Source organism: Cynocephalus volans, chromosome 5, assembly GCF_027409185.1.
Source record: "Cynocephalus volans isolate mCynVol1 chromosome 5, mCynVol1.pri, whole genome shotgun sequence".
Classification (NCBI taxonomy): domain Eukaryota; kingdom Metazoa; phylum Chordata; class Mammalia; order Dermoptera; family Cynocephalidae; genus Cynocephalus; species Cynocephalus volans.
The window spans coordinates 25,017,683-25,161,861 of record NC_084464.1 but is presented as its reverse complement, the minus strand read 5'-3'; the positions used below and the strand labels follow the sequence as shown (position 1 = coordinate 25,161,861).

Sequence of the window (144,179 nt, the reverse complement as noted above, 5' to 3'; positions counted from 1 at the left end):
TATGAGCTAATGATTCTGACACAGCAGTTTGGACTGGACTTAGCAGAGCAGTTCTGCTGGTCTTGCCTGGTCTCACTCATGCACCTGTGGTCAGCAGGCAGGTCATCTAGGGTCTGCATGGTCTAGGATGACCTTCCTCCCGTGTTTGGCTGTCGCTGTTGGTTGTCACCTGGGGTGAGAGAGCTGATAGGGAAGTGTCTCCAACAAGTTAGCCTTGGCTCATGGCGGTTTCAGGATTCCCAGGGGCAGCAACAGGAAAAGCCCTGACACACAAGTACTTTTGAAGCCTCTCCTTGAATCACATTTGCAGATGTCCCACTGGTCGAAGGAAGCCTCACGGCCAAACCCAAATTCAAGGGGCGGAGAAGTAATCCCTCGATGGGGGATGCTACCAAGTCACATAGCAAAGCAGTGTACACAAAGGAAAGAGAGAAACTTAAGGCCATTTTTGCAATTTACCATATATGGCTATTGGCATTTTTTTTTTTTTTAACAGAGGCTAGAAGACACAAATTCATTCAGACCAATCTCCCATCAAAATATTGAATCAATAACATATCAGTAAGTGGCCTTCCAATCATTGCTGTGATTATTATAAATCCTTTGCTTATAACGAAATGTGATTGCATCCACGTAACTTCCACCATTGGTCGCTGTTCTACCCATGGGACCAGTTACACAGAGCAAGCAAGGTCTCACTTCCGTGAGGCAGCCCTCCTGAGATGTGAGATGGATACACATTCCAATATTTCCACTGTTTCTCATCAGATATGATTGCAATGCCCTTAAATATTCCACTTGCTCTTCTCCACCTCTGCCCAACTGGAAAGCCTGATGCCAACCTGAGCTGAAAACAGTATTCCAAGTGTGAGACATCAGAATGCAGAAAAGGGGACTATCCTTTCCTTCATTCTCTGTCCTTTACTTCCTTTAGGGAAGCCTTAAATCACACTATTAACTCGGATTGTGTGGGGAGCCTCAAGTTCCCCCAACCTACACAAAGATTCTGTTTTAGAAGAAGATATAGACCCTTATAATTTATTCTTGTCAAATTTATCTTATTATTTTTGCCATTTTCCCCTATTACTGAGTTCTCTCGGGATCCAATATTGGCTTGCAAAGTATTTTGATGGCACGGATGTCACCCATGAATCTAGTCAATGTGCTTTCTGGATCTTCATCCCAATGTTGGATAAACTATTGAACAGGACAGGGCTGAGGACAGAACTGTAGGGCAGGCTGTGAGGAGCCCACTTGCATTTCCCAGTAACTGACACCAAGACAGTTGGTCCAGTGGCACCGTCCTCTTGCTTTTGTGCACTTGCCTCACTTCAGGGCAGAACGGTTTAGACTTCGTCAAATGGATCACTAAAATCTAGTTGTAAGGTATCTGTCTCATTCTTCTGACTTACCAGGCTAGTTTACCTGCCCCACAGGAAGTGAGATTTGTGTGACTCCTGGTGAAAACAACTGTCTTTTACTAAATCTTCACAAAAGAAGATTCACTTCATTATAACTATTTCTGAGATTTATGTTAATCTAACCAGTCTATATTAAAAAACCATGGTTTTCAATATATCTCTTCTAAATTACCGTGATTTTTTCCTGTGCCCACGGTTTGTTCCCCAAAGAACATTGACAGGAGGTTCACATGATTCAACAGCCAGATCTCTGTCCGTGGGATGTTATTCCCTTAGTCCAGCAGACTTGCCTATTGCTCAGTAGGTAGTTGTATCTGTCCTTTGCTTAGCTGAGATATGAAAACCCTCATAAAAATGAATTCCTTGATTCAATGTGCATTTTCTAAACACCGACTATGTCATATGCACTATTAGGTGCTGGAGATGGACAAGACTTAAGTCTATGTGGGATGCTGTCACTGTGTCTATGGGGGTCATTGAGACCATGCTTGTGAGTGATGTTGATACTGTAAGGATGAGAGATTGTGTGCTGTTGGTGTGAGTCTGTGAGAATATTTGGGGGTTGCAGGTGAGGGTGTGTATGTGATAATGAGCATGGGGTATTAACCAACTGTGCCCATTTTGATGTGTATGCAGGAGGTTGTCTAACTGTCTCTCACAACCAGCCCAGTGGTGACCACCGAGCTGCCACAGGATGTGCCCTGGGCGCTCCTAAGTCAGGGTGGCAGGGGGCCAAGGGCCTCATCCACTCCCCCCCCTACCCTACACAAGCAACCAGCCCAGCGATGACCACTGAGCCACCACAGGAGGCACCTGGGGCTCTCCTGAGCCGCAGCAGCAGAGGGCCAAGGGTCTGGACCACACCCTCCCATGCTCAACCAGCCTAGTGACGACCAGCAAACCTCAGCAAGAAGGGCCCGGGTTCCTGAGCTGAGGTGGTAGGGGCTGAGGGCTATTGTCACACCCCCTTGACATCTGCAGCCAGCCTGGCAATGACCAAGCCACCACTGGAAGCCCACCAGTCTCCCCTGTGGGAACGTAGGGGGTGCCACAGGCCTCAATCCCACCCCTCCTCCTTTCTCCTTCTACCATCCCATTTCCTTCCCCTTTCCCCTCTCCCCCTCCCTCCCAACTGCTCTGCAACAACATCACAGAATATAAAAAAAAATTAATAAAGTTAAAAAATAAAATAAAATAAAATAAGTAACTGTGGCTTGGGCTTCTTTGATGGAACCAGCAAAGTGTTTATATCCTAGTCAAAGAGACAAAAAAGTCAATTTACATTTGCAACAAAACAAAGGTGGGGGTGCTATGGAGATATGTTCAGGGTGCTGCAGGAACTCAAAGCAGATATCCGGGAAGACTGAGGTAAGATGTGGAGGGGGATGTGTGAGGTCGGGCACTCAGGCAGTGCCTGTGGGAATTTCTATGGCTTGTTTTGGCTGGGTGGCTATTTGTGAATGGGCATGCCTAGATATAAAGCCAAAGAATTGCTTTTTATGCCGTGCTTTGGAGCTTGAAATTTTTCTACATACAGTGGGAATCTGATGACTAATTTCAAGTAGAAAAGTGACAATATCAAATTTGTGGGTTAAATAGATCTCTCTAGTAAGACATTGGAGGGTGGTTGTAAGGATGAAAATTTGGAGGCTCCTGCAGTAAACTAAGAGACACAAAGAACTGGATTAAGGCAGTGGCAGTGGAGATGGAAATGAGATACATTTAGCAACAGGATGCATTTAGGAGTGGAAAGATCATGGCAATTGATTGAATGGGTTGGGAGTGAGAAACAAGATTCAGGATAACTCTTCTTAGTTTCTGGCTCAGTCAATTGGATAGATGGTTGTACATTTACTGAGAAAGGAAATAAGTTATTGGTTTTATATTACTAATTCTAGGATTGCTCACATTTTAATTAAATTTTAGTTCTTTTGAGAATTTTTTAAGTAGCCACAGTTATTTTCTTATGTGCCTCTTTTTTTCTTACTATGTGGTGTCTATTGTGATAGTATAATCAGGTGAGAATATTCTGGAATACCTCAAAACTCCTCAACTGTTTACTCTTTAGTATCCCATGCAGTTGAGACAACTTAGTATTTTCCTAGACTTTTTAAAGTCTGTCTGTCCCTTGTCCATGTGCCAGCTTCCTCAGCCGTGGTACTAAGAACTTACTTTCTCCTAAAACTCCCACTGGGTTCACTTCACTATGGGATTTCTCTAAATCTAAAAAAGATCTAGATTACCACTTCCCTTACCATCATCTGGGACATGAAATGATCCACAGTCAGTCTGAAATTTCTCAAGTGCTCTGCCTTTTTGCTGAGTGGGATTTAGAGCCAATGTCTTATTGCTTAGAGTTCATCCCTGCTCACTTATGTTTCTTGCTTTCACGCCAACTTTATGATTTATTTCAAAAATGCATCATCCATCTCCCACACCTGGCCAAGAAGTCTGTACAATATAATCCTGCCACTTATGTACTGGAGAGAGACACTGGATCGTACTTGTAGAATCTGAGGCCGAGAAGGAACTGAGAGTCCACCTAATGCTTACTTTACAGGTAAGAAGAGAAAAGTCCAGGGGGATTGTGTGACTGGTGTAAGAGTGCACACCTGGTAAACTAGGGATGGAGCCAGGGCTATAACATATGTCTCCTGACTTTCAGCCAAAATTTGTATTATGTTTTTCCCTTCGTAGAAAGTCAGACGCTAGGGCTTAAGAGTTTACAGTACCCACTTCCAGCACTGCAGAAAGCCAATGACATGCTAAGAATATAACATGGGAGTGTGGGATTGTGTGATGCTGTGAGATGTCCTTCTATAGGACTAGGTAGACTTTTTGTTGCTGATGTAGCTTTAGCTGCATTATTCAGTCGAAAGAGCCTGAAGGTCTTGGAATCTTAAAGCTGATAACTTCCTTACTCATTAGGGGCTACAATGACCACTGGACAGACCTCTGTGAAAACTCATGACAGCATCAAGCAGCTGTGTCCACTCTGTGTCATTAGCCATGTGCATTTCCTTTTGCACTGCGAGATCTAGTTCAGTAGTAAACCCAAAAGAAAGTGGCGACTAATCAAGCCCAAGTTGTTCTTCTAAACTCAAACCAGCCTTTTGTGGTTTAGTCTATTTCAGGTGAATTCCAGAAAGTTCCCTTTCAAAACTGCTCCCTGAAAGCAGGGCACCAATATGTCTAGCAATAAGAAAATAAAAATGAGATAATTCAAGAATGATAGCTCAACAGAGAGACAGGTGGGTTTCTTCAAAAAGGGTCACATAGACCTTGCACCTGGCAAGGCTCTGCAGAGTGGCCACTAAGCCATGAGCAGATGGAAGTGACTCATAAGATGATCCGTGTGCCACATCCTGGCCTGTCATTGGTTGCAGTGTGGGTGCTGCCAAATGAGCTATCACCTCCAATCAGACTGCGAGGGTGGCTTCCAGGAACTGTTCCTGAGGAGAAAGAACCCCAGCTAGGAGAAAATACGAGCCCACCCTGTAGGAGGTGTTGTAACTGACTGAGGGGAGAGCTGTGTGTAGGCTAAGCCATTGGAGGAGATCTACCATAAGGGCCCCTGGAAAGCCAAGAATCAGGGTACAGATGGAGCATTGGAGTCTGGTGCCAGGGATCTTACAGATGGTCCCCTGTTGAAACACCCTCCCCTGGGACATTGGAGTATTCTTGCGGGCCTAGGAGACACTGTGGATGTAACAGCATTTCCATATGCTCTCTGCAGACAGCAACAGCTGACTTTCCACTGTTTTAATTTTACTTCCTCAGGACAGCTGAAATAGAACAAGCATGGCTGTCCAATGTGAAGAATTATCCAGGTTTGGGGAGGGCTGGAAGTGACACCTCCACTGCTCTCCCCCAAGCTTCACCCCAGTTGTCCCCTGGGATGTTGTTGCTATACATGATTTGGCACTGGAGGCAGTAATCTGAAAGTAAAAGTGAAGCGGGGATCCTAAAATCTTCCTTCCTGTTCTGCTGGTAGCTCACTGCCTCACCAGAGGTTCTTTGACAAGGACGGCCACAGATGTGGGGGCACATGCCAGAAGTCACCAGCCCCGTTGATGATGGTTGCAGTAAATTTCGTTCCTTTTTAATGTGAATATATAATTTTGTTATGTTGAAAAGAGACGAATGTTTGTATTATTCATCTTGCTGCCTTGTAATAGCGTTTTAGTCCTTTCAAAAGCCATCATACCACAACACCATCCACACTGATCGTTTGTTTCTTCAAGTTGGCTTTAATCTCTGAAGAGCTCTGGGCCACTCCAGGTTTGCCAGGGGCTGCCCCAGATCCGAGTCCACATAGTCTGAACCCATGAAGGGGCTGAACTTCCTGGTTCTTTATCTGTACAGCTGATCCTGCCAGTCTAGTTCTTTGGGGCTGCAAGAAAGGTGCACCCATAGATCACAAAATTGTAAAATAAGCATTGATTTTAAGTCACAGAAACGTGAGGTAGAAGAATGATTTTCCATCTCACTGTCAACTAGGGTTTTAGACCATCTCGTCCTGGGGTCTGTGGCATATTTTAGATTCTACCAAGAAATATCTCAGGGTCCCTCAGGAAATGAACTTGAGCTCAAGTGACTAAACCTTTTTTGTTTACCTAGCACTTAAACTTTCCAAAAGAAATATTTGTAATAGATTAGATTATCTCAGTGTCAAATATATCTATTGGCAAATTGATGCCAACCACCTACGTATAAAGTGGCAGATCTCTCCCAAGCCTAGTGACATTGGCTAGGACACCAGTTCTCGTCCAATTCCAAACAGCTGTGTCCAGACTAAATATGATAACTGATTTTACCTCCCAAACCTATGCAAGTCAGAGCTACTTAGGCAAGACAAAAAATTTAAGGCCATATTCTCTTAGAAGGGGGTTGTACCATTGCAGGCACATAAGACTTCACGAACTCTTCCATAAGCCCAGCCACCAACCTTGCCTCCCGTGTGACCACATCCATGCACTCAAGTCCAGCCACCATGTAAAATCCCTAAGCCTAGACTTCATAAGGGATTTCTAGTACCGCAAATTTCACTCTTGCTACACATTCTGAATAGAAGGTCATCAAAGGATTTACCTGTTAAGGCACCTCTCTGAAGTTCATCAGAAAAAGCTTCAGATGGCCTTGTGATTCTCCAGATGAAAGGGATGACAGGAGTGCAAATTATTGTCATTAGATAGGAAAGAAGAACACTGGAAGCTCAAGTGCAGTTTAGGGAGAATAAAAATAACAACAAAGAAAAGGAAATTAAATTCAGGGCTGTTTCTTAGAAGACTGGGTTTTAATTTAATCTTGAAAAAGAAGTATCTTCATGGAAAAGCTGTTTTCAACTCTTCCCTTCTTCTAACCTTTTATGTCTCTCATCTATTGCACAATTTGGGGGGGAAGGAGAGAGTCGATGGTGGTAAAGCCATCATAGGACATAGCACTGAAAAATAACAGCGTGTTCATACAAAATGATGGCAGTTGTACACATCTGTCATAAATGTCAAGGTCAATGCAAACAAAAAGTAAAAAAGTATAACTTGCAGAAGTATAACAAAACAGCAGCCCAAACTTAACATTCTTAATCTAATATTACTTTCTTGCTATTTATCTCCTGGGTAAAGATATAATGTTTCATTTCAGGTACAAGATATAAACTGTTTAGGCATTGGAAGGGGTGATATGGTCATCATGGAATTCTTTTGAGAATTGTTGTGTAGGTCTCCCTTTTTTTCCCTCTTCTTTTCAGCCTCTTGGGGGAATTCCAGCAGGGGTGGTGTTGGGCAGAGTGACAGTTACATAGAATGCAGCAAGATGGGTTTTCAAGATTGTTATAGTTTATACCGTCTTTTATAAAAAAAAAAAAAATTGAGACCATTTTCCCCCAATTTTTTTCCTAGAATAAATAAAATATTTTTAAAAAATTTTAGCATTAGTCTTAACGGAAGAAAAACATAGTTTGCTTTAATACTCAGAGCATAGGGTTGTGAGACTGAAGATCAGCTCTACTGCCTCAGTTTTCTCAACAGTAATGGAGATAATACCCTCCACCCCGAGCCTCTCACGGTTCAGAGAAATCAAATAGGGGGGGAAAATGTGAGGGTTCTCTGGAAAGTTTTCATTGCTATACAGCTAGAAAGGATGCACAGCCCCAAAGCTTTTGTGTCTGCATGGCTGTAACCAGTAATGAAGAAACCTATTTGGGGTGGTGGAATGGCTTCAAGTTGTGCCAGCTCTATACAAAGTGAGGAGCAATAGACATCGTTTGGGGTACTGCTTCCTGCAGGGTTCCCAGAGAGGACCATTTTACTCCACTCTGCACCACCAAACACAAATATTAATGGTGTCCCCAAATCCTTCATTTCTGTTTCCTTTTAATGCTTTCTTATGTCATCACTCTGCAAGGCAGTTTGACATGTTGTAATAATGGCTTCATTTGTCATTCTCTCCCAGGTCTTTTGCATTTTAACACAGAACAGTGTCTTGACCCATAGGAATGACTTTAGCAGCAGAGATCTTAGGCTCCTGTTTATTTATTCATTAAAGTGATCTTTACTCCCTTGACCATTGATTCAACAAATATTTGTTGAGCGTTGGCTCTGCCTGGCAATGTGACAAAACTGGAAATGCGAGAACGAGAAGAGCATAGTCTGGATCCCTGTGTAGCTGAGTTGGACACAGACAGCCAAATAGGGAAGGATAATCCATATGATGAAGGTTGTGGGAAGCTTCCAGAGAGGGAGAAGGTCTTGGGACAGGCTGCTGGGGAGCAGCTGTGCAGGCTTAGATGCCTACTACTGACGTCATCCGTCTACAAATAGGACCAGTTCTGTTTAGAAAAAACTGATTAGAAAAGAAAAAGCATTGGATTGGGAGTCAAATGCCGTAGATGGAGCCTCAGTTCTGCGTTAATCAGCTATGTTCCTCTGGAGAATTCACTCAACTTTCCTGAGCCTCAGCTTCCTCCTCTGCAAAAGAGAAAGAAAAAAAAGGGCGAGGGGAGGCAGAAAAGGTGACTTTTGTGTTCTTTATCAGTTTTAAACCTTTATATCAAAGTGTTTTTCTAACACCTAAATTAACCCATTGAAGTTTAGGAATTATATTTCAAGTCTAAGGTCCAAAATGCAATTCTATTTGGATATTCCCAAAGAGTAAACTTTATTGCCTACCTACTTTTCACTGAAACTACTTCTTTGATATTGATCATGGCTGCACCTACAACTTCTTGGAAACCTGAAGCAAGGACCTTGGTCAGATGAGTGATAAACGTGTGCTCTGTGTTGTCATCCCTCAGGCAATGAAGAACGGGCTAATAACCGACTTGGGATGCTCAAAAAAGCCCAGTTGTTCCCATCAGAAGTCTAATCATGGGCAGGCCCTGTGGCTCACTCAGGAGAGTGCGGCTCTGGTAGCGCAGAGGCTGCGGGTCCGGATCCTATATAGGGATGGCCGGTGCGCTCACTGGCTGAGTGTGGTGAGGACCACACCATGCAGAGGGTTGCAATCCCCTTACTGGTCGAAAAAAAAATTTTTTTAAATAAGAAGTCTAATCTAACAGGATCAGAATACCTAGGTCCATTGCACACAGCAAATTTAATAAACCCAGCCAAGGGGGGTAATGTGAAAACATTAAAGGAAACAATAATTCTAAATTGAATACACACACTTTGTCATGCAAACTTTCCTTGTTATCAAGCTTTAAAAAACATGACCCCAATAGAGCCAAACCAAAATGGTGACTTCTGCCAGGCATATAACCATAAAAAAAATGAAAAGCACTTTAGAAATCATTTGATCCAAACCCTACGCTTCAGAGATGAAATTGAGGCTCAGATAAGATAAAATATTTGGCGAAGAACACAGAGCTGGTCGGAAGTTGGCCAAGACCAGAATTTGGCTTTTCTGATTCCCGAGCTCTGGGGCTCTCTCCCCTCACCTTGCTATCTACTCCAGATTTTACCTTTTTTCTTTAAGGTGCACATATTCCAAAGAGACCTTTGTCCCTCTTGGAGTCTGTTCTGGTTCCTCACCTCTATGAAGGAAGGAGGATTTCCTTACTCATGCTTAAATTTACCACCATGGCTCAAGATCTCTCGGCAGTCACTTTGGGGGGGCTTCCCTTGCCGGAGGGCCTCTGTTCCCGGCCTCTGGAATCCCATTTCTTTCACTGTCTGTTTTCCTCATTGCCTAACACTGTCCCTGCTTTCACCCAAATGCATCCGGGTTTGACACAAAGCAGGATTGCTGAGGAACTGGTTAGGGAACTTGCTCCCTGACTGCGTGTTATTCTTGTGTTTTCATGCATCTCTTCAGATTTGAATGTCATCACTGTGGCCGTCAACAGAGCCACAGACCATCCTCTGTGCCAAGTTGGTAATGTCTTTAGTGGAACTGGGGTCTGGGCCAAACTCTTTTAACATTTCCCTGCTCTTAAGAGGGCATGCTGAAAGACAGGTGTGCAAGGAGGCCAATCCAGCAACCTGAGCTCCAGTCCCAGCCTCCTGCTCTTACCTGTGAACAGTCAAATCACCAGAAGGAAAAATGAACATGCTGTGCCACCCTTTTTTCATATACAAAGGATGTAGATTTCATTTTTTTAATTTTTTATTGATTATGAATATTCAGGGAGTACAAAGCTAATTATCACCACTTGTGCCCAAGATGTGATGGCCAGATCCATACCGGCAGCATGCCCATTGCCACAAATAGTGATTACACCCCATGTCCCCAACCAAATTATCCCCAACCTCCCTCCCCGCCCTCCTTCACCCCCCTCCACTTTGTATCCCTAGGTCTGCTCTCTCCCTCTGCAAATCCAGCACACACTGTGGTCTTTCTTTCCTCCCTTCTTTCTCTCTTGGCTCCCACTTATGAGTGACCACATATGGTATTTATCCTTCTGCTTTGCTTATTTCACTCAACATCAGTTCCTCTAAGCTCATCCATGTTGTTGCAAATGGCAGAATTTCATTCTTTTTTATGCCAAAGTAGTATTCCATGGTGCATACATACCACATTTTCCTTATCCAATCAAAAAGACATAGATTTTAATTAAAATGATTTTCGGAAAATGAATCCTCATTTTCTCCGAGAGAGGAAATATGGCCGTGTGCTGCATTCTCTTAAGAAGATGAAGCAGCAATACTTTTGGTACATATATTGTAAAGAAAAAGTCAATAAACAGCAACAACAAGAACAAGAATAATGACGATCATGTTGATCTAAATAGAATAAGGTTTCAAATCCCAAATCTCAAAAAGCCATTACATATACACATACACACACGTTTAGGACTTTTTAGCCAATCGATAAGTACACATTTATTAAATACCTATGTGAAAGGCACTGTGCTAGTAGTTTATTTCTGATACCTAAATTCCAAAATTCAAATGGCCTTACAAGTAGAAAAATGTGGGACTATCTAAGCAAGAAGAGAAAGGAAGCATAATGCATCCTATACATGCTCTGATAAAATGTCTGCAAAGGCCGGGTCACCCACTGCTGGTTATTTTAAGAAGGGGAATTCTGGCAGCAGCTGGGACCCTGCCATAAATAACTTACACACCAGTGTTCTAACACTGAGCCCTTCTCATCACATCTTTCAGAGTGAACTTGATGTTGGAGGAGTCTCAGGTGACCAGTCTCTCCAGAGCCATAGGAAATGACAGAGGCACGCTCGTGTTCACAAACGCTTTCTTCTCCTCAGCCCTTGTTACTCACAACCTGGCCATTGGCTTCAGAGGGCTTCCCATGGTTGAAAGGGCTGAGTAACACCAATAGAACAAGGATAATCATTGTTACCATCTCCAGCCATTTATATCAACTCAATTAAGTAATGAAGCCCATCCACATTTAAAAATCTTCCAACAGCTCCCATAACCATTGATTTTAACCTCAAAATCCCAATCTCGGCATTGGATATTCTACTAAAGCTCCCAACCTCCCCATGGTTATGGCCCTTACCCACTGTAGCCATGTTGGTTCCTTCCTGATTGTGTCCGTCTCTGCCTGATTCACTGTTTCCTACCACAGACCAATGGCTTTCCTGTTGCCGAGAAGAGCTCAGCATTCATGTTTTCCCCAGTAGGCCTCCCTGTCATGCAAACTGGAAGAAACTCGATCTGGGAAGTGCATTAAACACCCATGTAGTAAGTATGTATATGTATGCACATCTTTTCTATGTTGCGACCATTTTTTGGTAGGCTTAGCTGCCCTGAGCTAAAGAAAATTCAAGTCATTTAAAACCAGTACATAAATGAATTCAACCTTAAGACTGGCGTTGAAAACAACAGCAAACAACCAAACACTCATAGACAAGAAGGGGCCTGAGCTGCTGCCTTAATGGATCTTTCAAAAGTCAGCAAAAAAAAGGTTCTTTCAAACGTTGGCTTGAATATGAGAGTACTTCATAAAGTTCATGGAAATATTTGTATTATCTTTCAATTCTATTTTTCCACAAACTTTTTGAAGTACCCATTGAAGTACCCTCATATCTATTATTTTGTTTATTACTTGATTAGAACTGAAAACCTTTTGTTGCTAGAGCCTCCCCCCCTTTTTTTCCCCCCAAAATGTGTCAATGTACAATTCAGTTTACTTTGACTGGGACTGTTTCTCCCAATATGGGCATCTGCAGATAAGAGGACCAAACCACAGACAGAAATGCCTTTACATATGAGCTTAAACACTGCTTACACCCAGCTTCTGTAAATAAGATTTAATCACTATATATCAAAATTATATCATTTTAAAAACATACTAGTACAAGGTCTTTTCTTTAGGAGGTACTCAATAATGTTTATTGAAGCAATCACTGAGAATTTAACTCACAAGAAATCTGAGCAATCATCAACATAGCAGACCTTATGGGAACGCATACATGTTGTTTGATTTCCCAGTAGGAAATACAAATTTTGCGTCATCTTTGCTTTCCCCAATAGATTTCAAGAAGGTCGTAAGGGCTTTGGAGTTTCAGAATCAGCCTTTTCTTAAATTGCTTTTCTTTTATGTTGAATACTCATATATGGCTTTAATAGACACTAAACCTATTCAAATAATCATCCTACTTGACTTTATATGAAGAGAGTTGTGTTCATGGGAGTGGTTTTCCTACTAACAGGGAAAAAGGGAGGATTTTCTGATAATTGTGTGGTTACCTGAGGGTCAGGGAAACAGAGTCACTGTGTTATTGACTTCTCATATCCCAGCAACAGGAATACTTCTGAACTGGTATGCTACATCCTTTCTTCCTAGGATTAAACAACTAATTTTCAAAGCTATTTTAAGTAGTATTTCACAATAATAGTCATTGTTTTTAGGCAGAAGTTCTGATGTTGTTTTGCTTTTGATTCATTTAAATTAAGTAGATCTACTCCTTGAGTGGAAGATGAAAATCCATGAGTCAATAAGAATACTTGTATCAGTTTAGTTTGAGCATTTATGAAGCAACCAACTAAGAATCCCATGAAAATATATGTCATCGAACCATGAGTACCATGTCTTCTGGTCTTGTTCCTCCAAAAGTCTCTTCCAGACACAGACAATGATGTTAATGGATTTCTGCACTAGTCACTTGCAGAAGGGGATAGTTCCCAAGGAGTATTTGACTTTGGGCAATTAAGGGAGGCAGAATGTAATCACCATTGCCAGTTTGGCTGCACTCATTTAGCAGCTCTGAGTAGTTGCTGTTAAAGTAATATAGACCTCGCAAGTACAAAGAGGGCTCTGGGGACTCTGACCACATCCCTTTGGAACCTTTTGCCTCATGCAGACTGCTGGGTAGGCAGGGACCTCGGAGATACTTTCCCCTTTGTGTCAGTCACACCTGACCTCCATGAAGTAGAAGTCCTTGTCCTTATGCCTTCCAGGATGACAAAGTTCTCTAGTGGGACCAGGGAAAGTTTCACTCAACTCCATGCAATCAAGAGGTCAGTTTATTGAAATAGCTGGATCACTGACTCATTCTCCTACACCACTGATTCTCCTGAACTCCACAAGGACAGTGTCTTTCTTGTCCGGGACTGTATCCTTAGCACCTAGTACAATGGCTGCTGAAGAATAGGCATCCAGTAAATAGACTTCAACTGGGTGACTCACATGATCTGTTGGAGTAAGGTTAAAGAGACTGCAGTATCTTGTTTCCACAACTGCTGATGTTTGCTCACAGCTGTCAGGCCCCTAAGCTCCAAGGTCAGCCCTGGAAGGACAGCTGACGAAGGCCGGAGTATTCACCCAAACTTACGCTTGATCTTTGCCTGTTCCCTCTTAGCCCATTGCTGAGTGGGGTCCCTTCTAAGATGCTCTGCAGGTACCAGTGCTTTCTGCTAAGGCTAGCATTCCTTGGCTAATGCTGAAGTGTACCTTGGCTCAGGTTAATGGTCAGTACCTAATGTGATAACATGGTTAAATGATGGCTCATGTTTTCTTTTTATCTTAATGTTACTCAGGACTCCTTTGCAAGTTAACTCTTCTGGACTTTGTTAGAGTTAGTTGATTTTCCTCTCCCTTCCCTACCACGTTAGTGGTGAATAGGAGATATTGCTCATTCACATCACTCAAGCCAGACTAAATACTCACTTCTGAGTGTATATGTCAAGTTTAACATTAGTAAAAATTCTAAAACATGAAAAAAAAACAACAACAAAAACCCAAAACAAAATGTGTCTTCAACAATATATGAAAGTGTATATGAGGAATTTATATGAGAAATACTATGGAGCATCTACCTAGTGGTTAAAGCAGAGAACAGAAATGAAAGACTTATTTAGCATGTCTATATACTAGAATAGCTGATTATCTTTGGCGAATCAGTTAGCCTCTCTATAACTTGGGCTTGTTGCAGAGGTGACTAACAGTTTAATCATTCTTTCGGTTAGTGAACTAAGAATATTGTCTGCCCATCTGAGAGGTTTGCTTTGAAGAGATGATGTCCTGTGTCTCAACCCATCAGGCTCTATGGAGATAAGGACCCTCTGTCCTGGTGATGGGTGGGACCACAGCTCCTGGAAAAATGCCTGGCCCATAACTGATGCTCAAGGAATATATGTTGAATGAATGAATGAATGAATGATTGAGGTGCTCAATATTCCTGACAAATCTTCCCTTATTCTAGACACAGATACATAGTTGGTTCTATGCAAACAAACAAGCTTGCTCTGGATTCTGTGGGAAGAAGGAAATGTCAGCTCAACAGCCTTTTTTTCCCCCTGTAAATGAAAAAAAAAGCAAACAAAACATTTGAAGTAGTGTAAACAAGGGAAATGTAGACAACCAACACTATTAAATTTAATAGTTTTTAATTGAGTTCAATCAAATGGTTTCTCACTTTGAAAATCGGAAAACACATCTTACTGGCTTGGCAGTCACTTTCAACACTGCAGAAGAAATTGCCGGATTGACAGAAAGAATCTTAGAGAAATGCATATGGAAATTGAATAATTGAACACCGTCATATCAAATTGATTTAAAGAAACTATGTGCCTATTCTTTCCCCTGCTGGGCTAATTTACTATTCTGATTGACTACAATGTGGCATTTAGCAAATATCAAATAGCTGCATATGTCACAGGCTTCATTTTCCCCCACACTGACCTTGGATTAACCCTTCACCTTTCACTCTACAGCTAATTAAATCCAGCGACAGTTCGGTGAGACATTCTTCACTGAAATATTTAGTGAGGGTCTTAAATTCTTTCATGCTTGTCCCGGCCGCTGTGCCTACCTCCCCACGGTTACATCTGCTTCAGTGTCACAATATTTTGTCAAAAACCTGCAGTACTGCCATGGCAACATCATAAACCCATCCCTCGCCCAGCTCTTCAAGGAGTTTATAAAAATCCAGCTGTAAAAATTGGCCATAGGCTGTATGAGCTGGTTGTTTTATGTGTGGTAGTTAACCTTTTTTTTCCCCTTTCTTTCTTCACCGTTCCTGCTCCAAACCACTCATTTAAAAATATTTACAAAGTAATTTAACATTTATGTGGCCATCAGAGAGGAAATTGGAGTTGAGCTCAAGATGACTTTTCTTACTATTATACTACTTCCTAAGGTCAAAATTGTCACTTTCTTTTTTTCTTTTTGCCATCTGGGTGAGTTCAGCTAAAATCAAGAGTTCATTTTTTATCCCCTTTTCATTTCCTCTTGCTTGGAAGTCTTCACTTCCCTGAGTGCCTTTAGAATTCAGCAAGAGCCCCATATTCAAGAAAAATACATGCCATGAGAAGAGGACAGAAATGACGGACAAATCATTCCGGAACAGTTAACCTCCATGTTTCTGGAACCCACTTAACTCCACATGAGATGGGGTAAAGTTGTTCCTTCTCTTCTTTTCTTCAAAGAAAAGTTACATGAGGTATCTAAGTTTCCGTTTTTCTTAATGGTTAGAGATTTTTTCTTTGCACTGATTTGGGCATATGCACTGAAATCCCATTTATCTCTATCTTAAGTCTTTAGATGAGGTTGGGTAAGGTCACACCATGCATAGTGGGTGGAGTTGACATAAGGGAACTCTGCCTCACCTATACCAGGAAAGGGAGATTTTTAGGTTTGTTCGTTTATTTGTTTGTTTGTTTAAGAAATTAAGCTTGCGAGGTGAAAAGAAAGAAACAAAAAAATCCAAGGAACAGTCAATCCAATAGATATCTATTGGAACTATTTTGAGTTAGAGTCTTTGAAAGAATATAAACATAGTCACGTGGTGCTTAATGACGAGGATATGTTCTGAGAAAAGTATCCTTACGTGATTTTGTCATTGTGTGAATATCAGAGTGCACTTACACACACCTAGATGCCTGCTACACATCCAGGCTGTATGGTACGGCCATTATCATCTTATGGGACTGCCATGGTATATGGGGTCCATCGTTGAGCCAGACATTGTGATGTGGCTCCTGATTGCACACAAGTGTAGATATGTTCATTTATATGACATTTGATAGGTTAGACACCCTTGAGCAAAATTCAGTTGGAGGTTTTGATACAGTGATCACTTAGGCTAATTTCCCTCAGGACTAATATGGAATGCATGTAATTAAATAGCTCCTGGTGAAAGGAGCCTGAATGGCCAGAGGTGCATATCTAACTAAAAAACCGACTTACACTGCCTCAGAAAGAACATGGACAGGCTCTATTTTGAGGTCTGAGGTTGACCAAGCTAAGGCTTATGTCCAAGATGCACAGGGTATGATTATGATTGTAATGAACAGGGCTGGCCCAGGCTCAATTGCGACACTGATGAAGCTGAGACCTTCCCATCTTCTCTTACCCTTTCCTCTCTTCCTTGCTTATTAGCACGATGCTTGATACCTAGTACAGACTACCTAGTGAATGACTGGATTTTACCCTTTTCATTTCTGCAGCCAAATGCTTTATCCCTGAGCTATACCCTCTACCCCTTTCATTCCTAATTAGTGATAATTAATAATGCATTATCTCAGGAACTGTAAAATTACATCTAAAATCTAGAGAGTTGTAATGCTTAAAACTGTTCACCATAGCCTAGCAGATGAAGCAACTCAATTCAGACTAGAAAAAAATCCCCCTCTTCCCCATTGGCAGTGTGTGGCAACGAGTTCAGAGTCCTTAATCATAAAATGACAGTCACAGAATGGTTGCGATGTAGATGGTTATCAGTGAACTTCAAAAGAACGATTTTCATGCACTCTGCAGCTTGGAATTTCCCTTCTTCCCCTGCAACGTTGACGTTAAGACCACTGCACATGTGGGTCAGTTCTGCACAGTGCCACTCAAGTTCATCTGAGATCACCCTGGAAATTCCCTCCTGTGAGTGTGTTGGTAGAATGGAACGAGAGGTGATTTTATAGGGTAAGTGTATTTCAATCTAACAACCCTTTTGAACCATTCTGTAAAAAATAAAAGCAAAAATAAAAAAAGACCCCAGCACCCTGTTCTCAGCATCTGATATATTCCAGGCAGGGCCAAATGCATAGACAGGCCAAGTCCACAGTTCAGGTATGCAGATAAAAAAAAAACTGAGAGCTTTCTACATATTAACGGGATGAAGCCTTGTAGTTGGATGAGATCACCTAGAAAGAAAGTGAGAGGGGAGCAAGTCAAGGTCAAAGTCTGGAGGAACTCCAATGTTTAATTGCTGGAGAGGGAAAGATAAGTTTGAAAAAGGGACTCCAAGAAGTGGTCATAGAAATAGGAGACAATAGTGCAGTTTTAGAGTGCTGTCCAGGTGAGAGGATACCAGGTCAGCAGCACTATTGACCTTGGAGAGTAGAATCACCTCTTGGATAAAAATGCAGGAGGCTTCAAGGTTCTAGTGATTAATGTCATTCAACGTTTATCAGCCCCACCCCCACTCCTGCCCAACCTGCAATTAGGGGCCAGATTGAGGACCTTGTAGACCCCTGTGAGAACTCTCCGGGAGATGATAAATGACTAGTTCTCTTCCCCTACACTGTTATATGACACTCTCCAGAAAGAAGATGCCAAGATGCAATTAGCAATGCAAGAGCTTTACTAGGGCAATACCTTTGGGGAAAGATAGGGAGGGATGCAGAGGAGGCTGAGAGAGCCATGCGATCTTAGAGGAGAGAGAGAAGGAGGGAAGAACGGTTGGGTGGAAGCATCTTTCACTGCAGTGCAGTTCTAAGAAAGTATTGGCAAAGCTGATGGGAAGTCCTCGAGCCAGCGTTGCCCATCAGAGGAGTCCTTGTCTTCCAGGAAAGGGTCTGCCCCACTGTCTATTCTGCCCCACTCAGCCATTGGCTGGGGCAGCCCAGGGCAAGCATGGCCTTGCACTCTGAGATGTGGGCACCTACAGGAGTGTAGCCTTGGCACCAATGTGGTGGTGCATTTCAAAGTGCAATAGTGGAACTGTTCATTAATTATGCCACCTGCAGGTGATATCTGAAAGGCTTATTACCATTGTCACCTCATATCCCATGTCTATTTTTAGTTTCCTACTCAATAAAATTATCTTATATGAAGGAGTGAATGAAAATAAAACTACCAAAGGAAATCTGAAAAATTGTCTTTTTCAGTCTCTATCAACTACTCGAATAGCCATAGTAGTACTCAGTCAAATAAGTCAACTGATAGCAATGAACTGTAATTCAGACCACTTAGAATTGGTATGAGATTGATCTTTTGTTATAAACATTTAAAATATTATTACTAACTCATTAAATGGCAATTTCATATCTTTTAATGACAAGACAAGATCAAGAAAAAGGTAAAGCACTCTCTCTCTGTTCTGCGTCCCAGTGATCTCATTAGTTCCTAGCCCTGAATCAGCCCACATCCACCATGCCTTCTCCTGTTCCACATCCTAGTCCTCTTCCCAGACAGAAGTTCCTACCACAGTTGCTCCTTGGATCACTGCTTACCATCTATCCCAAAAAGTCAAGAACAAAACCACTTGCTGTCAATGTATTTTTAAAAGAAACTTCCCATTCATAAACGCACACTTATTTTTTCACAAAAATGTTATTTAACAGCCATGTATTGCGAGCATACTTTTTGCAAGATGGGTATTGGGTGAGTCCACAATTAATGATTTTTTAAAGAAAGGAAGGGAGAAAAATTGGCCTCTGCTAAACACTGTGCTAAGACTGTTGTAATATAATGTGTTCATTTTCAAAAGTGGTAAGCTGAGTCATGGGATAAAGAATGACTTCATTTTTGCACTTCTTTGAGCATTGATACCAAGGTCAGAAATGTTAAATAAAATGCTCAAATCCCCTCCACACTTGAACAATTATCTTGAGATTGCGCTACTTTTACAAGCTGAACACATCAATACATGAGAATCATTCATTCTGTGTCTATGAGAGGATAGATAACTGAATATTATAACTGAATATTGATTTTCCAGTGGTCTGTCATATTAGGTGTACCATTTCCCTTGAATGAAGCAATTTTTTCCAGTATTGCAAAGTAAAAAACTTGTAGCTATAGGACAGATTTTCCTGCCTCCTGATATGATAGTTTCTTAAATGAGACCTTCTGTTGTAAATTTACCAGAATCCATGTTTCTCCTGCTCCTGTCATTTTCCCCAGAAATATCTATGAATTTAGAATTTAAAGTGGGAGAGAAAGAATCACAGAACTGGGGTCAACAGAGTTCTTCTTCTTTTACAAAGTGAGGGAAGCTAAGAATTAATGACTATATAATGGATTTTGTAATTATCCTTTTTCTCCTAAGGATTGAATCCTCAACTGACCAACATCTTCTGTTGTTTCTAAGACAAAACAAAAACTCTACAGAACATCATTCACTTTATTTAAAGTACTGCATTCATTTACTGAGAGCTTTAAATATTCCATTCTATGAAGTTGAGCAATTCAGAGGAATTAAAACAACTTTCTCAGGCCTGCAAAAGACTATTTCCTGTTTTGGAACTTTATGATCAAAAATTCACAGTCCTAAGAAGGTCCCCTAAATGCATCACCTACTATTTTGTTTGATACAGAAATGGTCAGAACGTGGCTTGGAGACAGCAACCAAACCTTTTAACAAAAAGTCTCTGAAGCAAGAGAAATGGCAGCTCTAAATTGTGGGAATGAAATGGAATACTGTGTTCTTTAAAAGACTTGATGAAACTATCGCACCTGGGTATGTAAGTACCAGAAACATCTATAAATTTTATTTCATATAATAAATTACTATGTTTTTACGTGTGGTCTTTGGTCAATAATTCTGGTTCCCATCCTTACTTAGTTTGGCCCCAGTCACTGGAATCTTATGGCAGAATTAAACCTAGACTTCCTGCACAGATGAAAATCTACATAATCTTTATCCTTGTTTACAAAGACTTCTGAAAGCTGGTTTATGCAATTTTTGTTCTAGAAAGTTCTTTCCCTCGTTTTTTTTTTTCTTCTCAGTGGTTCTTATTCCCTTTTAAAGTTTTTGTTTGTTTGTTTTCTTGCTTTTTAAAAAATATACATGAGGTCCTTGATTAAGTAGTTTCTCCACCAACTTTCCCGGCTGCAATAATCATCATTGTCTTACATTTTAGGCAGATATCTTATATCCCAAACTTAAATAACCTGGAAGGCTTTATTTTTACTCATTCACGGAATAAGTTATTTGAGTGTTTATCCTAGGGAAGGCCTCCACTGGGTGCTGCGAAGAATCCCTGCAGTAGACACAGATCCAGAGCTGTGCAGGACACCCCTTAGTGCTGGTTTCAGCTTGGCTCTCCCCTCTTAGCTATGCTTAATTTTACATTAAGGGCTGCCTCTGTCTCTTTCTTCTTCTTTTTTTTTTTTTTGGAATCAGGGAAACTTCTCCTAGAAATCCTCCAGAGCTTTCCCCTATTTTTTCATTGGTCAGGATTTGGTTCTTACCGTTGCTATAATTATCACTAATAAAAAGATGGGATTACATTGTTTGGTGTAGACTAACCATTTTAACTAGAGTAAATGTCGGGAAATCAACCACAATAGCTACAATAGGCATGTAAACAAATTATAAGTGCAAGATAGGAAATGAAGAACCATAAAAAAGATACCACTAAAGTGTTTTGGGTATTAAGATATAAGAAATTGTTTCCAGCTAAGGATTATGCAAAAACTGACTTCTGAATTAAAGACTGGACTTAGGCACAAGAATATGGTAGAGATTTGAATTTGCCAATTAAGAAATGGCAGTGGGAAAGAATGGGCCTGTATAAGTTGAAAAGTTACATTTGGCTGAGATAAAAGGTGTATAGGTATATATAAAGGTGTATCAGTTAGCTTTTGCTGTGATAACAAATAATTCCCACATCTCAGATGCTTATAACCACAACCATGTATGTCTTACATATGGATCTGCTGGTTGTCTACAGCTCTGGTTGGCCCCACTCCAAGTGTCTTCTTATTCCAGGAACCAGGCTGAAGGAGCAGCCCCTATCTAAGACATACTCCTCTCTTGAAGGGGCCCAGTGGTCTGAGGCATTCCCTCTGAGATGAAGCCAATTTTGTGGTATCTCACACCTCCACAGAATAATGGCCTTTCCCTTCTCCCTTCCAAATCTTGCAGAATGGCTCACATTGGCAAATTCTAACCTAGAGCAAGATGGAGTAAGGGCCTTGGGAAAATGCAATCCCTGGCTTCTTTTCAATGCAGAGGAGGCTCTGGGAGGGGTGGTGGTGATGCCAAGTTGGCAAAGGTAATTAGCACAGAAGAGGAGAGGGAAATGATTGAAAAGATAGCTTGGGACTTCATCACAGAGGGGCCTGAATGCTATACGAAGAAAAAAGGCAATAGGGAGACATTTAAGGTTTTATGTTAGAAGAGTGATCAGAATTTACTTTGAAGCTCTTTCAACATTCTCTGTAGGCAGGAAGGTGACAAGTGAACTCAACAGAGTCATAATCCTTATCCTTAGCTGTGTTCCTTTGTGCCTGATACTGAAACAGATCATTTTATTTAATCCTTACACTTAAATCCTTTAAATCTTAATGTATTATCCTGGCAAGGTAGATTTTAACATCCCTATTTTTAGCATAAGGAAAATGAGACTTAGAGAGGTTAATGAAGTGTCTCAGCCTCTCCCATCAAACAAGGTGTAGAAGCTAGTATCTAAGCAGGTATTCTTCATTCCAGCATCCAAACTCTTTCCACTATGTTAGACTGTTAGACTGTATTCTTCATAGTCTAAGACACAGGGATGAAGCCCTACAGCCAGAGAAGGTCCAGGGACAGGCAACTTGGAGGAGCTGACATTGCCTCTTTGCATTCATTTCTTTTTTTATTCCTTCATTCAATAAATAACTTACTGAATAGCAAGCAATTGTTCTAGACCCTGGAAAGGATGCTGTCATTGCAAAAATAGTTGAGGGGCTAGGAGTTACACAATTCAGAGGAGATTTGATGGATACTGCTTTAGCATGCCTTAAACTGTGGATTTTTAGGTGTTACAGTTTACTTGGGTCTAGTTGAACTAAACCCAGTTATAATTTTTTTTTTTCTGGACCGGTAAGGGGATCGCAACCCTCGGCTCGGTGTTGTATGCACCACGCTCAGCCAGTGAGCTCACCGGCCATCCCTATATCAGATCTGAACCCGTGGCCATGGTGCTGACAGTGCTGCACTTTCCCAAGTGAGCCACAGGGCCAGCCCCAGTTATAATTTTTTTAAAATTAATTAATTAATTTTTTTTTTTTACATTCTATGATGTTGTGGAGCAGTTGGGGGAGAGGGAGAGAAGGGAAGGGGGAAGGAAATAGGGTGGGAGAAGGAGGAAGGGTGAGGTTGAGGACTGTGGCATCCCCCTCATTTCTGCAGCAGAGACGGGGGGCTTCCAGCAGGGTCTTGGTCATTGCTAGGCTGGGTGCAGATGTTAGGGGGTTGTGGCTGAAGCCCTTGGCCCCCCACCACACTGGCTCTGGAGAGCCTGGGGCACTTCCTGCAGTGGCTTGGTGGTTGTTGCTGGGCTGGTTGTGGATGTCAGAGGGGTGTGGCTGAGGCCCTGGGCCCCCCACTGCCCCAGCTAGGGAGAGCCTGGGGCACTTCCTGCTGTGGTCTGGTGGTTGTTGCTGGGCTAGTTGTGGATGTCGGGGGGCATGGATGTAGCCCCCAGCTCTCCTTCTTCCCTGGCTTGGGAACCCAGGGGAATTCTGGTCCTTCCAGGTTTTATAGGTGTTCTTTGGTGATATGAGACCTTTACTAGTTAATATCAAATTTTATCTCTGATCTGAGGGCATTTTGGTTTTTCTTCCAGTTCTGTGTTGAATTAGTAGTTGTTCCTACCACTTAAACTCGGCACTGGAACTAATTTGTTGTCCTTTGCTTACTTCTAAAATTGGAGAACTTCCTGTGGGGACCAGCACTTGAGCCCTGTGGTTGAGCTAAATTGATGCTTTGCTGCTGGTTCCCTGGGGAAGGGTTTTTGTGCAGCTCAGGTTTTAATAGTTGACTTGATAGGTACTTAGAGCCCTTGTGAGATCCAGCACACCTGGGTTGTGCAGAAACTCCGGTCTGGGCCTGAGCCTTTTCATCAAACTGCACCCCCTGAAGTTCTATATTCCTGACCAGTTTCCACTAAGTGGTCCTGCACTGATTGGGGGGCAGATCAGCTGTCCTTGCTGTGCCCCACCATTCCCCTGGTGGGCCCATCTCCCCCACCATTTGCACTCGAAACGCTTCCCGTGGGGTGGACCACGTGCCATTCGCTTGTGATGACTCACTGGCCTCTGAATGGCTCCTTCTTTTCAGTTGTTGTGGCTCCTTGCTCCTATGTGGGTCCGCAGGAAGCCTATTAGTGGTCTTGCTGGCCTGGGGGCCACCAAGGCCCTCTTCTCCCCTGCAGCCTCTAAGCAACTCCATCCGAAGGGCACAGCTCTGTCTTTTGTCAGCTCCTGCTCTATTCGCTCACCCAGGCCAGCCTTGAAGTGGCCAGCGCTCAAAATGGTTGGAGCAGTTCTTTCTTTCTCTCATTGTGGCTTCTCCTGCCTTCATGCACTCTGTAGGTCTCTCCTCCTCTTCCCCTGATCTCTAGCAGCCCCAGCTTGGTCGTTGTTGCTTTTTAATAATTGTAAATTGGTTGATTTGTGGGAGAGAGTGATGTGGGGGACTGTCTATTCCACCATCTTGACTGGAAGCCTGCTGGTGTCTATAATTGTTTTTTCTTTTTAATTTAATTTAATTTTTTAAATTTTTATTTATTTATTTTTTTGTCTTTTTTGTGACCAGCTGCGCCGCGCTCAGCCAGTGAGTGTACCGGCCATCCTTATATAGGATCCGAACCTGCGGCGGGAGCGCTGCTGCGCTCCCAGCGCCGCACTCTCCCAAGTGCGCCACGGGGTCGGCCCTATAATTGTTGATTTAATTGTCACCTACCCCACTAGCGTCTAAACTTCAAGAAGGTAGTGCTATGTCTGTTTTGTATCTCCAGTGTCTAGCACACAGTAACTGCTTGAGAAAGATTTGGTGAGTAACTACTGGGGTGACTGGCCAAATGCTGAGAACCACAGTGGTAGTAAGAGTCAGCTGGTAGGCTTTCTCTTGCTGATGGAACTGGTCTTCTAAACCCAGAGCACTATTTCTCCCTCATGCCTTCTCCAGATCCAGTGATAATAGCCTAATACTTCTCTTTCTGCCTCAAGTCTCATCGCCTGCTAATCCCTTGCCACAGGGTAAAGTGTCTAAAACAGAGACTTCATTCATCATGTGATTATCCCAATGACAAACCTCCAAAGATTCTCCATTTGACTCTAAGGTTCAGTGTAACATCTAAGGCTCCTTTGAGAATTTGCCTGCAGCCCATCTCTCCAGCTTTATTTCCATCACTTACTGCCAACTCCTCAACCCAATGCCCTGGACCCTATATTCCATCCATATGCAATTCCTTAAACACTCCAGGTGCTCTTCAATTTCTCCACTGGAACTCCAAGTTATCCTGCAAGATATAGCAGCTCAAAAGTTGTCTTGACTATCACACTCATTCTGAGTTAGTCGCACCTTCTTCTAAGATCAACAGCACTTTGTCTATGACTCTAGCTCTTCCCATACTGATTTCTGATTATGTACAAGTATTTCCCTGTCCATCTCTTCCCAGACTTAGAGCTCATCTGTGCATGGGTGGTGCCTAAAGAGGTGCCCAGAAGGTCATGGTGGTTGGATGAAGGAGCCTGCAGAATGAGTGATAAAGAGGCTTCTGCTTGGCCACAGGCTTTGATCCAGGCTTCTTTGCCTACGTGTTTGTGCTGGTTACAGACAGTCCTATGGCCCAATGTCTGCCACTGCAGACAAAGGAGAGACTTTCCATAAATGCTTGGTGTACAGGTCATGTCTTTTCAATCATAAAACTTTTTCCATGGGTAGCAGTAACCTGGTGGTGATGTGTCTGTGACTAGGGCCATCCCCTGTAGATTGTCCCCTGAGACCAAGCAATTAAAATCCAAGATGCCAGCAACGTTCACCCTGGCTCTGTTATCCTGTGTAATTTGCCTTGTAGTGCAGGCTCATTTATGAAAAGAGAAACACACAGTTGGCCATCATGTGAAACTGGTGCTTGCCCCGTGAATCGCTCCATGCCTTTACTTTAAGGCATGTACTTGAAAGGGAGCAGATATAAATTTTTTCCTAAGTCCCATAACATTGAGGATATGACCAGACCTGCTCCATTTCAGCTGAGAAATAATCACCTCTCGTTTGTGGCAGATAAGAGGACGACAGCCAACTTTCATCTTCCCTGACAAGATAACAGGCATGTTCCTCCGGGAAAGGTGATTGATCGTTCGGTTCTACTCAAGAATAAGGTGCAATGTATGACAGCACTCACAGAGCTCTGGCCCTTATGGCCACCTCCTTTGAAAACATGTGAGAAAACACAGGAAGTTCTTTATTAGACAAGGAGCCCACTTGTGATTTTTATTTCTAAAGGCTCTCGAGTTCTGGAGTCTATGACGAGTGGCCATTTCTGCTCTACAATATAGTCTGAAAGAGCTCATCTAAGCCCCCCAGTCATGCCTCTAACCTAACTACTCTGGTCAACGTTGATCTCTCTCCTCTCAGAACTCTGAAAACCTCTTTCTGTCTGAATCTTACTGCAGAACATTGATTATGTGGTTGGCCCTCCATATCTGTGTGTTTTACATCAGTAGATTCAACCAACTACAGATGAAAAACATTTTTTTAAAAAAATTGCATTCATAATGATCATGCACAGACCTTTCTCTTTCGTGTCATTATTCCTTAAACTCTATAGTATAAAAATTATTTGCATAACATGTACATTGTATTTGGTGCTATAGGTAATCTGGAGATGATTTAAAGCAAATGAGAGAATGTGCGTAGGTTGTATGCAAATACTATGCCATTTTACTCCGAGGACTTGAGCATCTGCAGAATTTTGGTATCTGCGGGGATCCTGGAACCAATTCCCCATGGATATCGAGGGATGACTGTATATATTTTATTGAGTCATGTGTTCCACTCTTATGTTTCATTTTGTTTCCAGTAGATTTAAAACTTCTGAAGGACAAGGGACCTACCATATGCTTTTTTGGTAACCCCTATAGTGCTCAGCACAAAGCTGAGTACATAAATGGTGCTCCATAAATAATTTGATCAATATAGTCCTAAGTACGAGAAGTAAAAAGGATGTTGAAGAGATGAATTACATCTTATCAACTTCTTTTTAGGCAACTTGTAAGAAGTCATCATAAATTTGTAACTAAGCATTATTTCTTTTTGTAAACTAGATCACAAACGGTGCTCCAGGATCAATGACATACACAGTTCCCTGGCAACCCGAAGATGGTCGGTTAGCTTGTGTTAACACGGGAATGGTTTTTAGTAATAGGATTAAAACACCCTCACTTTCTTAGAACCTAATCAAGGTACATCTACTTGAGGAACTCTGTGTACCATTCTGTGTACCTCAAAAATGATGACAGAATTGTAGAGACCTGCCGAAGGCATTGCAAAGAGGAAAGTGATTGGATGAATTATTTTAGGAAAAAAAGTTTACAGATTAAAATCCTTTGTTCAGACTACAGAAATACTGATAAGAGATACAAAGTTTATAAAATCATGAAGATAGAAATAGAATGACCACAGAATTACGTACTAATTCCTATAACTCAACAACTTAAGGACACTTGGCAATCAACAGGCTTAGAGAATCCCTTCTTTAAGGATCATATGACTAAAAATATAACTAGATCTTAGCACTGGAATCAATTAATGGTGCATAGAGCCACAATGTGTTATTAAGAAAATCAGAAACACTTGGAATTCTTGTACTAAAGGGCAAATTACTATACTTTCTTGCAAAAATCTTACTTGATGGCCTTCTCAGACACATAATTCTGAGGGGATAAGCGTGGTGGGCTTTGGGCTTCCCTATTATTATAAGTTTTTTAATTCTTATCCCCAGTCTGCAATTATTTATTATTTCTATAGAATCTTATCTATACTGACAAAACAATTTTCTGTCTTCTACTACAAATGTGTCATTTATTCTACAAGATTTAGAGGTCTTTGCTGAAAGTAATGGTAGAGATGATGATGATGATAATAGGAGATAACGTTTATTATGCTCTTACTATGTGCCAGGCTTTAGTGGGCTTTATTGATTCAGACTTATTTAATCAGATTGCGTTCATCTTCCTATGTCCTTTGGGTCTACTAACACTGGGAATAGAATTATCTATGAAGTCAACAAATGGTAAACAAGTTCAGTGGTTTGTTTTGCCTTTGGGTAACCTGGCAACAAGGGCAGATCAGATTGAGATACAGATGAATCCCTGGTTTTTCTTTCCCTTTATAGTTTTGTGGAAGCTTGTTCCACCAGGCAGCGAGAATCAAATCTTCTGAGGGCGTATTTCCTTCCCAGTACCTACTGCAGCAGTATCTACCTAGTAGGTTCACAACGACACCCCTGGACTTACATATTCCATAGCACTAACTGTGACAAGTGACTTAGCAGAAGTAACGATGATAGCTTGGGGACATGGTTGTGAGTTATATACAGTAAACATGCTACCATTTCAAATTTATAAGGGAGTCAACATGCAGCGTCCCATGAAGATAATGAGGTATGGAATACAGATATAATTCACATTTTAAATAAACTCTGCAATGGGTTTGAGAGGTTCCTGTGTGTTTCTAACACATTTTTCTACGTCTGTTGAAGTGGGTGGGTTCTAAAATGCCTAGGCTTGAAATCTCTGAACACCATGAAAATAGGAAAAGGGAAACTGAGTGTTATTGCCAACTTCTAAAAAGCTTGACAAGAAATACCAAACACCCTAAAGAAACTCCCACTCTTAGGGAAATTATTAGCTTGCAAGTAACGCGAAGACATTCTCCGTGGAGTCCCAGTTACATATCCCATCGTCCTCACTGCTTAGTCTTCAGATCAAGACCTTCCTATATTTCTAGTGGACTCCCAAATATATAGAATGGCTCAACAAAAATAATTTCTCTTTCTTCTTTCCTTTCTCTGCTACCCCTCAGCCTATCTAGCCCATTTGGCATTTTTCTGGGAGAACAGTCTTCTGAGAGAACTGGCCCTGGGCCAGTGGGGGTTGGGAGAAGAGGGGTGAGGGAAATATGAGGGTAGATATCATGGCAGCTGGTCCCCCTCACTACCCTGAAAACCCTGAAATGGCCCAGCTTTGTAACAATCTAAGGAACTTCCTCCAAAGAGAAAGTTGGACTCTGTAGAGTTTTCTCCTTTTCTGATTAGGGGAGAATCTTAGATCCTGGCTCTCTGAGTTTGCCTAAGTTTCTTTTCGGTGGTGGGTGGTAAGTCAGGACGGCTGAATTCCCAAGCTTTCTGGGTATATGTGAAAGTTCTCAGCCTCTACCCAAGCTTTTTTCTCTGCCAAGTGGTGAGATAAAACTTGTGAGAACAGGTTTTCCTTGTTAGGTAGCTGATGCGTCTGCATCCATTTCTGGCAGAACCCCAAAGTGGAAAAGGATTTAGAGAAACCTCACAGAACATCATAAGGGCCTTCATATGAATTTGGTTTAGAAGTTTAATGATTATTCAGGGGAATGTGTTTTTTGTTCAACCTTTACCCAAGCAATTTCTCACAGCACTCACACTGAACACTAACCCAGCTTAACCAGCTAAGACCCAGGCAAGCCACTTGCATTTGGATGAATTATAAGCCTTTTACCAATTCAACACAATCAGCATGTGGCCCAGGAGGTCTTATTCAACAATGAAGCTCCATAATAATAGGGCCTTAGGTCTCAAAGGCCTTTTACATGAGTTATCACTTTTAATCTTAGGAGAGAATTATTCCAACTGTCTCATAAATTCATTGATTGTAATAACACAGTTAAAGCATCGTTTTCTATTTTCCATCCTTTCTCTCTAATAAGAAATAGAATCAAAAGAGAAATTTGTATCCTTAGCTTTCCTTCAGAAATGAAGGGACTCAGCTGACTGTTGTGCTGTCCAGGGGTCTTAGGTCCCAACTGGCCCATGGTGGCAGCACCACAATCAGTTTTAACCCTTGTTTACTCCTCCACTCAGACCCAAGCTAGCAGCCGTGGAACTGTCGGTCACTGAGAAGCTGGGCTCCCCTATCCTTGCTCTTCTCAGTTCTGCTGGGAAAGGCCCGTAGGATACCAGCTGTCCAACACGTGCTTAGTGGAGAATCCACGCAAACTCTGTTCCTCCCCCTCCCTCTCCCAAAAGCCTCAAGATCACTCAGACCAGTGAAGAGTTATAAAGAGCTCTTTACAGGTTATCTCACTGAGCTCTTAAAACAATACTTACTTTGGGGTAGATATTATTACTTGTCATTTCATAGATTAAAAAATTATAATTTTAGTGAGTAAGTCACTTGCACAAAGTCCAGCGAAAGCTGGGTTGCACCATGCCGTCTGGCTCATTGATGATGGAGTGCATTCACCACACCCTTTCAGTTCACAGCGTGCTCTGTGGACCATCAGCACCATCTGGGAGTCTGTTAGACGTGCAGCACCTTTGCACCCCTGAGACCTACTGCAGTTGCATTTTAAACACACCCCAAGTGATTCGTGTGTAGGTTAAAGTGTGAGGAGTTCTGCTCCACCACTAACCACCTCCAGCAAGGGAAGTTCAGTAGAGACCCAGACACAGAGTGACCTAAATAGGTGGCTGCGCTCCTGACCGGAGCATCAAGGCAAACTCATTCATCTGCAATCAATCCCAGGATTTAAATCCTCTCAACTCTTCCAATTCTAGTGAGACAAAATCTCAACCACTGTAGCAGACGGACATTTGCCCCATACGTTTTGTGGGAGGGGAACATTGTTTTTATGTGACTCTTATTGAAGGTCCCTCATGAAAACAGGTTCATCACTTCTGTTAAAGGTGGAGTCCTAGCTGATGTGGCTTTTGAGAAATCTCGTTTAGCTTGAATAATATTGGTGATATTCATAGATAAGCAATATTGATTTTTGCTTGAACAAAAGCTGCTTTTGATTTCCAGGATAACAGGTAATTGTGGAGGATGGGGAAGGTCTGGGGAGGAGAAAGCCATGAAGTCCCCAGGGGACACAGGGAGGGAAGCTGCCTCTGACTTCACTCCCATGCCCTCTGAGCATCCTCCATGAGTGAAGGCTGCCGAGGCTACTCAGAGCCTGTCTTTAAGACACCATAATTTAAATAAAAATATGTCTGGATTCTTCTCACTTTCCATCCTTCCCAATTTCCCATAGGAGTGGTCAGGAAAATAAATGGCATGATTTCAGAGATTGAGAGTTCACTTATCCATAACGCACCCAAATCCCTGCACCCTCTGCCCTTTGATGGCAGGAGTTCCATTAAGGCAGTGTTTCTGCTCCAGGAATACTTGCTGATACTCTGGAAATCTCAGAATGTTTGGTTAAGAGCCACAGGTCCTAGTGCACATAGGTGATGCCTTTTGGAAAAAATTCCAGTTCCCAAGCTTAACTTGTTTAGTTCAGTCATTGGAAATCAGAAATCCACTCTTCATGATAAAATGAATCCCGGGAGGAGCCTGCTTCTACCTCCCATTGTGAGTGCCCTAGATCTGGGTGAGATGTGGCCTAGTGCACACACATGGTTTTCTTCTTCTGTGTGGGCTGACACACCTGGGACTCACAGGTATGATTCAGGCCACTTAGATAACTTTCTGCTATTACAGGACAGCTGTATGATAATATTTAGTGTCATCTTTCTCACAGAGTTGAAGTTTAATTTGATCAGTTGTACACAAGTTTGGGCCCCAGGCATATTAATTTACCTTTCTCTTCCTGAGCAAATATAGTACCTCTAACCTCAATCTGTCTAGACTAGTCCAATTTGGCCTCTTTAAGAAGCCAAATCCAAGGTGCCCCATTTCACTGTTTATAACTATTTCTACCACTTAGATTCTCCATTATGAATCTTTAGATATTCCATGGACACTTTGCAGTCCAAATCTTCTATGTTGGTATAAATGTGACCTCTCTCCAAATGCCTGCTATGTGCTTGCTATTCCTGGGCAAGTTGGGACCGCCAAGGATTACCATTATATTAGGGACTCCATGCAAGGGACCAAATCTCAAGACTGTCTATGTAACAGGTAAGCCCCATCCAGAAATCTGGAGACATTTAACATTTCTCTATCTTGGAAGAATGTTCACCGTAAGACACTTACATATATAAGTAAATATTTTTTTTTATTTTAAAAAAATAAATTTTGTATTATGCCAATAGACAAATCCCATTATTGTCTCTTACTCCAGAAAATTTCCAGATTATGTTACAGAGTGCCCAGCCTTTCGTTTGCAAGAGCTCATTGTAATAAAGCATTTTCCTTGGATCGAATGGTCACCCTTGGTGATCCCAACTTGCTCAGGAGCAGCAAGCACGAGTAGGCATCTGGCAATAATTTGTTGAATGGATAATTACATGATTGGAAGAGACAAGACAGAGATTAATTAGGTGGCCCAAGTCCCCCTCATCTGCCCTCAACTCCCACCTTACACGCACGTACCTACCATTTGAGTTGCCTTCAAGGATCCCAGTGACTATTGGCTGCTCCAGATTCTGAGGAATTTCAGATCCAAAGCTCAGTAAACATTTCCTAAACGAAAACCACGCAGGCTGCATTCATTCAGACTACTACTTTAGAATAGTTGCTTTCCATCCAAGACACTCGGCAGTTGTAAGACACAGGCCTCGAGTGGAAAATATTTGTAAAGGGGACAAAAGCACACGGTGCCGTGTTTGCCAACGACGTCCTGCAGAACCAGCAGGCATTAAATAAGGGAAATCAAAGCAGCCTGATATAATATTACGCCTTTCTTTCAAGTACACACATAAACCAAAATGAGGCAAGCCCTTTTTAGGAGGAACATTTCTGGCAGAAATAATGACTCTATACTTATTGCTGCAAGAGTTGTGGCCCAACAGGGTGACAGGAGCTACTAGGCAAGGAGGTAGAGCTGTTGGGGGAAACCAGTGGGCACTGAGCAGTTTACAAAGGGCTCAGTTTGTTCTACCTGGAGAGAAGAGTGTATATTTTAAAATATCACATTTAATTAACACTTGAAGAGAGGAATAAAATGGCTCACACCAGTGATCCCAGGCAGCTTTTGTATGAAAGAGATGAAGGGGAAAATACCTGATTAGTCACTGGCCTTAAGTACAGTTTCCTTGGATTTCCTTTTTCCTCTTTACCATATAATAACATGGCTTAAAATTAGTTCTGACAGCTGATCAGAATGAGTGGCTCTTTCTTCTCCAGGAGTGGTTAACAAGTACTGTGTATTGTACCAACACCCCATAGTGCTGAATGGATGTCAAAGGAAAGAACTGATTAGTTACTCTGTTGCAAGCAGCTCTGTGCCTCCCTTCAGTTGAATCAGAGGGATCCTGTGGTATGAGGGTCTGTTGTGTGTCTCGGGGCAGCCTGGGAATGTCATAATCAAGCTCTGCTCATATGGTGGCCCCTTCTCCTCCCGACTGGCCCTTATGTGCACCCCCTTCCCTCTCCAGCGCCTCCCATTCCCAGTTACTCCTGCTTCTGATGGAGCCCTGGACATCTGTATTATAAACATGGAGTGTTGGACTAAATTCTGGCTGTTGAATGATAAAGCAGGAAGTAGCCAAAGACAGAAATACAAAATCAAGTCAAACACTCTTCTTTAAGAGAAGAGCTTGGGACCCAGGAGGCTGTCTCAGAACAGGACAAAGGACATGAACGTAACAGACAGATGTGAGGCAAGGTCATCCAGGTGAATTATGCAGGTGCTTCCCTCCCCAAGGGGTGCCCTTTACTTGGCTGAAGGGAGTTTGTTTGCCTCGACAAGAATTTTGCTTTTCTTATTTAAAATGCAAAAGAATAATCATTGTTAAAAGGGATGGGATGGAATGGAGAGATATGGCTTTAGGATTTCCCAGATGAAAGTTGTACAAAGGGGTACAATGATTGCACCACCAATTAAAAATAATAGCCACAGCAAAAGTGCCCAGAGGGGTGATATCTGGGCCAAACACAGCCCACAGGATTCAAAACCTGCCCTAGAGCTGGGTCGTGGTTGAAATTGCAAGTATCCCTGAGACTACGGCTCTGGACATGTCACCCTTTGAGGGAAGGAGCCAGGGGAAAGAGTCTGGGCTTAACAGAGAGACATGGGAAGCTGAGGCCTGAAGTGTGCGGTGGCCCCCTAAGCTAAGAGGACTATGTCCGTGCCAGCGAGCTGGGGAGCCTGGTCATGTCCCAGTAGGGTCTTGCTGGGCTCCTGGAAGGTCTCCCTTAAGTAGTCCTTTGAGGGACGAGTGCACACTTTTCTTCTCGAGGCCAGTTTTCCTTAGCTTTGCGGAGTGAAGTGAGCCCCTTCTTTAGCACAAACGTCCTGGCATTTCAGGGCTGCATTTTGCTGTGTCCAGGCATGAAGATTAAACAAAAGGGAAAACCAAGCCTTCAAAGTCACTTTTAAAAATGCAAAGGCTGTATTTTGGCTAGATGGATGCATGTCCTTTTTTTTTTATTTTTTTATTGTGGTAAAATACACATAACATAAAACATTGTTTTATGTTTTATTGTACAAACATCACCATCATCTAGTTCCAGAATGTTTTCATCACCCTGAAAGGATACTCACACCCATGAGCAGTCACTCACCATTCCCACCTCCAGCCCCTGGCAACCACTGATCTGTTTTCTGTCTCTATGGATCTGCCTATTCTGGATACTTCATTTAAACGGAATCATATAATATGTGTCTTTCTGTGTCTGGCTTCTTTCACTTAGCACAATGTCTTCAAGGTTTAGTCATACCGTAGCATGTATCAGTACTTCATTTCTTTTTGTGACTGAATAACGTTCCATTGTACGTAGATACCCCGTTTTCTTTATCCATTCATCAGTCAGTGGATGCTGGGGTTGTTTCTACCTTTTGGATATTGTGAATAACGCTCTCATCAACATTGGTGTACAAGTTTTTGTTTGAGCACCTGTTTTCAATTCTTTGGGGCATATACCTAGGAGTGAAATTGCTGGGTCATATGATAATTCTGTGTTTAACTTATTACTTAACTGCCAAAATATTTTCCCTAGAAGCTGTGTCATTTCACCTTCCTACCGGCAATGTATGACAGTTCATGATGGTTCCAGTTCCTCCACATCCTTGTCAACACTTGCTATTTTCTGCATTATTATTATAGCCATCCTAGTGCATATGAAGTGGTGTCTCACGGTGGGTTTGATTTACATTTCCCTAATGACTAAGGGTCCTGAGCATCTTTTCACGTGTCCATTGGTTGTCCATTTGTATATCCTCTTTGGAGAAATGACTATTCAAGCTTTTGCCTGTCTTTCATTTTTTTATTTTTATTGTTTACTTTTAAAAAATTTTTTTACTTTTTTTTTTTTTGGCCTATTTTAAAATTGGTTTGTTTTAGTCTTTTTGTTGCTGAGGTGTAGGATTTCTTTAATACTGTAGATACTCACCTTATCAAACACATGAGTTGCAAATATTCTCTCCGGTTCTTTGAGTTGTCTGTTTACAGTCTGATCGTCCTGTTTTCAAAGAGAAGATACTACACAAAGCATTCAAATGCTATAGGGAAACAGCAACAAAATAGGATAGTAACAGCCATAAAAGTTTTGAGCTAAGAGAAGTCTCCTCGCTGTCCTGTGTTTTCTCCTGGTCTCCAATAGGTGGTCACATCCCAAAGCTTCCCTGAAATAAGGACAGCAACAATGAGTTGTGTAACGACTGTATGTGCCAGATACGGTACCATGTGCCTCGCATGTATGTCCTTCGAGCCACCCTGCCGCATGAGCGGTATTACTTCCGTTTTACAGATAAGGAAACAGAGGTGCAGGTATGTGATTGAACGGCCATTAACATTCACCAGCTGCTCACCAGCAGCACAGTCAGGATCCAAACCCAGGACTGTCTGACTTGAAAGCCAGACCTCTTCCAACTCCCCCACAGATTTGTTTAGTTTTGTTCTGGGGAGCTTAGGGGCTTCCATGTGGCTGTCTGGGGCCTTCCTGGCCTTAGAGAAGAGGATCAGCGGTGGGTTTGGGTCTCTGGGGCCAGCACACATTCCAGCCAGAGCAGCTCAGCTTTGATCTCTTTTATACATGGGGGCTCATCTATAGGAGTTTGTTTGAAAATAAAAAGGCTTTCAGTGCTTAAAAAAAAAATGTTCGAAACCAGTGCTAAATTATGCTGCTTCAATGGAAGAAAATCCCAAAGCTCTTGTAACCTCTTGTAAAATAGAGGTTTCATGAAAGGAAAGCCAGTTCTAAGCTTTGCAGAGAGAAATGTGCTAAGGCATTTGCACACACCCACACCCACACCGCTCACTCCCCAGCCTCCCTCCGCCTTGCAGTTCCTGCACATCCCTGCTCCAGGTTGATGATGCCAGCTCTGGAGGGAGTTGCCTCTGAATTCCCACTCGCCAAAAAAAAAAAAAAAAAAAGTGGCTCTTGCCAACAACTGCATTCACACTTGCTGGCAGTGACGGCTACCACCATTCATCAGTCAGGTATGCTGCCTGCTCACCTTGGACAGCCTGCTCAGCAGCTACCCAGCCTGAGAACCTCCCCACCCAGAGCCTCCTTTCCTGTTCATTTAGTTTTCAATCAGGAAAATGAATGACCACCCACTGCGATGTAGACCCGAGCTCTTCGCCGTCCCCAGTCTTGACGATGATATTCAGGAAAAGATCTATTCTGAGGAAACCCCACCAGGTGAGGCCGAGTCTTAAGAGAAACAGCTTGCAGATGAGCGTCCTGCTGCCTGCTCGCTGGCTTACGTGGGGAGGTGGCTTCGTGGCCAGGTGAGGGGGCAACAGGCCACCCCCCACTCCCACATAACATTTCTGATTTTCCAGACAGAGCGCGACTGGGCAGGGCGGCGATCTGGGCCTGGAAATACCCTGGCCACAGGAAATCGGGCTTGGTCTCGAGCTCTCTGCATGTCCCTCGCTGGGAGCTTCAGGCGGCCGGGTGAGTTCCACGCGTGTTGTCCCCGGCGCCTGAGGCTCGTGGGTGTGGGGGCGCGAACTGTTGCCGAGGGTTAAGGGGCTTTGAAGCGGTTGGGCAGAGACATGAATTCAGGTAGCTTCTCAGAACTGCAACTTGGTTTGGGGAACATTTATATTGTATGCCAATACATTGATGCCAGATGTCTGCTTAAATGCAGTTCTAGTGTGAAATCACATGAAGACAGTTGAATGCTATTAACTGTTTTGGCCAGAGACAAGGAAGGATGGCTGGGGAGCCTCCTGCCCACTAGATAAATTGGAATCCAAGAGCAGAAAGCCTTTTTATCTTCCATTCCTAGTTTTCTCCAAGTTAAACCCTGTACAGGGGGCAGCCCAGTACAGGGTTCCCTTTTGCTCTCAAAAGTTACCCAACTGACCGTGGCTATTGATTAACAAACTCCTAGGGTAGGTGGTGCTTCCTGGCCCCTTAGGCACTGACCGTGACAGATGGGCCACACGCCTGCAGCAAGGAACTGCAGAGCAGGCAGCGTCTGGCAGGATGTATCTTCCAAAGCGCCGAAAGGCACTCCTCTCCTCTAAACCCTCCCCGATGCCTTGTCCAATAATCACGTCTCCTTCTCTAATGTAGCCTAAACTATCCTAAACTTTCAACCAGTGAAGCCACTAGTTGATCAGCCAACCAATATTGAGCTGTTGCTGCCGGAACGCCTCGCAGGCTCAGCTGCTGAGTGACCTCTCTCTGGAAGACCTAGACTGCACGAATCCAACATAACAAAGGTTAGAGCAAGCCCAGATTTGCCCAGCCACTCACTGCTTTGGTGCACATACCCACACTGGGCTACGCCCAACTCACCTGTCCAGGTGGGCAGCAGCAGCCCCCAGACACACACAATGAGTTCTCCACGAAGCATTGGATGGGATGCCTTGAAGTTGAGAAAATGCCCCTTTCTCCATTCCTTTCAAAACCTAAAACTCCAACTGTAATTTATTCTTTTCTCTACAGTTGGGGTAAGTTTTTCTAACCCCAGAGAAAGAATAAAACCAAGAGGAGTTCAGTGCAACCCAGCCCACATGATGTCTCAGATGTTTATACATGCTGTGGTGCCTAGTCTTTTGGTGGCCTGTGATCCAGCTAGGAGGCGGAGGGGTCTGGAGGGGGGAAAAGGGCATCCCCCTCCCACTGCAAGCTGATGGGGAAATCATTGGTTTCTCTTCCATGCTATTTAGTGAAACCTGACTTCTACCTGCTACACACATCACAGCTCTTTAGATTCTCCACTCACCAGGGACGAAGTTAGCTGATAGGTACCTAATGAACATTGAAAACCCTCGCAAGGGCATGAGAGAGAGGGGGAATGAGCTTTGGAGGGGGCATACGGCAGTCCCAGAAGGCAGGAGTCAGAGAGGGAGATGGGAGAGTGGTAGATGGCAGTAGGACGAGGTGCTGAATGTGAACCACCTATACAGTGATGTTTTTAGGAGGACCCCTGCTGTTAGATCTTGTTTTGAGCGGAAATAGCAAAACGCAGGTATCCTGGGTCAGAAATTTCATGGACTTTACTTACTTATTTATTTATTTATTTATTTATTTTTACTGAAGCATAATTGATTATACACATTTGTGGGGTGCAGAGTGGAATATCAGTACCTGTATACAATCTATGATGGGATACTGTTCCCTGAAAACTAACGATTTCAATGAGCAGAAAGCAATAGATTTATGCTCAAGGATATGCCTTACATGAAATCAAGAAAGAAGAAACCCTCCTTCCTCACATCATCTGGGTCTCCCCAAAGACCTGCTGCAGCTCTGAACTTTCATGACACAGGCTGAAGGCTGCATTTCAAAGTGATCACGGGGCACAGTTGTATACAATGTGTAAGACATACAAAGCATGCTAGTGCAAACATGCTCACTAAATGAACGATGGCTGGCCAAATTAATTCATATAAGCAAAGAGAAAGAAATTCAATTTTCTGACCAGTTAATGCTTAGTATTTTTCAAGGTCATGCCTCAAAACAATGACAATGGCAAAAATATAAAAATTGCAATAGGACTTTCTGAAGAACCTGTGAGTGAAATATTACTTCTACTTCAACAATAACTATCATTCTCTTTATCAATGAGGATCAATGAGTACCTTTGGGATAGCACCCTATGTTTACACTAGGGTGGGGACAGGCCTAGGTATGTTTAGGATCTGGGAAGTAGGCTCACTTATTTGGGGCCAATTTGCTAGGGTTTAAGAGCTTTCTAGAAAATAAATTATCCAAGTTCCCTTCGCCCACCACTCAAATTAAATAGGTCCTCTGTGGCAAGTAGCAATATGTATACTTGGAAGTCATATGATACTTGTCCTGTTTTGGTGCCCCTGTAATAATTTACTTTGGGATCAAGATTCATACTTGACCTAAGTCTCATTGTTAACCATGAACCTAATATGTTTGATTGAGACAACTCCTGTTAGAGAGGGCAAAAACGACACATCTGTTCATGGGACATGAGCTTAGAAACCTGGAGGTATATGATTTAAAAGGTGTAATTTCTAAAGGATCATTTAGTTTAGTAAAAATAGATGTATTCAAACAAGCTTCCTCTTTGAGAGAGGAAAGGAAGACCAATCCTAAGTGTTTAGCTTCATGTATAGGCACCTAGTTTTGCATTTCAAAGCCACACCCACATCCACACACCCTCGCTTCCACTGCCCCATTCCTATCAATTCAGTGACAGAGGTCATGCTTCTAAGCAGTGGTCACCATGCAATAAGTCTGGGGGTTTTTTTATCCAATGCTGAGGTTGCTTTGGGGGTCACCCATTCCCCCTCCTCCAGTACTTCTGGGGATATGAGCACAGCCTGATCTTGGACTGCCTGCATGAGATGGGTGTGGCAGGGTGGGGGTTATTACAAATACTGATTCTTGGCCCCTCCTCAAACTTATGAAAGCAAAATCTCCTGGAGAGGGACCAGGAATCCCATTTTTTAGCAAGATCCACAAGTGAATAAAGTAATCACTGCCAGCAATATTGCTAATAAATTAGTTCTTAAAGGAACCAGACCAGAGACCTTGACTTCAGTCTCACATTTATCTCAGCTACTGTGGCTGTAGTCTCCACTGCCATCTTCCAGTGACCCAATGACAAGAAAAAGAAACACACACAAAATGATTAAGTGTGAAGTGGGAAAATACGAAAGATAAAAATCTAAGCAATAAATTCTAGAATGCTGAAAATAAAACGGCTTTATCTTTCCTCAGTGACTCAAAGATACCCACACACTTAAAGAGCCATTATGATTCAGGTAACCAATATTATTGAAATTCATATTTGCTTTAATATGGAAGCTAACTTAGGTCAAATGAACCAGAGATGTGAGAACAGCAAAGCAAACAAAATAAAAGTAACAGTAGATTCTTCTTCAAAATGTAGAAAATATGCTTTATTAATGTATAGAGTGACAGCTATTACCAATATATATACATATATTGGGGACACAGCTCAAAGGTTTTTTACTGATAAGGATGCATAATCAAATGTGTTTGAAGACCACGGCTTTATTTCATTCCTTCAGGACTTTTAGAGTTGAGATCAATTTGAAAAATAAAAATTTACAGTGTGGTGCTAATGTATGGTTATATATGACCACTCTTAGAAGACATCTGAGTTTCAGTAGAAGGCAACGCTTAATCTGAAGCAATCTATCTCTAGCGGTAAGTTTCAGGCTCTGTGGTTGGCAGGAGAAAGAGATGTTGGGGTAGAGAAACCTTTCCCAGGAGAAGTATATCAGATAAGTAGCCACTTGTAGTGGTCCTTAACCACATCTTTGGCTGGGATCAGGAATTCAAGGCAGTAATGATTTTCAGTGCCGTCACCAATAGCCTTTCACTCTCCAATGAGGTTCAAAATATAGTTAAGTTGGTTATTGGTGGAGTCTGCAAGGAAGTTTGAAGATGAATGCCTTGTTTGTATTTTTTGTACTCATATTTTATTGAGGTTTTACCTGGACTACTTCAGTTATAGGTCTCATCAATTCATTAATTTTCTTAAAAAATTTATTTGTGTTTTGCTTGGGAAGGGAAACTCAGTTCTTTAACAGTCTCTGCATTTTTCTTCCTTTTATTCTACACTGTAGCTGGCACATATCCTATTCTCACTTCCAAAAATGCCAAAAATATCTTTTAAAGGGATCCACTTTAGAGTGACCAACTGTCCTAGTTTGCCTGGGACTGTTTTGGTTTTAGCACTGAAATTCCCACATTCCCAGGAACCCCTCAGTCCTGGGTAAATCAGGATAGTTGGTCACTGCAGAGCTGCCCTTCCCCGTATGATAGCCACTAGCCACATGGAGCCATATACATCTCAGTAAATTAAAATAAAACTAAGTTAAAAATTCAACTCTTCAGTTGCACTAGCCACCTTTCGAGGGCTTGACAATTACATATGACTAGTGACTTCTTTATTAGACAGTGCAGAGATAGACATTTCCATCATTGCAGAAAGTTCTGTTGGATAGTGCTGAGCTAGAGGGTATTTCCCACAACTGCCTAGAACTGACATCCTTTAAAACAGTGCCCTGGTCAAGCATTGAATATGCTGGGTCAGCAGAGTCCAAGTGAAAACTTGAGTTTTTCAGAGTTTGCATTTCCTGATATGTCAGGCTTCAGGGACTATGCCTTCCATCTTCTCAGATCCCAGGAATTTATCAACAGGTGTTGGCATTTAGTAGAAATGACAACGTGGCATAAGAAACATTTCACATAATAAGAAGAAAAGACAATCGGTCCCTTTTAAGTTGTGTTCATAAGACATGAGGGTCACACTAACTTTGTTCCCATTTGCAGCTATTTCCTCGATGCACAGCACAGCAGAGGGAACAGTTGCATCTGACTGAGTTAGAGCTGAAGGAGGACATGCACGAAGAAAGCCACCTTTGGAATGCGCAACTCTTACGCCAGTTGCATCCCTACCCTGAGCATCAGTTGGATGGAAGCTGCAAAGTGACCGAGAGTCACAGCACTTTGGAAACTCCCTCTACCCACAGGGCAAAGGCAAATTAGAAACACAATCAGGGACAAACTGCTTGTTTGTTTGAAGATTCATTGTTGAAAGATCTAACTGTGAGCACAAGGATTTGTTAATTTTCTAAAATATTCTTGACACCTACTGCAGTCTGGAGTCCTTCACAGTCTAGTGAGGAGTCTAACACATTTACTGTCTTAAAAGTATAATGCAACAAATGATGGTTTATGAAGACCATGAGGAGGAGGAGGAGGATATAACTGACACTTACTGGGAGCTCTCCAGGCAGCAAGCTCTGTTCTAAGTGCTTTACAAGAGGAAGTACAAGACAATACTGTGGGAATACAGATGCTGAAAGGATCCCCAGGTGAAAATATCACATGCTATTTTTCAAGATTTCTAAGAAATTTAGCATACGAACACAGCAAAACCCTCTTACAAGTTATTTGGAGAGATAGCATACTAGAACAATGTGGATAATGGATTTTTTTTTTAATAACCTCTTTATTTCAGAATAAATTTAGGTTTATGGAACAGTTATAAAGATAGTACAGAGAGTCCCCATATAACAATGGACTTCTCAGTCAGATAGCAGCGGCTTCAAGTCCCAGTTCTGCCATTTATTCACTGTGTGTCCTTGGACAAGTTATTGAACCACTCGTACCCTCAGAAGTGGCTTTCTCAATTATAAAATAGCACAATAACTCTTACTCTGCAGGGTTATAGGAAAGAAAGAAGGAGAGAGAGCGTCTAGGGTTCGTGGTACATGCTGGGGCCACTGGCATGCTTCATAAACGTTAGCACTTATCTATATAGATGATGTGTTTGTTTTAACAAATTAATGAAAATCATGCATTACAATAATTTTAAGTGGCTATTGTCTAATAATCAAGTGGCTGTTGTCTAATAATCACAGTTTTAGCTCTTCAAAGGATAAATTCCATTCTCTTCCTTATCCTGCTCCTTTTCTCAGGCAGTTGAAGGAGCTCTTAGTTCTAACCTTCACCCAGGTCCTGCTCACTCCAGGCCAAATGGATCCACCATCTTTTTGTCTTACCTAGTCAACAAGTCTCTTCCTACTTAAAGAACTGGAAGGAAAGGAGGGGAAATGGAGTGGATTTACCCATTGTCTTAGCTTGCACTGCTGTAACAAAAATACCATGAACTGTGTGGCTTAAACAACAGAAATTTAGCTATTTATTTTCTCACGGTCTTGGAGGCTAGAAGTCTGAGATCAAGGTGCCAGCTGATTTGGTTACTGATGAGGCCCTCCTCCCGGTCACATCTTCACAAGGTCATGTGAGAGGAAGCAGGCTCTCGTGTGTCTTTTCTTATAAGGACATTAATCCCATCATGAAAGCTCCACTCTTATAAACTAATTACCTCCCAAAGGCCTCATCTCCAAATACCATCACACTGGGAAGTAAGGGTTCAATTTATAACTTGCTAGGAGGGGATACAAACATTCAGTCCATGGCACCCACTTAGGGTGGGGGGCTGAAATGTTCTGCTCCGGTCTGTTCAGTGGGAGCTCACTGAGGGGCTTGCACAGCAAGCACTCTCTCAGGAGCTCAGGGGATGCGTACTGGGAGCCCCTCTTCTGCGGGGCTGGTGCACGATTCTCAGCTTAGCTTCCCGTCACCTCCCTGCTGAGCTGGGGATGGGAGTGGAGGGGCAGAGAAACTGGGGGACCAAGCAACTTCTGCTGCACCCCCATTTCTTCCCTTTCTGTAATCTCTGAGCTCATGAGGGCCATTTCGCTTCTTCTCCAACAGAAAGAGTGCCCAAGATTCCCCAGCCCCCGTGTGGTCCATTTGGGTCGTGCACACTTCCCTCCATCATTGTCAGACAATCACTCCTGCTATCTGATTTCTGCAGGATAAAATACCTCTAACTAGACAATATTGGGACTATGCATTCAACATCAGTTTTCTGAGGCTCGATAATTTACAAAACTGTTGAGCACAGTTGAATGTTTCTATATGTCTCTTTGCTGCCAGAAGACACTTCTAATGATCATTTAGTCTCCATTTTGATTAAAACAAAGACACCCACCCAACACTGCTTTTCTTCCTACCCCATCCTTTTCTACATGAACCTGTTCCCCCAGCACATTCTCTCTCTCTCTCTCTCTTTCTGTCTGTCTGTCTATCTATCTATCTATCTATCTATCTATCTATCTATCTATCTATCTATCTATCTATCTATCTCTATCTCTCTCAAAGAGAGACGTGATGATAATTCACAAATCTTGGGCTCTAGGTCAATTTCAGTTACTCTTTTCAATTCCTAAGAAACTTAGCAGGGGGCAGTGGGAAATTCTGAGTTGTTATGGTCTCATTGGAAAGCCCCAGGTCAAGAGTAAAGACTTATTTTTTTTTTTTTTTTCAATTTAAAAGCTAATGTTGGCCTTAAGACAACTGTGAAATATGTTTGGAAATTGTCTCCACCAAATGTTTTCTGGAAAGAATTCAGGCTGCTAGCAGTGGAGAGCCTAGTGATAGATTTAGCACCCCTGCCATGCCATTCACTGATGACATGCTGCAAAAGCTGCTCCTGCAAACACATCTCCTAGAGATGGGATACTTGTTGTACTTGCCCTGGGCTACGTGGGAGTTCTGGGCAGGCAGTGGCTGTGAGGATCTGTGTTTATCCAAGAATTTTCTATCATAAACCATAATGCATACTGAGCACTAACTACCTTATAGGCTCCCCAGTTCTCCACATGTATCACATCCTTCAATCCGCACAGCAATAGAATGAGGAGGGTATTATTGTTATCCCCATTTTACAGATGAGGAAACTGAGACACACAGAGTTTTCTTAACTTGCCCACAGTCACACAGGTGGAAAGAAGTGAAACTAGGATTCTGAAGGATTTTCGGCACCATTGTGCACACAATAAGCACAAAATAGCCACCGGCTTGGTCCTCCACTCCAGCATCAAGCCCCTCCCCCTTCCCTTTAGGAGAAGCCTCCTGACTTAAACAGAAACCCCTTTTGTTTCTGCAAGGACGCTGTTCTCCACGCTGATCCGCATTAGCATAATGCCCCTCCTTGATGGTATCAGCCAGCCCTTGGCACACTATATAAGCTCTACCACCCCCACACCTGGTGCTGTCCCCCATTGTGAGGGCAGCCCTGGGCGGCCCCCCCACACACACACTTTGGGTGCAGCCTACTGGCACATTCTTTTCCTTTAATAAAGCTTGAACAGTACCCAGCGTCTCAGCTCACTTTCTTTCAGATTCAAAGTAGGAACTCTGACTTAGGGGCTCATGTTCTTGGCCACTGTGTGAAAACGTTTTCCCTCACTTCACTTTGGAGTCCATGCTTCAGAAGCTGATATTTAACAGCAGGTCAGCAGCCTCACCGGAATGAAAGAAAGCAATTTGAGAGCTGCTCAAGTAATCTGGCAGCTTGCAAACTTTCCTCAGTAATCCTCTTACTCTTAGCATCCTAACAGTGATGTCACTAAACAGCAGAACTCAAACAACAGTGCCAGGGCTGAGACTTAGACTTTCCTTCCTTGCCACTCAGCCTGGTGGCTTCTAGATCCAGTGTATTCTCTGTTAGCTCCTGAGCCAGTGCTCCCTTGAAAGTTACAGCCAGACTGATGGAAACAGGGATGCTCATGTGGACTCCACTCAAGAGCCAAAGATGACATAACAACTGTTTTGTCACCACACTGGTGGGGAGGGTGGTGCTAGGCAATGGAACCCTGAAATGGTGTTGCTGGATGCAGTTGAGTATTATTTCTTCCCAAAACAGAAAAAAATGTCAGATCCCCAGCACTTCAAGTAAGTTCATTGGCAAAGAGTTCTCTTGGTTTGAAAATAGACTTGAAGACAAGTAGCTACACTTCATCTACTCCCTAGGTTGGCTTTTTCCAAATCATCTTTACACAACTCCCTCTGCATCTTAGAAGGTTGAGAGAGGAGAGGGAAAGGCAGAATATTGTGGAAAGAAGTTTGGACATCTTTCTAGACAAAGTATACAAGAAGGTGGGTACTGGAGTCAAGGGTCAAGAGACAGTTGTGCTAAAAAGCTGATAACCAGCTATACTTCTGTCTCAGGAGCTCACAATCTATAAAACATTCTTATCCTCAGCAGGCTAAATATCTAAGAAATCTACCTCTGTTGAAGGTGAGAGAGAAGGGGGCTGATTTTATTTTTATATTGCAGATGATTTATTTTGGGCACTTTGAGTAGCCCAAAACACCATGAATATTCTAGAAGAAATTGGTGGGAAATGCTTAGTGACCACGGATGTACCTTAATCAACCAGATAATGTGAAGCAATTTCAGGTGAATTATTTATACACAACAGTTCAGGCTGGTTTGGCAGGCAGAAAATGTCAAGGAGACCAAGGGGTGTGGCATTCAACTTTAGCCATTTTGTAAACCAGTGTTCTATAAGGTTTCATTTCGTTTCCATCCAGTTCAAGGATGGCATTTCTATTCACAGGGCAGTAGAGCAAGCAATTAACTGAAACAACTCCTTTTAACCAGATAGGTGTGAGCAACTCTGCAATACACAATCCGGCAGCTTCTCTCTCTCTGTCTCCCTCTCTTTTTAAGATAAGGGGATTTTTAAAAATATAGCAATCTTTTCCTTGCTTTGAAACATTACCCTATGTTTCCAGGCAGAAAAGCAAAAACTTTCAAAAAGTCATGTGATGTCCCTTCAGCAATGTAGAAATAAGAAAATCAAGTAACAAGCAAAAAAAGGATATATCTGATAATGGTCATTGGCAGTATGTCTTAAAGCAGAGTATAAGTATACACACATACATACATAAGGGTAATTCTAAAAGGATTTTACTTTGAAATTTGATAGTTGTAATTCTTTAATAAAGGCCACCTGTTTGTCAAGGGCTAGATTAAACTCTGAGCTGGTTTATACAGGAAATCAAATCCTGCTCCATTATAGAAGCCATTATTGGCATCCTCCTTGAGTGCAAGCGTGCACAGATGTAGAAAGAAGCAAATAAAGCTTTTTCCTCTTCCCAGGGAAAGGAGTTGGTGCATGAAAACACAGGATGAGATCCTAAAGTGCTTCCTTGAACTTTGGGAGAAAATCCCTCCCTCTCTCCCCACACTAGGACACAATTCTTCTAGCTTCTACAAAGCAACGGTCCTTAAGTAGGAGTAGTTTTCACTCCTAAGGGACTTTTAGTACTATCTGAAGGCATTTTTGGTTGTCACATTTGGAGCCCCAGTGACACCAGACAAACCCTGAAGATCGAAACAGTACCATAAAGGATCAGAAAATTAAATTATCACAGGAAACATAGCTTATAAAAGTCAGGTCAGGATCTGCATGCCAAACCAAAGCAGGGTGTGACTGCCAAAATAAAAGATGCAAATAGGACTCAGAAGTCCCCCGAGATAATAGCCAAATTGTCAAGGATACCATTGAAAAGCAGCAGTCATACCAAGAATCAGGAAAATCACAACTTAAATGAAAAAAAAAAATCAACTAACACCAACACAGAGATGAATCAGATACTGGAATCATCTGACAAAAATGTTAAAGCAGTTATTATAAAAATGTTTTAATGAGCAACTAAAAATTCTCTTGAAACAAAAAATATGAGCTAAGAAATAGAAGTTATAAAAAAGAACCAATGAAAATTATAGAACTAAGAAATATACTAACAGAAATAAAAATTCACTGGATGAGCTCAAGAGAAGAGTGGAGATGACAAAGGATAGAATCAAAGAACTTCAAGACAGATCAGTAGAATTTATCCAATCTGAAAAACAGAGAGAATATAGACTAGGCGAAAAGAACAAAATAAAACAAAACAGATCAGAGTCTCAGAGTACTATGCAACAGTAACAAAAGATCAAAAATTTATATTATTGGAGCTCCAGAAGGACAGTAGAAAAAGAATGGGATTAAAAGAGTATTTGAAAAAATAACCACTGAAAAGTTTTCAAATTTGGTGAAAAATGTTTACCTACAGATTTAAGAAATTGAACAATCTTCAAATGTGATAAGCCCCCAAAATCTACGCCTTGGCACACCATAATTAAACTTCTGAAAACTAAAGACAAAGAAAAAGTCTTGAAAGCAGCCAGAGAAAAATGACACGTAAACCACAGGGAAACACATATTTGAATAACAGCACATTTCTCATCTGAAACCATGGAGACCAGGAGGAAGTGGCACAACATTTTTGAAATGCTAAAAGAAGAACTGTCAACAGTGAATTCAATATCTTACAAAACTATTCTTCAGAAATAAAAGGGAAATACAGACAGTCTCAGATGAAAGCAAACTTAAAGGACTTGTTGCTAGGACACCTACCCTTAAAGAATAGTTAAAGAAAGTAATTCAAATTGAAAGTCAATGATAAAAGAAGGAAACTTGAAGATAAAAGAACAATGTAAAGGGCAGAAATATGGTAGATTAACTCTTCTTATGAATTTTATAAGTCATATTTAAAGAATAGAATAAAAATCATAACACCTTCTGAGACTCAGAACTATATTTAAAAGTGGGAAAGGTGAAGAGATTGAAATTAAAGTAAGTAGTTCATACTTCATTTAAAGTGGTAAAATATTAATGCCAGTGGACTGTAATAAGTCATACATATATAGTGTCATACCCAGAGCAACCACTAAGAAAACTACACAAAGAGATACACTCAAAAACACAAAAATAAATCAAGATGTAATTCCAAAAATTATTCAAGTAACATACAAGAAGGCAAAAAAGAAAGACCAGACTTCTAAGAAACAGAAGAAACAAGGAAAAAACAAATAATTAAATGGAAGACTTGAGCCCTAACATAAACAACTACCATAAATGTAAATGATCTAAACACACCAATTATAAGTCAGACATTGACATAGAGAACAAAAAACAAAACACAAAACCATGACCCAACTATATACTGTATAAAAGAAACATTTTAATTTCAATGAAATAAGTAGGTTGACAGTAGAAGAAATGAAAAATATATACTGTGTAACCATTACTTTTTTTAAAAAAAAGAAGAAATAACTATATTAATATCAGATAAAGCAGACTTCATCTGAGGAAAGAAACTTACTAAAACAAAGAGAGACATTACATATTAGTAAAAGGATCATTCTGCCAGGAAGACATAGCAGTTCTAAAGATTTATGCACCAAACAACAGAGCCTCAAAATACAGAAAGCAAAAACTAACAGAGCTGAAAGGAGAAATAGACTAATCCATAATTATTGTTAGCACCTTCAACACTCCCCTCTCAGCAAATGATAGAACCATTAGATAAAAAATCAGCAAAGTGCAGTTCCTGTATATGAGTATACATGACTCATATATAATTCTATAAAGATTGCTAAAACAAAATAACCAGAGGTTAAGTGCTGTTCTTGTGAGGAATTTCTCCAGAAAGTAGGAATTCACATAAGAGTTTTAAAAGCTTGAAAGTAGAATGTACTGTGGCCAGCATTGAATATGTTTCTTAATTTTGATGATTAACTCAGGATATAAAAACATATATAAAATACCTGAGTTCCCTTATGAGAAAACTTATGCATTTCTTATTACCAGAGTATGTGCAAAACGTGAAATCTGACAGATTCTAAGAAAAAAGGCATTCCTAGGCAGACAATTTCTCTTTAGTAACTTCACCAACCTCACATAACCAAGGGACTCACAAACTAGTTCGTGCAAGAGAAATTCACCTGAAAATTCTAGAACTTGGGTACACAGAAGTGTAATTCAAGAAATAGTAAAAGCTTACTGGAAGAGTTGTTAAGAAACCTGTGTTCTGATCATTGCTCGCCCAGTAATAGCTTTATGACTCTGGGCAAATGCCTTAACCTCTCTGAGCTTTAATTTTCTCATCTGAAAGATGAAGAGGTTGAACTAACCAATCTCAAAAGGTTCTTTCCTGCTCCACACTCTTAAAACAATGTGAGTAAATTTCATGCTTGTAAACAGGAAGAGTACTTTGGCCTCCCAACCGAAAATGCACCTTTAAAACTACCGGCAAATAACTGTGCTCCTCTGAGTGAGTCTGAGATCACTGCAGAACATTGCATTCCATTGTGAAAGCAAGCTGGAGATCAAAGAGGAAGGCAGGTCTAAATCAGGTTTCCCAATGCAACAGGCAAAGAGGCAGGCCAGGAAAGTTGTCAAAAAAAACAAAATAAAAACAAACAGGTTCCAGTGCCTATCAGTGTTGGCTTAGTTTGGTGTTCTGGAAACTCACACATGTTCTCACCAAATAGACTTCAGACAGAGGCCCTTACTGAAAGTTCTAGTTTTTAAAAAGCAGGGCAGTCACAGTGGCCTCTGAAAAAACAAGTGCTCTTAAATGTGGTAAAAATAACCCAATGAGTGAAAAACTTTACTCTCAGTTCTCAGCCACATAGACAGCAAATGCACACGGGGTCCTAGGGAGGCAGAGTCCACAAGAAGGAAGGGCCTAATCTTCCCGCACCTTGGCTTCAACTGGGTATCACACACATTTAATTATTTCCAGAATCACCCACCTTTCACTGGGGGGGAGGTCCTTTAGAAGGCAGTAAGGGTGATATTGGTTCTGAGGCAGCAGGATTCTAGAAAAATACAAACAGCTTTGGGTGGAAAATGATAGTAATCAAGAAACCCAAGGATAAGAGACCCCCTAGGTTAATATTAAGAATACCACAATACCAGAATTGACCCATGCGAACAACAAATCTTTATTTGCATCTAGAATTTCCCTGCTACCGTGAATAATGCTGAGGGCACAGAGGTGTATCAGACACCCCTGGAAGAGCTCACGGTCACTTTGGCTGCATTGGTTAGGGTTACACCAGGAAAAGGCAGCCCCCTCAGCTGGGAATGTAATGATGGGACTGTTAACCCAAAGATGGGCAAAGTTAAGCAAGCCTACGTGGACTGTGTAGATCAGCTTTAGAGGGAATGAGCCATCTCAAAAGGGCTCTATCAGGTTAAGAGGGTAAGAGGAATAAGGACAAGGCCTTGTCTTGAAGCTTAAGATTATTGGGATTTATTGGTTAGTTGTTTAGCACCATCAACTGGAAGGCTTCTCCCTTGTGCCAGAATGAAACACCACTCCCTCAGACATGTGCACCGTGACCTCTGGGACTCTGTGACCTGCCGTCCCTACTTCCTTCTCACCACTGTGCTACCTGCAGCTGTCATTGCAGAGTGTCTTCCTACATCTCTCACTCCAATTGGCTCCATGGTACGTGTGGGCGTGGGTGTGTATCTGTGGGCTTGGGGCTTCCCTCCAGGCTCTGCAGAGGCCAGCCCTGGTCAATTGCCCCTCCAGTTCAGTTGATGCCTTGGCTTTGGGAAGTGAAGTCGTCACCACTCCAGATTCCCTGAGCCCATTTCATACCCGAGGGAGTTATCCCCCAATGAGGCTGAGGACAGCAGGCCCAGGTCAGGCAGTGTGGACAGACTCAGACTCAGTCCAGGTTTCCTGCCTTCGTCTGTGGACCTCATCACTCAATGACTGGCCTAGAATGAGTTCCATCTCTACAGGGCAAAACTGTTGACTCAGTGAGATTAATCCTTCTCTTCTCCCACATGGTGTCTGGAGTTTCCCATGATTCACTCAATGCATTTATCTTTAGCTCAATCTTCTGCATATTTAGAATGACAGAATAATGTGCAGGATAATTTAGGCTCCATTAGTACTTTATGCGTTCCTCTATTAGAGCACTTATCACATCTTGCTATGATTTTTTGTTTATGTATCTGTCTTTGCCACTTGGCTGTGAGTTCCTCCAGGGCTTACACTACGTTTTACTCATCTTAGTATTTTCCCTCCTCCCCAAAACCCAGCAAGTGAATGCTTTGAACATAGGATGTTTTAATGAATGAGACTGATTTATTTTTAATTTTTTTATTGGTTATGAATATTCATGGGGTATTGAGCAAATTGTCACCACTCGTCATGCCTAAGATGTGATGGCCAGACCGGCAGCGTGTCCGCTACTACAAATTGTGATTATACCCCCTGCCCCCACCCAATTATCCCCCCAGTTATCCCTAAACTCCCTCCGCATCCCCCTTTCCGCACTCCACTAGACTGGAGTGCCTGGTACTCACATATTCATTTATTTAACAGCTATTTTTATTATTATTATTATTTTAAATTGGCAAATAAAATTGTATACATTTATGGTGTACTGAATGATGTTTTGAAACATGTATGCATTGTGAAATGGCTAAATCAAGCTAATCCACGTATGCATTACCTCACACACTTATTTTTTTTGTGGTAAGAACACTTAAAATCTACTCTCAGCCATTTTCGAGTGTGCAATACATAGTTATTAACCATAGTCACCAGGCTGCACAAGAATCTCTTGAACTTATTCCTCCTGTGTAAGTAAAACTTTGTGGGTTTTGACCATCATCCCCTAACTCCCATTCCCATCACTGCCCCCAATCCATAGTAACCACCGTTCTACTCTCTGCTTCTATGAGTTCAGCTGTTTTAGATTCTGCATATAAGTGAGATCGTGCAGTATTTGTCTTTCCATGCCTGGATCATCGTGCTTGACAACATCCTCTAGGTTCACCCATGTTGTCACCAATGACAGGATTTCCTTCTTTTTTAAGACTGTGTGTACACACCACATTTTCTTCGCTCGTTCGTCCGTCAGTGGACACTTCGGTTGACCCATGCCTGGGCTATCGTAAATAAGGCTGCCGTGAACATGGGAGAGCGGACATCTGTTCAACATACTCATTTCATTTTCTTTAGATATATACTTAGTAGTGGGATTGTTAGTTCATATGGTAGTACTATTTTTAGCTTTTTTTAGGAACCACCATACTGTTTTCCATAATGGCCATCCTAATTTACATTCCCACCAACAGTGTACCGGGGTTCCCTTTCTCCATATCCTCACCAATACTTATTTTCTTTTTGTCTTTTTGATAATAGCCATTCTGACAGGTGATTTTAAATTGCACTTCCCTGATGATTAGTGATGTTGAGCATTTTTTCATATACCTGTTAGTCATTTGTATATCTTCTTTTGAGAAATGTCTATTTAGGTTCTTTGCTCATTTTTTAATCTGGTTATTTGTTTTCTTATTTAACTGAAACTTATTAAGTACTTACTGCAAACACAGCACTATTCTAAGCTCTAGGAATTCAAACACATCATCTCTGAACCCTAGGAGGTAATGGCACATAAATAACATTAATTCCTAATCATCATGCAATTTGCAGAGATGCATGGGGTATTAAGGAAAATGTGAGGGATTATTTTGTATAGCCTGGCTGAGAAGAGGTTTGGGAGTTGCTACTGGTGCAGAAAACTGCTGAGCTGCATTTTGGATGATGGTTATGAAATAACCAAAGACGTGCTGAGAGGAGGCAGTAGGAGCAAAGACAGTGAGAGGTGCAACACAGCCAGGTGTGGGTGGGAAGCTTTGTCAATTTGATGGTGTTGGAGTAACATCAAGTATGAAACAAGAGTTGAGCTAGAGAGTACCAAACTCTGGTGGGAGTGGTCAGTTTATAAAAGTTATGAAACATAGATGTTACAATGTAGGTGATATTGACATAGTAAAGGGACATAAGCCAGGAAGAGATGTGGCATTTCAGAGAGAATCACCCCCTGATTCTTGTAAAGAACAGAGTTGGGAGATAAAACTAGAATCAGGAAAAACCAGTGAGGAGACAGTCGCCATGGTACTGGCAAGAGATGAAGACGACTGGAACCAGGGCAAGTGTAGAAAGGGGGAAAGAAAGGGACTGATTTAAGCCTGACTTGGGAAATGAAGTCATAAGGATTTGGATGGTTAATTAGATTTGGGGAGTAGAGGGGTGAGAGGAGACAAGAAAGCCTCCCAGGTAGATGGTGAGACCATCGTCATAAGACAGAGAATAGACAAGAAGAACCAGGTTTGGGGGAAGGTAATGAGTTCGTTTTAGACATATTCAGTGTGAGGTGTGTCTGACTCATTCAGGAGATGTCCAGCAACAGGTAGTTGAAGATATGTTTGAAGACTGGTGGAGATGGGAAGAGGGCCTGGACTAGAGTTATAAAATTTGTGGTCATAAATGTCAGGCCATGGTAGAAAATGTGATGGTGAGTAGAATCACTAGGGCGAGTGTATAGTGTGAGATGAGCAGTGAGTGGACCAGCTTCCTGGGAAATACCAACATGTAAGTTGCTGGTGGAGGAAGAGGACTTGCAAAACAGACTGAGAAGGGTAGTCAGAGCATGTTGGGGTGTTGGGAGGACCACCCCTGCACACACATGGCTTTTTAAGGGCCAGTCCCTGACTTCCTAACCAGCCCAGGTCTGATACTATTATCCCCTCTACTAAGTCTGCTCCGTTTGTCCTTCACAGAAGTTACCATAGTTATAAATTAACATCTGATTTTCCTGTTGTTTAATGTCTGTCTCCCCTGCTAGAATATAAACACCATGAGGGCAGGGATTGGATCTCTCTTATTCCTTGGGAAATCCCCAGGGGTTGAAAGTTTCTGGCAAACATTAGCTGTTCAATAAGTACTTGTAAAATTAAAGAATGGTGCTCCAGACTCCCAGAGGGAAGAGAGTTTCAAAGAACATCACTTTTTAGTAATCAGGTTTTCTGTGCAATGTTCAAATCAAAGTACAAAATATGCTTATTTTAAATTTGTAATATTTTCTACGTAAAAAAGTTAAATTTTTTCAGATTTTTTTTGTCAGTGAAGAATTTTCTCCCATTTCTCCTTGATGTGACCTGAGGCCTCCAAATACTTGGAGGAGGAGAAAGACAGGCAGACAGCAGACTTAGCATGTATTGGTTTGCAATATTATGTAGCTAACTGGTGACACTGGTTGTTCCCAAAGCTCTACCTGGCCTCATGGTGGAGAACAGATGGCCAAACTGTTTCATGAAAATTTTATAATTTTGAGGGGGTGCTGCTGGCTGGTAAGGGGATCAGAACCCGTGACCTTGGTGTTATTAGCACCACACTCTAACCAAATGAGCTAACTGGGCAGCTCGTGCTTCATGAAAATTTATCTGGTCATTCAACCAGGGACACAAATTATGATGTAGATATTGTCACAATGTAGAGTTTCCTATAGGCAACACTTTTGTGGAAAGTTTTATAAGAAAATGTAGATATTAAATCAAGAAATTACATAGTTTCGCTATATAAATCCTCATATAGATATAGTCTATGTAATTTTTTAAAATGCTATAATTAATTGGATTACAATGTCAGACATTGAACCTCTTATAAATAAATTTAAATAATTGCATTAATATTTATGAGCCATCTCATCTGTAGGTATTGAGGCTAATGCAGGAGGAAAAAGCCTTGGGGGTGAAAGACCAATCTCTACATTTGGACATACACATTTCAGAGATCTGGGTCTTTGTCGTCCCCTCATTTCTCACCTTTGCCTTGATCCTTACCCATCTGCAGACTTATGCTCAAGATCTTGTGCACAGGGATAAAACCTCAAAATCTACAATTAGATTTAAAATAAAAACAGCCTGGGAGACATAGCACAATAACTCATAGGTACAAATTTTAAAATATATCTGATTCTTTTCTGAGAGAATTTTCTGATGGAAAAATAGAGAAATAAAAGGGAATCAGCAGGGAGGGGGAAATATTGCAAAGGGTGCATGAGGGCCCACAGAGCAAACATTGTGTCCCCACAGTCAGGTGCGCTGGTTAAGAGTCCTTGCTGCAGCTCTGCCTCTTACTAGCTGTTGAACACATCCTTCTAGCAGCCTGAGCTTCAGTTTCCTCATGTCAAAATGAGGATCATAACAGTACTTACTTCACAGTGGTGATTAGAGTGTTACATGAGTTAATATGTATATAGCACTTGGAACAATGACTGGCACATAGTAAGTACTGTAAAGGTATTAGCTGATATCATTATTTGCAATTTTAGCCTAACCCATTGTATTAATCTGTTTCTGTTACTTAGAACAGAATACCTGAAACTGGATAATTTATTTAAAAAATAAAATTTATTTCTTACAGTTTGGAGGCTGGGAAAACCAAGGTCCGGTGAGGGCCTTCTTGGTGGTGACTCTATAGCTGGAATGGCCAGAGAACGAACCTTCTCACTTGTTCTCATTATAAAGCCATCAGAGCCACACCCATGACGACTCATTACTCCATAAATGGATTAATCCATTCATAAGAGCTCAATCCTTGCAATCCAATCACCTCTTAAAGGCCCCACCCTTCAAATATTGTAATTGTATTTCCCACTCTATTAACATTGTTACAATGGGGATCAAGTGTCCAATACATGAACTTTGGGGGGATACATCTGACCCATAGCAGTCATGGAGTTTTGTACAGGGTTTTATGTCATGCATTTCCTGGATCACCTTCGCTTTGGGGAGCGGTTTGCTATGGACTGAATGTTCCCCCCAAATTCATATCTTGAATCCTAACCCCCAAGCTGATGTTGTTAGGAGGTGAGACTTTGGGGAGTCCTGATTAGCTCACTAGGACAGAGCCCTGATGAATGGGGTTAGTGCTCTTATAAAAGAAGCCTAAGGGAGCTTCTTTGTTCCTTCTACCATGTGAGAACACAGTGAGAAGTCACCATCTATGAACCAGAAAGTGGCCCTCACAAGATGCTGAATCTGCTGGCACCTTGATCTCGGACTTCCAGCCTCCAGAACGGTGAGGATTAAACTTCTGCTGTTTGTAAGCCACCCACCCAGTCTATGGTATTTTGTTATAGCAGCCCCAACAGACTAAGACACGGTTACCATGCAGACCTTCAAGCACGGGCTCAATGGGAACCTTCCTCCCATCTATAATTCCTGATGTTTGGAGTCCATTGACTCTTAGGAAGTGGGTTGGTTTTTGTTCTTGTTTTGTTCAAGTTCAGTGGGCAGTTCTTTCTCCGAGTACTTGTAAGCCATGGTTAAATTGTCAAACAGCACCAACTACAGACTTGCATAACTGCATATCTCTGGGAGATTTACTCAGTCCTCTCAGTCAGTTACCCAGGGAAGAAGCTGGTGATATCACAAAGTGCTCTCCAGCTCTTCCTCAGTTCCCTTCTGCATGCACTCTGCCCAGCCCAACCATATCTCATGCCCTCCACAGCAGTGCAGAGACCCCTACCCTTTCCCAGCAATGTCAAAACTCAGGTACATTGGGGTCATGGCCGCAGATCTCCTCCTATGCCTTTTCACTCCCAAGGCACAGAAATGCCTATGCAAATGAAGTGTCTGGAACAGCCTGGGTAACCCTTGGTTCTCTAGGGCATAGGGAACCAAAACTTAAAAAGAAACCCTTGGAGCTGCTCCCTTGAGGATCAAAGGTTGTTTCAGACTTCAAAGGGCCTCAGAGACCTCAGAGGAAAGATTAAAAAACGCTTTTCTTTTCAACTTACCTATCTTTATGCCCTAAACACACCCATGATCCTCCCCTACTGGTTTATCAACCTGCTCCTCATTCTCTCAAAAGGTGTTGCTTTGCCTCATATGGATTTGTCACCTCTCTTCCCTTGGGTAACGGAGATGCAAGAAGGATTACTCAAAGCCCGTTTCTTCTGAGCCGTGAGACACCCTGAAGGGGTTAACTTCCCAGAACCCTCAGGAGAGAGGCATTCCTCCTTGGGAAATTAACACAGAACTGGGGTTCTGTCTCAGTATTTATTTTCCAAACCAGAAAGTTACAGAAAAGCAAGATAGGTGGAGTTAGGCTAAGTACAGTTTAACAATAGAAGCTGGTAACATCAGTGAAATAACAAAGTGACATTCCATAATGCAATTTGCAAAAGGTTAAGTCCATCCACTAACAAAAGCTTGTTCTTAGCAAATACTGTGTTTTCCTACAGCAGTTTCCTCAGTATTTTTACATCACAATAAAGCAACTTTCTTAACATATCAATCAGTAGGTTAGCCTGCTCTCAAGGGCATCTGTCCTTGAGCCAGCAACTTTGCTGTGTTACAATTCTATACCCACAACAGAGACTTTAGCCTGGAGAAAGTTTCCTGTCTTTTGCAAGCTTAACATTTCTATGTGTAATTTTAAAAGGTTAGGTTATACCTGAAACTACAGAACTTTGGAAACTAGGCTCTGTGAAGTAGATTTGCTTTATAAATGTTAGTATATTCCACAAAAAGATGTTATCGCAGCTTCCTTATTATGTCTGAATGAAAAGAAAAGAGAATATGGCTATGACAGTATTTTGTTAGATTCTGCTGGTATTTCATCACAACGTCCTTACCCATGTCCCTGCCCCAGTGCCGCAGTCAAATAGTGCAAAGTACAGTTCTTGCATCGTGCTCTGCCCTCCTCAAAGCCTCAGTGTTGAAACATATACAAATCTACAGATGATCTATCATTATATAAATGCAGGCATCTGAAAACTAGCAATAATCCTGTTTGCCAAGTTTATCAGGAGAAGGAGCCAAAGAGAGAGGCAAAATCAGCACAGTGCTGGAACTCTCAATCCTAGAGGAGTGTGATTTACAGCTCTCCGGCCTGCTTGAAACCTCAACTGTGACCCACTGAGGGACCCAAGAGGAAAGTGAGTTGAGACATTTGTAGTGCCCTGGTCAGAGCCAGCCATGACAAAGACTTCTGCAGGCATATACCACTTCCTTGTTTTGAGCTGGTATATTTTCCTCAGTTATTACACCCAAGAACAAATAAAGAATAACGAGAAACTCAAAACCGTTCTACGTTGTGGACGGTGGAGGTACTTGATGCTCTTTAATCTGTTAAGTCCATATGGCCATACCAAGACCCAATCTATTTCTTTGTAGTGACAGTGCTTCTATACATATCACCTTTGGATCTTACTAAATACAAAATTCCATATTTTGTCTTCCTTCTTCATGGTGAGTTTTGGCTTTCTCTTTTACTTAACAATTTGCTCTGAGAAACCCAATCTGGAAGTTATCTATAGCTACATTTTCGTGTTGGCTAATTGTTAAATGGTCTTTTTAAAAGAATCTCATCTTGGAAGTCTTCTCAGATGAGCCCAAATGGAAAGGCAAACTAATGGCTTCACCATGGGACTGACTCCAGATGCAGGAGGGATTCTGAACTTTGCTTGGGGAAGTCTGTAAAGGGGAGGCAGAGTGCTGTATGTTGTGTAGGAAGTGGAATTTTCAATGGAGGAATAATGACATTTTACAGCACACGCAGGCTAACAGATTTATCTAAGAAAAGCAAACACATATTGCCATGTTTAGCCCCCACTTTAATTTTTTATAGGTTCTGTCTCCACCTTAAAGGACAAATCACCCAACCGAATGGCAAATACACATTTTCAACAATTTAAAAACCAATCTTATGACTTAATCTCCTCTTGTCTTCCTAACCTGACAGTCCATGTCCCAATGAATGAAGTGTGAATGAATGGGATGAAAACAGATTGTTCAAAAAATATTTTGGGAACATGTTAAAAAATATATATATTTTTAAAGTTAAAAGGTAAAAATGAAGCATCCTTTGGGGATGCAGATTCATGTTTGAGGTTTCTGGCTAAAATACATGGTGCCATATACACATCTGATTTCAGAAAGTGGACAAAATATTTCGATCTTTGGGAATCATAATGATCATTTGGCAAGCAGAGAAGATGCACGGGGAGAAAAAGTGGCACTGAAATGCTTAGGAGATGGAAATTCAGGCAAATCCAAATGAGAGAGGCTGGACGGGCTGTTTCCTATGAGCTGGCCACTTGCCCGTCTCTTCACTGCAGCTTGGAAAACCTGAGCTCTGAATGCAGCCACAGTGTGTTTGAAAATATCAAGGTGACTGCTCATTTCCATCACAGAATTTTATGGAAAAAAAAAAAAAAAGAAAACAAAACAAAACAATGAAAATCCTTTGGTAGAACTAAGAGTAACAGAGTAAAAAAGCTAAGGGATGCATCTCTAGTAGTTTTACATTAAAAATGTTCAATTGAAAGAGGGGGAGTCTGTAGCCAGGATTGACATTCTAATCAAATCCCAATTCCAGGATGGATGTCCTACCTCACACGAAGTGTGGTTGAGAGTAGATTTATCAACTACTCCCATAAATCAGCTCCCTGACTTTAACTCTCTTACATGCCCATGAGCTCTTATTTTCTAAGAGTGGAAAAAAACTCTCATCTTGTCGAAGATACTATCGTTTCCTAGTGTTAATCCCATTTTTGCTTCCCTGGCTAATCGGCCACCAAATCCTATTAGAGTTTCCTTTTGCTTGGTTCATTCCTCCATCCCAGTCTGCCTTTCCCATTCCAGGCCCTTACTCACTGAATGACCACATCACCTCTTTATGTCCCCTCCTTATCTAATCCCTCCACCTACCACTCAGATTCCAGATTAACCTTCCCAAAGCACTGTGGTTGGTTTTGTTTTGTTTTTTAATATGATCTGGCTTGCAGAGGGTGGTCTGCTGCTCAAGAAACCACAGTGGCTCCCTCCCGCCTTCCACAGCCAGTCCCAACTCCTGATTTAAGAGGCCCCCTGCTGACCCAGCCTTTGGGTCCCCCTCTTGCCAGGAAGGCTGGTGTCTTCTGCAGAAAGTCCTATGTCTCACCACTATTGGTCCCCAGGCTTCCTACTCCCACTTTCTACACACATTTTCCCTATCCTCAAGAGAAAGGTTCATTTGCCTCTCTCTACCACTTTGCTTCTTTCATAGACCACCTGAAATCCCATATTCTCTCCAGAATCTTTGCTGACCAGCTGCAGCCCAAGTTTATTTTTCCTTTCTCTGACTTTTTACAGCCCCTCTCAGTCTCTGCTTATTTATGCACAGTATTGTTTTCTAACTCCCTCCCCCCGCCATGGGAGCCTTAACATTTCAATCAGACTCTAGATGGCTCAAAACCAGAAGTTGTGACAACTTGCCAACCCTAGCGGCCTACTGTTCTACATTGCATTGGCCATGGTAGCAGACACAAAGTACCTGCGTAGTAAGAACTTGGAGACTTGCTCGTTGAGTTGACTTGATCTCAGCATTTTCCACATTCCTGAGCAATGTAGCTCTTGCCCATCTTCTGGCCCTTGTAAATGAACAGAGAGGGGCTTACCCACGGCAATTGCCTTTGTGTGCTGTTAGATGTCATTGAAAGTGTGACCTAATGAAATGTTTCCCAACAGGCAAATGGGTTGAGTGTATTTCAGAAGATCAATTTAAGGATAGAGTTTAAATAGCCTTTGAAATACTTGAGGTGAAATGTTGGGCCTTAAAATTTCTAGCTCTCGAGGTCTCATAAGTGATTAATGGTTGTGTTTTCTAATGATTAATTAGTGTTAACTGACAATTAATTAGTTGATGGCTACATTTATTAAGTCATAAAGGTCTCGTAACTTGCTATAACACTCATATTTATTTTACCTCAGCTTGATGAAGTCTGCTTTCCCCAAAATTTACACCCCTCCTCTTAAAAAGCTTTAATTTCTACTTTGCTGAGTATCAGTTATGTCCCCTTTTTAAGAGCAAAGCCCACCTTGTGTTAGTCGGCATTCTGAGCATTGCCCTGATGCCTCCTGAATTCCCTCCCAGGGATCCAAAGAGAAGAGAAATGGGGCAACACTGGGGAGCTCCCCTGGGATGGGTGGCACTAGTTGAGCTGCCACTGAGAACTGCCCAGGGAGTCCAATTCCTGACTAAGAAGAGTAAAGGAAGGAGAGGGGAGATATGAGTCCCTGCCCAATGACTGCAGGGAAGTGGCAGCCATTTCCCTGTTGAGAGGAAGAGGCAGTGTAGCCAGGTGGTTACACTGGCCCACTCTGGGGCCTGGCCCTCTGGGATGGTACCTCAGCTCCACCACTTATGGGCTCTGTGACCCCAGGCTAGGTCCTTCTTTATATCTTCCACTTCCACGTCTTCAAACAGAAATAAAAACAGTACTTAACCACTGGGTGGCCATGATCTGCCAGGCAGGAGGTGCTCAGAATAGCATCAGCTTGGTGTGAGCAGTGGCTGGTAGAGAGAGGAGAGGAGGGTCAGGACAAGTGTCCAGTCACCTCCCCATTGAGTAGAGGTGGTGCCATGGGGAGGGTGACTAGTGGAACGCAGGTGTCCTCACTGGGCACCAGGGCTAGCGGGTGATGGACCCCGACAGGGTCACCCACTGCCCCTGTGGTTCCTGTGTCTGCATGCTCCATCTGCCCAGCTGGAGCAGGCCCACTGCTGAGCCGCTGCTGCCCTGGCATAGCTGTCCCTTGGGTGCTCGAGGCACTGGGGTGGCCCTGGCGGTGGGGTTCACAGGCCAAAGCAGAGCAGAGAGTCCCACCAAAGGGGAAGCCCCAGAAGCTGGGTGTGGAACCGAAGGCGGTTCCCTGGACATCCTCAGGCTACTCAGGTTGGCTCAGGCCAGCCAGTGCCTGGCTTCTCCACAAATGGTGAGTCCCCTCCTCTCCATCCACTCCACTCCCATCCAGAGACCATCCCTGACCTCAGAGAATATGAGTTGGGGGCAGGGGATGTCAGGGGACATTCAGCTACAACATTCATTCAGTTGGTTGGGGTTTCCTCTTTTTAAAAATAAACATTCTAGATGCAAGGTTGGTTCAACATATGCAAATCAATAAATGTGATACACCATATTAATAAAGTCAAACACAAGGACCATATGATCATCTCTATAGATGCTGAAAAAGCATTTGATAAAATTCAACACTCATTCATGACAAAGACCCTCTATAAGTTAGGTATAGATGGAAAGTATCTCAACATAATTAAAGCCATATATGATAAACCCACTGCCAATATCATCCTGAATGGGGAAAAGCTGAAAGCTTTTCCTTTAAGAACAGGAACTAGACAAGGATGCCCACTCTCACCACTCCTATTCAACATAGTGTTGGAAGTACTAGCCAGAGCAATCAGAGAAGAGAAGGAAATAAAGGGCATCCAGATTGGAAAAGATGAAGTCAAACTGTCCCTGTTTGCAGATGACATGATCCTATATATCGAACAGCCTAAAGCCTCTACAAAAAAACTCTTGGAGTTGATAAATGATTTCATCATAGTAGCAGGATACAAAATCAACACACAAAAATCAGTAGCATTTCTATTCTCCAATAGTGAACATGCAGAAAGAGAAATCAAGAAAGCCTGCCCATTTACAATAACCACCAAAAAAAATAAAATACTTAGGAATTGAGTTAACCAAGGAGGTGAAAAATCTCTATAATGAGAACTATAAACCACTGCTGAGAGAAATTAGAGAGGATACAAGAAGATGGAAAGATGTCCCATGCTCTTGGATTGGAAGAATCAACATAGTGAAAATGTCCATACTACCCAAAGTGATATACAAATTCAATGCAATCCCCATCAAAATTCCAAAGACATTTTTCTCGGAAATGGAAAGAACTATCCAGACATTTATATGGAATAATAAAAGACCACACGTAGCCAAAGCAATGTTGAGCAAAAAAAATAAAGCTGGAGGCATAACACTACCCAACTTTAAGCTATACTACAAAGCTATAATAACCAAAACAGTATGGTACTGGCATAAAAACAGACACACTGATCAATGGAATAGAATAGAGAATCCAGAAATCAACCCACACACTTACTTCCATCTGATCTTTGACAAAGGCACCAAGCCTATTCACTGGGGAAGGGACTGCCTCTTCAGCCAATGGTGCTGGGATAACTGGATATCCATATGCAGGAGAATGAAACTAGACCCATACCTCTCACCATATACTAAAATCAACTCAAAATGGATTAAGGATTTAAATATACACCCTGAAACAATAAAACTTCTTAAAGAAAACATAGGAGAAACACTTCAGGAAATAGGACTGGGCACAGACTTCATGAATATGACCCCAAAAGCATGGGCAACCAAAAATAAACAAATGGAATTATATCAAACTAAAAAGCTTCTGCACAGCAAAAGAAACAATTAACAGAGTTAAAAGACAACCAACAGAGTGGCAGAAAATATTTGCAAAATATACATCTGACAAAGGATTAATATCCAGAATATATAAGGAACTCAAACAACTTTACAAGAAAAAAACAAGCAACCCAATTAAAAAATGGGCTAAAGAGCTAAGTAGGCATTTCTCTAAGGAAGATATACAAATGGCCAACAGACATATGAAAAAATGCTCAACATCACTCAGCATCTGGGAAATGCAAATTAAAACCACACTGAGATACCATCTCACCCCAGTTAGGATGGCTAAAATCCAAAAGACTCTGAACGATAAATGCTGGCGAGGTTGCGGAGGAAAAGGAACTCTCATACATTGTTGGTGGGACTGCAAAATGGTGCAGCCTCTATGGAAAATGGTATGGAGGTTCCTCAAACCATTGCAGATAGATCTACCATACGACCCAGCTATCCCACTGTTGGGAACATACCCAGAGGAATGGAAATCATCAAGTCGAAGGTATACCTGTTCCCCAATGTTCTTTGCAGCACTCTTTACAATAGCCAAGAGCTGGAACCAGCCCAAATGTCCATCATTGGATGAGTGGATACAGAAAATGTGGTACATCTACACAATGGAATACTACTCAGCTATAAAAACGAATGAAATACTGCCACTTGCAACAACATGGATGGACCTTGAGAGAATTATATTAAGTGAAACAAGTCAGGCACAGGAAGAGAAATACCACATGTTCTCACTTATTGGTGGGAGCTAAAAATAAATAAATAAATTCACACACACACACACAAAAAAAAAAACCGGGGGGGGGGGGGGGGAAGAAGATATAACAATCACAATTACTTGAAGTTGATAGACAAGCAAACAGAAAGGACATTGTTGTGGGGGAGGGAGGAGAGGGAGGAGGGAGGGGGGTTTTGGTAAGGGGCAACAATAATCAACCACAATGTATATCAACAAAATAAAAGTTAAAAATATAAATAAATAAATAAAAATAAAAATAGGTAATACATTACACTAATGTAATATATATTATATAATTACATAATCACATGTATATATTACATTTACATATGTAAGTATGTAATATTATACAATTATTATCTGCATAGTAAAGAATTTAAAGTGGAGAAAAAAAAAGTAAAAATGAACATTCTTCCTTTAGAAATGGGATCTCAAGGGGAGATTCTGAGTGGCCTCCCTCCCCATGTGCCCCACACCCCCTTCACCAACAGAGGCAGGACCTTTCCCTCCCCTCTTCATAAAGTGTCCGAGCCTCGGGCAGCTCCGACCTCATTACCCTCAAGCTTTCCTGGTGACAACAACAGAGACATCATCACATAGGTCCTCAGGGATGGTGACACAGGACTAGGGGAAGCGAGGTCCTGGGAGACCCTCCATTGGTCCAAATTCCAAGGCAGCCCATGAACAGTGAGAGGATGGGGTTCTATTTATACCACAGCACCCACTTCAATAGTTGGCAGACACTCTTAATTTTCATTATCAGATTAATATATTAATCAGAGGAGCTCTTACACTCAACGGAATTGTAAATACAGTTGACAGTTTTGGGCTCACAAAGATGCATAAGGCCACCATTTTTAGCCCTCCGATATCTGAAAGCATAAGGGCTGAGAGAACTATGGGAACCGTCACCACCAGCACCCAAAATAAAATAGCTGTAATTTACTGAGCATGACAGCGTTTTGTTGGTTCTTCACACACACAGTAGTGATTAGTGATTGCCAGCCTTGCTTCCGGAGCCAGGACACTGGTTCTGTGCTCACTTGCTGTGTGACCTTGAGTGAGTTACCTAACTCCTCTGTGCCTCAGTTTCCTCGTGGGTAGCGGGTACCCTGGTGAGGCAGCCCGATCTTCCCACCGCCCCAGCACTGAGGTTCTCACTCCCCGGCTTCCAGGACAAGGGACTGCTGGCTGCTGATCGCTCACAGTGGAGCTCCCCTCCTGGAGTCGCCCTTAGCAAAAGTAGTTGCCTCAACCAAGATTCAGTCCCTCCCTGGGCTTGCTGCATCCAGTGAGTGGTTGATGCAAAGGCCCTGCTCCAGGACAACCCTGAAGGGCCAGCTCAGCTCCAAAGTTTCTCAAGGGATCAGTTGATTCCACAGAACTGTGCAGCTCTCCGCCTCCTCACCAATTCTGCTCCCTCCCTGCCTATCCCATAGATGTTCTGAAAGCATTCCTCAGTGAGCAGCCTGCAGGAACATCTGGGAATCTCACGTTCTGTTTCCCATGGAACCTGGCCTACGTCATGTAAGACAGTAAACACAAACGTTCAGGAAATGTGTCCCCCCTTCTCCCTCTTCTTCTTTTTCTACTTAAAAAAAAAAAAGTCCTAATAAAGGCATATTAACACAGAGCCTATCCTGGCCTGTATGACATCTAATACAACTGGTACCCCACCAGCCCTCCGTGAACGTTGATTGAGTGAATGAATGACCAGAACATGGTTGTAACTGCTATGACCCACATTCTGGGGAAGCCCATCCCACCCGTGAGATGCTCTACCCCCAGCCTCCCTACTGCAGGGCTGGAGCTGCGGCCATCAGCTGCGCAACCCCAGCCAAGCATCCCCAGACGCTCCCCAACCCGTCCCTCCGAGTCCTCGGTCTTATCTTTTCTCCCTAATATTCCAAATTGCATTCTTCACATTATTTCTTCTCCCGTGTTGTTTCTTATTCTTTTATCTGTTTCTTGCTTAAGCTAAATGCACATGAATGATGATTGAAATAATATATTGCATATGAATACAGATACACATGGCATGGGCCCCTTCTACCTGCCACAAACGCCACCACCCTGGCCACCACCACTCAGCACAGTGAGTCCTCATTAGCCATTTTATTCTGGAATAGGCTTCCATGGCAGGTATTGTGTCATTTAGAAGGAAAGTAATAAGAAAGTCCCGGGCCAGCTGAGTCAGGCACACGGTCCTGGGCTGGGCGTGGGATCACTTGAGTCATCCAGTAAGAGTTGTGATGTCTTGCTCAGGAAACTTGTGGAATCTCCCCCTCTGGAATTATCTTTTTAAATAGAAAAAATTCTCATTTCCTGGGGTAGTTTTAAGAGGGTTCTGGCTTAAAGGCGAGAAAATAAACTTGGTGACTTAGAGAGGCTAAGTTTCCATGATTTCAAGATTTTTGTGGATTGGTGAAGACACGTGCATGTAAAAATGAAAGAGCCTTTAGCTACGGTTTCTTAAGTTGCATTAGTTACAAAATAATGAAAATTCACCTCTGTCACAGGTGGTAAGTTGGTGAGCTTGCAACAGAAACGAAAGACAGCTAACAAATTTAGAATAACAGCATTTCAGGAAAAGGCACTCACTGGGAACAGAATTAGGGGAGAACTGGTAGAAAAGATAAATCAGAGAGCAACGGCAGCTCTGAAAGAAACTCTGAACAAGAAAATAACATAAAGTCTGCTGTCCTGTGCAGCCAAAATAGTTGAGAAATGTAAATGACAGTGATTTTTTTTGTAAGATTCTTAAAAAACGACCAGTTGTTGCTATTGTATTTTAATGCTGTTGTATAGTTTGCTAAGGCTGCCACAGCAAAGTACCACACTCTGGGGGGCTTAAACATCAGAAATATATTCTCTCACTGTTCTAGAAGCTGAAAGTCTGGGATGAAGGTAGGGTTGGTTTCTCCTGAGGCCTCTCTCCTTGGCTTGCTGATGCCGACGTCTCCATGTGTTCCCATGTGTTCGTCCCTCTGTGTGTGTCTGTGTCATCTCTTCTTAGGAGGACACCAGTCAGATTGGATCAGGTCCCTTTCTAATAACCTCATTTCAACTTAATCACCTCTTCAAAGGCCCTATCTCCAAATACAGTCACATTGTGAGGTATTGGGAGTTAGGGCTTCAACGTGTGACTTTGGGGAGGACACAGTTCAGCCCATAACAGCTAACATTTATTTTCCCCCTCATTTGTTCATTCTGTGCATGTTTTATCAATATCACACAGCACTGTTCTTGGAGAATAAGCAGACATTGCCCGGTTGGAGGAGCTGATCAAAATCTGTCCTTGAGGGATGCCCTCCCAAAGCCTCCCCTAGAGCTCGTGGCTTCTCACCCTCTCGCCCTCCAGCTCTGCCCCAGTGACTTCTTCATGCTTTGGCTCTCTCTGGTTCTTTCTCTTGGCTATAGCTGGCACCTCTCTCCTGAACACCTGAGTGGGGGCTCCACAAATATTTCTTGTTGATACAGATGATGACAGGTCTGTGTTGAGTAAAATCAATGGGGACAAGGGGGCCCAGCACACACAGTTGGCATCTGAAGATGCCAGTGTGACACAGGCCTGTGAAATCACCTGTGAGCTGGGCACGGAGGGGGAGAGGTGATTGGCAAGCCTGCGGTGTGAAGCACAGGTGTATTAATAAAGGAGCCCCAGAGGATCTTAGTAGTACATTCTTTTCTCCAACCCGATTTCCACATTCTGTGACTAGGAACGACAAGGGAAAGTCAGGACAAGGTTGACTCACTGTGACTCTAGGAAGCGCTCACCCTAGGAAAGCGGGTCACGTGGACTTCACTGCTGGGTGGGGGTGGTCCCTCCCCAGGGAGGGGACATGATTAATTGCTGTGCTGATAGACAGTGCAGGCCTGTTCCCTGGGCCACCACCCCCTGCCTGCATTTCCTAACTACAGCAGCTGGAAGTGAAACCAGGGGCGAGGCAAGAGCTGCTGGGGCCAGAGCGGGGGAGGAGGCGACTTCTCACATCCTTGTGCAAATGAGAGCATGTCCAAATTCTGCAGCCCTTAAGGGTGCAATGTTGAAAGCATCAACAATAGTGATAGGTGCTGGGGTGGCAACCCTTTCATGACATTTAAACGATTGCCCAATTCCCCTCTGCAACACCGTCTTCCAGGGTGAAGCTGTCTCCTGCTTTAGGGGCCATGGGGTGCTTGTCCAGTCCTGGTTTTCTACCACCTGGTCATTCCTTGCTGCCTTTGCGGCCCCCTTCCCCCTCCCATCCCGTGGATGAAGACCCTTCCCCAGCACGTGCTTGCTATTTCTCTCTGCTCCCCTCTCTCCTCTCTTTCTCTCTCTCTCCAGCAATCCTGTCCCACCACAGGGTTCAGCCACCTGGATCTCCCCAGCCCCACCAGTCTTGAGAAGGCCACGTCTGAATTTCCAAATAGAAGTTCCTCTAAGCAGGTGGCTCTCAACCTCAGCTACCCATGATTAGAACCACCCAGGAGGATTTAAAAAATCCCAAAGCCTAGGTTGCACCCCCAGACCCATGAACTTAGAATCTCTGGGAGTGGGGATCAGGCATTGGTATTTTTGAAGTTGCTTTTAATTCTCCCACCTGGAGATAATCAACTCTCTTCTGATCTCCCACAATGCTTTATCTGAACTGTTCTTAGAGATCTGATAATTGTTTTTTCAATCAGTCTATGCCTCAGTTTCCTCATCTGTAAAATAGTGGTAGGGGCTTACCTCGTAAGGTTGTTATGAGAATGAAAAGCTTAGTTCAGTGCCTGCTACATAACAAATAATGAATAAAAGTCAGCTATGATAGCTTTGGTATTTAGCAAGATTTTTGAATGCTAAAATTATGTCTAATCCAGTGGTTCTAGACCTGTAGCCTATATAAAGATCACCAGGAGAGCATGTTATAAAACAAACTCCTGGAGCGCATTTCCAGAGATTCTGATAGTATAGTCTGGAGTGAGGCTGAGGTCCCGCATTTCTAACAAGCTCCCAGGGGATGTGGTGCCACTGGTCTGAGGAGCCAGCTGGGAGTAGCGCTGGCCAAGTCCACCTCTGCATTCTCTCCTGCCCACCTCCTCAGCCCAGGGAGTGGCACGAGGCCAACTTTGATAGATCTTCCCTAGACTCTAGACCTCAGAGATTGCTCCCCAACAGTCAGCTCAATCAATCACTAGCCCAGCTCGTAAGCTCCAGAACTTGCCTGACTCATACCCTAGGAGCAGAGTCCAGACTGCCCCTCTTATGCCAATCCAGAGCTTTCAAGGATTAGGATAGATTCTGATGCAGCCTAACTCAAAACCAACCCAAAGTCTGTATTGTTGTGACCCACCAGGACTTAAGTTATAAGCCATGGGATTGTGCAAAATAGTGAGAAGGGCAACGATGAAAAGGACTCAGCTTCTCTTTCACCTGATCTCAGAGGGACCTCACAGTACTTAGTAATGAAAGAAAGTGAGCCAAGATGCCGGGTACCATTCAAGCTGTATTAAAGGAAGAAAATCTGCCAGGCTGTGCTCAAAGGAGCAGGCAGCCCAGGGCTGCCCTGAAAGGGGGACAGCACCCGGTGTGGGGGTGGTAGAGCTTATATAGTATGTTGGCACCAAGAGCTGGGAAATGTAATTCCAGGGTGGGGATTGAGTTAGGTCATGGGAATGGAAAAGTTCTGCGCATGTGGAAACACCAAAAGTTTCATTTTCTCTGAAACTGTGAGGTTTCTTGTAAAAGAGAATGGGGGAGGGGCGGGGAAGAGGTGGACGGTGCCATTTTGTACTTGGGCTTGTCTAAAGTGGCGCTGGTTATGTTGCAGATCTATTATTCCTGCCTTTTAAGTATAGGAAAAAGGGAAAAAGGGCAGAGGTCTCATTCTTCTGGAGCTACTTCCTGATGAAGATGGGCGAAGATATGGAAAAAATAAAAGATTTATGTTGGCGGGTAAAACAATTAGGTGGCGGGGTAGTGGTTTCATGTGGGGAGGCTGTGTTCCTCTGGGGAAGGGTCACTGATGCTGAGGGGCTGATATCCTCCTCACAGGAACAATTTGGCGACCTTTTGGTTCATGAAAGCCTGCATATGTTCCTGCAGGAAATTAGAGGAACACCAAAAGAGACAGGGACCAAAATGTAGGATGAGGCACAGTTAGGGGTCCTAGTAGGAGCCTAAGCCGAGGTATCCAAGGGTTCAGTGAAATGGCTTAAGTTGTTTTGGATCACCTTGGACTCATTTACATAATGACAGCATTCCTCTCCCAAGAAGAAGTGAGTGCCTTCCTTCTTGGCTATAAGAAAGTCAAGGGCCTGACAGTTCTGTAAAGTGACTATCGCAAGTGAGGTGGCCTGTCACTGGAGGGAGGAGATGTTATCTATGCTTAGTTCTTCTGAGAGCTTTTGATAGAATTGAGAGGCAGTAGCAGGGCCCGCTATGCCAGCCCCAGTTGCAGGAAGGATCCCTGCCCCAATTAAAAGGTACAATTAGTGCCCTACGGGAGCGGGGGCACTTCCCGAGGGAGGCCCAAAGTTAGTCCCAGTCCCGTCTCCATCCCTTCATCTGTCTGGAGGGTGATGCCAGGGATGAGCCAAAAGAATGTGAAAGAAATCGCATTGGGGGGCAGGCAACAGGATAACGTAGTTTTACAAAGGAGATATATTCCAGTTTTAGGGCATGGATAAGGAGGGGTAAGTGAGTGGCAGCGTTTGGTGTCAGTGAGGCAGAGTGTGGGCAGGTCCCGCACAACGCTGACATTCCCCACTGAGGTGACATTAGAGGAAAGTGAAGAGACATGTGTGGAAACAGTGCAGGCTGCATTGACAGGGAGGGGGTGGCCACAAAAAGTTTCTCGTGAAGTGGGAGACACATGAGTCACTCGGGGACCAGTCTGATTCACTGAGGACTGCATCGTCCCTGCAGACCTGGAATCTCCATGTTCCAGGTAAGGCGGAGCATTGAGATAGGAGGAAAAACAAGGGAAGGATGCAAAGGGTTAGGGAGCCAAAAGAATTTAAAGGGCACATTGCCACAATGACATTGCTAAGAAGTATCCTACTGATAGGAGGAAAAGGAGGGCCAGGAGGGATCTTCCTATAATGTTACACTGTCCTGGGGCAGCTGCTGCCAATCCTGTAGCAAGTACTAGAACAGATAGTATAATAGTAGCTCTTGTACGAAGGACGTGAGCGGCCTGCAAGAGAGAGAGGATAATCGCCGGGGGAAAGATCGTCCTTCTGGGATTGGGGGAAGAGCGAAGGTCCTGGAGATTTTCAGTTTTGTGGGTCCTAAACTGGACGAAGTGTGAGATGTCAGGTCGGGGGCTGAGGAGAGGGACCCCTCTGGCTTGATGTTAACAGATTTTGGGGTAAAGTCTCAGGTGCTAGTTTTACCAAGGATAAGTGATACCAAGGGGCCTTTCTTAGTACTTTTACTGCTCTGTGGGTGGTGAGAAGTACTGTATAAGGCCCTTTCCAGCATGGTGAGAGTGGCTTTGGCATTCGGGTTTTAATATACACTTGCTGTCCTGGGCTGAGTTTAAAGTCTGAGGGGATGGTGGGGAAAGGATGAGGTAATAGAAGGTTGGCCTGTTCCCTAAGAAGATTCCTAGTGAGTGAAAGAGTAGGGAGATACTGGCCTAAAGGCAATGAGCTGGAAGGGAGAGGTGTGAGAGTGAAGGGTCTACCGTACATAAGTTCGAGGGGGCTGAGGCCTGTGGGGCTTGCAGGGAGCAGGCCACGGGCGAGTAAGTGACTGGTGGGGAGGCCAAAATGAGGGATGATTTCTGAGGTGAGAGCATGTGTTACTGCTGTAGCATCCTCTGAAGTGCAGGGAAAAGCCTCAATCCAACCTGAAAAGGTGTCTACTAATGTTAGAAGATAGCATGTCCTTTTGTGCGGAGAGTAATATAAGGGCTGAAGAAGGCACAGTAGGAGTTCATAGCCTATATGGACTGAATTATGGAAATCTAAAGAGATTTGTTCAGCTTGTGTGGTAGGGAGGACATAGTGACAGGAGAGAGTATACCAGTTGTCCTTTCTCTGTGCTCCCAACTGTTGGGGGTGTTGTATTTCTTGGGGTGTGTATTGGGATAAGGGTGTAGGGGCCATGAGAAGGACCTGAGCAGGAGAGGAAGAGTGGGGGCTGGTGATTGAGCAGCCTGTTTTGCTTTTAGATCCACCAATTTGTTTCCTTGGCCTATGGGGTCATTGGAGGCTTGGTGTCCTCTGCAGTGGATAACCCCAACCTCCTTTGGGAGTTGTGCAGCCTCAATAGCTTGTGTTAGGTTTACTGTGGCATAACCTGCCTGGGGGGCACGCATGGAGGTGGCGCTCCCATCTATGAACCACATAATGGGATGCGGGGAGATGTGTGAAAAGGGATTGAGAAAGAGTTCTAAAGCCTCCGTGCAATTGTGTTCTAAGGGTCATGAGTGTTTTGGGATGAGAGTGGCTGGATTTTAAGGGAGGGCAAGGTTTAAAGGAGAACTGGGAGTTTTCAATGAAAGTAAGGTGAATAAGTTGTAGGCAGGAAAGGGAGAGAATTGACTTGGCCTTATGGCTAAGAAGGTCTTGACTGTTTGTTGTCTAAAAGTTAGTTTAGAGCTTTCTTGTGCTAAAAGGGCTGCTGCCACCAAGGCCCATAAACAGGGGCCCATTCTCGAGCTGTGGTGTCTAGTTGTTTAGAGAGATATGCAACCAGGGAGAAAATATCTCCTGCCTTTCGTCCCAAAACCCTGACTGCCAATCTTTGGGCTTTGGTGATGTATAGGATAAAAGGATGAGATAGGTTTGGGAGAGAGAGAGAGCTGGAGCTGGGAGGAGAGTGGTTTTAATCACTGCAAGGGAGAATGAATGTGCTTTGTGGGATTTAAAGGAATGGTAGAATCCCCTTTGGCCGCCCCATAAAGTGGCTTTGCTAGCAACGCCAAAGTTAGGAATCTATAGGTGAAGATGCCCTGCAAGCCCCAAGAAAGAAAGGATTTCACCATTTGTAGTAGGAGTAGGGAGTTCAGAAATTAGACTCTTGAACTGAAGGAGAAGAAATTCGGGTCTTGCTAGGGACACTGGATATCCCCTGGAGGCCAGGCAATTAAGGAGAGCAACAGTGTGGGCCTGTGAATCCTCATAGGAGGGGCTACAAAGGAGGAGGTCATCCACATATTGTATTAAAGTGCTAGAGGTTGGGGGATGTTCAGACAAGTCTTGAGCTAAGACCTGGCTGAAGAAGTGGGGTCTATCCTGAAACCCCTGAGGTAGTACTGTCCAAGTGAGTTGTTGGGAATGGCACGTGTCAGGATAAGTCCTGTACTAAATGGTATGAGCCCTTAGGCTTGTGGGTAGGCTGTGAGAGATGAGAAGAAAGGAGTTTGTGTATGATGGGTTTTAAGCCTATTAGGTGTTTGTTAGCGATGGGGTACTGCGGGACATTAGGGAACAAAGAGGGGTTCTGCAACTTAACAAGGATAGGGGAAAGGTATGTAGCAATGGAGGGAGAAGAAACTTCCCATACTAGGGATTAATCTTGTCTGAAGGGGAGGGGAAGGTGGAAGCCTCAGGGGCCAGGTCTGGGTGCAGCCTGTAACAGGAGTATTGTAGCTGGAGTTGAGGTGTTTAGGGTAAGGGTATCTTTGAATTTGAAAAGGATGTCCCATCCTAGTAAGGGGGCTGGGCATAGAGGCATTATTAATAATTTGTGTGTGAATTGGGTGTGATATAGGGTGTAGGAAAGGGCTTGAGTGATCTGTGGGTGGTATTCTGATCCCATGACCCCTACTATTATGATAGATGATGGGGTTGTTTTCCTGCATACTCAGAAAGGGTAGAGTAAATGGCCCCTGTATCAATGACAAAAGAGATCAGCTTACCTGCTACAAGGAGAGTTACCCTGGGCTCATGTGTGGTGATCTCCATGGGGGCCTCAGGCCCTGGGCATCATCAGTCCTCCTCCTGGGCAAAGCCGAGAACCTCTGGTAGGGATGGCCATGAAGCCAAAGGCTATAGGTTGGGTACTGGGCCACTCCCTCTCTGGTGAGTGGCACAATCAATCCCCCAGTGACCTGGCCATTTGTAGTGAGGATGGGTTATGACAGGCCCATGCTGAGTGGCTCAGCTGACCACATTAGAAGCAGTTGTCAGGTGGCTTGCCCCTTGAGGCAGCCAGCTTTAGAGTATATGAGCCTTGGATGGCATTAGCCAGGAGCTGGTATTTGTCCTGATCTCTTTTATAGTTTTTTCAAATATCGGGGGCTGATTGGGTAATGAAGTGAGGGTGTAAGAGGGCCATGCCTGCAGGGGAGTTTGGGTCTATACATCTGTATTCATGTAAAGCCTCAGAGAGGTGGGTTAGGAACTCGTTGGGATTTTTAGTGGATCTCTGTGTGATCTCTCTAAGCTTGTCATAATTGACTGACTTGTGAGTAGCCTTTTGGAGGCCATAAATCAAGTGCGTGATCATGTTATCCTGGAGATCCCGATCCCCGTGGCCAGCCCAGTAGTCTCAATTTGAGTCCGTGCAAGGAACAGCAAAGGCTCCCACAGGCCACCTATTATTTTGAGCATGTACCTGAGCCGCCATCCAGACCTGCTCCCTGTACATGGACTCAGACAATTCCTTCCATGCCAGCCACTTCACGGAAGGGTTATAAAAAGCTGGAGCTGAGGCGGGGTTATTACCTGATGAAAGGGGAGAAGGGAAGGAGTTGGGCTGAGGACGAGCATCTGGAGGCCAGGTGTGGGGAAGAGAGAGAAATGTGGAGGGCTGACGGATCAGGAGATTGATCCAAATCTGGAAGGGGAGGTTGAGCATGAGCTAGGAGAATTTGAGACATAGGACAGTTTTGACAGAGAGAAGAACGTTCAGAAATAGGAGAAGGCCTGAACAAGGAATCTCTACAGCTTTTGCCATTTCAGTGAGTGTCTAAATCGAGTGCCATCTTGTGGCCACTGGGATCCATTGTAATGAGGCACTTGAGTTTTAATGTCTCCCTGGAGGCCGAGAAGTTGGCCAGGAGAAGGCCCAGAGGCATAGAGCACAGAGTATAGTACGTTTATGTTTAATGTCTCCCGGGAGGCTGAGAAATTGGCCAGGAGTCAGCCCAGAGGTGTTGAGCATGGAGTACAGTAGAAAATAGGATGGGACGGGATGTTTAGGTTCAATGTCTCCCTGGAGGCCAAGAAATTGGCCGGGAGACAGCCCAAGGGTATAGAGCATGGAGGTTTGGATCATGAGGATCCCATGGAGAGTGAGAAAGGGCAGTCAGTCCTGGTAGAAGGGTGCCAGCAAAGGGCATGCCCTTTGGTGCCCACCTTCTTTTCAAGAGAAAAGCCACCAACCAGCTAGAAGAGTGTCCTCCAATAGCTGGGGGGCATGAGAAGAGTTCCCTTGGCCAGGCACCTGGGCTTCATAGAGACTAAAGTCTTAGAGTAGTCGGGGGAACTGTACAAGTAGGCTGGACAGACCCACTGACTCACCCTGAATTGAGGCCAGTGTTGGATGCATTGGTCTGAAATGGCAAAAGGAGAGAGTCCCAGATGCACCCAGTTTCAGCAGGTGCTGGAAGGGTGGCTGAGGGCCAGTCTCCCCAAGAGAGAGGGGATCGTCCACAAGGTCAGCCAAAACCCTTCCCGGGTTTCAGCACCATAATGAAAGAAAGTGAGCCAAGATGCCGGGTACCGTTCAAGGTTTATTAAAGGAAGAAAGCTGCCGGGCTGTGCTCACAATGGAGGACAGCCCTGGACTGCCCTGAACATGAGGGACAGCACCAGGTGTGGGGGTGGTAGAGCTTATATAGGTATGTTGGCACCAAGAGCTGGGTGATGTAATTCCAGGGTGGGGATTGAGTTAGGTCATGGGAATGGAGAGTTCTGCACATGTGGAAATGCTGAAAGTTTCATTTTCTCTGAAACTGTGAGGCTTCTTGTAAAAGAGAATGCGGGAGGAGAGGGAAGGAGGTGGACGGTGCCATTTTGTACTTGGGCTTGTCTAAAGTGGCGCTGGTTATCTTGCAGATCTATTAGTAACTCATCAAAGCCCATGGCTTGCTCTGTGCCTGTGGATGTAAATCGCTCCCTCAGCCTGATTTTCTCTGTGAGGTCTTCAGGCACCCCCTGGAGGGAAGGGAAAGGGGAAGGAAATACACAGTCTCCTCCCTCAGATAAGCAAGACGCCATTTTGCACATCTTCCTGGGGAGAGCACAGGGCTCCATCACAGAGCCCTCGACGTTGATGCTGGCTTCTCTAGGGAGACACCTGACTATGTCCATCATGGTGCCTGGCTCTTTGCCCTGGTGCTGTTTATCTGGCTCTTCCTACCTCTGTGCAGCCAAGGTATCTATTTCATTACATTCTCCTTTGAAGCCGACTCTTTGTTTTGTTTCCATTTTAGCTCAAGTCCATTACACTAAATACTGTACACATTATTATCCCCTAAACGATTTTACTCAGTCAGTTTCAGCGAGCAAGGTCAGGGCCCAATGAGCTGGAAGCCCAGCCCTGGAGTTGGGGCTCAACGAAAAACAGCCCAACAGCCCCCTCCCTCTCAAATCAACACTGTTCCCAGAGGGATGTAGTTTCCACCAGTGAAGAATGTGTTAATTAAAGCAAATGGAAATGCCCTCATTTGTTGTAATCAATTTAGCTCTTGCAGGCCTTTTTCTGCAGGGTCGCCTTCCTGGATGATGTGCTAAGAATCAAAGGGAGAAAAGACATTAAGATCATAGCTGCCTTCGGAGACCTGCTTTTCACCGTACTGGCTTTCCCTGTAACCACAGTAAGTTACAAAGATGTGTATTAATATAATGGGCATGTACATATGGATGAACACTTCTGCTGGGCACCAAGGCTGTTTGGGAACCCATTATAGTCAACCAGAGCAACTGCATTTGCAGAAATGTCTTGTCTGAGGACTGTAACACATTGTCCAGTGTCTATCAGGAAATAGAGCACATTCCTGATCAGCTTTATTATTAGCTTTTGTATCTTTGTGAAGGCTTGATACAAGGTCCTTATTGCTATCTAATGGGGAAGCTTGAGGGACTTTTCATAATCAAAATATGAGGGATCTTCAAAAAGTTCATGGAAAGATTTGTATTATCTCTTTTTGTGTGTGGCTGGCCAGTACATGTATCATCTTTTAATTCTACTTTTCCACTAACTTTTTGAAGTGCCCTTGTACAACTGAGACGACCTTGGCTCCATCAGGGTGGTGGTAATGCAGAGCCCTGGGGAGGGAGATGACTAATTTTCCCCTGTACCTTGTCTCACTTGCTACAATAAGCATATTTTACTTCTGCAAGTGGAAAAGCATCACATAAAAAGTATTTAAAAAAAAAAAAAAAAGACATAAGACCCTCAAAGTTGACACATGGAAAAGACAGTTGAGGAGACAAAGACAGCCTGGAGTGGGGCACCCAGTAGAATAAATAGACCTCGGGAAGAAGCGAGACATCTGCAGGGGACAGTAAGCTGGCTTGCTGCTACCGTCCACATTTCTATGACATGGTTCATGTTTCCATTCATTAGCGAGAGAGCAAGAATGGAAACAGACTGAGACCAAGCTTGCCGGCTGCCCAGCAGGGCCTATAATTAGAAATGACTACATTCTTTCACCTGTCATTGCTCTGCTTCCCATACTATTGAGACTTCAAACTTACATTCAAAATGAAGTTCTCCAAACACTAATGAGTTCTCAGATAACAGAGTAAGTACTGGCATTCCAGTTTTACTTTGCAGGATACTTCCACCTCCACCCCCATAAAATCCTCTACAGGCCAAGGTTTTCAAATTAACAATGGAGTCTGTTCATTTCTTAAGGCTTAGAAACTGAGCCTATGAAATTTCAGAAGACAGAAAGATTAGAAGATTAATAGGTTTTTCCCCCCATGTCTGCCTGACTTTGTAAAACAGAGGACAGATGCTTTGACAAGACAGCCAAAGAGTACGAGAGGATCCAGATCAATTCAAAGTTCTGAGCAAAGGAGAAATCCAACTTCTAGATACTTAGCTTGTGCACTGTCCTAGGAGCTGTTCATTTCCCATTCTCTCTCCCAGCTTTCGTCATTGGTTACAATAAATGACTAATGATCTGTGAATCCTGTTTATCTACATCTTCTCTGCCTGCCATGATAACAAATAATCGATCCCTAACTCCCTGGCATGTTGAGGAATCCCCAGAGAGAGCAGCTATAGTAATTGTACAATAAGTGATATTTTTTCCTTCATTTTATATTCCTATAATGTATTATGTAAGATAACTTTAAAATGGTTACCTATTTTTATTTTGCTGTTTCCTTAGTTATCTTAGAAAGCTCTGATTAAAAACAAACCTAATGATGCTATTTTTGTGTTTTCTTTTCCAGTTTGTATTTTTGACATTCTGGACCATGTTTCTCTATGATCTTGATCTCATTTACCCACTGCCTCTACATGAAATCTTTCCAGGATGGTTGAATCATGCAATCGTTAAGTGAGGGGAAATTAAGTGAACACAGAAAGCCAATGGCTTCTGCACAGAAAACTGCAAAGTGCCTTATGTATGTTTCCAAACTTTTCCCCAACCCCAAACATCCAATCCACTCCTCCCCCAACCCTGTCATTGCTTATTTAAAGAGCACATTGAAGATACAAAATGAATAAAAACTGGTACTGTAATTGCAGAGTCCGCTGAATGCAGAGGAGACGTCCAGGCAAGACTCTGCCACACTGCTTAGGAAGTCATTAAAAAGACATGCAACCAGAATGGCAGGCAATTTTTTGGTGGCTGCAGTCCTGAAAGACAAGGGACTTCCACATCTAGAAATGGAATAAAGCAAGCCTAAAAAAAAAAAAATCCATTCCAACATTCAAAGAATATCTCACAGCTCGGCAGTGGCTTCTTAATAGCACTTCATCAGCACTATGGATCACAGATAGAATTATTATTTACATATTTCTATGAATGCACTTCCATTCAGTTTTTTATTCACTCATATATTTTGGAGGGGCTAAATAGTACACAGAACCTGTTCTGAAATATTCAGGTGCCTGGAACATGATACCAGTAATGTTGTGAGGCACCCTCCCATAAGAAATGCACGTACACACCACTCGTGTAGAAAAGGGCAGTTTATTCACGCCAGCTGGCCAGCCTCTGTCTTCCAAGATGCAACCAAGGAAGAGCAGCATCAAGCTTTGCTCTTGTAGGGTTTTTAAAGGCAAAAACTACATCCCGTTGGCACATGGGTTTGTCCGGGTACACAAAGCAAGCTAGGGAGCGAGGTCACAGAGGCCGAGAATGAGCCGTTCAAGCAATCAGGCATACAAGTTTTCATTGTGTATGGTTCCTGTTCCCATGTAATAATTCACTGTGTGTAGCTCCTGTTTCTATGCAATTGTTTTTTGTTTCTGTGAGAAAGTCAACAGTTTCTCATGCAGAAGGGGGTTAGTCTGCAGGTCAGACAGGGGGCAAAATGGAGTTACTTAGGTTAAGCAAGCAATTTACAGAAGCAGATAGCGTACATGATGAGGATGTAGGGAGCTCTATTTCAGTAACAGTGACCCAGACACGCAGGGCTGGAGCGAGGTTGTCCAGGTCTCTGTTGGAGGAGTGAGTCTGGGTTGATGCTATGTGCAGAGAGTAATCAATCAAAGTCCCTACTCAACTTCTCAGTACTTACAAATGTATTTCCACATTAGTCAGGAGTTTATAAGGAGGTCTTATATTCTGGGAAGCAAATGACATTTCAAAACCAAGGGAAAATCACAGGGGAGTAGTGTATCAGTAGTTTATCCTCTAGTTCACTCACAGACTTTCTTCTAGCCCTCAACACTTCCATTGTCTTAAAACACACATGTTTGCCAATTTGGAAAATCAACTTAGTCTACTAACACTTGCCCTGCCACATGTCCCCCCACCCTGCCCCAGAAAAAACCTTACTTTTAGTTTAAGTATTGTGCTCAGTGAGATACCAATTATTGACTAATATACCTCAGTTATGGTCTAATTTAAAGTTCAGGACAAAAACTATATACTAAATAAGTTCCACCACTCAGGCACCCTCTCTACCATACTGCTTTTGTCAGACAAACTTTTCACCTTCCTAATTTTCCCATTAATATTAATCTGAGAGACTTATGTAGGGAATATTTCTGCTTCTTTTTTTATGGCACTTTACACTGTACTAAGCATGTTCCTCTGATATAAGAGCTCAAGTAATTCACAAAACCTTCTTTAGATAATTACTATATTCCTGATTTTTACCAAAAACAAAAGAAAAGCTCAGAGAGGTTAAGAGATTTGCCTGCAGCTGTGGAGCTCGTGCACAGCTATCATTTTGTGTTGCCTTTTGCTACAGTAAGTCCAGAATTTGTGGTTTGATCTGGTTTCATAACCCACCAGGCAATCAAAAGGATGTCACTTTACTTGATTAATATAGCAAAGTGAGAATTCTCACTTGAAAAAAAAAAATCCATAATCCCCGTTTGCATGCTGATACGTCAAAACTCTAAGAAAGTGAAGTGATTCAAAACAACTGGCTCAGCTAGATGTTACTAAAATAACAAAAAGGCAGAGTCCTGAAACTGTCTTTTATTTGGGGCCAAACACATAAATCAAACACCTTCTCAAGGCTTCGTGAGCTCATCTAGCAGTTTTCTTACAATGAGTATAAGCTCCTTCCTTCTTTGGTGTTCCATTTTCCACATTGATGTAAACTTGGGTTTCTTTCAAATATTATCATGGTGATGCCCAATATTTGTGACCTTGCTAAATAAACAGCCATATGGATTTTTGATAATTTTGGAAGCAGAGAGCTAGATAATATACATCATATCCATGAGCTAATTAGCGAGGTAGATACTGTACTAAGAAGATCCTTAAATATGTTTGTGCCTTCACAAACTGAGGGTTGCTGTCGACCCTGTCCTTTGCCATTTGGTCAATCAAGTAACCTGAATACCTTGCAGAAAAGGGGCAAGGGTCAAAGGTGGCGGGACAATGGTGACGAGGAGAGAAGAGTCAGCCACAGATGCTTCTGTATTTTTCTTAATTTAATTAGAGAAACTTCAAAAAGAGCCATCTCTAGGAAAAACGTCATTATCAGCAAAACTGGCTTTGGGTGTCACTGATGTAGTCATCTCCGAACTTCCTGCTCCAAGTTGAGTGTCTTCATGGCTGCATCTCTTTGCACTTCTCCACACTGTGTCTCTTAGTCTAGACATTTCCTGTCCTTGCTATTAAATCCTCCTGGCCTTTTGCCTCAAGGAATGAATGCTCTCTGCCAACTTCTTAAATACTAGTGTGAATTAACAGCGAAATGGCTGCTACTGGGTCAGTATGTCCACACTTCCCACATTTTACCAGTGCCCATCCTTGGCAACCAAAGGATTGAATACAACACCAAGGAATGGCTGCTGTGGCCTTTTCCTTCACACAATATCAGCATTACTGCCATCCATGGCCAGCGTCACACCTTCCTGAAAGATTCTTTCCTTTCACATCACTGCCTATGTGTGCTGTTTTAGCCTTAGCCTTGGAACACTTTCCTTATTGCTATTGCAATGCTGCCCCAGCTTTTATTAGTATTTGCCCAATTAAGAAATACTACTCTCCCCTTTGACAGAATATGATTCTAGAATCTTCATGACTAATCAAACCTTGGGAATCCTTGCAGCCCAGCCCTTACCACTCACTGGAAACGTCACTGCAATAGGACAATCCTAAGCTCACTGATACTAAGCCAAAGGATACTTTCCTGCCCTTGTTCTTTATTCAAACCAGATAGCCTTAGGTAGAGTAGACCAGCCTGCCTGCTTTATTGCTAAGCAGTTCTCTAGTCTTCATGAAGGATGGTAAGTGTTGCTTTGCCTCCCATGGATTTGTCACCCCATTTCCTCTGGGTTATGGAACCACCAAAGATTACTCAAAACCCATCTCTTTTGAGCAGTGAGAAGCCCTGAAAAGGGGTTAATCTTCCGGAACCCTCAAGATAGAGGAATTCCTTCCATTTGGGAAATTAACCACAAATTGGGGTTCTCTTCCCACATTTATTCTCCAGACCAGGAAGTTACAGGAAGAGAACATAGGCGGGGTTTTGTTAAGTACAGTTTTAACAATAGAAGCTGGTAACAGACAAGCAAGGTGACATTCTATAATACAATTAAGTCGATCCGATAACAAAAGCTTGATTTTAGCAAACATTCTCTTCTTACAGCAATTTCCCAGTATCTTTACATATCAATCAGTAACCTGTCTGTCTTTGAGCCAGCAACCTTGCTGTGTTACAATTCTTTATCTTACAGCAGAGACTATATAGCCTGGGGAAAATTTCCTGTCCTTTGCAAGGTCAATATTTTAAACTCAAGGCTTTGGAAAACCAGGCCCTGTGAAGTACATTTGTTTTATGCATACTTCACAGGTAAGGAACAGCAGAGTATTCCTCCAGGTTTTGCCAGGAAAACAGTAACTCCTTAGGTCTTATCTAAATGCCTACTAAAGATAGAACCAGAGCAGACAGATTTAAATAGTAGTAAGAGGACTCTCAGTAACTGAGAAAACTATCAAATTCTAACCCAAGCCTGGGGAACTTATTTCTCTGGAAATCATCCTAAATTATTTGGGTTGCCCCAAAAGAGAGGTGAAATAGATCACTGCACACCCAGAGAACCCCTCTGCATTTGAAAATAGTAGAAGGTTATTGAGAATGTGTGCAAGCACTTCGTACACTGTCAGGGACTGTGTAAGTACAAGTTATAATCACGTAAAAAGTAAGGATTCCCAGCCAGGATCCATTGTCTTACTCTCATTCTGTGAACACAGTTTTAGAACTAAAAAAGCTTCATTGATAGCAATGAGTGGTCCAAAAGCAATCTGCCATTAAGAGACAGGCCTTTCCTTGGCTCTTTAAACTGGAGCAAGTACCAAATACAGCTAAGTAGTTATTTAATATGTTGTATTTATTCACTTGAAAAATAATTATTAAACACCACTATGGGTGTGAGACCATGGTTGATATCTGACAAGGGTTTAGACATCTAGCAATCTTAAATCTGGTTGAGTGTATTGTACACACAGAAAGCTGAAATAGTAAAATAACAGTTAACACTAACACCAGATGGTGACATAGGTGGTGTCATGCAGTGGTATGTAATGACCACCAAATGAACAACACAACAGGGGGGCTTCTGTGCCCCACATATCCTGGCCTGACTGTGACCCCCATGTGGGGCATGGCTGGGCAACCTGATGGCCTTTGAGCCCATTCCTGGGAAAGTCAAAAAACCCAGGGAGGGAAACTCAAAGTCTTCCAGTTTCTTTCTCAGTCACAGCAGGCGATCACTCAAATTCAGACCCAACCTTAAATATTCCTGTCCCACTTATTTGCTTGGTGTGAAATTGTTAGGCTGCTAAGTAGGGGTCAGTGAGTCCTGAGGAGGAAAGGAGGTCAGCTGTGGTCATCAGCTCCAGTGACCATTCTCCATCCCAAGCATTTCAAACTCCCTCCTGTCCCCCACCCCCCAATTCCTCACCCCAGTCCACTCTGGGCACAGGGCACCACAGTCTAGATATCTCTGGAAAGCTCAGCATTTTTCAACCTTTAGAGAACAGACTCCTCTGTGAATCTTAGGAAATCTACGGACCTCTTCCCAAGTAAAACACAAACACCCATAAAATTTTGTGTAGTTTTAGGAGGCTCATGGATGCTCAGAATTCCATTTATGAGCCTCAGAGTAAGAACGCCTGACATAACAGCCTACATCTGAGAAGAAAGCCCTCAGATGATTGCCAATGCTGAATTCAAATCAAAGAGGCAAAATCAAGAATTATTGATTTTTTTAAAAATTACTATTATGTGCTTAGGGCTGTTTTTGTCTCTATGGGATGACAAGAGAAATATGAGATATGGTTTCTCATCTTAAGAAATTTAAAATATAGATGTTACATATCTAATCCAATATTTATATATAATGTAGCCAAATTATATAATAACTAATGAGCAAGACATCCGGCTTTCACATAAGGAAGTGCTAGAAAGTATTTACTGAGTACCTGCTACGTACCAGGCCTTATTCTAGGAGCTGAAGATGCAGCAGTAATTCAGACCATCTAAAAACCTGTCTTTGTGGAGTTTATATGCATCCTAGTGGGGAAGACAGGCAATAAACAAGCAATAAACAAATGCCACAGTGCTGCTAGCAGGGGTGCTGAAACTGACAATAAAACAGGGTAAGGGGCAGAGTGGTGTGCCAGCATGCATGTGGGTGTGTGTAAAAAAAGCAGGTTTAATAGGGTGTAGGGTAATTAGGGTGGTCAAGGAATGCGTCTACGATAAGCTTATATTTGAACAGAAGCGTGGATAGAATGAGGAGACAGCCATGGAAGTTCCGGCAGAGGAAGGGCTCAGGTAGACTGAAGAGCACGTGCAAAGGCCCCGAAAGGAAATACTGGCATCTTCAGGAAATAGGAGGAAGGCCAGAGTGGCCGGTTCAGAATGAGTAAAGAGGGGAAAAATAGACTGAAGCCGGGGTCCAGATTATGCCTCCTGTGACATGCACAGGGTTAGAATTTTATTCTGAGTATGAGGGGGAAGGACAGCTTTTGATACATATATGTGCTTAATGACATATGTGGCAAAAAAAAAAAGAGGAAATAAAATATTTAGCCTAAGCCACAAGGAAGGGGTACCAATAGAGACACAAGAAGTACAAGGATTATGGATGGGGAAATCAGTTGTTCTATTTGGACATGCTAGTTTGAGGCACGTATTAGGTAATGGTCAAGACATGGAATAGGCAGGTGGACATATAAGCCTGAAGGATATTTCTGGGCTCATGACCTACATTTGGCTGTCTATCATAAAGATTATTTTAAAGTAAAATGGAATATGATCACCTAGGGAGTAGGTATGGCTAGACAAGATGTCGCAGGACTAAGGCTTAGAACATTCCAGCCTTCAGTGGTCAAGAGGAAGAGGAGGAGAAATTGACAAAGGAGACTGAGAAGGAGGTGCTGGTGAGCTAGGAGGAAACCCAGTGCAGTTTAGTCTCCTGGAAGTCAAGTGCAGAAATTTTCAAGAAAGGAGATATTTTATGTCCAAAGCTGCTGAGAGGTTATGTAAGATGACAGTGTAAGAGGACTTGAGTCAGACCTTTCCACTGGATGTGGCACTATGGAACTCACGGGTGACTTGTACAGGGGCAGTTTTGAGGACATGGTGCTGGGAGGTGGAGCCTTTAGCCATGTCAGATAACATATGCACAGGTTCTGGGGATTAGGACATAGACATCTTTGGGGACCATTATTCAGTCAACCACTCTGAAAAGTGTAACACGAGCTAATGCAAACCTAGGTCTTTGCACTTTATTCCCCCCCATCTTGAAAAGCTTGTCTAAACACTACATACAACAAGGGATTCTGCTTGTTTTGTTGTATAAATGTAGCAATGTTATTTAAGCTCATGTAATGCTGACCTGTATTCTAAGTATTTTTCTTTCCAAAAAGTTTCGCAGTATCTGTCAGTAGAAAATAAGGTACTATATAATTCAATAGTGATTGTGTAATGCAGACAAAAAGTGTGGTGATAGTAGAAAGGGAGAAGCTCAGAAGGGTGGTCAGAGAAGGAGTAACTGGATCTTGAAGGATACTGGTAAGTGATAAGGAGGATATTGATAAGGGTGAAAGCACATTTCCAAACATTATAACATCAGCTCCTAATTTAGGTTTTTCCAGAACTTTCTATTCTTCCTCTTTTCCTCTACTTCCCCTTCCTGCCCCTATTCCCTCAAAGACAATTGTTGGCTAAGTGTCAGCTTTTCAAATGGCCCAGCAAAGAGACTTTGCTTGGCATCTCACTAGTAACTAGTAGCCCCCTTTTGCAAAGGTCACGTGGTATGAGACACTCAGCGGCCCCATGTTACCTACTGCCAGGTGAGCAGGATTGCCTCTCCTCCATACTGCCTTAAAGAGTATTGGCCTCAATACTGCATGAGCTGGAGAAGGTGATCAGAAGAAGAGAAGCAAGACATGGGAGAGCATGCCCTCAAAACTATCCCAGAGCAGACTGATGGACAGATGGGTTTTGACCAGATGTTATACTTCACAGCCAGAATCGAAATCGTCCCCACCCCCAGCACCTCGACTCTCCCACACTTCACCCTGAAGTGCCTCATGTGGGTATTAAAAAGCCACTTCTTTAGAGATTGTTGGAGAAAACCTGGAGGCTATGTGCTTTATGTAGTTACACATATGGGGTTATTTTATTTTTTTAATTTTTACTGAATCAAAATTGATTATACATATTTTTGGGGTTGATCAAATCAATATTACTAGCATATATATTGTTACAAATCATAATTATTCTTTATTCCCCTTGTCCAATCTCTCCCTATCCCCCCTCCCCCCCCATTACCCTAGATTTCTTCTCTCCTTCTGAAAGAGTAATGGCTACTCTGTTGATTTGTTGCTTAGATGATCTATCCAATGCTGAGAGGTGTGATCGGGTCCCCCAACATTATCATAGAGCAGATGCCTCTGTCACTCTGAAATGGGCTTTGTGTAGAGAGACATCCTCTATTCTTTATCTCTGCTGGTGACTCTTGTGTCAATGCACTCCAGTGGCTGGAGGACCATCTGCATGGTGGTTGTGCGTCTAGCCAGTTTTGTGGCAGCCATGGTAATTGCAGTGGCTATGGTGGGCCACCTACATGGAGGTGATGTTTTTGGCATGCTCCTTTGTTCTGGGAGTGTGCCTGGTTGTGGGGAGCATTCAGTCCCTGGCTCCATGCCTCGGGTCACTGGGCAGGCCTTGAGGTGCTGGCATGGATATGGAGTTATTTTAAAGACTGGTGCTGCATTTCATGACCAACAAATCAATCCAACAACCAATGTTTATTAAAATCTCATAATATGCTGGGCACAGACTAGGCACCGTATGGGATAGCAGGGGATAAAAGACAAGATTTCCATCGTGAAAATTGTGAAAAGTCAAGGAACAAGCCACGAGATTCTACCAATGAGTACAAGATTAGGTCCAATGAAAGGTCTGAGCATAGTTTTAGAGGGAAAGATCACTTCCTGCTGTGTGGATTGGGAAAGAGTAAAGAATGAGGTGGAGATTTGAGCTGGGTTTCAAAGGATGGATGGAAAACACAGCAAGAGATGTCTAAGTAGGAGGAATAATGAGCCCCAGCAGAGAAGTGAACCAGTGCAGTGCAAGCTCAGGGTACCATGAGTAAATAGATGAGCGTTTTAGTTCTGAGGGCTGCTGTAACAAAGTACCATAACCTGGGCGGCTTAAATCAGCCGAATTGTATGTTCTTACAGTTCTAGAAACTAGAAGTCTGAAATCAAGGTGTTAGCAGGGCCATGCTCTGTCAGAAGGCTCTAGGGGAGACTGTGTTCCATGCCTTTGTCTTAGTTTATGGTGGTGCCAGCAATCCTTGGCTTGTAGACACATCACTGCAATCTCTGCTCTGTCATTGCATGGCATTCTCCCTGTTGTGTGTCTATCTATACATCGTTGTCCCTGGGTGCATGAGCCTCTGTGTCTCTTCTCTTTCACCAGTCAGATTGATTTAGGGCCCATTTACTCCAGTATGACCTTATCTTACATCTGAATCTATTTCAAAATAAGGTAACATTTTGAGGTTCCAGGGAGGACATGAATTTTGAGGGGGACACCATTCAACCCAGTACAGTCAGTTTGGCAAGAGCAGAGGTATCAAAGGGAGAAAAAGCAGGAAATAAGTGTGGAGAGACATGTAAGGTCAAATGCTGAAGAGCATGATTGCTAAGAATGTGGTTTTTATTCTGTAGGCAAAGGAGATTGGTTTAGTGCTAATAAAGAGCACTAGAGAGTAAAAGATGGAGGGAGAGATGACTAAACATGGCAGGTTGGGATTGGAATCACTTACGTGAATAGCTAGAAAAATCAGAAGATCTCCCTGAATTTCAGATTCTACCCTGAAATTAGGGGGACTCTGGAAAGACACAATATATTATTTTTCCTCTGTTAAGACCTATTTTCAGGCAAAAGGAGAAGAGAGTAAAAATCTATTTTTAATACCTCCTTAAAATACCTATTTTGGTTCTATTTTTTAATGGATGTAGTACTTGCAAATTGTTTATGTTCTGTGTTGGTAGTGAACTCAGTCAGTGTTAGTTGCTATCAAATAGCCCTGATTTGATTTCCCTTGTGTTGCTTCCTGGAGATATAGACACAGACCTGAAATTATGGAGCTAAAATGCCTACTCTCTACAAGCTGCTCACCTTACAGAAAAGGAAACTGAGGGTTGAGTAGCATTTTCAACTTGCCCAAGACCACAGAACTGTTTAGTGACAGAGCTGGATCTGGAATGTGATCCTAAGCCTGTGTTTTCTCTGATACTCATATACTCGATACATCTGTTCTTTGAAGCAAGCCCAGCCCCTAGCCAGAAAGAAAACAAGTTTCTTCCTCGCATAATCTTTATGTGAACACATATCCAGCATCTATATCAGCATAGTTTTCCTTTACTTTATTCCTTAACTCCTTTTGAATTAAACTTTTTATTTTGAGATAATTGTAAATCCTCATAAAAATGTAAGAAATAATAGAGGTCCTATATACTCTTTGCCCAGTTTCCCCCCGTGGAAACATCTCGATGCATTTTTAATGACGCCCTTCACAGGACATGTGAAATAACCTTGAAGTCACAATCTCAGAAGCAACCATTTCATATCAAGTCACTCAACTCTGATCTCAATTTATTGTACCATCAAATTCTAAAGTCCACTCTGGCCATTTTCTACTCTAGACCAGGTCTTCATTGAAAAGAGGAAATATGACTGCCAACTATGACCAGAAAACAGTACTGGCAAATAACTTCTCACGTGACTCCAGGAAGGGTAGAGATGCATTAATTAAGCCAATAATTGGGTTCTTGCACGGCACGCCATAGAAAAGATCCTTGCTCAGAGCATGGCTGAATACGTCCTCAAGCTCCTGAATAGGAAAGAAAACGGAATCACTCCACTCAGCAACCCCCCCACTAGAATGTTCTTTCAGGTTTCATCACTGCAGTGTTATTTATGGGTTGTCTCATTGTTTTGAAAGACTTTCTAGCCATTCCTTTTTCATTCCATTCACTTGCTAACCAGCATTCACTTGGGAAACACTAAGAAGGTAAATGAATGCCTGAAACCCTGCACTGAAATCAGAAGCTAAACTGGGATTAGTAAACAGAATTACCTGAACGCTGCAATAAAGCCGCCTTGCCCCTCAGGAAGTGTTAAGGTAAACAGAAGTGAGTGTAATAACAATCTGCCAGAGGATCAACAGTCCACTTACAGTTTTCCATAACTAGCACCATGCAAGCGCTGGGCCTGCTTTCTTCCACTCTGGAGAGCAGGGACCAGAATGACGAAAGTATGCTTTTTTTCTTTTCTTTTAATCACAATTCAGGAGAATTTCCAATGTGAGCTGAAGAGTAGCTGCTTTTAAAATTCCACTTGCCCAGTGATTCTCTGTTGTTTATCAACAGGCTGCTTTTTAAATAGAAAATACATGCCAATTTCTAAATCAAGGTCAAAGGTTTTCAGTGATCGAAAAATATAGATGTCTTCTGAGAAGTTAGTTACTAAGAATTTAAGTAATTGAAATCATTTGGTGTCCTGGAGGGTTTGCTGGTGGGTCCCCCCTCCTGTGTGAATCAACCAGCCCTCACTTCCATGGCAACCATGTGTAATACCCCAACGGGACAAGTGACTTTATGCTGGAGGATAACCAGGATGAAGAAACTCATAACAGAGATCCTAAACCTCTCTGAAATATCAAGAGAAAAAAATAAAAATCTAAGTGGGTAGGAAAAAGCTAAAGTCCCATGATCTCAATATAGAAGTGAAAATGCCCGGGAGCAGCCCGTGGGGGTGAGTGGGAGCGCCTTCTCTGCCAGATTTGAACAAACACCCTCCTTCCAGATTAGATAGCCAGCATAGAAAAGCCCCCATCTCGCTTCTGGTTGCTTAACAACCCCAGGGGCAGACACTGACAACTGCAGAGGCCTATCCTTGCCCTGAACAGGGAGCTACTGACAGGCTCCCAGACAGCCCCCACACCTCTTGTCCCTGGTCTCTTTATTCTCTGCCTCCCGAGCAGCCACTTGTTCCTAATTGGGAATTTAAGTTTGTCCAACTCCTCTATCTCCTCCCACCTCCAGTCCTTGGATTACCAGCCCGTGGAATAATTCTGCAAAACATTATCTAGTAGTCTTCTTGATTATAATTACACTTGCCCACGTCTCTCATGTGGATTCGTAGCTCTCAGATGTTTTGTCTTGAGTTTCTGATTCTCAGCTCTATCCTTCATGCACTTTTCCAATCCAAGAGCAAAGTCCATTCACGTAGAAGGCCCTTGGTTTGCCATCTTCTTCCTTGGTCTCACCAACTTTTCCGACCTACCACCAGCCTTATGCAGCCCAGCTTCAGTCCCTTTCCACCACCTCCACCTTCACATATTCACTGGATTCATCCATTTTCTCTAAAACTTAACACAGGAGCAAAGCTAAAGAGGAACAAGAATATGGGGACAAAAAAGAGCTCTTTCTCCAGGAATCTCATACATATTAAGCCATGTGAGAGACAGAGAGGTATCTGCTAGAGTCTGTGGAAGTGTGAATAAAAGGTCTGCTCAAATTTGGGATTTTGTTTTTATGCTCAGTGATTCCACACTGAGTGCCAAGTGTAGACTTGCAATCATTTAACAGCGGCTGAGCACTAAAAGTGCTCCGGATGCCATGAGAGAGCACAAAATCTCCAGGTGTGTTGGTGCACACTCCCTTTATCCACTCAAAGAATCAGCTACCTAATTATGAGGGTCTTAACACAGAATGGAAACCTCATGGTAATAGGCCTACCAATCAGAACAGTAGAGCCTGGCCATTGCTTGCAAATGCTGTTTTTGCTACTGTCTTAGGACATATGACTCTACCAGATGATAATATGATGAGATTTCCTTTTTTACCCATTTCATGCTTGACAATGAATATTCTTTTGTACCAATGATTGGCAGAGATATTAAAATACTTAACCTATCAAATTGTATTTAATAAAGATCTTTTGTCTCCAATTGGCACGGGGAGTTTAGTTTAAGGTGTATATATGGGAACATTTTAATTAATATGCATGCTTTTACTGACATATTTTAAAATAATACTTCACTAACCTAATGTCAGAGTCAGTAGCATTAAAATATCATTATGATCACAGAAATTGTAAGCCTGGTAAAAAAAAGGTGCTTAAGAAATAATTGTCAAATGATATTTAACAACTGGAATATTGAGTTACACGTCCAATGGGAATGACATTTAGTCTTAGTGGCCTCTTTTTTTGAAGTGGTGACTTTAACAGCATGATGCTGATAATGCAGTCATCTCCAGGTACATGTCATCAGGAGATGGACCATCTAGTGAATCAAATTCTATCTTCTCAAAAGTCCCTTCACATCTGTTAAGTGTCTACTTGGGCTAAAAGGTTGAAAGGGATAAATTACTAAGAATAAAGGTGCTGGAGCTGATCCCTAAAAGCCAGACTGGGGTGAATGGAAGCAAAATTTCTTAGTTGTGTGTCCAAGTTGCAAAAATCATTGACCTCAGATATTTTCTACAAGTTTATCTTTGATTTCATGAAAAGAATTGACTTAAGTATGAAAAAACTTTGATTATGTTTCTGCTTCTGCCATTGTCTTGCTGTGTGGCTTTGGAAAGGTTAATAAACCTCAGGATATTGGGTTATCTAAAATAGGCAAAGCATGTTTGTCATCCTTAATTCTCAGCATTGTTATTAGGAACAAATATAAACATTCCATGTGCAACATAAAGTGCTATCAGTGACACATAATGACCTGTACCAAGTGGTTGCCAACTTGGAATCCCCATCACCTCGTCTATATTCCCCTCTGCATTACACGAGATAAGCCTGGAAGCACACGCCGTTTCTTGAATCCCTTTCTCCATTGGGTTCCAGGCGAGAGTCAGCCAGTGAGAGGCACTTTCATGAGATGCAGAAGAGGAAGAGAAGCCACTATTCTCTAGAGGCACTTGCAAGCAGATGTGTAGGAAGATCGCAGAGATGAGGTTAGCAGTGGCTTGTGGGCAAGCACCTGGGATACACACACTTCATACTATAAGCAGCTGAGATCAGTGTGGCCGTTGGCGGAAACTTTTGACATTTGCAGCAGCTTCCTGGCGAGCTCCCGTGAACCACCCCTCTCTAGCACAATTTTCCCTGATTTTTACTGCCCTACCCTTTTCAACATCTGTCTAAGCCTCAAAACCCTTCCTCCTTGGAATCCCTGGATGCCTGGATGGGCTTCTGTTTTTCCTGAGTGAATCCTGATAACACACGACCATAAAATTCATTCTTTTTTTCAAATCATGCCCACTCTCTTTAACATGAGCAGAAAGTTATCCATTCAAAGGAAACAAGGTCTTGAGTAACTTCCATTTCTGGGCATATAGTGGAATATTAGCCAGGAAAAAAAAAAAATCTTTCATTACAAGACACCTAAAATATTGAATAATTAAAAAAAAAAAATCTTAAGTGCTTGGCTTACTGACAAGAAAGCAATGGAAAGTCCCCAAAGCTAAAATAAAACAGAAGGACGTAACAAAAGGAGTGAGATAAAGGCAATATTTGAAGAAATAATCACTGATTACTTCCCAAAATTTATGAAAAATTTATCTTCAGATTTAGGAAGTGCAAAAAAAATTCCACACAGGACTGAGGGCAGACAAAAACCACTCTGATCCCACCACTGTGTGCCCCTGCAGCAACCACACACAAAGAGAAGATCCTAAAAGCAGCCAGATTACTAGGATGGATTTCTTAAGAAGAAACTACTGTTAGTTTCAAGATGGCGGCGGCTGCGGCGGCTGGCGCGGAGTAGCTGAGGTGGAAAAGGCGGCCACTGGGCCTCAGGCAGCCGGGAAACTTGTGGACGTTCCTCTCGCCATCTCTTAAGGGAGGACTGCTGCTGCTGGCCGGTTGTGGGGGCTCAACGCCACTTTGCCCCCGGCAGGAGAGGCTACCTCATTTACAGGCAACAGCTTTGAAGTGTGGAGCAGGAAAAGAACTGATTCTTAGCTGCAAAAGCGAGTCTTGAAACAGGGAACACGGCGCCAGGGCTGCTGTGGATGCAGCCAGGATCCCGGAGGCTGGGGCCGCACTGAAGGCGGCCAGCTGCCCTATTCAGGATTCGAGGTTTCAGGCCGGCATTAAAGAAGATTCCTGGGAGCGCCCGAGCTGCGCCGCGACTGAACAGCCCGAGGCGGCAGCGCCAAGAACACGGAAGGCAACAAACCAGAGACAGAGCGAGCGCCCGACCTGGCACAGCACTGTGAGTGATCCCTGGCACAGCTCTGTTCGGGGGGTGGATGCCCATGCGGCTCCCGCCTGCACCACCAGGCCACTCACTGCCCCAGTGCTGCCTCCATTTTCCCACGTGCGGGCAGCTCCGCCCTGCTCGGCCATCACTGAGCCCATTTGCTTGGCCTGGCGCGGGGCTTTCCGGACCCTGTGGGCCGGCCTCCTCTCCCACTCCCTCCGCAGTTCTCTGGCAGGGCTGGGGGTGTGGGGCGTCCCGACCAGTTTTGGGAGGGCTAGGAAGTACAGGCGGGCCGACTGTCACTCCACCACACCCTGGACTCCGCCCCAGTAAACTTCCTGTTACTGGGAGGCAGATACCATCTCTGCGACCACCAGTTTGGAAAAAAGCCTAACGAATTTCTGGTTGGGAATAGTGTGGTAGGAGAGTTCCCAGGTCCGCTTGAACCTGCCGGAGAGCAGGCTGCAGGCGGGCACTAGACTCGGTTTATACCGGGGGATACAAAGGTGAACAAGACCCGAGAAAGATCTACATAGTGCTACAAAGGCACCCAGAGAGACTGGTCGTCTGTGCCTAGCAGAAACCTGGTAGACTTCCTGGGCGAGGCGGTGCTGAGCAGGGTCTTGAAGGCCCAGCTGATAGACGAGGGTTGCAGAAGACACGCCCCAGCCCAGCACAGTGTGCACAGAGGGGGGAGACATGCGGCCAGGGAGGCGGAGACTCGACAGAAACCACACACCCGGTGGGGTCGCCACTGCACGATCTAACAGCCTGGGCCAGAGCACACGGAACGGGGAGAAGTCCTGTACAGAAAGTGAAAGCTCAACAGAGATCACACACCCTGTGGTACGTGATCCACCAGCCCAGCAGAGTCCAAGCTGACCAGAAAGGTGGATCCCGGGAGAAGCCCAAGACCCGAGGCAACCACACACACAAGACACTAGAGGCCAACTGAGCAGTCACGGCGGGAGCCATACCAAATTGGCAACCACAGCAACATCCTAGTTAGTCATTAGTCTCAAACCGGTGGACTGTGAAACCCCCTGCCACAATGAATAAACACCAAAAAAAAGACACCAGAAATACAAAAAATCAAGAAAGTACACCACCAAAAGTTAATAAATCTCATACTCTAGATCCTATAGAACAAGAAGCCCTTGAAATAACTGACAAGGAATTTCGAGTGATAATTCTAAGGAAACTGAATGAGATACAAGAAAACTCAGCTAGACATCATGATGAAATGAGGAAAAGTATACAGGATCTGAAAGAGGAAATATACAAGGAAATCAATGTCCTGAAAAAAAATGTAGCAGAACTTGCTGAACTGAAGAAGTTATTCAGCGAAATAAAAAACACAACGGAGAGTTTAACCAGCAGGCTTGTCGAAGTTGAAGAGAGAACCTCTGAACTTGAAGATGGGCTGTTTGAAATAACACAAGCAGACAAAAAGAAAGAAAAAAGAATCAAGGACATGGAAGAAAATCTGAGAGAGATATCAGACAACCTCAAGCGCTCAAATATCCGAGTCATGGGTATTCCAGAAGGGGAGGAAAATGGAGATTCCATTGAAAACATATTCAACAAAATAGTGGCAGAAAACTTCCCAGGTATAGGAAAAATCACAGATCTTCAGATCCAGGAAGCTCAACGATCTCCAAACGTATTCAACCCAAAAAGGCCTTCTCCAAGACATGTCATAGTCAAATTGGCAAAACTCAGAGACAAAGAGAGAATCTTAAAAGCTGCAAGAGAGAAGCGTCAAATCACCTATAAGGGAGCCCCAATCAGGTTAACATCAGACTTCTCATCACAAACCCTAAAAGCTAGAAAGGAATGGGATGATATTTTCAAAATACTAAAAGACAAAGATTGCCAGCCAAGAATACTCTACCCTGCAAGGCTATCCTTCCGAAATGAAGGGCAAATAGTATATTTCTCAGACAAACAAAAACTGCGGGAGTTCACTACCACAAGACCACCCTTACAAGAAATCCTCAAGGGAGTACTGGGTTTGGTTCCTGAAAAATAACTACCACTGCCATAAAAACCTAAGAAAAATCTAAACCCGCTAGTACAATAAAAATGGCATTCATGAAGAGAAAACAAGCTAACAAAAACACTATCTACAACCTAAGGAACCAACAAACACAGAAACCAAACAGTAAATCAGAAAGCAAGGAACAAAAGACACCTAAGACAACCAAACAACCAATAAAATGATAGGAATAAATCAACACCTTTCAATAACAACTCTTAATGTTAAAGGCTTAAATTCCCCAATTAAAAGACACAGACTGGCTGACTGGATCAAAAAGCAGGACCCAACTATATGCTGCCTACAAGAGACCCACCTCACCCATAAAGATTCACACAGACTAAGAGTGAAAGGATGGAAAAAGATTTACCATGCAAACAGAAAAGAAAAACGAGCTGGAGTGGCTATTCTTATATCTGACAAAATAGACTTTAAACTAAAAACCATAAAAAGAGACAATGAGGGACACTACTTAATGATAAAAGGACTGATGCATCAAGAAGACATAACAATCATAAATATGTACGCACCCAATGTTGGAGCAGCCAGATTTATAAAACAAACTCTATTAGACCTAAAGAAGGAAATAGACACTAATACCATAATAGCAGGGGACCTGAACACTCCACTGTCAATATTAGACAGATCATCTAGGCAAAGAATCAGTAGAGAAACACAAGATCTAAACAAGACTCTAGACCAATTGGAATTGGCAGATATCTACAGAACATTCCACCCAACAACCTCAGAATATTCATTCTTCTCATCAGCACATGGATCATTCTCCAGGATAGATCACATATTAGGTCACAAATCAAGTCTCAATAAATTCAAAAAAATTGGAATTATCCCATGTATCTTCTCAGACCACAATGGATTAAAACTAGAAATTAATAACAAACAAAACTCTGGAAACTATACAAACACATGGAAATTAAACAGCATTCTACTTAATGACATATGGGTCCAAGAAGAAATCAAGCAGGAAATCAAAAAGTTTATTGAAACTAATGAAAACAATGATACATCATACCAAAACCTGTGGGATACTGCAAAAGCAGTATTGAGGGGAAAATTTATTGCATTAAATGCTCACTTCAGAAGAATGGAAAGATGGCAAGTGAACAACCTAACACTTCACCTTAAAGAACTAGAAAAACAAGAACAATCCAATCCTAAAGTTAGCAGACAGAAAGAAATCATTAAGATCAGAGCAGAACTGAATGAAATTGAAAACCAAAAAACAATTCAAAAGATCAACGAATCAAAAAGTTGGTTTTTTGAAAAGATAAATAAAATTGACAAACCATTAGCATGGCTAACAAAAAAAAGAAGAGAGAAGACTCAAATAACAAAAATTAGAAATGAAAAAGGCGATATTACAACTGATTCATCTGAAATACAAGCAATCATTCGAGACTACTATAAACAACTATACGCCAACAAATTTGAAAATCTGGAGGAAATGGATAAATTTCTGGACACACACAAGCTCCCAAAACTGAACCGTGAAGACGTAGAAAATTTGAACAGACCAATAACAATAAAGGAGATTGAAGCTGTTATCAGAAGGCTCCCAACAAAGAAAAGCCCAGGACCAGATGGATTCACAGCAGAATTTTACCAAACATTCAAAGAGGAATTGACACCGATTCTTTACAAACTATTCCAAAAGATTGAAACGGACGCAAATCTCCCAAACTCATTCTATGAAGCAAACATCATCCTGATACCAAAACCAGGTAAAGATATAACCAAAAAAGAAAACTACAGGCCGATATCTTTGATGAATATAGATGCAAAAATCCTCACTAAAATACTAGCAAACAGAATACAGCAACACATACGAAAAATTATTCATCACGATCAAGTGGGATTCATCCCAGGGATGCAAGGTTGGTTCAACATACGCAAATCAATAAATGTGATACACCATATTAATAAACTCAAACACAAGGACCATATGATCATCTCTATAGATGCTGAAAAAGCATTTGATAAAGTTCAGCACTCATTCATGACAAAGACCCTCTATAAGTTAGGTATAGAGGGAAAGTATCTCAACATAATTAAAGCCATATATGACAAACCCACTGCCAATATCATCCTGAATGGGGAAAAGCTGAAAGCTTTTCCTTTAAGAACAGGCACTAGACAAGGATGCCCACTCTCACCACTCCTATTCAACATAGTGTTGGAAGTACTAGCCAGAGCAATCAGAGAAGAGAAGGAAATAAAGGGCATCCAGATTGGAAAAGATGAAATCAAACTGTCCCTGTTTGCAGATGACATGATCCTATATATCGAACAGCCTAAAACCTCTACAAAAAAACTCTTGGAATTGATAAATGATTTCAGCACAGTAGCAGGATACAAAATCAACACACAAAAATCAGTAGCATTTCTTTTCTCCAATAGTGAACATGCAGAAGGAGAAATCAAGAAAGCCTGCCCATTTACAATAGCCACCAAAAAAATAAAATACTTAGGAATTGAGTTAACCAAGGAGGTGAAAAATCTCTATAATGAGAACTACAAACCACTGCTGAGAGAAATTAGAGAGGATACAAGAAGATGGAAAGATATTCCATGCTCTTGGATTGGAAGAATCAACATAGTGAAAATGTCCATACTACCCAAAGTGATATACAAATTCAATGCAATCCCCATCAAAATTCCAAAGACATTTTTCTCAGAAATGGAAAAAACTATTCAGACATTTATATGGAACAATAGAAGACCACGAATAGCCAAAGCAATGCTCAGCAAAAAAAATAAAGCTGGAGGCATAACACTACCTGACTTTAAGCTATACTACAAAGCAATAATAACCAAAACAGTATGGTACTGGCATAAAAACAGACACACTGACCAATGGAATAGAATAGAGAATCCAGAAATCAACCCACACACTTACTGCCATCTGATCTTTGACAAAGGCACCAAGCCTATACACTGGGGAAGGGACTGCCTCTTCAGCAAGTGGTGCTGGGATAACTGGATATCGATATGCAGGAGAATGAAACTAGATCCATACCTCTCACCGTATACTAAAATCAACTCAAAATGGATTAAGGATTTAAATATACACCCTGAGACAATAAAACTTCTTAAAGAAAACATAGGAGAAACACTTCAGGAAATAGGACTGGGCACAGACTTCATGAATACGACCCCAAAAGCACGGGCAACCAAAGGAAAAATAAACAAATGGGATTATATCAAACTAAAAAGCTTCTGCACAGCAAAAGAAACAATTAAAAGAGTTAAAAGACAACCAACAGAGTGGGAGAAAATATTTGCAAAATATACATCTGACAAAGGATTAATATCCAGAATATATAAGGAACTCAAACAACTTTACAAGAAGAAAACAAGCAACCCAATTAAAAAATGGGCAAAAGAGCTAAGTAGGCATTTCTCTAAGGAAGATATCCAAATGGCCAATAGACATATGAAAAAATGCTCAACATCACTCAGCATCCGGGAAATGCAAATCAAAACCACATTGAGATACCATCTAACCCCAGTTAGGATGGCTAAAATCCAAAAGACTATGAACGATAAATGCTGGCGAGGCTGCGGAGAAAAAGGAACTCTCATACATTGTTGGTGGGACTGCAAAATGGTGCAGCCTCTATGGAAAATGGTATGGAGGTTCCTTAAACAATTGCAAATAGATCTACCATACGACCCAGCCATCCCACTGTTGGGAATATACCCAGAGGAATGGAAATCATCAAGTCGAAGGTATACCTGTTCCCCAATGTTCATCGCAGCACTCTTTACAATAGCCAAGAGTTGGAACCAGCCCAAATGCCCATCATCAGATGAGTGGATTCGGAAAATGTGGTACATCTACACAATGGAATACTACTCAGCTATAAAAACGAATGAAATACTGCCATTTGCAACAACATGGATGGACCTTGAGAGAATTATATTAAGTGAAACAAGTCAGGCACAGAAAGAGAAATACCACATGTTCTCACTTATTGGAGGGAGCTAAAAATTAATATATAAATTCACACACACACATACACACACACACACACAAACTGGGGCGGGGGGGGAAGAAGATATAACAACCACAATTATTTGAAGTTGATACAACAAACAAACAGAAAGGACATTGTTGGGGGGGAGGGGGGAGGGAGAAGGGAGGGAGGTTTTGGTGATGGGGAGCATTAATCAGCTACAATGTATATCGACAAAATAAAATTTAAAAAAAAAAAAAAAAAGAAACTACTGTTAGACTCAGCGCTGATTTCTCAATAACAACAAAGAACCAGAAGATGGAATAATAGCTTCAAAGTGCTGGAGAAAAAAACAGGCAACCTATTTCCTCACTGAAAGTATCTTCTAAACCAAGGGTAAAATAAAGACATTTTCAGACACACGAAAACAGACTTCACCACCCACAGACTCTCGCTAAAGGAAATACTAAAGGGTATGCTTAAGGAGGAAGAAATATGACCTTAGATGGGAGGTCCAACATACCAAAAGCAATGGCACGCTGTTTGTCCAACTCACGGTGATTAAAAAGCAAAAATAAAGATGAACTAAAATATTGGACAAAAATAGAGTGTAAATTGGGAGAGACATGACTGGGATGAAAGCGTCCCAAGGCCGCCTTGGATTGCTGGTGAGGAGAGGCTAATGATTTATATTAGCCATTACCAAACTAAATAAGCATTATGTTGTCATTTCTAAACTAACCACTATCATCATAAAAATGGAGTGTATGACTTCCACACCAGTAGAAGAGGAAAAACTGAATTAAGAAAAGGAAAAAAGCTGGTGGGAATTCGAATCCATGGTCAGAGGCTATTTTGACATATATGAAGGTGTGGGAACCAGAAGGGATGTGTGGTAGATTTGAGTTAATTAATATGGGAAGTGGCTTCTAGTGAGACGGCCTTTTGTGCAGGCTTATGTCACCTTCCCGCTGGAAGCATCTCTACTGTTCTTGAAGGCACAGATCTCTGCACTGTGCAACTAACGCCTAATTGAGCTATTCCGGTTAATAATGCATGAAGATATTTCAAAAAGTTTGTGGAAAAATGAAATTAGAAGATAATACGAATCTTTCCATGAACTTTTTGAAGACTCTCCTAGTCAGATTTGGAGAAGGTAAGGTGGGGGAGATCTGAGCACATTTGAGAGGAAAATGCAAAGTTTCTAAAAAGGAGTAGGCATAAGCCAAGAAAAAGAACTAACGATTAAGTAATCCATTTTGCTCACCCCTTTATTAGGGACAGGAGCTCTGTTCCCTAAGGCTGATTCCATAGGCGGCTAGTTAGTAATACTAAATTGTGATTATGTATGAATTTGTTGGAGTGTTCTTTCTAATTCCAGTAGATGTCCCTGGTGGAGAGGCCCTTTAGGGGTTTGGGCACATAGGAAAATGCTCTTAATCAAAACGTGATTGCTCAAGGTGATGAAATTGCCTGCTTTCCATGCTAGGCAATGTAACAATTGAGCACAAGCTAGCATTTCTTTATATTCTGGTGCATGCTGTTTATTTAGTTTGTACATTGTTGATGTTTCAGGGTTGGGTTTTAATGCCCCGGGATTGCTTGATTTTCTTTGCTGTTAATGTCAGCATGGAAGTTATACACACAAACCTACAGAACCCCCTGAGACAGCTGAAAGCCAAGTCCTATTTGATAATTGGGACTCCCTCCTTGAAATACATATTTATTTTCTTTGCAGCTGGCCTATATGGGGATCCAAACCCATGACGTTGGTGTTATAAGGCTGTGCTGTAACCAACTGAGCTAACCAGCCAGCCCCCCTATGGAGAGATTTAACCAGAAACCACTCTGTCTACCCTAAGCCTAATGCCCTGGCATGGAGACCTTGCCAGCATAGGTACTGCCCCCCCTACACCCCCCTGATTTCCTAGTTCCTTCTGTTCTTGTGAAGCAGATTAGGCCATCTTGTCCCTTTATGTTAAGGCCTTACTGGAAGTGAGATGGCAGCTGCTGCTTGATCACTGCCTTTTCCTGAGCCCTGCCCTGGTCCACACAAGGATGTTTGGAGGTGGGAGTAGGGTTGGCTAATTAGGAGTTTCCTCCAGGGTAGACACTGCCTCTCCAGCTGCCCAGGAAAGAAACAAATATGCCTCTCAGAATGGAACAGAACCCAAGAGCATTGCCCCAGACCTGCACGTATTTTCTAATTCCGCTCATTCCTCATATGCTGGTCACCACCTAGCTCCACATTCACAGGTAAAGGGCTCCTGTTTTTGCACTCATCGCACTCACCTCTCAGCAGCGCTGGGCACTGTAGACTTCTCCCTGCTTGAAATGCCGCTTCCTGGGCTCCTTTGCCAGCACACTCCCGTGTTCTCCTCTTGCCTCAATCTCTGCTTGTATCCTCTGCCTGCCCTCTGAATGGTGGCATTCTTCCAGTCTCGCCCCAGGCCAGTGCTCTTTTCTCAGTAACTCTCACCCATTCATTCCCATGACACTCACTCTCTCCATGTGCTGAGTCTCCAGCTCAGATCTCCTTTGAGTTCTAGATTTGCATATCTACCTGCCTACCCGAGCTTGCTGCAATAGACACATCCGTTGCCATGGCACAGACATCTCTGAGTCGGCGTGTCCAGTACTGGACGTAGTACTGCCAGACCTGTCCTGGGCTTCTCCATCTCAGGAAGTGCAGCCACCACCTTCCCAGTTGCACACTGACCGGCATTGACCTTGCCACCTCCATCCATTCCACCATCCTCATACCTGTTCCTTTAGCTAATCTTGTCCACCCTACCACCAAAATATGTAGCAAATCTGTTCACTTTCTAGCTTCACCGCCAACACCCTGGGGCCACATTCTCTTCTCACCTAAACCACGTGACACTTGCAACCTGTCTTCCTTCCTTCCTTCCATTCTCCACCTTCTCCATTCAGCAGCAAAATAGACTCGAAAATACTGTCTCTCTCTTCCTAATCCTCTTCAGTGGCTTTTCATTTCACTTAGAATGAAACTCAAAGCCCTTCCCATGGCCATCCCAGCCTGGTAAACCTGGTTTATGAGATCAGGTTTAGTGTTGCAGACTCAGATCGAGCTTGTCTTCTCCCGGTAAGCCACGTTCTAGTCATTCCTGGTTCTCTGTGCCTGCAACCCTTGAAGCTCTTTGCCTCACTAGGACCTTTGCACCTGCTGTCCCTCTTGCTTGCAGTGCTCTCCATCTGCTCTTCCCTGGCTCTTTCTTACTATGTAGGATTCAGCTTAAACATGACCTTCTCAGAATGGCCCTCCCTGACTGCCTTCCCTAAAATATGCCCCTCCTGTTGTAGTCTGATGCACAGATTCCTGTTTTTCTTCACAGCCCATATCATGACTGGTATTAATGTGACTTCTTATTCATTTATAGAAAAGCTCACCCATTAGACTATAAGGTCCCCAAGGGCAGGGACCATATTTGCTTATCTTTGAATTCTCAGCACCTCACACAGCACCTGCAAGGGGATACGCACTTAGTGAAGATTTTTATATGAGAGAATGCATGAAGGCTCCACATCTTACTCTAGTAGCTTCTTTGTGACTTTGACTGACCTCAGAGCTCCTCCTCCTTAGGGGCACAGTGATGTGTGCTGGGGTCAAAGGGCATTGGAGGCAGAGGGAAAGTCCTTAGTAGTCCTGCCTTAGAGTCTGAGGCTGACACTATGTGCTTTGAAACTTTGGGGTGTTCTTTTGTAAAGAAAATCATAAGTGAGGGAAATTTTAGAGAGTTTACTGGTACCTTGGAATAACTATGGGACTTTTGGTTGTCGGATCTGAGATGTGGTATATTAGTGACTGACTAATATTCGAAGAGATGAATAGAGTCATAGTAATTGCTTCTATTTTGTTTGAGAGATAATGTTTGTTCTGATTTGGGCTGTGGCTCAAGGATGGACACCCCCCTGGCAGAAACTTTTCCAGGCTTACTCTTTCCTCTGTTATGACCATTGCCAGATGTTAATCAGGTAACTGAGTATTCATGTAGCCTAAAAGATTCAAGAACCTATTGAATCAGGCAAGAAAGGTGACAGAGGCTAAAACTAAGGAGAGGAAAGAAGGAATAACCATGGAGATAACCAGACAAACGAGAAATGGTCACAGGAGACGGGAGAAACGTTTGGAAAAAAGAAACCATCTCTTTCTGGGAAAGTGTGTTTTTTGCTGGGCTAGCACTGGCCTGGAAGAGACATTTGATAATATCCAACCCAGGGTTTCTATTGATGGGCAAAAAGGCTGGAAATAGGGTTCATTAGTATGTGTGTGGGAAAATAAATCTGTGAAAGTGGAACTTCAGTAGAAATAGAACAAGTTCTTTGGTGGCTGCCATGGAATCTAAAGTTTTAAAATTTCAGTAGTAATCAAAGCTCTTCCTCTGTGGAGGAAAAAATAAACCTCATAAAAGCAAGAGAGATTTCAGTGTTTCACTTCCCTTAATAGGAACAGATTCCACCAGTGAAAATTCAGATTTGAAAACTGAAGGTCATATGCGCACATGCACGCACACACACACACACACACACACACACACACACACACACACACACACACACACACACACCAAAACAAAACAAACAATACAAAATACCCTTGCGTTTTTTGTTTTTTTCTTCTGAGTTTGGAAACCGAAAAGTGCATGATCATTTTAGAGGGGTATTCCCGAGAGCTCTCCTAGTACAAACTGGTTAGGAAAAAAAGTTGGCATGTTTTCGGCATCTCTCTCCAAACACATCTAGGAGTTCATAAAAGTCACATTTTGTTATTCTGCGGTGAGAAGGAATTTTGTGACCTTTTGAGAAATTTTGGGTTTGTTTCTCCTAAGAAGACCATGATAAGGAAGCGAGCCAAATTCCTCGGCAGTGGGAACTTTGTCTTTGTGCCCCGGGCTTGTGTTTTCAGGAGCGTGGAGGGTTCTGAGCAAGCAGATTTGTCGCCAACGTATCCTGCATGTGGGTTCCACCATTTTATACTACAAACTGGTGAAGATTTCTGCCTGCCCTCGGGGTTGTGGAACAGATGGCAGTGGGGGCCAGGAGACATCTCCCCGGTGCTCAGGCTCCAGCGTCGACGTTTAAGAACAGCACGAACAGGAAGCTGAACACCAGATCTCCCAGGGATGGGACTAGGAGCCTTCTCGTACCTAAGCCCAGTAAATTTGGTGCTTGAATGTAATGTCCTCAACAGTGGGCACACTTGACCACATCTTTCTTGAAATATTCTCTTCCTCTCTTTATTTTACCTCCAGACTTTCTGACCTCTCCTGTCAAATACCTTTGCAAAATGCTCTTCGTTCACCCCTCATTTAAATCAGGGATTCTCAACCAGATTGATTTTGCTTTCCAGAGGACATTTGGTAATATCTGGAGACAGTTTTGATTGTCACAGCTGGGCAGTGGGAGCATCCTACTGGCATCTAGTGGGTAGAAGCCAAAGATGATCTAAAACATCAGTGCACAGGCAACTCCCCCAACACAAGCAATTATCTATTCTGAAACATGAGCAGTGCAGAGGGTGAGAAACCCTGACTTAACTGCTGTGGTTTTGTAGTGTTTACTCCAGATACCTTAATCTTCTTCTCATTCATATACTCTGTGTCATCTCAACTACTGCCACTTGAAAAAGATATATCTACAGTCTATAGCTCCCAAATCTTAGTCTCTTGCTAGATTTCTCTTTTGAGAGCCAAACTCGTATCTCTAATCCTTCTGGACATCTTCAGCTTGGTATTCTACATACAGCACCTTTTGTTTTGTTTTGGTTTTGGACTGTTAGCAAGAAAAAAAACATTCATAGTTTGAAAAAGTAGTATGTGATATGCAGTTTTCTATTTTTAATAAAAGTGAATTAAAATTAACTTTCGTTTTAAATTAACAAAGCATCATTTAGTGGCATACTAGGAGATAAGCAGACATGGCTTGGGATGCCACAAAAGCTGTTGAAGAGACTCCCTTGATTGTTTTAGGACAGAATGATTTGACCTAGTGAGCCTTGCAAAAGTCACTCTTTGAGTTAAACTAATATTTGTTCTCTTTTATTGTGGACTCCAAGGCTTGACCCAGCGCTAGCTACTTTCAGAGCCTCCACTACACAATGCTTCAGGACTAGCCTAGACCTGTAGGACTAGGCTAGCCCTAAAGCACTAGGGCAACACTGTAGGGCTATGATAAATTTGAGGGTATTTCAAAAAGTTTGTGGAAAATGGAATTGAATGATAATACAGATCTTTCCATGAATTTTTTGAAGTACCCTGTATAAGTTAAAACTCATTAATATTTCTTTGAATTCAAAGACATGTATCTTATATGCCTTTCTATTGCCTTGAGTGCTGAAACAGAACTAATTCTCACAAGATATTTGATGGATAATGAATGAGGACATTTCCCAGGAAAACTTCTTTTCTTTTACCTCTAGGCTCACTCTCAGCCATCTATTTCCTCACTGGCAAGACCCCCACAGTGAGCTTATGTGCCCCCCACCACACACACACAGAGATTAACCCTAAATCAGCTCATTACGTGCATTTAGGAAAGTCACCAGTGAGCAACTGCTGTTGTCGCAGAGTGGCTGGGGAGTCCCTTTAGGCTACCCAATAGGTCAGCAAGTAAAATCCAGAGGCAGGAAGGGAACATGTGGACACTGGCTCATCATAGGATCAGTCACACAGAGGGTCAGGAGCTCTGCCCTGGAGCCTGTGCTTCCAGGGTGCTTTCCTGAATCACTGTGCTCACCCAGGGAAGCCAGCTGCCTGCACATTTTGAGTCCTTTATTGACATCATGATGAGATACTGGAAAAGATGGGGTGGAGCATCCAAAGCAAGAGCAGATCCCCATGCTTCCTAAATTTCCTCTTTCTGGAAAAGAACAATCTCCTTCCTCTAACCTGGAGCAGCTCTCTAGAGAGCTGCCCATCTGTCAAAACAGGTCTCTGTGTGCACCATGTGGGCCCAGGAGAAGAAGCCTGGATTACAGATGGGTGAAGAGGAGGGGCACAGAGAAGATATGGAGCAAAGCTGGGGCGCTTGCCACCTGGCCCGATCTCCGAAGAGAGGCTACAGACCAGTGAACCTAAGAAGGACAAAGGACAGCCTCTGCTGGCTACATTTCCAGCTTCCTGCAGGGCTGCCGACCCCTACATCGTGGTGCCCCATTGTTGAATCTTCGGTTTAGTTGCACCCCGAGGCTGTTCCCAGGAGTCCCACTTGCTCACAGGCTTCCTTGTAACTACCAATGCCCAATGCCCATTTTCAGGATTTGGAGTGCCATCTGCAGCTGTGAGAAAGGGTAAAGGTGACCAGCGAGAAGTGGGATTGATTCTGTGACCTGCCATCCTGATATGAGGCTGCCAGTGTCCACTGAAGCTGCTCTGGGTTGTCCTCCCAGGCTGTACAGAATTCTTCTTTCCCTCTGGCCCACTTTATGGTTTCACTGACTCATTTACTAATGACACTGATATTAAGCGGCCAGAGTAGGTTAAGCATGATGCTAGGCACTGAAGAGAAAATGGTGACAGCCTAAGCCTTGAGCTGCTCCCATCTCTGGAGGACCGTGGTCAGTATTAGGTGAAGGCATTGGCGTGGTGATGGGAATGAGCATGGGGGCTCCAGCCACTCCAGGGAAGGTCACTTGCTGGAGTTTGCAGGTTCAGCAAAGGCTGGATGAGCTCTGTAAGGTGAGAAGAAGGCCAAGGGGGCTGAAGGAGGGGAGGGACAAGTGGGACTGAACCAGTGGTGACAGAGGGAACCATGGTCTTCAGGTGCGAGTGCAGAGTAATGGGGGGTGGGGGGGTACAGAGGTAAGACAGGGCAGGTAGCCAGTCACCAGGGCCTCTGCAGGTCACATTAAGGACTCATTCCTACTGTGTAACAAGAAAATCAGTCAAAACATTTATTAAGCGGAGGCTAGAGGGGAGTCCTGAAAAAATAGAAGATGAGAGCTTTGCCCTCAACCTCATTGAGAATAGGATGGGAAAAATACATGAAATTCAAAAGGTAAAATATGAAAATGAATATAATTGAGCACCAGATTCTAGTGCAGACCAAAAGAGCTGCGGTACAGACAGGAGAGTGAGCCATTCCTGAGAAGCAGGACAGGAGGTGGGCCTCGGGTGTAGAAGGGCTGGGGACACACAGCCCCGAGAGGGGTAGTTTCTGTGGTGAAGCTTCTTATTTGCAATAAAAGGGTGTCAGCATGGGCCAGCCCTGTGGCTCACTCGGGAGAGTGTGGCGCTGGTAGCACAGAGGCCGTGCGTTCGGATCCTGTATAGGGGTGGCCGGTGTGCTCACTGGCTGAGTGTGGTGCGGACTGCACTGTGCGAAGGGTTGTGATCCCCTTACCAGTCAAAAAAACAAAACGAAAAAAAGGGTGTCAGCATCACTATTGACTCTTTTAACTTCTCCATCCAAGCATTTAGATCTCTGTGTTATCAACAGTGAATAATACCTGTACTCCAGACTTTAAACAAAGAATAAAGTCCTGGCTGGTGTCCAACTCACAATTGGAACAAAAACAAACAAACAAAATCCTGTGGGGAAATGGTACTTCTGGAGTCCGTCTACTGCTCTGATCACACAAGACCACTTAATTATACAATAATATCTCCCCACTAGCAGAATCCCCTTCACTAGATTGCATTTTATTATTTTTGCCCTCAGATGTTATCACTTTATGGAATTTAGATCTTGGAACTCTTTGCTATGAGGACACCGTTGGGATCACTGTACACTTAGTGCCTCCTAAATTAAATGCAATGGTAGAAGTTTCCTTTAGGCCTAACAACTAGGGGAAACCTTTATTTTCTCTTTAAAAATAGAAACTGTGTACATCTCGTCTCGCTTTTTACTTCGGCTGTCTGCAAACATATTTGCTAAACTTGAATCTCAACAGCAGCAGCCCAGTCAGCATTCTGGTTGACATATTTGTGATTCAGTGCTCTCCCAAGTCCTAATTTTCTTTTATACCTTCTCATGGTCATGTACAGGTTTTTTGGGTAAGATATCCCAAAGGTGTGTGGGGCTAGTTGAAAGGGAAAAATTAAAGAAAAGAGTTAAGAAAATGAAAAAAGAGAAAAATTCTAGGGAAAGAAAAAGATGAAACAAAAAGATAGTGAGGAGATGGGTTTGAGTGGAAGGGAAGAAGCGTGATGAGATGCTGTGGACAATAGGAGATGAGACTAGGGAAGGAGTACAGACGGTGCACACAGGCAACAGGTGCCACGGAAGGTTTCTGAGCAAGGGAGTAGCAACAGGAAACTTGTTTTAGAAGGTTAGCCTGAGGGCCGACCCCGTGGCGCACTTGGGAGAGTGCGGCGCTGGGAGCACAGCGACGCTCCCGCTGCGGGTCTGGATCCTATATAGGACTGGCCAGTGCACTCACTGGCTGAGCGCGGTGTGGGTGACACCAAGCCAAGGGTTGTGATCCCCTTACCGGTCACAAAAAAGACCAAAAAAAAAAAAAAAAAGAAGAAGAAGGTTAGCCTGATTGCAATGTACCACAATACGCACCTGATTGTATATACCAAAATAAGGAAAAGCTAGGGAGGCGGTGCTTGGGAAGATAAGAGAATAAGTGGCCACGGGAAGCATTTTGGGGGAACAGTGCATAAAATTTGGATATAAGGAATAAAGAAATGAGTCAGCAGTTACAGCAAGTGTCTTAAGTGTTTTTATGGCCAGAGGGAGCGTAACTAGAGGAAGAGATCTGGATACTTTAGAGGAGAGAGAGACAGAGAGGAAGGGCAGATGGGAGTGCACTCCTGATTGCAGGGTCCTAAGAGCTTTCCTTTGTCTTACCCTTAACTGGATGGAATCCAAATGGCCACTTCTTCACCAGGCTGAACTTCAAAGCCAACTAGTTTCTAGTAGAAGAAAGATGGTTTGAGATGCAGGACACACTGTGTATTAACCCAAAGGACAACAGTGTGGTAGGTGAAAGATAACTTAGAAACCCTCTTTAGAAGATTCTGAGTTATCATGTAACTGCCTGTTCACTTCACGTAAGAGTTCATAAACAATGGTGTGCTTTTCTTCCTTGGCCCAATAGAGCATCTTTTCCCCCAACATTTTAATATGAAGATTTTCAAACATGAAAGCAAGGTCAAGAGAACTTTACAGTGAACGCCTGTGTCACCCACCACTCAGATTCCACTATTAACAGTTTACTGTTTTTGCTTTATCATAAATATATCCATCTGTACATCCATTAATTAATTCTTCTTGGTTTTGGTGCATTTCAGAGTAGATTGCAAACATTACTGCTCTTTGCCATAAATAACACTGTTAGTTTTTAATTTCTGTTTGCAGGCTGCTGAGACCTGTGTCAGCCCGCCTAGATGGACTGTAGATCAAAGAGAAGCCCGTGGCCCTTTCTGTGGGTGGTTTATCTCCCCAGTCCCTCCTACCCAGGCATTTTAACTCTTTAATTACAGTGGTGCCTGACCCATGTCCTTGAGTTCCCAGAAGGTGGAAAAGGGAATTTTTACAAATCCAGTTCTCTTTAAAAACTTGCGTATTTGAGACTGAAAAGATTCCTGCAGGTAGTGTAGGTGGAGGATTTTTGAAGAAAACAAAGTTCGCCAGAGATATAAGCTCTAAAACCTATGTGTACATTTCAGGATTTCCATATATCAGATTTACTTAAAGCAGAACTGTACCTTTAACAATATAAGAGACATAGAGAATACAGATGGTCTCTGCTTTGGTATACAAATCATGTCAAAGGCCATCCCCACTGTCCCCCCCTGTAGGGATTTAGAGGCAGAGACTACAAAGGGGGAAGTTGGTAAGGAGTTAGGTAAAAGTTTTTTGCTGGCAAATGGATGATATAATCAAAACCAGGGATCACATTACTAGGATTTACAAAACAAGTTATTACTGCGTGTCTTTACTGCATGTAGTTTTCAAGCTTAAGGACCATGATCCAGCAGTGTAATAACAAGCCTGGTTATAATAGCACTCTGTTAAGGTTTGTTTTGCCCCCTCCATGTCTGTTGTATTTTAAGTTTTAATTGATGTTTTGACCATGTGTTTGTACCTGAGGATATTTTGTAAAGACTTCCATTTTATAACTTTAAAATATGATATATTTAATATACTGTAAGCAAAAAATAATCTTCTTTAATGTTCCCAGCTGTGAGAAGATCTTGTTAGTATCCATTAGCACCGTAAACAAAGCAAAGGCATTATCGTAGAGACTTGGGGAAAAGAAACTCAGTTTGAGAAAAATAAATATTAGGAAATAATTTTCAGATCCAAGTGTTGCCTGAATGGAGGAAAAGAGGAGAATACTGAGGCAAACATGAAAAGGGAAATATTATGTAAGCTCAGTTTTAGAAACAGATTCGAAGGAGAAAGCCTCTTAATGACTAGTCTAAGAAGGTAGAAGCTGGCCTATCTGTCTTGGTCATCTCAACACAAGAAATAATCCGGCAGGGAAATAAAATAGAGGAAAGACGTAGAGATTATATTTTTAAATGTTATCATCTGATTTTCAAAATGTGTGGGCTCCCTGAATTTCTTTCACTGGAGAAAATTAAATGCTCTTGGCCCCCAAGAACCTTAGGATACGAATATGATCAGCCTAGCTTTCTGGACACAGTCTTTGCAGCCTCCATGACAAGAATGAAGAACTGTCAGCTCCACAGGTTATCTCAGGAATTGAGGCTTGCCTTTTTTTCAAGAGTCAGGCAAAATGCATCTCATTGCAAGTTTGGCTTTATATGCAGGGAAATTGTTTATAACAGCTACTTTTCTTCTGGTATGGGGCGAGTAGAAACAAGTGCTCAAATCCTCATTGTTACTTTCCATGTTGTCACTCATGCAACCTTGTAAGAGTTGTCAATGGGCGGCAAATTTTAGTATCTGTCCACAAGGCTATTTTGCAACCAGAGAATCTAAAGTGTAATTATTATACTAGTGCTTAAATCAATATTTCATGCTTATAGCTCTGTCTCCAAGATATTCAGATGGAAGTCAGCATAAGGAGAACAGAAGGGCAAGGTATAATTGAGTAGAAAAGGACGGGGAAAGAACCACACTGTCCTTATCACCAATGCATTTAAAGAGACACTTAAAGAAAAATCTACCAAAATGATGACATAATTGACAAGGAAAAATAGCTTCCCTCCATCTCCTCTGTTTACACGTGCTATTGTTTCAGCCCAAGATGTTTTGTTTATTTTGGAAGGAAATATTTTACCCCCTCTGAGATAATTAATTTTTGTCAGCTTCCCTATTTATAAGGGAAACTGAGAAACTGTTAGTTTAATACAGAATGAGTCACTGTTTTCAGTAATTTTTGGCAGCATTCTAATTTGTGTCAATCCCAGACTAATTATTAGATTTTTTGGAAACAGAAAGCATATTTGATTTTTCTCTTACTAAATTTTCTTCTTCTTTTTTTTTTTTTTTTTAAATGTGTGCTGTCTGACAAAGGTTGTATAACTATGTCAACATGGGGTGAAATACCAGGAGATCTACTGAAATACCAGGAGATATTTGGTACATTGAAAATACCAGGAGGCTTATTGTGCCATGCCTGGCTCTTCATGATAGCTTGAGATTTAGAAAGCTCACAGAATAGAGTCTTCCTCCTTCCCTCATTCCTACCCCAGACCCGACCAGAAAATGTGATTCTTTTAAAGACCTTTTAGCTAGTATGAAGCTTCAGTATATGGTCCATCACTAATGACATCACTGAATTAACTTCCCAGAAGCTATCAGGGAGAATTCATTTGGAAATCCAATTGAATGTCACTTGCAAAGGGCAGGCTCTGCGAAGAGATGACCAGTCATGCATTCCTGACTTGTTTGTTGTAAAAGCATTAATCACCACAATCTCATTTACTCCTAACGTGAACACACTGCATTATTCCACAGGAATTCTATTCCCGGTGATCATTACTTAGAGAATGGGAGCTGCTGATTGCAGGCAGGGTTAATCAAATCTGTCAGGTCAACGGCCTCTGTAATGGGCCTCTGAGTGGTTCTTCGTGGAAGTTGGAGTGCGGCAGCAGAGTGAGGGTGGGCAGAGAGGCAGGTAACTGCGCTGGGCGACAGCTCCATCTTTTGCCTCCTGAGGTGGCTTCTGGATGAAGAGTGTTGTCAGTGCTCTGGGGTGGCCGTGGCTAGATGCGTGGACAACAGCTGGGAGCTGGGGAGGGAGGGCTCTGCTGCCACGCTCTAGTGGCTGGCAGCAACAGCCCCTTGCAGACCACAGGCCAGGGTTCATTCAAGCACTAGGAGCATGGATATCCCAGACCTTTGCCCTCACCCAACCCTGGACCCACCAATGAGACAAAGAACGTTAGCCAATGGATGATAGTGACAACCACAGCTAATGCTTCCCAGATGCTCTCATGAGCCAAGCACTAAGCATTTTCATGGACTTACCTCAGTCTCCACAGCAGCCCCTCAGGAGGTTTGTACCATCTACTGTTCCCATCTTGTAACTGGGGAAGCCGATGTTCAGGGACATTCAGTAACCAGCCCACGGTAAGATCCGAAAGTATATGCCCATAAACACTGTGCTCCTTTGCTGGAGGGAGACACGCAGAAGCCGCTGCCTAAAATCAGAGCACAGAAAGATGCAGTGGGCCTGGGCATCTTTCCTTTTGTATATCCAACTGGTCAGCTTGCTCATGACCAAACTTGGGCAAAGCATGTAAAAGTTCTGGTTTGTCTGCCATTCCTCTAGGCTTTGTCACTAAAATGTAGGGTACCCAGGGCCACTAAGGTGCCCACATGCTCTGTGCCACTGTCTGTGGCCTTGATTGGGGCACCCCAGGAGGCCCTCTCTACCCCGCGATGCCCTAAACTACAGACTTGGTCCTTCTCATCCCACCCTTGCCCCATCAAAACTTGTCACATTTCTTGTCCTCTGAGGGTCGTCTTCATCTCCTGACTGTGCCTGCACTAGCTCAGCTGGAGCGGGAGGAAGCTACCGCCTCCTGGAAATGTTTCCTGATCACAAGGACAGTGAGGGCTGCCCAGAGCTAGTGCCCGGGTTTCAGCCACATAGCTGGGCACAGGAGCATGGCAGCATGGGCTGGTGACATTCCCAAGCTCCGGAGGCCATCATAAGTGAGGCACTGACCAGCTGCCTTGAGGCTCAGGAACAGGAGTGGATGGAGCTACAGGTGGAGGCCATGGGTATGAGAGGCTGTCAGGAGCTGAGGAAATCGGGGAGCAGGAGTGAAGGAGGAACGACAGCCATAACTGTACAAATGTGTAAACTCCAACACTACTGGATGTTACTGATAAGCACATGTGTGGCAGAAGCCTTCGGAAGTGTTTTCAGTGAATGAAAGGACATTGCACATAGACTCAAGTGACCTTTCCCACATCAGCTTCCATCACCAAGAAGGCAGCAGGCCCCAGCCATTTTTGCAGCTGAAAACACCGCTCTTCCTCAAGCCTTATTTTCTCGACTGTGCCATTTTTAAAAATCTAGTTTTAAGGGTTTGGAAGATGTGAGAAAACAGATGGCTGTGAGCAGGGGGGGATGCAGGGAGTTTCAGAGGGAGGCTCACACACACCCCACAGACAAGCACCCTAGGCAGGACCGGCTCAGCTACACAGCATGAGCGCCACAGGGAGCGTGGAGACAGGCAGGACGTGTTCCTGTCCCCTACACCCCGGGCTTATTAATATACACTGTAAGTGCTAGACTACATGGCACAGGATATAATGCAGTAGAGTTGAGTGAGAGAAATTAGCAGGAGGAAAATTCTGAGATATGATGGAAGATTGCATCGTCTGCAAAGAACATAGAGGACTTGAAGATAGGGAGAGGAGACGCGGTCCACACGGGGAGAGGAGGCACAGACAGGAGTGTGGAAGTGGGAGCCACACACCGAGGACCAAGGACAGTGAAGGGAACAGCCTTGTTCTAGCGGAGGAGTGTGCATGGGAATGTGTGTGTAAGTGTGCATGCATGTGTGTTTGTTCCTGTGCATGTGAATGTGCATGTTTGTGCCTGTGTGTGTGTGTGTGTGTGTGTATGTGTGTCTGTGTGTCTGTGTGTTAGGAATGGGGAGCAGTGGGCCATAAGCAGGACCAGAGAGGGTGACAGCACAGTACAAAGAGCCTTGGTAGCTAGACAGAGGAGTTGGGACCAACATGGTAGGCAATAGGGAGCCACAGCAGGTCCTTGAGCATCTGAGGAGTGTGCTCTAAGCCAAGTTCTGGAAAGTTTCACCTGGCAGTGTGTAAGAAGATAGAGTGGAGAGGGAAGGAATTAGGGGCTCTCCAGGCAGCCAGGACCTGCTACCGTTTTGATGTGCATCTTTTCTCCCACGGCACACTCTCACACTGCCCCTCTCACTGGGAGAGGTCATCCTGAGGCCACATCGCTACCCATCAAAGAAGACAGGACTCACCTTGGTGTTTGTTGCTGTCATTGTTTACTTCATCAGGTAAGAATTGCATAGAGAAAGTCAACTTAGGCTTGTCATTCAGGAGGATATTCCAGAAGAGCGTACTGTACTGTCAGAGTCTCCTTGTCTTGGTTTAATGGGGATTTAACCATCTTTAAATTTCCAGGTAAGAAGGGCCTTTTAGTTTGATTTTGATACAGAAACGTGACACGCGCAGGGACAGGCAACTTTCTTTCTCCCTCTCACGAAGGACTAATCATCACAAAGCCATACGTGTTGCTTCCCAAGAAAATGTCAATCTTTGGTTCCATTTGCAATTAAGATGTTTGCATGGCTGAACTTTCTGAGGCATCTAAATATATTCCATGTAAAAAGGCATTTGGCCAGCGCCTGCTAGGTTTGTCCATTCCTGCTGCCTGTATTATTACAGGCTTATTTGCATCAACATCTGGCATTGGACCTCCTAGAGGGCGTGTGGGCAATTGCCCAGGGGCCTGCCGAACAGCCTGGCTGCAGGCATGGGAGATGATTCGAGGAGGTGGCCTAGATTTCATCATTCAACCACCTGGTGACACTGATTCTCAGAAGTGCTTCCCAGTGGTCTGTAATCAAGGGAACGTGCTTGGCCTTGCTCCTGTGACTGGGAAGACTTTCCATTCTAGCCTGCTCATTCAGCACCACACCGAGCACGAGGCCTGAAGATTGGAAGCTAATCAGTGTTCTTTCTCTAGGCGCAAATAAGCTGTCCATGTGTGACAACCTGGGTAATCCCTCAAATCCCAATATGGGGGAAGTTTAATTCGGTATAGTGCCCTGTCAGAGATAGAAGCCAAGAGAGAGAACACATTTCAAAGGACTTGGGCTCCAGCAGTGCCTGTTTCATGGACATCACTAGCCTTGTCTCAGAGCAAAAACTTGGTGCCCAGAACCCAGATGCTCGTTCCTGCCTAGCCCTTCCTTCCCTCTGACATTGTTTGCTTCTCCCACCCTTATGCATTCCTCTTCCCCTGAGTGCCCAGACTCTTTCTTGCTTCTTCTGTCTTGAAGAAAGCATTTGTTCCACAAATCTACCCCAAGACTTCAATGTGCTCTACACCATTCTCCAGCTTCTGGGGCTTTTGCATTTTAGCAAAGAACGCTTTTAGAAAACAAGGCTTAAGCTGGGAATCTATGGGTAGTTAATATCTGGAGCACTGTGTTGAGAAGGATTCTGAGGCCCTACCAAGAAAAAATTATGTGACTCTTAAGCAATGTCTTTCAATGGCATGAGGACAGACAGAGGTGGCATAGATGCCATGTATTTGACATACCTGGCTTAACCCAAAGGAATAAATCTCTAAAGATGGAGTATCTGGGACCTGGGTTGGGCTAAGAGTATATACACATAAAGATATTACTGTCGCACGTGTTGAAGAGAGGCAAGGTGAAAGCTGGCTGATTATACACATGAATTTGTATGCTCTGTTTTTTGGTGGACTTTAACTTACACTTTCTTGCAAGTGTAATTTTTTGAGTTCATATATAAGTCAGCACGTTTGACATATTAACATTTTCTACCTAAGGGCTTGAAAGTTGACCATCAACTCACAGATCTGACCCTTGTAGTCCTTTTCCTCTTTGGGATCAAGAGGATAAACAGCACCTAACCCACTGCTATTATGGGGAAAAATTCTAGTGGCCATAAGATGGCTGGGCTTGCCAGTCCCTGGGCACATGTTCCGATGTTGCAGGGAATGTGGAGGTTGGAGAACAAAGGTGCAAGGAGGAGGGGAACAAGTATGAGCACTTGCCATGTCCACTCAACGGGCCATCAGCGCCAAGTGTCATGCTGAGACACCGAGGATATAGTGACATGCAAGACACCTGCTGCCATTAGGAAGCGTCTGGGAAAGAGGAGCAGAAACAGACAGTGGGGATGCAGGGTGGGCAAGCCCAGAGTGCTGCGGATGCACAGAGGGATGTTCACGCTGGCTTCTTAAAGGGAAGAGTGATCTAAGCCAAGACCCAAGGAATAAGCAGGAGTAAGTCAAAATAGTGGTAGAAAAGGCCTTCAGGCTAAGGGAACAGCATCTGTGAAGGGCTGGAGGGGCCGAGAGGACAGCTGAATCAGAGAAAAGTTAGGTCATGAATTTACATCAGTGAGTTTGGACTTGTAAAGTGAGTGCTTTTCCGTGGAAAAGTTTTAAGCAGAGGAGTGTAATGATGTGGCTTATGTAAGACAGTTGATCAGGAAGATGGTTCTGGCTGGAATGTGGACATCAGACTGAAGAGGAACAAGGCGGGTAGACCAGTTGGTGGTATCCGTGGTAACTCAGATGCATTGGAGACCTGAGGCTGCAGGGGGTTAGATGACACACCACAGTGATATGGTGGAGGTGCATGTGCAGGGAAAAGCAAAGCTGAGACTTAAGCCAACTTAAACCAAAGTCATCTATTTCCACACGCAGCACTCTTTCCACTGTATCCACGTAGCCGTGCATCTGTTCAGCTCCCAGTGTGTGCAGAACCACTCTGCTCACTGCTGAATGAAGGGACGTGCAGGAACGCTTGACCTGGTCTCTGTACTCCACTATCTTGCTCGATGTCACTGTCCCCAGGTCCATGCTTGGTTTGGGCATTACAGTATTGGTAACAGAGCAGGTGGAGGGAAGGGATGGATACCTGTCACCAGCAGGAATATGACTGGGTGGACCCCAGGGCCCAGCAGGGAGCTGAGGTGGTTTGACATTTGCTCCTTATTATCATGAGTGAGAAGTAATCAATGAGCATTTGGTCCATTAAGCCCCATTTTTCCTAGAACGAATTAAATACATTCTATGAGGGCATTTTACGTTGATCCCTTGATGGAAGCTTCTCTACCTCTGTGCATTCCTTGGTTAGGGATGAGAATCTTTGCTGCCTGCCCTCTCCAGCCTTCAGCAACACGCAAGGCCCGCGAGCCTTCCTGGCCACAGAGGGTCATCAACAATTCCACAAACTGTGGATATCCATGGAGACGCATTAAGGAAGTGGGTCAGCTGTTAGGTGTGCCAATTTGGATGGTCAAATGGGGAAATGGCATAGCAGGAATGAAGTAAAGAAGATAAGCTTGGGCCAGAGCAAGCGTGAGAAACAGAGTCAGAAACGTGGCAGTGACTCCGAGCTGGAGGGGCATTTTGCTGCCGCTGTCTAAAAATAGCCACCAGGCCATGGGGACCGCCTGGCATGTGATGCTAGCTTTTTGTTATTTTTCAGATTGCAAAATTGGAGGGCTGGCCCCTAAGTGGGAAAATAAAACTTTGCAAAGTAGTGATGATTGCAAATCTTTCATTTCCTTTGGAAAGCATTAGTCACCTATAAGTATGGTAAGCTCCCTCACTCCACCCTTCCCTCTCACCCCAAAACACCTCGCTTAACTCTCTCTGAGGCAGTAGTGAGGAGCAGTTTTTATTCATTCTGCTGGTTTTTATTCATTCTTTTATTGAACAGAACGAACATTTCCCCTAACACAGGACCGGTTTTACTGGGAAAAGCAAAAGTCTTAAAAGACCAAGCCACAGCCAGCAGGAGGTTTATGCTTAATAAGTGGAGAGGAGCCACACCTACAAAGTGTAACACAAGATGGAAAGTGATAAATTGTCATAAAAAATGCAAAGAGCCACAGGAAATTAGAGAGAGAAGAGGCCACACCCGGGTGAGCACTGTGGAAAGGGCGTTGTAGACAGTGTGCACTGGGTCTGAGCCCTGAAGGACCGGCAGGATTGGAGCTGCAAAAATGGGAGAGAGTGAACGACAGCAGACAGTCCCAAGTGCAGAACACGTGAGGGCGATGGCCAGCAATTTTTTTTTAGCTGGACCTATTAGTAAGAGAGACTAGTAAGAAATAGCCCTGGAACTACCCACTCCCGGAGGCTTGTGGATGACAGGCTAGAGGTAGCCTGGCACGGTATAGACGGGGAGAGTTCGTGGCTGCTGTTGCTTCTTTGTTTCTATGAGGCAGGGGCAAGAGTGGGATGTATTAGCACCTTGGCCAATTATGCTTTCAAAAGTCAGTCTTGACAACAGCACTTGAAATGGGTTGGAGTGACAAGAAATGGGAAGCTAAATAAAATAAAGCAATATAAAAATAAAGTAGCCAGTAGATTAAGTTATCTAGTTTAATCACAATGTCTTGTTCTTCTTGAACAATTATTTCACAGTTCCAATGGTATCCCACATCCGGGTGCTCAGAGCTCCCTTCTACTGGCTGTAGGTGGTCCAGTCTTCTGAGACCTCCATCCCTAGTGAGTTCCAGCAATCTGCTGAGTGCTCACATGCACGCGTGTTGTACACTGTCCTGATCTGAGTGCACACAGATGGCAAAGCCCAATTCCCAGCCTCCCAGGTCCATCCTCTCCACCTGGCACTGCATTAAGGTTAGCATGCTGCTCCCACTGCCGATGATGCCAACATGCCATTGCTGTGAGTCTCCTCTGTTGTTGGAGGCAGAACGATACCACGGGCCACAGAAGAACCCCAGCTGGCCTGGAGAGCACCATCCCCTTGCTCTTGGTAGACCAGAAGCCTGCTGAGGCCATAGGTGTCTCTGCTAGTGTCTCAGGTGTTGCATGCCAAGCACAAGTGTCCCGCAGATATGCCGCTGTAACCCAGTCCATTCCCAGTAGCAGTCCCTATGAGGCAAGAGAGATGATTCTTTTTTTCCATACTATGCTCTTTCGAGTGAGGGTCCTAAGCAAAGCTTCCTGGGCCCCCAGGTGCAATAATCGTTCAAAATCATGCCCCATTTACACATGCACACTTACACATCCTACCCTGAGAATATATTAAAAACTGCCAAGGACTGGATTAAGCTGAGTTCCAGGACCTGCCACCTTGGCACACCCAGCATCAATAATACCCTTCTTCTCCCAATAGTGTGTGATGGGGAATTCGCTTCCAGAGCCCTACCCTTTCCTGAAATATGCCTTTCTTCTGGGGCCAGCCAAGTGAACCATAGTTGTATAACCTCGAATCTCAGTGAGGATTGGAATCCCAGCCCCATTTTCCACAAAAGGACTCTTCAGCCCTCATGTAAATTAATATGTGAAAATAAAAGGAGGCGACATACATGTCCTTTTTATCACCATTTGGGGTCCACTTCAGCTGGGATGCAAACTGAAAAGGGGTGGAGGTGGGGGGACTCAGAGAGGAAAGGGTTATTTGTGTTTCTCTGGCTTCCTGTCCAAACCCAGCTTCTGTTCAACCAAAATGCCCTGAACAGAAACTAGAAACAGTAACAGCTGGGAGAGGGTAACAGCTGTACAATTAGAAATGAGAGACACATTGTTGAAGTAACAGAATGTTTTGTGGATTAATTAACATGTCGCAGGCAAATGAAAAGGAAAAGTTAAGGCTAATTCAAAGAATTTTAAGTTAGTGGACTGGGAAAGATGGTGAGTCCATTGACAGGTGAAGACGAATTATGAAAAAAATAGCTTGGGGTATAAGTCAAAAAGTCAACTTAAAATCCCATATCTAGATCCTATTCCAAAAAATTTCTGTTTAGTTCAGTTAGGACATATCCTGGACATCGGGATTTTTAAAGCCCCCAAGACCACGCTAACGTTCTGCCAAGGTTGAGAGGCACCTGCCTAGGGGAACCTCTATTTGGAAATTCAGACACGGCCTTCTCAAGCGAGGTGGGGCTGGGGAGATCCAGGTGGCTGAACCCTCGTGGTGGGGCAGGATTGCTGGAGAGAGAGAGAGAGAGAGGAGAGGGGAGCAGAGAGAAATAGCAAGCACATGCTGGGGAAGCGCCCTCATCCGAGGGACAGGAGGGGGAAGGGGGCCGTAAAGGCAGCAAGGAATGACCAGGTGGTAGAAAACCAGGACTGGACGAGAACCCCATGGTCCCTAAGGCAGGAGGCAGCTTCACACCAGAAGTTTCAGGGAGTAGTTGGGCCACCTTTTAATTGCCACCCCAAGAACTCTCAGCATTGCTGATATTTTCAACATCCAGGCAAACTAGTTGCCTAACACTCCAGCTTCACAGTTTCTCTTTAGTCCTTTTATTTGATTTATTCTGCTGGGCTAAAAAGATATGACGACGAGGGTTAACGCTTTAAGAATTACATGCCAAAAGCCCACGAAACTCTGTTATCTACTTATCTCTAACCCACAGACTTCTACTATTTCCCTACTGATAAGATATAGAAGATACAAATTTCATGATAACAATTTTGATGCTACAAAATTTAGGAAGAAGAGACTCTAAGAGATTAATTTGGGGCTACTGTCTGATGCCCGCACACTCTGACTCTCATTGAGTCACACAGTGCCCAGCTCAGGAAGGACGTATAACGTTGCTCTTTGAACTGAGGCACCATCATGAACTCCTCAAAGTATTAGAAAGTGAGCAAAAGATTGCCCAGATTTGGAAAGCGCTGGATACATTTCCAGACTTTCAGAGGCTGTGGTGAGTCAGCAGCTCAGAGGTGGCCATAGCAGCAGCAGTGGACAACAGCTGAAGACGGTCATATGTCCTAGCAGAGCCACCCCAGATGCTTTCATTTAAAATTGTGAAGAATTGGCTGTGTTCTGGGTCCTTAGGAAACTGATGTGCGTGATAGATACAGTCCCTGTCCTTGCAGAGCTTCCAGGCAAGTGGGAAAGCTATCAAGGCAGCAGCAAGGGGAGGTCCATGGTCGGGGATGCCCGCAGGTGCTGGGGGAGGATCTTCAGGACATCTCTTCAAGAGAAATGAACTTTTCAGCTAAGATTAAAAGTGTGAGTGAGATCCAGCCAGGCACAAAGCAAGAAGTATGTTCCAGGGAACAAAAAGGTCAGAGGTGTCTCCAGTGGAGACAACAGCAGGGTTGAAGGCCCAGAAGCTGCTGAGCTTGGCTCATTTGAGAAACAGAAAGTCCACATGGGTGGACTGTAGGTCTGAGGGTGGATAGTGGGCAGGGCAAGGCCGGGTAGGCCGAGTAAGGAGCTTAGATATTTTCCTAAAGCAGTGCGGATCTGCTGAAAGCAGGGGTGGGCCACGAACAGATGTTGCTTTGGAAAGGTTACTGGATTGCTGGTGGCTCACACTAGGAAAGTGGATTGGAGGGACCAAGAAAAGCCCAGGAGACAATGACTGAATCCCAGGTGGGACAAAGGAGCCTGGACTGAGATCAGGAACTGGGTGCACTGGAGAAACACGTAAAAGGAAGTGTAGATGTGATTTCATGGGGTTGAACGTGGGGGTGAGAGCAAGCAAAGAGCTGACATTGATGACACCTGGAGTGCAAAGCACCCTCCCCTCCCCCTCCCCTCTGCTCCCCCTCCCTCCCTCCCTCCCTCCCTCCTTCTTTCTTTCTCTTCCTTCCTTTCCTTCCTCCTTTCCTCCCTTCCTTCTTTCCTTCTTTCCTTCTTTTCTTCTTTCTTCCTTCCTTCCTTGCTTCCCCTCTCTCTCTCTCCCCATCTCATGTCTACATACATGCAGGAAGTCATAAAGAAGGGATGTCACTAGACCATGCAACCCCCTCCTCACACCTGTCTGCCGAGTGCCCTTCATTAAATTCCCGTAATCTTGCTCCATACTCTGTCTGTACTTCCATTACTTTCCCCACTGTCAGTTAACACACCTAGAATTTTCTTTGCACTTTCTCTGAGAAAATACACATTTCATTAGCTTGCCTCAGGAACTTTCTTTTACAAGCTTTATGCTTCGGGAAACAAAAATGAAGTAAACACAAACATTCCAGGCCTCTAGGGGGATGTCCTTAATTTGTTGACTCTCTTATGTAAGCGTGCAAGGGTATCAGGGAGCCCTAACTCCAGGTACACAAAGTAAGCAAAGGGAATGCACCCCATTTGGAGTGTGTGCATAACTCCTTACTGACCCCAACCCCCCAGCCCTGCTCCCTGGGGATATTTATCTCCTGCCCCTTATGCCTTCTCAGCCCTGTCATGAGAAGCAGCCACACAGGCAAGAAGCTCTGTGCTTATTCTTCTAAAATACATCCACTGGGTGCACATCCAAAGAACACCAGTATTAGTAATAATGATAATAATTATTGTTTGATATAGGCACCTCATTATCAGTCTGGGAGGAACATCTAGACAGGTTTTGGAGAACAAAATGACACCAGCAGGGCCAGGACTAGGGACCAAGTGCTGACTCTACACCTGTACATCCCTAACACTGATGCCTCCTTAATTCATTTTTTTGATTGGGGTAAAATACACATAACATAAAATTTACCGTTTTAATCATTTTTAAGTGTACAGTTCAGTAGCATTAAGTACATTCACATTGTTGTGCAAACATCACCACCCTCCATCCACAAAACTCTTTCATCTTGAAAAACTGAAACTCTGTTGATAAAGGAAACAATCAACAGAGTGAAACAACAACCTACAGCATGGGAGAAAATTTTTGCTAACTATGCATCTGACAAGGGATTAATATCCATAATATACAAGGAACTCAAGCAATTGTACAGTAAGAAAACAACTAACCCAATTAAAAAATGGGTAAAGGAGCTGAATAGACATTTTTCAAAGGAAGACATACGAATGGCCAACAGGTACATGAAAAAATGCTCAACATCACTAGTCATCAGGGAAATGCAAATTAAAACTACATTGAGATATCATCTCACCCCAGTTAAACTGGCTATGATCAAAAAGATGGTGAATAACAAAGGCTGGCGAGGGTGTGGAGAGAAGGGACCACTCCTACACTGTTGGTGGGACTGTAAATTACTACAACCACTATGGAAAACAGTATGGAGCTTTCTCAAACAGCTACAGATAGATCTTCCATACAATCCAGCAATCTCACTGCTGGGTATATACCCAGAGGAATGGAAAACATCATGTCGAAGGGACACCTGCACTCCTATGTTCATTGCAGCTCTGTTTGCAATAGCCAAGACATGGAACCAGCCTAAATGTCCATCGATGGATGATTGGACAAGGAAACTGTGGTATATATACACCATGGAATACTACTCTGCTATTAAAAAGAATGAAATACTTCCATTTGCAACAACATGGATGAGCCTGGAGAAACTTGAGTGAAATAAGCAAAGCACAGAGGGATAAATACCACATGTGCTCACTCATATGTGGGAGCTAAGAGAGAAAGAAGGAAGGAAAGAAAGACCACAGTGGTGCGTTGGACTTGCAGAGGGAGAGAACATTCCTTGGGATACAAAGTGGAGTGGGTGGGAAGGAGGAGGGAGAGGAAGGTTGGGGATAATTGGGTGGGGGACATGGGGTACAAATGCAATTTGTGGTAATGGGTATACAGCCAGTATGAATCTGGCCCTCACATCATGGGCACAAGCGGTGACAATCAGTTTTGTATCTCATGAATATTCATAACCAAAAAAAAAAAAAAAACCCTGAAACTCTGTACCCATTAAACAGTAACTCCCCATTACCCCCTCCCCCCAGCCCCTGGCAACCACCATTGCACTTTTTGTCTCTAGGAATTTGGCTGCTTTAGACCATCATATGAGTTGAATCACACAGCATTTGTCCCTTTGTGATTGGCTTATTTCATTAGCACAATATCCTCAAGGTTCATTCATGTTGTAGCATGTGTCAGAATTGTCTTCCTTTTTAATGTGCATGAGTATGACACTTTTTATTTATCCATTCATCCATCAATGGACACTCAGCTTGCTTCCACCTTCTGGCTATTGTGAATAATGCTGCTACAAACATGGGTGTACAGATATCTCTTCAAGTTCCTGTTTTCAATTCTTCGGGGTACAGACCCAGAGGTGAAGTTGCTGGATCACATTATAATTCTATTTTAATTTTTTGAGGACCTGCCATACAGTTTTCCATAGCAGCTGCACCATTTTACCTGCCCACTCACCATGCACGAGGATTTCCCATATCCTCACCAATGCTTATTATCTTCTGTGTGTTTTTTGTTTGTTTGTTTGTTTGTTCGTTTGTTATAGCAGCCTTCCTAATGAGAGTGAGGTGGTGTCTCACTGTGGTTTTAATTTACATTTCCCCAGTTATTAGTAATGTTGAACACTCTTTTATGTGTTTCTTGGCCATTTATGTATCTTCTTCATAGAATTTCTACTCAAGTCCTTTGTCTATTTTTAATTGGGTTTGGGATTTTTTGTTGAGTTATAGGAGTTCTTTATATATTCTGTCTATTTTTAATTAGCTTTGGAATTTTTTGTTCAGTTATAGGAGTTCATTTTATATTCTGTGTATTAATCCCTTATACGATTTGCAAATATTGTTTCCCATTCCATGGGTTGTCTTTTCATGCTGTTGATTCTGTCCTTTGATGCAGAGATGATCTCTCACTTTTATACCTTGGGTCCCTCCCTGGCCATGCCCCAGTCCTGGCCCTGAATGTTACCCCTGTCTCTTCCACCAAACTTTCAACAAACTTAAAGTATTTGAAACCAAAGAGATGACACTTAGGTTTATGAAAGTTTAATTAAGCACAGAATTTCATTCTTCCATCTCAACTCCTTTGACAACCTGGGGTATAGAAATTTGGATGTCGTTACTGAAGCATAACCTAACGTATCTTAATTGTTACAAGACATAAGCAGCCTCAAAGGAAGTTTGCTGGAAAGATTCCTTCTGTGCCATCCCTCAGTGGAGAGAGAAGCTTTTGAACTCTTGTTAAATGATTACAATGTGTCAAACACTGATCTATGTAGTTTACATGTGTTAGCTTCCTGTCTTCCTCTGTTTTGTGCAGCTATAACAGAATACCTGAGACTAGGTAATTTATGAAGAACAGAGATGTATTTCTTTTAGTTCTGGAGGCTGAGAAGTCCAAGGTCAAAAGGTTGCATCTGGCAAGTGCCTTCTTGCTGAGTCATCCCATGGTGGAAGGTGGGGGGGGAGCAAAAGAGTATGAGAGAGAGAGAGAGAGCATGCTCTCAACTTGTTTTTATAATAAACCCATTCTTATGATTACAAACCCACTCTGGTGATGACAGACTCACTCCTATGATAATGACATTAATCTGTTCATGAGGACAGAGTCTCCTAATCACCGCTTAAAGGTTCCATCTGTCAACACTGTTGCATTGGAGATTAAGTTTCCAACACGTGAACACTGGAGGACACATTCAAACCATTTAGCATTCCCTTAACCCTTACAACAGTCTTATAAGGTGTATACTGTTTGAATCTCCACCTTACACGTGAGGGGAAGGGGACAGAAAGGTTGAATAAATTGCTGAAGGTAACATAGCTAATAGGTGGCAGAGCTAGAATTTGAATCTCAGAAGCCTGGTTCCAGATTCTGTACTCTTAACCAATTTAAACTGTAGCTCATGCTTCATCTTCCCCATATTTAATTTTTAAAAGTTATTTTAGACTTTGGCATCTTCTAGTGCAGTTGGTTTCCAGAAAACTGCATTTTTAGGCTTCACTTAGATATCACAGCTCCTCTGCTAGCATTTCTTTTCCTTCTCTTGGCTTCCAGAAATGACTTATAGTCTATCCTCACATGAACGAGATCTGAGCCTCCCTGTAAATCCATCCATTTTACTTAACACTCTATCCATGTCTCTATGCATGATCTAAATCCGGCCAACAATTAAACCCCAGGCATATTGTATTAAAGCAATAATGCTTCATCTCTGCCCTTCCTGCCCCAACAGACTTGGAAAACTAATGGAAAGCTGCACTTAACTCAGGTACAAAAAAGAGCAAACCCCAATTCTCTGGGTGGGAGCCAGCAGATGGACATCGTCTTAGCAGGTTCAATGTCTCAGCAGGCCATACATCTCAGGGAAAGAATTAATTCTTGTTCTCACGTACTCTTTGGCTAATGATGTGTTCTGTGTTCTCTCATATTCTTTCTTCAACGTTGAATTTTAATGGTTTAAGTATAACAGCCCAGTTCAGCTCATGAAACAGGATGTCTTATGGGATCAAGTCAATTTACCTGGAAAAGACTGACTTCCCTAGGTTTGTGGGAACATTTCAGTGGTTGGCAAATGTTCCACATGGCTTCTTTTCACTTGCCTGGGCTCCAGTACCCTATTGATTCTGAGAAGAAAACAGCTAGTTTTTCTCCTGCTGTCCTAATTGTTGTGACTTCTGGTTTTCTGCAGAATCTTATGGTTCTACTTGAAGATGGGTGTGTGGGTGTACCCCGTGTTTGCCAAACTCAGCCCGGTGGGTCTCGCAGCTACCTTCTCTCTCGGCTATGTCGTGATCGCCAGCATCTACCTCCTTGGAGAGAAGCTCAACCGCTGGAAATGGGGTCAGTGTATCTCTCTCTCACTCCTCCTGGAAACAGAAAGAAAAACTAGTCCAAAAGAGAAGACAATGATGCTTGATACATTTGTCCAAAGGGCTCAGGTAAATCCTGCCAACGCAGGCAAAGGGCAAGCCTGGGGAAGTAGGCACTCTCTCTAAGAACCCCATCCAATTATCTTCCCTCTTTCCCAAAACAACACTTCATTTAACTTTAAAGCTAAAAAATAATCTTGTTTAGAAAGCCCAGGACCCAGAAAATAAGGTATTACCATCCCTAGTACAAAAAAAATGGGATCAGGGTCTCTCCCCCTCCCCCCAAGTGAGGGCTTGAGGGACACATGCTGTTACCATGTTTCCTTCTGGAAGGAAGTGAGTCCCGATGACCCTCTTAGCTCTTCCAACTTCAGCAGTGCATCCCATCCCTCTTTCCCTACGTTGCTTCTCAACCTTTAGTAAAGCAGTTACTAGATAAAATCACATTCTATACTTGAGATTGGAATCGTCATTTAGACAGAGTTTGGGGGCAATGTAAAGATGTCAATAAGCTTAACTTTCTAATTATAGGTGGGTAGGACCATGTTGCTTCTTCGCAAGAAAAAAAAAATCTTCATTGATTTTAAATGGAAGATTTTATTCTCCTTCCCACTTTCTCCTCCCCACCCCCAGAATATTTTTTTGTTGAAAAAGTAACTACCAGAAAGTTGGGTTACAAAATACCCATGCTTTTTCTCCTTACCCAAGGAGCCATGCAGGCATTCTCTTCTGATTCTGCGTATAAGGAAGGCAAAGAGTCACATACAGTCTCCACATTACTCGCCCACATGCCATTCTGTTCTATCAAAATAGAAATGGCAGAAGTGGCATCTTCCACCCAATCTATGAACTGGTATGAAAACATAAGCCGTGTGTGCAAGAAACCAGTTTCAGAAGGTTCAGTACCAGAGTGTGTATTTCTGAAAGGAGGCAGAGGCCCTGCAGACAGATGCATGCAACTTGGATTTGTTCCATGTTTTCTGCTCTTAGAGAAGTTAACTGGTTAATAAAGTCCCAATGGCAATATTCACTTTGAAAGCAAACACCTAAAAAATGGAATACTAAAAATTACTCCTTAAATCAGGATTCCAAATCACAGGAAATTATCAAGGAAAAAAAATGTGTTGACATTTCGGATGTGTTGACATCGAATTCTAACTAGTTTTGGCTCTTTGAAGTTCTCGGTAAAGATTTCTGAAACCTTCCCCAAATCTATATTAAAAAGAAAAAGAGAAAGAGAAAGAAAAAAAGAAATGAATCTGTTTGAAATTTGGCAGATATAGGAAGTGCAGAGAAAATTTTGATTACCTAGAGTTTTGATAACAAAAACATTTAAAATCAATTGCATTGAATTCAATAATTAATTTTTACATTGTTACTCTACTGTGAATTTTAAGCTTTCATTGAAATAAAAAATAAATTTTGGGGCTGGCCAGTTAGCTCAGCTGGTTAGAGTGCAGCCTCATAACAACAAAGTCACGGGTTCGGGTCCCATACTGGCCAGATGGCAAAAAAAAAAAAAAAATGGAGGCCGGCCTGTGGCTCACTTGGGAGAGTGTGGTGCTGATAACACCAAGGTCATGTGTTCAGATCCCTACATAGGGATGGCCGGTTAGCTCACTTGGGAGAGCATGGTGCTGACAACACCAAGTCAAGGGTTAAGATCTGCTTACCAGTCATCTTAAAAATAATAATAACAATAATAATAATAATAATAATAATAAACTTTTTTTTGCTATATTTGTTATTGAAATCACTATTTTAAACACAAAGCCCTTCTTAATAAGTCCCATTAAATACTGTATCCAATTTTCAGTACAATAAGGTCCCAATGAGCAAATAAGTCATCATCGACATATGGACTGTCATTTCATCTTACATATGCAAATTTTCATGTGAGAGACAGAGACTGCAAGTGACTATGTCTCTTTCTTTTCTCTCTAGATTTTTAACTTCTTAAAAAGAGAACATGTAAAAAGTCCTATATAGCATCAGAATAGAGTCATAAAGGTGTTAAATTCTGAAAAGATCTTCATTAATTACAAATGGTTGAGTAAGAATTAAGAGAGAAATTCGATACCTTAACATTGCAATGCAGTGATCACTTTTCAATTGCTGAAAACAAAACAGAGTGATCTATAGAACACATTTCCTATGTTTTCTGCTTAGAATAGTTTAAAGCTTCCCCCAATTTATGGAAGAAAGTCCAAGCTCTGGCCACACCAGGGCCTCTTTGACCCAGACCCTGCCTTGGCTTTTGCTCTCTTCGTTCCAAATGTACGTCCCCCAGAAGCACCAAACTGCTGCTTTCCCTCCACACTGACATTGTTTCTCATGTCCCCCAGTCTTTGCCTGGCTCATACCTGCCCCTTATTTCATCTCACCTCTTCCAGGAAGCCTTCCCTGGTCTGCCTAAGTTAGATTCGGTGTCCTTCCTCAGTGCTCCATGGCTCCCCGTATTTCTTCCAATCCCAGACTTACCATTTTATCATTACTGCTTGTCCACTACTGCTTTGGGGACTTGTTTTTAGGCTACACGTTGGGTTTCTTGCCCCTCTTTGAATCCCCCATTTCCATGAGCTTTCCCAATGCCTCAACCCGTGCAGATGGTGGGATATCCAGGGGCTCTTCTCTTTAGGCATTCAGTGGGACTTTTTGTAAAGGTGTTCTGGAGACTGCAGACAAGGAGCAACACTAATGGTTGGAGATTAGAGTATTGGGCAGGGAGTGGCTGGAGAGTGGTTGAAGAAAGCATCATGTTAGGGCAGACAGTATAAAACAGGGGGAAGAGCACTGGAATAGCAATCAAGAAAGCCGGAGTATCCCCCCACCTCGCCACAAACCAACCATGTAACCTGTGGCAATGCACCTCAACTCCTCGGGGTGAGAATGACACAGGCAGTAACCTAGGGTGGTTCTGCTGTGCCAGCGTCCATACGACTTTGTATTGTTCAGGCGTGGACAATCACTTGTCTGGTTCCCCTACTCGTGAGTCCTTCTGCAGATCTTCTGTTATGGATTTATGGAAACATATGGGTAACCACCTCATCTGTACAAATCCAGGGCTAACCCTGCTTCCTACCCTCCTTCCACAGCCTGAGCCCCCTTGAGTGAGAGCAGAAACTCAAAGGAGCACTTCCGTGAGACAGTGGGAGACAGTGGGTAGGGAATGCTCTGGGCCGCCTGGGTTCCAACCTTGGCCCTGCCACTTGTAGACCTGCGAGACTGGACAAAGCACTCAGAGACCCTGTGCTGCAGTTTTCTCTCGTCACAGTGAAGACAATGCTAGTGCCCTCCTCCTAGGATCATGGAGGACCCTTAATGACTTGCTAACCATCAAGTGTCCAGCGCAGGGCCTGGCATGGAGAGTCAGCCAGAATTGCTGTCAATCTCATCCGCCCCCCAAAAAACCACCACCTTTCATGTGCATATTCTAATCCTCCTCTTTGACTTTATGCATAAATTACCAGTTTCCCAGCTGATGGCGAGTAAAAGTAATGGCCACCTAACTGAAAATTGACAGAGATTGTTCATGTTCTCAAACATCTACAGTGAAATAGGAGGTCAGGCTAATCGAGGCAGAGATTTATTGGAGTCTCTGCTTCTGAAATGCTGAGATATAGTGTGGCTCGGATAGGAGTCGCCAACCAAGCACTGAGTGATCTGGAATATCAGGCAAAATATCCAATTAAACGTGCCAGGTAATTTTGGCAGTAGTTCTCGATCTTGGCTTCATATCATAGAAACACTAGGGGCGTTTTAAAAATACTAACTCCCAGACCCACCGTAGACCACTTATATCCGTATCTGTGGAGATGGGGACCTGACACGGATATTTTCTACAGCTTCCCAGTTATTTCAATTTGCATTCAGGGTCAAGACCCATCATTACAGAGCAATGCTTCTCAACCCTGTGTGTGCCCCCATATCTTGTTAAAATGAGGATCTTGGGGAATCTAGGGATCTTGTTAAAATGTAAATTCTCATTCAGTAGATTGGGGTGCAACTTCAGATTCTGTCTTTTTAATGCATGCCCCAGAGATACTGAAACTGCTGGTCTGAGGACAAGTCTCTATGCACCTCAAGACCCTGGGCCCCTCCCAACATATGTCTGCAGCATCCTGGGCAATGTATGTTCTCCCAAGTCAGCTGCTGGACTGGGAAGGGTGTTGGTGGTGAATGTCTGTGGGTGAATACAAAGAGGAGAGCAAGAAGGGTAGTAACAAGAAATGACACCAGGAATCAGACGCAAACTTGGAAAGCGTGTGATGAGGCCCACCCAGGGCATGGAGTTGCAGGGAATTGGCCCTGTGTGCCAGGGAGGCAAGTGCTGCCATGGCCCTCGGGAAGGTCCTTCCAGAAGATGCTGAGGCTCCAAAAGCAATTTAGGGGTTCCACAGGGCCACCTTGTCTCACCTGTCACCTTCCCTCTCTCTGTCCTGTGCCAGCTTCTATGTGTCATGGAACAAGTGCTGAGTCAGTTATTGGCACTGAGATTCACTTTCTACTTTGGGGGTGCAGTTAGGTGGGACCTTGATTTCAAACAATGGCAGAAGCAGGCAGGAGAAGACAGACAAGAGGTTGTTATAAGCTTGGTCCCCCATGTCTGAACATCTAGGCGTGCCCAGGCAGATTCTCTCCCCACCCCCACCCCGACTGGGGGAAAGGGGCTGGCAGGGCATCCCAGCAGAGGCCCCCTTCTCTGACACTTAAGTGCTTAATTTTCTTTTTTTCTTGATGATAAAACACAAGGATGCTGATACCAGGACACAAGTCCCCCAGGAAGAGAAAACCAGTGGTATTAGTCCATTTCTGTTGCTTATAACAGAAATACCTGGAACTGGGCAACATATAAGAAAACGAAATTTATTGCTTACTGTTTCGGAGATTGAGAAGTCCAAAGTCCAGGGAACACATTTGGTGATGACCTTGATGGTGGCGACAGTGACCCAGGGGTCTCACATGGCAGAAAATGGTGGGGCAGAGAGAGCTGACCTCTCATGTGCTCTTCTTTTAAAGCCCTCAGAACCACACCCCTGACCGCCATTGTTAATCCATTCACTACTGTATGGTCCTGCAATCTAATCACCTCTTCAAGGCCACACATTTCAATTACCATAAAAGGGCTCCCCAACCTTTTAACACTATTACAGTGGGGATCAAGTTTTGAGGGGACACTCAATCCAAGACACCAACCCACAAGAGTTTTCAGGCATAGCAAGGGGCTAAGCCCCTCCAGGCCAAAATGGCAGGGCCACTGGTACATGGGGGTGACTGGCAAGGCAGCTTACCTAGGTCCCATAACTGCTCTTCTACAATCTTAAGGGACACACACCAGAGGTCAGGCTATCCTTTGTCAGGGCTCAAGACCATAAATCCTTTTTCTCCTAAGGACAGTTTATAAGCTGAGAATTCCAGTCTGACCAAGCAACCTTGTGATGGTGCTTTGGACAGAATGACATTAAAACCTTCCTTTTATATTATTTACCACAGATCAGGTTTTTAAAAGGAGATTTGATTGCCAAAAGCTGCTGTCTAGTCCATTTTTATGTTGCTATAACAGAGCACCAGAGACTGGTTAATTTACAAAGAAAGGAGGTTTATTTGGTTTATGATTCTGGGACAGCTGCATCTGGCACAGGCCTCAGGCTGCTTCTACTCGTGGTGGAAAATGGCAGGCAGCCAGTGGGTGTGAGATCACATGGCAAGAGGAAGAGAGAGAGAGAAAGAGAGAGGGAGAGAGACAGGAGGTGCCAGGGTCCTATAAACGACCAGCTCTCATGGGAACTAATAAAGCGAGAACTCACTCATTAATCCCCCACCCCAGGGTGGGTGTTAATCTCCAAAAACTGCCAAATTGGGGATCAAATTTCTACATAAGTTTTGGGGGGACAACATATCCAAACTCTGTCAGCTGCCTAGAGGCCATCTAGTCTACCTCCTTGGTTTTACCCATGAAGAAATTAAAGAAGGTCTACCTGTCTTGCACATTGTCCCTGAACATTTCATAACAAAAGAATTTTACCATGAGATGACCCCATGTGTACTTCTAAAGCACGGTCCCACCATGCATTTAGTCAGTGACAAAAGTACATCTCCTTTTTGCTTTGCTTGTCTTAATTCATCTTCCTAAGCTCAAAGAGAGTCTACATTAGTGTTCCTCCATCTTCTTCCAGCTCTTTCCCCACAAGGGTTCCTCCAGCGGGCCCTCACCTCCATCTGCTTCTCGGTATTTCTGCACTGTGGGCTTGTGCTCACTGACGCTCAAACCCCACTCCTCTAACACCTCCCCTCCCGCCCCCCATCTGCCTTCTTACCCTCTTCCAGGGCATCTCACTGAAATGAGGCAAATGTTCTTCAAATTTTCAATTCAAAATCTAGCAGCAGCTTTTGTGGTTGTAGAGACACAGGTGCACATCTTCAGGAATACTGTTTTTATTTATCTTGTATACTGACAATTAGAATAATAAAGTATATAATTATATATGGTATCCATAGTGATGTTGATTAAAACAATGGCATCTTTGCCATGTTTAGCAGAAAACATTTGGATCTTGAACAGATGAACATTTAATGTCTGGCCTAAAATATCTTTAGTCCTTAGTACTATCTGGCAGAGGATAAAGAAAGGACTAAAATAAGTCAGTGGTGGACCTAACTCCCTAGCTGCTAACTAGGAGACTTTCTACTGGGAACGATTGCCCTCAATCAAGAGCAGAGTTATAAAAAACAACATTATTTTCCAATGAACGTTTGAAATCAATTTTGCGAATTTGTTCAGGGAAGATATATGATCTATTACCAAGTCAACAGTTCCCTTATCTATAGCCGTGTACCATGGAAATATGGTCTGAGATCAATTCTGAAGATTCAAAGAAGCCTAGAAACTGCTCAGCTCCTTGAATATTTAAGACTAAAGACTCACTCCCTGCCTCCCACCTGCTAGAAGCAAAAATAAAAACATGATTTTTGAGGTATTCACATCGTGTAAGTCTCTACAGAACAAAATGACTATTGGAGCTCCACAGAGAGACCCATTTGGGGATGGTGCCTTCTAGCACATGGGTGGGTAGGTGGGAAGTTCTTAGTGTTTCACCCAGCTCCTTGGTTTCGGATCTAGGAGACTCTGATCCAGCAGAGGAAGCCAGCTGCTCTCCTGCCCCAGCAGCACCTCTGCCCCCGGGTTGCTTCTCTGTAAGCCTCATGTTCCGCTATGTCTCTTAACATGCACTCTCCAGTCCTTGGCACCTGGGGTTGAAGGAGTGAGGTCACCATTACAGTTAGACTTGAGGGGCTGGGGTTGGTACACACATGCATAAAGAAAGTTTTAGAAGCCTTCAGAGTGACTGCAGAGGGAGCAAATGTGAGTTTACTTTGACCAAGCTCTTGAACGTGAGGGAATTAGCTAGTTACATAGTTGAAAACGAACTTATTAAAGGCCTAAAGTACACACTGCAGAACAAAGAGGGCGCTATGCTTGTACTTACAGTGCTGATGTAGAGAAGACCTAACTGGGGAGGAGAGAATTCACATCAGATTGGAAAATAAGACGGAGCACAGATGAAAACAACGTAAAGTCCATAAAGCTGGATAGGCAGCGAGGCTTCACTGGAGTGACCGAGATACTCTGGACTGATGAGAAGTAGAAGAAAGGAAAGCTGAGATGAACACAGGGACTGTGTTCTCAGGAGATGACTGTCCTAGGAAGTCAGTGTGGTTATGGAGCCATAGGTAGGACTTCAAGTCACCAGTCAGTCCAGCCTCTGAGAAGCAGAGTTCCAAAAAATGAAATGAGAAGATATTTTGTATTTACTGTCAAAGATATAACTGATGGAGGTGGCAGGGTTTAAAGGGTGAAGTATGGAATTAGGAGCATGAGATTGTTGTGCTCGTACTGGACCAGAACTACCAGGGCTCTCACTTCTGAAATGGAGAAGATGACATTGAATGGAGAAATGTTTTCAAAGTATGATTCATAATATTTGACAACGGGCAGGAAAGATAATGAGCCAATAAAATTTCATAAATTTAAGGTTTATGTGAAGATTTATTATCACTAAATATGGAGGTACCGAATTGTTGGCTGAATGGAAGTCATTCTAGGAATCTAACCCTGTCATTTCAGTAGAATAAAGCTCCTGTAATGAGCTTACTAAAGCGAATCCACATGCAAGTACCTTTCCACCCAAGCTGATAAACTGATTTGGTGAGAGGTCATAGAATGACCCCAATTAGGTGAACATCCGCTCTTCTATTTCCATTCTAATTTGATGTGGTCTCTTTGTCTCCAACTGTGAAGTCTCAAAGTTTGCCAGTGGACGGTGCTCAGCCTTCAAACAGTCTCCAAAAGCACCAGCACTCAGTGCCTCAAACTTGATATGCAGAAGTCCAGGAGGCTATAGCATCCCTGGGTGGCCAGCTAACCATGGGCCAAGCACCAACGGGGGACAGCAGAGTTGGCTCTGGCCCTGGCAGTAGTGGTGGCTGTTTTTCAGCACTCCTTAAAGTACATCTTGTCGCCTTGGGAAGTATGCCCTGCTTTCCACCGTCCCCACGTCAGAGTGACCCTCCACCCACGCAGAAATACCCATTAGGGAAGCCCTGAAGCCTGAGGTTTCTCTCTGTTCTTGTTTGTGCAGGTGACGGGAGGCAGCTGCGGGAGAAGAGGAAGTGATTGCACATTTTCCAAGAACCAAGGAGGAAGAAAACACGAGATTTTTCTCTTCTTTTTTTTTTTTTTTCCTTGTGGGGGGAGGTGGTGGAGCAACATAGAAAGGCAGAAATGACAGGGAGAAAAATATAAGTTTAATAAGAGACTTAAGGTAGCTTAATTGAAGGCTCTTGCTTTTTTGAAAGATTGACTACACACGTCCAAAGCAACTCCTGCCCTCTGAGTATCGGTTACTTTGTCAGAGCTCCATGGATGATGGTCTCTGGTCAATATCCAGCCCAAGAAACTCACATAAACTTGACGTTAGAATATACTTAGAGAGAAGGGGAGAGAAGAGGAATTTGGGATTATTCAGACTGTTCACTTTACAGAGGAAGATGCTGAGGACTTAGATGTGAAGTTACCTGCATGAGACCAAAGTGTTAGTATCAGAGCCAGGACAATGGCTTTTGTCCTCTGGGTCTCTTAACTCCCAGTCCTGGGCCACTTTTGAATAACTTCAACTCTTCTGAAAAGCAAGCATTTTAGTAAGCTGGTTATTTTCATGGTTTGCTCATCTATTTTTTTTTTTCCCCACCCGTATAGAAATGTAGGAAGATGGCTGCTGCTGACATTGTCTGTCTGCCTGTTGTGATAGCAAATTAATTGGGGCAATAAGAAAATAAGATAAAAATGATATTGGGAAATCTGTTGCCCTTGGGAACAAACATCTGGTGCAGATCTCTTCCATTGGCTCATCAACTAATTCGCTAATTTGCCAAATAAATGTTGTGCAATTTACTTGGAGAAGAATCTGGATGGGAAGTGGGAGTGTTACATGAGGGCAGTGGAGATTACTTTGGTACAGAGTCTTTGCTGGGTTAGTGTGTGCTTTCACAAAGCTGATTGTTAGGTGATTAACAAGGATTCGTGAACTTTGCTTTGGTTTTACTAGTAGATTTTTCTGGGCCTTTATTTATAGGTACATATTTTAAAGAACAGAAATGACAAATGTCTAATGACGAGTAAACGTGTTTGAGTCTACTGGTTTGTCCTCAGGCTCATGGAGTTGGACACCAGAGTAAATTGACTTGGGCTTCCCAATCTAACACTGTACAGAAGAAATTTGATAAAAATGGACACCATGAGCAGTCCTGCAGAATATCCCAGTAGGGCAGGCAGCCCAAGGGAAGACCAGCCAGGCACCAGGAAACCTGCTCAATGCCAGCTTCTCTTCTACTATGCTATAAATAGGAGCCCCAGATCTTTTTCTGGATTGAGCTGGGAACACCACCTCTCTCCCCACACCTGCTGCTGTTTCTTAGCTGCTCTGAGCACCTGGTCTCAAGAGGAGCCCAGAAGCAGTTGTCACAATGGAAACTCCCCAAATGTGAAGCCTGCAGGGGATCACCCGAATTTTCCACACCCCAAAGATGACTCGGGTTACATACGTCTGAGCATCATAGTAAGCTCTTGGCTGGGATGAGTCTACAGATTTCCATTTGTGGCTTTACTGTCCTCACGACCAAATTAAACCCTCAAAGCAACATGACTCGCCACTGTGCAATATTTATTCCCACACCAGAAATCCCTCAGAGCCATTTCCCACTGAGCACTACAGAAGCACACTAGTGTTTCCTCAGTGCTGCTGTGGCTTAAGAAAGGATAAGCAACAAAATACCTGTAATGAGCACTGATGAAACATTCACCAAAAGGCATAGAAGTATTTGCTGCCTGTGTAGGGCAGTGTTAGGCCCTTAGTAGTTACAAAACGAGAATAGAAACCAAAAAATGATACCAGCAATGATATTCGTATAGTGTCACATAATTTACAATCACTCTCCTTTATTTTAGCCTCAAAAACTTTGTAGGTGGAAAATATATTATGTCTTCATTTTACAAATGAGCAAACTGAGTTTCACATAGTGGTGCACTGGCAAATGTTTAACAACCAACTCACAGGAGGGAGCCCGGATGGATAGAATTTGCCCATTTCCGTGGTGCAAACACTCCCACCGTGGTCTTTTGCAAGACACCAACATATTGCTGAATGCAGAGTTGGGAAAGAGATGTGCCCAATCACTTGGTCCTGGAGAGCCTGTACCAGCTGGCTCCAGCACACCTGTGGCTTCAGACAAAGGAAATTACAGGTCCAAGGTCACACAGAGGTGACAACTGAACCAGCCTTCCTTTCTCTTTATTAGAGAGCAAAGCAGTAACTGGTCCTCCGAAAACTTTTATTTAATAAAACAACAAAAATGTATGGGCATCTTGCAAAGCTGGGCAAAAGAAGGTAATCAGGGGACCCCAACTTGGTGAAAATGATCCCCCATACAGGCAGAGGGATGAGCGACGCCATTGCTACCCCAAGACTGTCCTGTAACTGTGCTCAGGTTCTGGTGTCGCCATCTCACATGTGAAACCAGTTTTGAACTTGGACTTCTCTGTTGCCTAAACAATACATTAACTCCACCCCCGCCTCCCCCACCCCCAGCAAAGGGTCCTACATTTCTCAAGCTATTCTCAGCTCCACACCTACTCACTTGCAGTACTTGTCATAACAGGAAGCCAGTTTCATATACCATAATCCCCAAACACGTCGTGCCTGCACATGGGGCACGGGAGCGGACTAGGAAAGGAGTGGTGAGGGGGCCTCCTGGAAGGCCCAGCACTGAGCCCATCCCAAGGCTGAGAGTGCCCCTCCACCCCACCCCCCAGGCCTGGGATCCAGAAACCAGAATCCATATCCAGCCAGTCTCGTTTTCCTTTCTCATGCAGTTGCTGGTGGCTTTCTTTTTCTTTTTCTTTTTTTAAAAAAGCATTTGAGTAGGCAGCAAAGCCAGTCAGAGCTGTTTATTTATAGCTGTGGATTTTCAATGCTGTATAAATTAGAAATCATTGCTGAATGAGCCCTGCGCCCACTCGCACACGCAGGGCCACTATCTGGGAGTCCTTTCACACAGTTTGACTGTACACAGTCTAAAATGGGAGAAAATGACATGCTCGGAGTCAAATGACAGAGTCACAGCTAAATGGCAAAACAGAAAACCAGCAATTATTTTTCCTCAGCACAATATGGGGAGTACGACAGGTGCAATTATCCAATATTATTTAACAGCACCGGTTGTGGTGTAGGGAGAAAATAAAGGTTTCCGTGTCTTGGAGAGGGAAAAAAAAGAACCTGCCTCTCAGCTCCTGTTTCTGTGGATTAAACTGTGTTATGTGAATTGAAACTGGCCAGGATTCCTAAAAGGGAAGAGAGACCCCCTGGCCCCCTCGCCCTTCCTCTCCAGTCTCGCAAGCAGCAGCACCAGCAGGGACTTCTGAGAAAAGGGACCTAATCTCAGGAGCTGTGGCCCGGACACTTCCTCCCCCTGGGGTCATGGCTGTAGGTAAGACTATGGGGAAGACGAGGTTTGCTGAGCTGCTGTCCATTAGAGGGACCCCCCTACCGCCACCCCACCACTGTCCCTCCCTCAGCTCAGCTAAGGTGAGGCCAAAGACAAGTGGCCCACAAGGAACAACTTTCATTCCCTTAATCAGGTCTCCCCCATTTTCATTCCTACTCTCGAGCCTTTGCTTAACTGGTCACCCTCCCCAGAAAGACCCCTTCTCTTCTAGTTACTGCGGAATAAATAAATCGTCCTTGGTGGCTTCAGACCTCACTGAAGTGCCACTACCCTGCTCCCCTGAAAAGCTCTTCCTTTGGTCTCACTGCCTTCCCCAAATTCCCACAGCTGTCCACGTCAGTCACACACAGCATCCCATCGCACGCTCTGCATATGTCCCCCTGGCTTCTGTTTCCATGACAGTATGAATTACAGGAAAGGACATGCGCTTCAGAACCAGGCCAGATCTGAGCTCAGATTCTGACTCCACAGCTCACTATCTGTATTGAACCTGGGGAAAACAGTTTAGTTATCTGAACCTTGGATCCTTATTTGTAAAGTCAGATGATAATACCTACCACGATTAAATAAAATGATATAAAGCAGTGGATGCAAGTTGTTGGCCTCCAAGATCCTCCAGCCTGATTGCCAACTCCCGAGGCCAGGGCTGTGTCTACCGGTCTCTGTCCCCAACAAAGCCTAACTCTGTACCACTGGAAAGTACTAAAAATACAGACTGAGTTGAGGATTACTTGCAGCCCCTCAATCTTACAGGCTTCATCACCAAATATCTCCCACCTTCAGCTTCCCCAGAAGCTGAGATGCCCAACATTAGAGTCACTGTTTCATTTAAGACATGATCCATCTTAAATGCCAGAATCCTATTAACAGTGAAGATTAAATTAGTTTCATGTGACTTAGGCAGTGGGAAAAAAGCATTGACAGAATAGAACACAGAGCAAATAAATTTTGATAAAAGGAGATGAGGAATGGCCTGAGGGTAAAGATTACATGCAGGTTGAGCTCTGGAATTAATGATTGAATGACTGATTACCCAAGGAGAGCTTATGGAATACTAGGGTCCAAGTCAGGAAGATTGATCCCTAAAAGAAAAGTGGCAGGGGCATCAAGGACAAATCGTGTTTACATCAGACCTTGTTTGACTTGAGGAACCTGCTCACCCCTTCCTGACAGACGGTACAGTAAGTGCTATTGTTAAGGCCTGGTCTGGTCTGACTCTGTTACATCATCACCACCATGTCTTCTTCAGGGGCCGTGGAAAGGGCCTCTGCTCTTACCACCACCCCAAATATCTTGCTAATGTACAAAAAATTCTTTACGAATTCTCCCATTTTACATGGGAAGATAAATTTAACATGTAGATCCTTCTGAGAGAAGTGACCTATTGACTTAGACTCATGCACATTTAATTATCATGAAGGATGTTTGATGACTTGAAAGCAAGTTTTAATGGGGGAAGGCGTATGCTCGGCACGGGGGAAATGGGGCTGTTGGGAGAAAGGAGTGAGTACAGAAAGGGGCAGCTGCAGATTCCGAGGACAAACCTCGCCCAGTTCACAAGTTTTCACCATGTGAGTTGGCAAGGGATGGCTGGGTATGGGTCTTGGCTCCCCACGCCTCCCTGCGAGAGCTAACCAAATGGAGCTAGACAGTGACCTCGGCAGCTGGTGGGTCAACTGTATTCTGCATGCCCTTGGGGGAGTGGACAGAGGAGACATAGCTGTGACATGCCAGTGTGACTTTCTAGTCTTGATTGTCTGGCTGGCACTACGGGAATTTAAACTTACTATATGGCTGGGGAGAGAAGTTACTGTTGGGTCCTCTCCATTCTTAAGACATGAGGCAGAGCAAAGAAAAAAACTTGGATTCCATTGGCTCCCAAAGAGCCTCAGCCAGTGTTGAACTTTCCTGAGGTCCCTTCTCAATCAAACATTTATCTTACCAACCAGTCACAGAGATCCTAAAGTGTTAGAGAGAGGTTGATGCTTGATTAGGACATATACTGTGTGCTTCTATGGGGGCTGGGAGCAAGTTTTATTATTCACCATTGTATCCCCCATAGGAGCACAGTGCATAATATATGGTAGACTTTAAATACATATTTGATGCAGATTTATGTGACATGCTCAGTGTCTTATAGTGGCATTAGAATTCAAATCTAAATCTATCTGACCCACATGCCCCAATAGTTTACGCTCCTCCAACAGTTTTCAATCTTTCTTGACTGATACGCTGAGAAATACATTTTACCTCATGACCCAGTAGAAACACATACATACCACACACACACAGCTGTGTGAAACAAAAATTTCACACTCTGTGAAACAAAAGTTTTATTAAATCGTTTTTGCTTTTAATATGTGTGATCGGCCCCTTTATTTTCTATCATGTTATTTCCTCTTCCATTATTTAAAATATGGTATAACCATTAAATTGATTCCTTATTCCAATAACAGCATTAGTAAGAAATACTGAATTCCTGAGTCCAATCATAATAGGATCCAACTTAATTCAATAAGTCAAATAACACTGCACTCTACCACACTGTAGGATTCATTCATTCATGGAGCAAATAATTATAAAGTACTTACTCTATGTATGGCCCAGGAATGCTGTGGCCTGAGGGTCGAGACATGGTGGCCATCAGCCCGGGTCATTTGCATTAGGGTGGAGGTTTGCATCCTTTTGTCCTGCAGCACCTTTGGGAAGGTGGAATCAGCTTCTGTTAGCAGCTGCTCAGTTGGACCCGGCTCCTCTGAGATGCTAACAGGAAGCAGAGACAGCTTCCACTGCAAGAACTTACGGAAACTTCCACTGAGGCCTAAGTCTGGCCTGAGCAGATATATTTGGTTACACTTTAGGGATTCGTCTTCACTCAACAATGAATTTTATTAAGATTCAAATTTTAAAGTTAGATGATATAAAGTTAGGAAAAACAAATACTGTATGACTTTCCCTTGCTGGGAATCTGGTACATGATTCTCAATACTCTCAATCTGAACATGTTTTATTCCGTTTGAAAATTTTTGTAACTACATTCTAAAATACAATTACGTTGTCATTTTATGTACACACATTAACTCAACTTTACCGATTTTTACAATCACGTGGCTAAAATTCTCTTTATGGTAAAATACATTGCACTGGCACTGTCAGTGTTTTCCTCTGCCAGATTCTTCCTGCCATCACGACCCTTTATTACCCTCACATATCGCCAAACTAAGAGGAAGAGGCCGAGGGGACTGTCGGCCACCAATTCAGTCATAGTTTCCTGGCTCACAGTGTGGATTTCTGTGTAATCCTCAAATTAAGGAAAGGAAAGACCTGCTGCAAAATTTCCTTCCAACTCACAGATGAACTTTCCTTGGCTCACTTAGGAGCCATTTGAGACTTTGGGCATGTAAGACGGATTATTTGCATGACTGTATTAACAATAATGAAGGGAAACTTACCTGCTCATTTTAGTGGGCTTATGAAAATGCCACGTGCAAATGAATCTTGGTTCTGTGGTCATTTATTGGGGAAGGGATTGAAAGCAGGACCCCAGGGGGAATCCCCAAGATGAGGGCCAGCAAAGCTCTGAGCTCTGTGTGTGTGAATCTATTTACATGTGTTACACGGGCTGTGCCGTGCTACGGAGATCACAGGGCAGCCAGCCCCTTTTCCCCGGTTGGTGGACGGAGGTGTCCAGGGCAGGCAGCTCTCTGATGTTGACTGACTGCCTTACTGTTCTCACCTTGTGCCCTCCTACACTCAACACCTGTCACGACTCTTCATCCCTCAGGTGGTCACCTTTGAAAGACACTCCTAATGCCAGTGGCCTTGGCTCCTAGCACAGTCTACCATGATATGAGGCTGCTCTATTAGTTAATCCATTTCTGTTGGTTATAACAGAATGCCTGAAACTGGGTAATTTTTTTATGCCAACTATTTATTAGCAAGAAAAATGAAATGAAGCTTTTTGTCCCAATTTTTTTGAATGTCATTTCTCCCTTAAGAAATAATAACAGAATATACGTAATAGATAAGAGTTATCTAGTACATGCCACATAGGCCAGTAGGAAAATCCCAGCAATTAACAAAGACTCATTTTACAACAGGTAAGTAGTCAATGAACAATTGAAATATATAAAAATTAAACCTGCCTGCATATAAACAATATACTTCAATTCTGCTGTACATGAAACACACTTGAAATGGAAGAGAGGAGTTTTATTAACTGACCTAAAAATAAAAATATCTATTAAACTCATATACAATTGTTTAAAGAATATTTACAGAACTATCTCACCTCAATGTTTCTTTGCTAAAATGTAGAAATCAATAGTCCATAGCTCCACATTTTTGTTTAAAAAGGCAGTGATAAACACAATATATCTATAACTTTTACAATATTTCTTTCATGTTGTAAAATTTTTTGTAGCCTTATACATGAATTGATTTCCATCAGGCTTTCCATATTACTGACATTTATAGGATTTCACTGCAGTGTCAGTTTTCACATGACTATAAAAGTATTTGTTAAAATTTGAAACTTTTCTGTACTTTTAGAAACTAATAATAGGTTTTCAATCCAGTGTGCATTCGTACACTTTCATACATGTACACATGTACACATTCATACATGTCTTTGTCAGCATACGGACCAACTGAACACTTTTCCACATTCCTTACATTTAGCATTTTTATCCAGTATGAATGAAACTGGGTACTTTATAAAGAAATAAACTTTACTTCTTATAGTTTTGGAGGCTGGGAAGCCCAAAGTCCTGGGAACACATAGGGTAAGGGACTTTTCCTGGTGGTTACTCTGTAGCAATGCAGGGTATCACATGGCAAAATGTCTGAGCAAAAGAGAGCTACTCCCCACTAGCTCTCCTTTTAAAGCCATCAGAACCACACCCATTACTCCAAGAATGGATCGATCTGTTCACGAGGGCATAATCCTCACAAACTAATCATCTCTTCAAGGCCCCACATGTCAAATACCATAATAGGATTCCCCACCCTCTTAACACTGTCACAGTGGGGTTTAAATTTCTAACACATGAAACTTTGCGGGACACATTCAACCCATATCAGCTGCTTAACCAGTATCTAAATAATTCCAATCAGCGTTTAGATAAAACTTTATCACTATTAAATTTACCTATATTTGCAATATAAATTCATTATAGTTGCAATAACTCAGAAGTAGTTTAGCTATTATTATTGTATCAGTTTTCTAGAGTTACCATAACAAAGTACCACAAAC

General features: G+C 43.1%; 1 protein-coding gene across 1 annotated transcript; it reads left to right on the top strand.

Annotated features, from left to right (window-relative positions):
• Positions 1 to 57,859: 57,859 nt before the first annotated feature.
• Positions 57,860 to 135,539, top strand: ADTRP (androgen dependent TFPI regulating protein). Its single transcript, XM_063098223.1, has 6 exons — positions 57,860 to 58,011; positions 76,533 to 76,641; positions 78,230 to 78,330; positions 114,542 to 114,658; positions 126,685 to 126,836; positions 135,505 to 135,539. The coding sequence occupies exons 1-6, from the start codon at positions 57,860 to 57,862 to the stop codon at positions 135,537 to 135,539; spliced, it is 666 nt and encodes a 221-aa protein (XP_062954293.1).
• The last annotated feature ends 8,640 nt before the right edge of the window (positions 135,540 to 144,179 follow it).

Excerpts from the sequence above, each read along its gene's own strand:
- ADTRP (XM_063098223.1), top strand. The coding sequence starts at position 57,860 with ATGACAAAGACTTCTGCAGGCATATACCACTTCCTTGTTTTGAGCTGG. Across the intron at positions 114,659-126,684 it reads GTCATTGTTTACTTCATCAG|AATCTTATGGTTCTACTTGA; the intron begins GTAAGAATTGCA and ends GGTTTTCTGCAG. Across the intron at positions 126,837-135,504 it reads GCTCAACCGCTGGAAATGGG|GTGACGGGAGGCAGCTGCGG; the intron begins GTCAGTGTATCT and ends TTGTTTGTGCAG.